General features: G+C 41.3%; 1 protein-coding gene, 2 long non-coding RNA genes and 1 other non-coding gene across 5 annotated transcripts; 2 read left to right on the top strand and 2 right to left on the bottom strand.

The window, feature by feature from the left end:
• Nucleotides 1-48,471: 48,471 nt before the first annotated feature.
• On the bottom strand, nucleotides 48,472-73,959 carry LOC116453876. Of its 2 annotated transcripts, XR_004243956.1 has the most exons (3): nucleotides 69,403-73,959; nucleotides 62,267-62,355; nucleotides 48,472-48,695 (listed from the first exon to the last, which is right to left on the bottom strand). It is a non-coding gene; the product is annotated as an uncharacterized LOC116453876 (long non-coding RNA). The 2 variants fall into 2 exon arrangements; XR_004243954.1 differs by lacking the exon at nucleotides 62,267-62,355.
• Nucleotides 73,960-74,520: 561 nt separating this feature from the next.
• On the bottom strand, nucleotides 74,521-128,655 carry LOC116453880. The gene is made up of 4 exons (XR_004243957.1): nucleotides 128,411-128,655; nucleotides 112,102-112,209; nucleotides 83,477-83,559; nucleotides 74,521-77,912 (listed from the first exon to the last, which is right to left on the bottom strand). It is a non-coding gene; the product is annotated as an uncharacterized LOC116453880 (long non-coding RNA).
• TRNAS-AGA lies at nucleotides 128,480-128,561 on the top strand. Its single transcript has one exon. It is a non-coding gene; the product is annotated as a tRNA-Ser (tRNA).
• A 51-nt stretch (nucleotides 128,656-128,706) lies between the features above and the next one.
• C1H8orf37 (chromosome 1 C8orf37 homolog) lies at nucleotides 128,707-140,326 on the top strand. Its single transcript, XM_032129807.1, has 6 exons — nucleotides 128,707-128,845; nucleotides 130,748-130,847; nucleotides 133,238-133,308; nucleotides 133,825-133,890; nucleotides 134,691-134,786; nucleotides 136,739-140,326. Exons 1-6 carry the CDS (start codon nucleotides 128,745-128,747, stop codon nucleotides 136,896-136,898), a joined length of 594 nt encoding a protein of 197 aa, XP_031985698.1. The 5' UTR covers nucleotides 128,707-128,744; the 3' UTR covers nucleotides 136,899-140,326.
• The last annotated feature ends 3,853 nt before the right edge of the window (nucleotides 140,327-144,179 follow it).

The raw sequence follows: 144,179 nt of genomic DNA, 5'->3' as shown, positions 1-144,179 counted from the left end.
ATACATTCACTCAGGCCCTCGGTTAACCTGGTTTCAATTCCTTCCTGGATAATCTGAGGGAAGCTGACTGTCAGTCAAAGATGTCACATTAAAGCATATGTTTTTAGATCTTTTCAATAGTGAAAAGCTGTCATGTTCTCATCCGCAGGTTGTTGCGATATTCTCTGGTTTAACTGCTTTCCTGAACAGGATTGCTTTATTGAATCGGGGCCACAGAAAACATCTGCCTCTGTAGCACAGGGGATGATCTTCACAAAGCTCATCATCAGGAAGTCCTTCATGAATAAAACATTAAACCAACATTTAAAAAAAATTTTTTTGCTATCAGTTAGAGAATGAAATGAAATAAATGAAATAAAACAATGAAGTAAAACAAGACCTGTATCATTACCTTGTAGCTATTCATGATTGCTGGCTTCTGTGCTCTTTGGGTAGCAAAACTGCTTAAAATCATAGAATTAGTCATTAGAAAATAAAAAGTCAACTTGCACTTTCCTTGCAAGCAAAAGGTTATTTCTTGTACTTTCTAATGTCTCACCTAGATTAACTTTAAAAGACCAAAGGATTCATCACTTCTCTTTTTTGCTGGGGCAAAAAACTCCAAAGAGCTCAAACTAAGGAGTATTTCTAAAGCTTAGTTTAAATCTCCTCCTTTCTAGCTCTATTTACATTCAGACTCCTTCCTAGAGAGTGGCTTGAAATTATGCTCTTATGATCTGATAATACCCTTTTAATATCAGAAACTAAGACTTCTAAATAAAAAAATAAATTATATTACTTATGAACAACTATGAACTGCTGCTGTTGATGGTCTCTGGATGTTGACATTAAGAACACCACAGTATTGGGTTGATTCTGGTTTACTCTTGTCTTTATAGCAAAGATAACATTGAAATTAGTGCATTTATATGAAGAAAAATCTGAATTTAGAAGTTAACAGATTAATATAAACCATTTTAGTAGAAAAATAAAGTCCATTATGCTTGTTTTTAATAAATTTTCTCATACTTTTAGAAATTGCTTATGCTGTGTTATTTTATTTCCCTTGTGATTTGATTTCAAGATAACAAATAATTCCAAAAATGTATAAAGAACATTTAATCTATGATTCCACCCATGAAACCATTCCATAGATAGGAAAACTGAAGAAAATCTCAACTTCTTCCGTCAGATCAGGTAGTCATGGCTGTATCGTGTACTCTCAGAGTGTCTCTCATACTGGTTTCCTGTGTGAAGAAGACAGCCTTGAAGCACTGGATGTGGTCATGGTGTCAATGCACGGAGCCTTCCCACATGTTTGGCAAATCCGTGCCTGGAGGAGAGTGAACCATGCAGCCTGTGCAGTGACATGACCCTGAACCAGCCAAAAATAATGAAAAGATCTCCATTGACCTCAGGTCTCAACAAATATCTAAAATCTTACATTTTCACTGTACACTCAGAGCCAGTTACATTACAACTTCTTTGTCTGCATGCTTAGATGAAGATAGATCTGAAGACTGAATATGACTGAGAAAAGGAACTGATTCAGATGTCCTACGGATATCATAAAGTAGTAATTCTGACTTATCTGATGCTTATCATCGTGGTGTGACCAGAATTTAAACTCCCAGTGAGTACAGTCAGTGGGTCTAACCTAATGCATGTGGTACCAACCTGTTATTTCACAGCTTCTGCGTGAAGATTTTGTTCAAATTGTAGCTATACTAAAATTCAGTCTCATTTTTCAGTGATACAACAATATAGCTTGCAATTCCTAATCTTACAGCTTTTCCAAAATCATATTTTAAAAAATGTGACCCACCACATTACATGTTTTATGTGTAGTGTCTTGGAGTGTTTTAGGGGGGGTTTTTTGTGGGGGGGTGTGGAGGTTAGGCGCATCAGGAAAACTTACCTTACCTTGACAAGACAACAGACAGGATATTTCTCCAATTTACGTTAAACATACAACAACCTAAGAATAACAACATCCATGAAATCTCTATTGATTTGTCAGGTGGAAGTAAAAGGAGAGTCAGATAATTTTTTATTTCTTTTTTGCAGCTTTTCTATCCAGCCAGACAGGTGTGTTGGCCACATTATGTTACCATATGTCTGGAAAAATTGTTTTTAAAATAGCTAATACTATATTTGAGAAAATTTCATGTAGCATATGCCATTTAATATATACAAATGTTGTCCATACAATTATACAATTGGGTAAAATATACAAAATCAAGTTGTATTTAAGAGGATTTTTGGTTATAAGCCAATGCAAATATTATTCTCCCATGATTCCAGGAAGAGATTAAGTGTAGAGTGGTGACTTGTGCAGTGTCTGCCAATTGCTGACTAATTGCATGCCCATCATTACTGCATCCACATATACAATGTGGGTGAAAATTCAGAGCAGAACCATGCTGCACAGCATACTTCAAACAGCAGTGGTCATTTTGAGGCAAATTATTATGTATTTTTTCAGTGTTAATTTCACTCAGCTATTTTAGTGTCCTCAGGGACATAGAGCATCACAGCACTGGAAACAAAGTACTGGATATGTGTCAAATATAAATAAAAAGGCAGAGACGAATACATGTGCACAGACTGCACTACTTTTTCAAATTTATTTCTCAACGAAGTATAAAATTAAGAGAAAACTACACTACCCTACTCTCTATGTATCCTGTCTGTCAGTGAATGGTTTAAAAGACAGGATCCTGGGAATTTTGTACATTATCACAGGGGAAAATAATTAGAGCAACCACAATGTATATACAGCCAGAGAGACATCTTGGAAAAACATTTCCTATAATTGCACTGTGACAAAATGTGCAGTTAAATATTATACACATGGTGAAAATTAGACCGCAATTAATGGCATGCCTCTAACATAATTAATTCTTAATGTTTTTAGTAGTTTAGAAAAAAGCCCTATCACTGTGTGCTGCTGAAGTGATCATATTGTTAGACAACAACTCTCAACAATTTTCGTAAGCCAGGCAGTGTTGGTGCTGGCAAAAAATTTCTGCCTACATTCAAAATACCTCTCCCTGATCTCATTTTAAGTTGCACATTAAAACTAAGATGTTAAGACAACAGATTAAGAACACTCTCCAATTTGACTCATTCTGCTGAAAAATGTTTCTGTATTTAGAGAAATTGAGGTTGATTTCCCCTCTTTGCTATATTTGGTATCCTGTTGCATGAAAACTGTGTTGTTGCATGTCCCTTTAATCATTACAAGTGGATTCTTTTTATAGTAGTGTGTGTGTTCAAAGATATCCCCCAAAACAGGACATTTGCAATTGCTAATTGAAAGACAGGCTGTGTTATTTTGTTTCTTCCACATCTGGGATGGCCAGGGACAGTCAGACATAGCAGCTGTCACCTAAGTGAACACTAAACCAGTATCTCAACAGTGTGTTAATAGTTGCTGTTCAAAAGAAGATATCCCTCGAACTTAAGTGAGTATTACTATATGAATGTCCCAGTAACTTATAATCTCCTCCACCACTTAAAGACCTACTGATATTCACAGCCATTAAATGCCTCTTCCATGTCCTGACCACACACAGCAAGGCTAATTACTCTTGGGGAACTTAAATTCCCACTTCAATTTCAACAGGACTGCACTTAATTTCTGTTCAAATCTCTTATACAGCAACAGTGTTTGCTGCAGAGGATATCTGAACACAGGGCTCTGAGGAACTTTCTGGGCCATTAAGTCAATTCCCCTGTTACTGCAAGCAAACACATTGTACAATTTCTTTCATACACTCCAACATAAAAGTTGTTGGGTTTTGGCCTCTGTTACTCAACTGGAGAATATTCCAAAATGCACTTGCTCTAAGAGTGAGGAGTTGCCTTCTAGTTTCAAACTTAAACTTGTTTTTTCTCAGTTGACACCCACTGTCCATGTGAAAATATTTTAATTTAGTTTAAATGACTTTTCTCCCTGCTGCTTTCCCTTATGCCCTCCCCCATACCCTCATTTTGCCAGTCTGACCAAGACCATGTCTTCCATCCTCTCACAGGGACAAAGACACTTCTTTTGAACCTGCATGGGTCCTTGTCTGTTTCTGCTAGGCTTCCAAATGCCTTTTCTAAAGACAGAAGTTGAGAAGAGGTCTAGCCAAAGCCCTGTAGGGTGATGCTAGTATTTTTTATCCGCACTGGCAGTAATTTGACGGACAAATTCTGAAACTGCATTTATCTTTTTGTGGTTACATCACATCGATGGCTCTTATTCAAACCTTGATCAACAAGTAAAATTCTTTTATGAACAGATGAGCCCTGAGCTTCTAGCAGATTTTTTATATTATTTTTATTATTATATTTTATCCCATTCCCATTTGGGCGCTTAGACTTTGCTCTCTCCAAAAGACGTGTATTGGCAATGCCTCTAAACCCTGCATATCAGTACATTTTGTCAGGTCTCTATCCATATTTGCATCAAGTCACTGAGAAAGTATTAAACAAAATTAAAATTGGTTACCAGTCTGGTTTCATCCCTTTCCTTTCCACAGACTGCTGCTGTCCACATTCATGTCTCCTGCTATCTACTTTACAATGCCACCCCGGATTCCTCTCATTATGACAAGTAAAGGTTGCCCATTTGTTTCCAAAGCATGTTTTCCTGAAATCTTGATATTTTACACATTATTTTTGTGGCAAATATAAAAGTTCAGTGTTATCTACCTCTGTTAAATTATTATTTGTCATTCTCTGTGTTTAATTTATCTCCGAGTGCTCCTGCAGGATCTCTTTCAAAGCCTGCTGTAGTGCCTTACACACAGCTTAGGGCAGACTTTTGTCCATGGCTGTCTACATACCTTTTCACATACTCAAGTACTGTTGTTTCCCTTGCCACTCTCCTGTCTGCAGTGACAATGCTCACTCCACCCAAAGGTGCTATGAAGCTTGCAGTTCTCCACAGCACACCTTCCAGCCTCTTGGCATGGAGACAGCTGATATGTCCCACTCAAGATGAACTTTCAAGCTGAAATTTGCACTTGGATGCCACATTCCCAAAGATTCTTCCCTACTTGTCCTCATGGCCAGTATTGTCACCCCTCCTGAACACTGGGGCAAAAGATTTTTGACACATTAGAGAGTTCTCACACTATTCTCACTGGTTTTGACTTTTGCAACAAGGATTTCCTCTAGAGCAGTCCTTTTTTCAGCTCCTATAGGTTCCCTGCTTATTCTCAATATTCTTCCTGAGGCAGTAGTTCCCTCTGCCAAGTCTGAAACACATCCCTATGTAATGTTGCCCATGGCACTTTGATGTATTCCTCGGCATCATTGACCTGAAGCATTTCCAAACCTTTCCCACTTTGAAGACCCTGAGCAACGCAGCCCCATCTGTCTCTCCTAACCAGTCCTTTCAATTTTTCAAAGTTTGCTCCAGCGAAATCTGAAATCTTAATTAGAGAACAATTTTTTTGTTTATCCTTCCATTTAAACTGAGTCAGCTCAAGACCACTCATGTTAAACAACTGCCAAGTCCCATCCAAAAAGTGACTGAACTTTATTAGTGGATGAAGTGATTGCTGCCTGCAGTGCATAGAGCCAAATCCTGACACCTTTCCTCTGCCCTCTTTACTGTGGCTTAGGTTTGCTGAAATCAATGGGAGTTTTGTTTATGTAACTAAAAGATTGGGCCTACAGTTTGTAGTCTTCTTTGAATTCCCTTAATATGAAAGGTGCTACACAAATACATTATTATTTTACTTTCTTTTTATAAAGCCCAAAATATTATTGGCAATTGAAAGTTTATGGAAACTTGAAGCAATAGCAGTTGGCATTGACCTTTCCCCCAGCATAGGAGTCCCTAGGATAACACAGATGTCATGTGCAATGAAATTAATGTTGTGAGCACAGCTGTTTAGTAAAATAGAGTAAGATAAAAAGAAACAATTATCTAATTTGATATGGGATCTTTTTAAATTTTTTTCTTTATCTTACGCTACAGTGCGCAACTTATTGACTCATCCAGTGCCAAATAGGCTTTTTCCCTTCTGTAAAACCAGTTTTCACTTACATTTACTGCTGGGAAGCATTATTTGAAATGATGAAGTGTAGGAAGTAGAGCCAACAAGAACATTTTACATAGTTAGCAAGTACACCCGAACTTCTCTTCTGCAATTTACTTATAGACTTAACTTGATTGTTCTCAGGCTAATATGCACAATTTGGAAAATTGAAATAGCTTTCTGTAATGTTCAAACACAATCCCATAAACTGAATCAATTGTGAAAGTAAGTTTTACCTCAAGACCCCACAATGAGGTATCTATTACCAGGAGCTCTAAGCAAATGTTCTTTTAATTAGCTACATTTATCTTTAATGCCTGTTTTGACAGAAACTCTAACATAAACATACATTACAAATACAGAAAATCCAGCTCAAAGTATGGTTAATTTTTATGCTTGACAGAGCCATTTGGAAAAAATAACCGTGACCTTTTTGGAGCCTGGAAAAAAAAAATCTTAATGTGATGTCATTATAACACAGTTTCAGAAACCAAGAAGAAACAGTGGCATCTGTAGCTAAAGTACAATAACAATTTTTAAACTATTCCTTAAAAGTGGCAATAAAACCATAAAAAGACCTTTGGGCCTTATGCTGAGGCAGCTGAAAAATCATGTTAAATAATTTCTGTAAGGACAACAGTAATTATAAACCTGATTAAAGTTTACCTACATTTCATTCCTAGAGTGTCTGAAACGAAGACTGTGAAACCAGATGGTTACAGAGCACACATGATGGATATAGTCCATCAAGCATGTCCATTGCCATGGAAACAACAGGAATAACATTATCTTTAGTGTCTATTTCTTCACAAAACTTTTCATTTAAGTGTTGCTGCCAATCTAAGCAAAGTCCATACGAATACCTAAGTATCAGCTCAAAAAACAGGTTTTCTTCCCCCACCCCGCAGTGACAGACGTTGTTGAGTGTTGCAGGAATGATAGCAGCCTGTGTCCTCTCCTTGGACCAAGCTGTACTCAGATGCTTCTCAACAGACTTTCTTTGGGTTTGTTGGGGGTTTTTGGTTTTTTAGGTTATTTGATTAGGGTTACGATTTTGAGCTGTGCTATTCAAACAATTCAATTGTTATTTGAATGAATAAACAAACCAGGTGATAAAAATGTCTTCCTTTCTCATTTTCTGCATCACTGAAAGGAACCAGAGACAGAGCAGAAGACAGAGAGTTTGAAAAAGACATGAGACAATACAAATGTGTTTTATAGGTCATCATAACCTTGCAAGTGAGCATGTGGATTACAAAACCATAAATCTGAAGCTGAATGAGGGAATGTATGCACATAGAGACAGCAGACAGCATTGGCACCATACTAACCTGGAATGGTCTATCTTCATCCTCTCTGTTATGGATGTTTCATTTCCAAGAAAATTAATTCCATCCTATCCTTAGCTTTTCCCTCTCATCCTATTTCATAAAAATAAACAGGAGATGATGCTATATGTAACAGTCCATACCCAGCCCTCCAAAAGCCAGGAAATTGCCTATTTTCTAGTTTACACTCAACTCAGAAATATATGGGACACATCAATGGTCTGAAATGACTTTTTGAATCCAGTGATTGTAGAAGATAATGGCCACTCAAAAGAATCTCTAGTATTTTATCTGCTTATTCAAGTCTGTCCAATAAAAGGATTCATGGGGCAAAGGCTCTACTTGCCCCTAGGAAAGTACATGGCAAAAATCCTATCGGTACCACTGGGGAGTGGTTAATCTAATTCCCTTTCCCTCACAAAGTACACCTATCAGGTCCATCCCATGGCACATATACGCAGGTTAAAGCACTTTAGCCACAAGATTGTCTCACCATGTGTTCCCACAGCCAACAAGCTCAATGATGTGTTATGCCACACAGTCACTAGATCAAGAGTTGTTGCCAAAACTTGTGAAAACATTCCTGGAACCATGTGAATATGATCTGTGCCTTTGTTCCGTGCAATATACACACCTATGAAAAAATTACCTCTAACAAAAAATTGAGGATTTGAAGATGTCATGCTGAGTAAGACCATCTGCTTAAGAATTTCACACATTGGGAAGCCGATGTGGAATATGCATCATGGTCCCTGTGGCTTGTGGAGGGAGGGATGCGATGCAGAGACCCACACCAACATGAGCTGGAAGTAAAACAGCCACAGCTGTGTGCTTTACAGCTTGGATTGCCATAAGAACATGCCCAAAACACTTGTGCCTTGTTGCCATCAGCATATCAGAAACACAGCTTTATACAGGCAGTAGCTGGGACTGCTCCCTCAAGTTCATCAGTTCACTCAGGGGCTCTGAGTCTGTGACAGGGGCACAGTGGCCACAGACAGCTGAAATTTTTGCTGAGCTGCAGATATTCTCACCTGAGGGATATCATGTTACTTTGGCGCTTTCCATTTTCATGTTCAAAGCTCTGCATACCTGTGCCCTGCCCCCTACGTAAGTCCAGGGTCTTATCATATTCTCTCTCCATCCTCCACTGAGGCCAGTGTTTTTAGGCTAATTCCCTTACATTCTGCACTTCATGGAGAGCATTTTATTTTTACTGGTCAATATTTGGGTCCCCTGGTTTGGCAAAGAGGATGTTTTTCCTGGTATGAGAGTTGCCTAGTGTTATTAAAACAAAGCACAGCATACTATGCAAAATGCAGAGTGGCAGTGTTGTCCTTACTGCCCAAATTAACATACAGTGCGCTTTCCCAGCATGGCATGGTGACCAACCATCTTAGAGCTGGCCAGAGGTTCCCACAACACACACCTTTGCTTTGCTGCTACAAAAGAAGTTGTCATAATGCCCATTTATCTCAGGTTTTGCAGCTGGCATACAGAACAACCAAAAAATCTATACTTTTTTTCCAGGACAAAATCTTCTCATTTTACTTAGAAAAAGTATCTATGAAGGTCTCACTACTTCTGTCACATTGGTCTTATTTCTGTGTTTCTGAATAAGCAGGGTTGCTCACCTGCTGCCTCATATACAGAAATTGTCTTCATATGCCTGGGTGAGAGAGGCTCCAGAACAACTTTTAATATAGAACATACACTCCCTCAATGACTGGCTTTGTTTTCTGAAACATCTGTAACCTGGGGCCCGATCACCCTATACAGGACAGGAACAACCACTGCTGAAGCCAAACCCAGTTCAGCCACCACCTTACTTTACCTTCCACATTCCTGCATTGCCCTGCACTGTTTCATTTTGCCTCTGACACAAATTTGTCTGTCAGTTGGGGTTGTCACCCCTCAGCTTCCCAGGAGGTCACTACAAGCGTTGCAGAGGTGCACAGCCATTTTAGGCAGGCAGCGTGCACACATCACACAGAGTTCTTTACCTTCTCCCCTCTTTGGCTCCCCAGAAAGCAGAAACCCAGTGAAATTGCTTTGCAATGTGCTTATGTAGTTTTTAATTCACTATTTGCTGTTTTCTACTCTTATTGGAAAAACAGTTCAAAGAAATGAGCCTTTCCTTGGACCAGAATGTTGTGCTGCAAACAACTAGGGAAAATTTAGGTCCCAATAAATACGTCGTGCAGCTATTAAGGGGAGGTAAATAGACCAGACAGAAAAGGACTGGAAACAAGAGAGTGGAGCAGCTGCATGCATTGCATTAAAACGTTTATCATCTGGCCTAGTTGGAGTTGTATTTTACATGGTGAATTTATTATATTTTGGCTTAATAAATGTGAATTCTCACATTCTTCCAAGGTTTTAAGTAAGTCCAGATATGCTTCCCACACATTTCTTCATGATCTCAAGTTGTGTTTTTAACTACTACATCAATGATTAATTTCAAGAAATATATGAACAAATTAAGCTTTGTCAGGTGCATTTATCATATCAAAGTCCCTTTCCTCAGACAAGATGTACAGCCAGGCCTCTAAGTTTGAAAATAAGTTTCATTCTCACTGGTAGATATTGAATGCCACAAATGAAAAGGAAGGGAAGGGAAGGGAAGGGAAGGGAAGGGAAGGGAAGGGAAGGGAAGGGAAGGGAAGGGAAGGGAAGGGAAGGGAAGGGAAGGGAAGGGAAGGGAAGGGAAGGGAAGGGAAGGGAAGGGAAGGGAAGGGATACAATATGCCCCCTTTCCCAGCAACTACTGCAAAACTGCTGAATTCCTCTCATCTTTATCCCTAGCATCCACTTGGGTTATAAATATTTTGAGAAGAAGGTCAGACTCTAATGGATGACTGTGAGTAGGGAGACTGTGCACAACAGAATTTAACCTCACCTGGTTCTTTTTTTGTTGCTATGATAAAAACAGGTAATGGTAACATTATTTTTCTAAGGGCAAAATCCTGCTCAACAGAGCAGAAGTATTTATGATTTCTTTGTATAATTGTTAACAGAAATTATTTTTAAAGTTAGGCATAAATTCTTCTATAAGTCTTAGTATGTTTGAAATTACCTTGAAGTTGTTCACTGTAATTAGCTTTCAGACATTATTTCTATGTGTTAAAAATGTACTATGAAGAGCTAGAAACCTGAGAACACACTGAAGTGCAGAGTGGGCTTGCAGAATTAAATGAATGTAGTCAGAGAGGATTATGTATTACCAAAAGGAAAGGTCTCCAGATCTGGGAACCAGTTTACTGATTCTTGTCAACTGAAATGAGTGAAATGAGATCTATTTTCCTTTTTTTCCCCCCTTCTTTTTTTTCTTTTTCTTAACTCCCTGTGAAAGGAATTGTGAACCTGAGCTATTTGTAGAAGTAGGTGATTCAGTGAAAGGAGATGAAGTAGGTGTCTCAAAATCTATGCTATTTTATAAATAAATCCATTAGAATTCTCCGAAGAGAAAAAACCCAACATTATAGAATTACTAAAATGCGGAATCCATGTTAAGAAATGATGAGGCTCTTTCCAAAACCTGATCTGACCAGCCAGGTTGTTTGCCAAGGGTCAATTTACACCTGCCACACAAGGATCATTTTAATTACACTGTCCAGACAAGCCTCAAAAGTCCCATTTTCTCACTTGTTATCTGGGAGAGTGTCACATAAATTGGCTGATCACTGTTTTCCTCAGCCATTTCCAAAGAACCCATGGGGAAAAAGGGGAGAAAGGAAAAGAGAAAGCTGTCAATGCCTCACTCCTGAAAAGAAAAAAAGACAGACATGGAGGCATGAGGACAGGTGGATGTTCCTTGAAGAGGGGATGACAGAAAAGGGGTGCAATGCACCTGGAACAGATGTGTTGCTCTGGGACGGCAGAAACGGGTCAGGTGGGGTGGTGGGATGGCCAGCTCCAGCAGCAGTGCACAGGGGGGACAGGGACAGGGATGGGAGCACAGCGGGATGCTGCCTTGGCACAGCAGCACAGCCCTGACCACGACCCTGCTCCTTCCACCTGCCCGGAGCTGGGCCCAGCACGCCCTGCGCTTCTGTGCGGCCACCCAGCTCTGCTCAGGCAAATGAGAGGAAGCAGGTTTTCCAGAGGGGTGATCCCATTTACATGCATCTTATGCTGCACAATACAGGAATAAGTTTGACTCTTTGATTTCCTGATTGTAAATTTTCCTTCTGCTGACAGAAAGAGTAATTGCTGTGACCAGAATCAAACTGATTGCTTAAAATGTTGAAGCTGGCTTTTGTTCCACTTCTACAGTGTATACATTTCTGAAAAATGAGGTTTAAAGGGATAGATATGGTATTGGTGTTTACCAGAAGTATCTTTGAAATGCTTTGTAGTGCCAAAGTATATAGAGGGCTCATTTACTGTGTTGGAAGACTAAATGCAATAGGGCTGCTTCTGCAGAAATAAAAAATATGTATGTTTTTATTTCCTGTTCTCTTACATAATCTTGTTATTAGTTTGAAACTCTCCAGGCATTCTGTAGGTGATAAAAAGAGAAGAAAAGTTATTTCTAGAAAGCTGAGAAGTTCTTATTCCTTCTGGTTTTAAACCAAACATGCCAGCTTAAGCAGAAAGGTGTAACCACACTCCGCTTCAGGGAGAGGATAGCAGTTGGGCCAACAAATGAAAATAAAGGTCAGAGCAATTTCCATAAGGAGATGCAGCCGAAGGCCACCAATCCGGTCCCGGAGACACCCGCCGTGCTGTAATAGAGGGGATAGCAAGGAGGGCTGATATTGTGAAGGGAAGAGCAGTCCCCAGAAGAAATCAGATGATGGGCTGTTCTCCAGTTTGCCTTGCATGCCTCTCCTGTGGGTTAATCACACCCTTCCAAATCTTCTCCCACACAAAGTCATATGGGAGCAGGGAGGCAGCCTCATGCTTTCAGCTGTTCCTTGTCCATGCAGGGCAGATACCCACATGGTTTGTTCTCAGCCCTTCCCTGTTCCTGCACTGATGCTGCTATTAATAAATACTCTGGTGCAAATCAGCACTGCATACTCCACACATACTCACTGAATTTGAGTAAACTCACTGAAAGATGGAGCCTTTGGGGGTTAATCAACGGCTCAAGTGAAAAAGGTTATTTTGATTAGGGTTTGGTAGGCTGAGTTCAGATGAATATTGTTGTAGATGCAGAGAAATGGGGTAATAATCCCCTGTGCATTCAAATACTTCATTTTCCTAGGTCTGTCCCTTGTCTAGCTGGCCATCCTTCCCCATTTCTTCCCACACTGCACATGTTGCACAGATACATCACCACTTCAGATGATAAGGAGGAAGACTGTCACGCAGCAGTTTCTTGTTCCAGCCTCTTTCCCAGAAACTGTGTCAGCTGAATAAACATTCCTCTCTGCTCAAGAAATGAGGAATGAGCTCACAATGGGGTTGATAAGGGTGGAATCCTCCTCCCCAGCCCAAACCAGAGGTAGGGGCAGACCCATACCCCTGAAGCCCTTCAGCCTTCTTCTATCTCTCCCTATGTTCACCTCCAGTCATACAGCAGGAAGAGCCATCAGAAAGCTAACTTCAAATACTCAGACCTGTATCACCTGGCCCTGGCATTATTTAAAGTGCCTGAAAAGCAGTTCTGATGCATAACAACCTTATTCAAGCACTTACTCAGCCCACCTTACTCAAGCACTGTTATCTCATAGTTATACTATACAATATTTATTATAATTACTATTAAATCACTGTAAATTTTATGGTGCTTTGGATTTGCATCCTTAAGAACATTAGGAGGGAATAGTAAGAAATTCAGACCAGTACTAAGGACTCCTGAAAATCTTCCTACTCCATTTTTCAAAGCAACCCAAAAGGAAGCTAAGTCTAATAATATTTGGGGGGTTTCTTATGGAAAAATGTGAAAGTATCTGAATAATTTAGTATTTACAATGCCCCTCTGAAAACCTTTAAAAACAGCTCACTCGGTGGACTAAATCTAAATGGCATTACACGGCCTTATAAAAACAGATAGAGCATCACCTCACGGGAATGTATAAACAGAAAACTAATTTCTCCCTTTCTGTAGGGAACACTGGCAAAAGGGAAAGCTGTTGCGAAATATCTGCATGGCTGAGGAAACTGGTGTTACCACGAGGACTGAGACTAATGGTCACAAGCAAGGGGACAACATGGATAAGCAGTGAGCTGCAGAGATGGGAGATGTCTCCGCAGCCATAGCTGCTCCAGGGGAGACAGATGCTGCAAAAAGACTGGATTTTGCTTAGAAAATATCCTTTGCAGCATTTCCTCTATGAGACTAAGCACTGGCCTGCATGAATGTATTGTAGACATGCCATTCCCTCCTCCCTATTTACCAGCCTCTCGGAGCAGTCATCTGTGGTGATGGCTTTTTGAGTTCCAAACGTTACAAATGCCATACCCTTGTACAGTCTTCACATAATTAATACTCTGCTGTGCTTCTCTGTATTGCTGACGTTGTGAAAGCCTGTGTGCAGAGCTGCTCCACCTGCAGAGGCTGGAAATGCAGGACAAAAGGCAGCTACCTTTATTCTGAAATGGACGTCTGTAGTGTTTAAGCCACCTCTACACCACTCTCCTTTTGGTTTCACAAGTACACCACTAAAGTTTAATTCAAATGAAGTACTGTGCAGAACTGTTTTAACAGGCTTAAACTCTGAAGTCCCCAAGCCTATTTTATTATTTCCCCAGAGGCTTGTAATGATGCCACTCAAGGGAACATAGCCTATAGGAGAAAGGTATGTTAATTTTTTTATTGTTATACAGAGAAATTAAAATACATGGATTATTACACTTGCCTCATAACTGTGCATGCTACATGCAAAAAATGACAATAAAAATGAAGTCATGCTTTTTATAATGTGACTACTAGAATAATTTTATATGAGTAACTACTATTTGGGATACATTTAAAATACTACAAAATTCTTAGATGGCTGTTTCAGCACACTGTATTAATCAACTCAGGCGTAATTGTATGATGGCCCAAAAGTCAAACTTTTCCTTAAGTTTCCTGACCTTGACCTGAAAAAAATGTTATAACAAAATTTCAGATTGGGTTTCTTTAAGGCAACAGTTCCTCTTACCTAAACATACCTTTGAAATGGAGAGAAAGAGCTTGCTGATAAATGTTTCAACACCATACTTTATTAAAACAAGTTATTTCTGTTGTTTACTATGTGGTTAGGCCATGATGAAAAGCAGATCTTCACCAATACATTTTTGTGCAAATTCCTTACCTTTCTGTTTACAAAAGAAAGTGAAGTACCTTTCAGTGGTATTTGTCACAGAGCACTAGCAGCCAACAATGCACACTGTCAACTGCTTAAGGTTTCACTTCCTAATTAACTTTCCTAGAAGCAAAAGAACTGTCTGAAAACACAAAGCTCTCACATTTACCCTCCTGCCACTCCATCCTATTCATCCCTGGCCCCACGGCTGTAGCCACCAAGAGCAACAAAGTCCTGAAGGAGGGTCCCCACAGCCCAAAACATCAAGGGGGTAACCTGAGCAGCCTGACTACAGAGCAAATTAGTTATCTGCCTTAGTGGGGGCTTTTTTAAGAGATTACGACTCAATTGCAATTCCACCAAAGACTCCTTGATGTTAGTGCTTTTTTAAAACAGCTCATTTCTCTTTTTTTTTTTGCTTTATATAAAATCCCATTCAAATTCCGTGGTTTCTTTCTAGGCTTCTTGAGTGAATGTACTCTCCTCAGGTACAAATCATCTTTTGTTCAACCAAAAAGCAAAATTACTAAACACAGCTGAAATTGTTATGGAGGTTGTTAAGGGCTACCTGCATGTGATCAACAGAAAAATGATATTCCGTGGACCAGCTCACAAGTATTGTTATGCTTCTCACTTAGAAAACTGCTTTGATTTGAACAGTTTAAAATGCAGTCCAATACAAAAGTAGATATGAATCCTGTGTGTTTCAAACACAGTTCCCTCTTTCTTCCCATGGTTACTTATGGATCAACTTTGGAGTATCATGTATGTCTTTTAGAACATGATTGGTTTAGCTGAAGCAAAGTTCTGCAATAATTATCAAGGCACGAACCAGCTGAAAAATGCTGAACGCAAATGTTGAACACATATACTATTTCACCAAGTTTCTACAAATAAGCTTTGGCTAAATCTCCTCCTAACAATGTGCCCCATCTTCTGCTGTACGTTGACCCTTAGGTTGGGCCAGGCTTTTATTATTCTTACCATTGTTTAAAAGCAGCGTTCACATGAGTCTCAAAGGCGCAGAAAACCGATGTGTTTTGACTTTTCTACTGTAAGTTACTTTCATGTCAGGATGATGGTAAATTATTAATTGCATTATACCTTGAATGTCTCCAGATGACTGCAGATTGTGAAGCTCTTCTAAACACAGGTTTGCAAGCTGATCGACCCAGCACACATTCTGGTAGCTAAATTGCAAAATGACAGATTCATCAACTCAATGAGCTGCTATCAGATAATATTAGCTGGCAGATGTCTCAAAAGAAATAGTCGACGTCTGCAGAGCTCTGGCAATTAACTGTTTACTGGTCCAACACCTGCTTCAGTGATAGTATTTATTTCACAAATCATTTTAATGGCCATTTTCCCCAGCACACAAAATACTTAGCCTTGAAGGTAAAAAGTTCAGCGCCAGCCACCTCTCCGCTGCAGCGTACAAAGCAGCGAGAGAAGAAAGGGAGACAAAGCGCTACAGAGGCGGGTGTTGAGTGATTGCCCGGCCTCCGCCGCCACCCAGGTGAGGCGGTGCACAGGGAGGGGGTGGCAGCCGGGCCCCCGGCCCCAGCACCGCCCGCCAAGGGGCTCCTCGGTGTTTGCTGACATCAAACGGGGCTCTTTCGCACACCGGAGCAGAGGCCAGCGCTGGCACGACGCTCTGCCGATGGCAGGTCGCAGCTCCCCTCTCCCCACGGTGCTCCGAGGGGTGAGCTGTGCCGGGGCGATGCTGCTCAGCCGCTCATAGCAGGGCCACTTTTACAGTAGAAGAGGCAATGACACTAATAACCACTAATCCTCTCAAAGGCTTTCTGGTCTCTTGCCAGGTCAGCTTTAATCAACTGTGACTATAAAAAAGTAAAAAACTTTGGAGGACTGGGTTACATAACACAGCAAACCTTACAAATGCATCAAATCCAGTCCCATAAAACCAAGCAGGATAGCTGCTTAAAAAGCTGCTTGCTCATGGACAGCATGGACCATCTGCTTAAGAAAACATGACTAGCAAGTGATCACTCAAGTAGCAATCTGATTTCTGGTGTGTTTGTCTCACTAAATGGTTCAAGTCACCAAACCCACCAGCACCGTATTTCAATGGTGAGCCAGAAGGACTTAGATTCCCAGTGATGTCAAGTATGAGGTGAGTAGATAGACTGTGCTCTAAGCTCCATTTCTCCTGAGGACTCATGAGCATATTAATGGCCATAACCCACTCAAATGCAATGCTTTCATGCCACTAAATAGCAAGCTCTGGGCTTAGGTACCTCAAGTCATCAACATAGTGAAGATTAATGACATGATTCCTTTCTATAATTAAACAATATTTATATAAGAAAATACAATAAAGGTATTAAGAGCAGGAAATCACATTTTTACTGGGATAAGTCCAGATGTTGCTTCCTAACTGCAAACTATAAAATGTGAAATGCAGTGGGTACCACTGCAATCAAACTATCTAAATTAAATTAATGAAGGCATTTCCTATTCTGAGAGTTTGAAAAAAAGAAGACAGCTGTTAGGGTAAGCAGGAAAAATTACAGAAGTGAAAACCTTACCAGGTAGCCCACTGAACAAATATTTTACACTTTCTATTGAGGAACTTTCAATGCATTTTTAAACAAGGAACTTAAAAATTTCCATACCTGCAGGGTATTATTTTTGAGAGCACATGAGTCATCTGAGAGCACATGAAGTAAGGTATGCCTCCTGTCATGGTAAATGGCCTGACAAATACCCATGAGTCCCTCAAACTCAACTGTTGTGCTTAATCCTCTCAGCAAATTTGTGGGGTTTCTTTCTTTCCCTACCAGACTAGTTCTCACAGAGGTACAGTTCACATTTGCTTACACAGCAGTTGCATGCAGACAATGTCCCCACCACGTAACCCTTCTCCCTCACAGGCAGCAAGTGACACTGCTGCAGTGCCAGGATACAGATGTGTAACACCGTGCTACAAATTCACAAGGAAAAATTTAGTGTAAAGAAGATATGCCTGGCAAAACAGATTATTACAGATTTGTAACAGCTCACTGGACACCACACTCCATACAGAAAAAAGATTATCCTTGCTCCTATGAGCTTGTACTTTAAACAGGCAACCTGGCAGAGGAGGGCTGCTTTGTGTCCAGAAACACCTTGCTTTCCCTCCCTCATTCCAGCCTGCCACTGGTGTTTTCCAAGCCTCTAACTAAACCTGGCAGGTATAGATATCTCTTTGAAAAATTCCAGGTGTTCAGCAAAAAGATGCAAACTTACTTTCATTGGCTAAATCACAAAATGTTCAAATTAGGGAATACACCTCTATTTCTACAGAAGAGTTGCAGCACCAGAGTCTGAAACCCATTTTCTCATCTGAAGATCAGGCTACGCCTCTCTTGTGCCTCTCCTCAAAGGACCCTTCTTCCACGCTGCAGCTAGACAAAGAGAAGGAAATTCTATTTTGTAGGATATTGAATTCCAGCTGAAATAAAAAATGCATATTTAGAATTTCTGACATTTTTTCCACCTATAATGAAACAGAGCAGCTGACTGCATCAATCCTGGACCATCTGAGCCTTGGCATGGCTCGGGATCAGGGTCAAGCCAGGGGCTCAAGTAGGTCCCAGGTTACCAACAGATAGGCACCCTTGGCAGGTGCCTCCATAACCCCTGGCACTGCTACCCCATCCCTCCAAAGACAGACAGGCAGGAGCATCACAGTTCTCCTACCAGCTGCATCCCAGCTGCTGCTGGCCATTCAGTGCCTTCTTGCTTTTTTCCCATTACATATTGTGGCTTTTGAGTTATCTTAGTTTTTTACACTAATGTTTTTGTATTTCCTAGAAGGTGCTGGGGAGACAGAGGGAGAGTGAGAAGAATATCCAGATGCTCGTATGGACTTTTCAAGACACAGTCTTTAGAGCTTGGGTTTTGCACTGGTGGGAGGAAGGGAAACCAAACCCCAATATTCTGTTACTGTCGTAAACTCCTTGAATTCTCCCACTTTCAATACTTCTAAAATTAGGGTCATGCACCATTGCCTCACTATATCCTTTTCACTCTGCTCTTTATAGATATTCTATATGAGGCAAGTCTACAGTTTCTGTCATCATTAGAGGATTTCATGACAAATGGGCTATAAGCCTGAACCTTTAATCCTTCTTATTCATGCAAGCGTAGAGACCCCAGGGAGCGCTCGCATCATATTCTCACGGATGAGATTCTCTCAGTGTGAATCTTTTTCCTCTGAGGATATTCAACATCCACCTCATCAATGGTAGCTTTCTGAAAGGAGGTCTCTAAAGCACCTCCATGTGAATCTTCGCACTAATGAAGTAGTTATGGATAAAAAATGCATCCAGGCAAAATCCCTGGACACATGGAAGACGAATAGCAAAACTCCTGTTGCCATTAGGCCATGCTGAGCAGATCACATTGTACAAATGCTACACATGGAAATACTGTCAGTGCATCCCTATTTAAAAATATAATACCCACCTCGGTATTATTCCTATTATTTCCTGGTCCATAACACCCTGATCCAAGAAATCCTGAATTTCAGCTTTCCTAGAAAGCATTTTGATAAGCCTAATGCTCCTCCCATCATATCCCTTGAAAGCAGAGAGATCAGGCTGGATTCTCAGATAAAACAGTCATTTTCTGGAGAAAAATTAAAATATCAACAATGAATTTCATAGGTAGAAAACTAAAAAGAAAACCTGGTTAAGAATATATTTAGAAAAAAAAGTCAAATTCATTCAGTAAGAAATTCATGGACAAGACCCTTAAGCACTCTACATAACAAGGTGTAATAATGTGACAAAATAATTATGCAGTTGCGATGGAATGATTTTATTGCACTGGCTCCAGATAAGATTCAAGTTATTTTTAAAGATACTTTATGCATTTTTCACCTGCTGATGCTCCTAAAGATATAGTTAATGTTCTGCTTAACTGCAAAAGTTCTCACTTAAAACTTTTTTGCTTAATTTCTCTCTTACAAACAGGTTTACTATTGCATTAAAGGTACACAAAACTGCCAGACCTGGCCAAGTCGTTGATGTGCCTTTGAATTAGATTGGTCACACTTGAAGAGCCCAAAGTGTCTGGAACTTGCTGCTATTTTTGACTTTTATAGTTGTCTGTGGAGTGTGTGATTGGATGGAGAGTCCTGAATCAGTGTCTGAGCTTCTGACTGTGTTCTTGCATCATTTCTCTGAACACAGTGGGATCATATGGGCCAAGCAAGAGAAGCATCAGGCACTGTCCCTCTCATAAGCACTATATACACATTACCTGTAGGCTGTCAGTGGCAGAGTCACCTGTAAGACCAAGAGGATTTCGTAGCTTAACTTATCCTTACATACACACTGCTCCAGTGGCAACAGAACCAATGAGCCTGGTTTTCTACAGCCTCGTGTCCTTTGTCACCTATTCACTGTTCCTCCCCACAATCTCAGCCTATATCTCTGAGAGACAGCCCAGAAAGCAAGAAATAGCAGGGGCTGGTGATCTGGGCAGGTTGCATGTGCTGTTTGGGCAGCCCAGGTCTTCTAGACTTTCTTGCAAAACAGTTGCATTGATCCAAGTCATTCATCTCAGTGAAATGCCTTCTGGTAACTTGTTGGAAGCTGCTCTTTCTCCTAAATCTGGTTAACTTTGCTAAGAAAGTAGAGAAGCATTCAACAGTTGGGAAACATTGACATTCATTTTGCCTGCATAACTAACATTTAATTAGCATTTTACTGTGTTTATTAGATATGGGTATTTAAGTGCAGGATCCCTATCCCTTTCAAGTCACAGAGCAAATGTTTTAGAAATTGATACAAATTATGAAAGGAAGACTCTTCCCTTCTTTGGAAGACTCTTTTCTTCCTTGAAGATATTAAATTTTACGTCATGAAGATAACAAAGAATACAGTCTTGAAACAAAGGCCATATTTACAATCCTGATACCAGAGCCTAGTGGGACTCTGAATGAAGGATGTTTTTTTCCAAAATGTCAAAAATATGAAGAAGTAGATATTTAATAAACTGATTTCTTAAAGCTGAAGAAGTTGGATAAGAACTTTCCCAAAACAACATTTCCCCTGTAGGATGCAAGTAATCTTCACTTGGGTGAAAAAAAAAAGCATTAAAAAGTAGCCAAAGTTTAGCAAAATTTTCTGAGAACAAGATTGAAAATATGTAGCATCAGCAAAACTGCATGTAATAGGAGTTAAAAACAACACTGCACAAAAATTCAATCATAAACTATTTCTTCAAATGTTTCCTGTGCAAAATATCATTTTGCACAATGCATTGCAGCTGAACTTTTTTAAGCTAGAGTATAAAACAGACATAAACGTTAAACTTGTCCAAGGATCACATCTTTAACTACAGATCCAATTTACATCTAATTTTAGCTTAGAAACTGGTTGGAAGATTTACTTGTGAAATGCCAGAAAACTTATCCAATGTGAAGTATGGTAAATTGCTAAGGACTGGCTGCACTTTTCATAAAAATCTAGAGATTTAATCCCTTCAGAGCAAATCTTAGTCTTAAAAATGTCATCACACTTGGGCCTTCCAGCATGCTTTATAATTTACTATTACTTATTGATTCCTACATAGGAAAACTCTGCTAGCAGAAGAGAATCCTCGGTACCATAAACTAGATAAGTATAGAAAGAGGTAGAATGACTAATTCCCAATGTTACCAGCTATTGTTAATTAGTTCTTCCCTGATCAAATTCACTTGCTTTAAAGCTTCTTAATTATTAAATGGTGCTTGCTAGTTCAAACTAATCCCAAATAAGAAAAAAAAAATGTTTAGTTGTGCAGCAGAGATTAAAGGGCTTCAACATGCTCACTGTTAACAGGAAGTAAAGAAAATACATTTCTTCATCAAATCATTTTCACAAAGCCTCATATATTTCATCAAAAATGGCCATTAGTGTTATTTCAAAGACGTGCCTGTGGTTTCTGCTAACTACTTATTACACAGCCATCATTTTGTAATATAAACCAATGACTTGGTGATAAAGTGCACCAGTTGGAAACATAAACAGATGCATTATGGATAACTGAAGTACTGCTTTCTCTTCTACAAATTCATTCTATGTCACTTAAAAGGAAAAATCAAAGGAACCTTATGTTTAATAATATTTAGATATTCAGGATATGCCTAAACTTAGCAAATTAAAGCAGTTCCAATATTCTATGTTGCAGAATACTGAATTCCAGGTTCAAAAATCAAATGAGATGGAAAATGCTTATGATCCCTTGATAAGCATAGCAAGGAAGGAATTGGCATATGGAGGAAATAGAAAAGCCAAAAACAGCAAGAGTTGTGCTGTGCAGGGCTTTTGTAATGACTTTGCAGCCCTATTTCCCAGATTATGTTTCCAGTTTTTGAAAATCAGACAGGCAAGGAAGAACATTTTGAAAAATCAAATTCTTCTGCAGAACTATCCGCATGTTTTTATAACTATCCCATGGTAATGCAGACCCAATCCTAAAACACATACAAAGCATGTAACCTCACCAGCAAGATAATGTCCTTGCCCCTACCAGTGCCTTCAAGGAAAATAACACTCCAGCTGTGCAGCTGAGTTTGCCTGTTTGATGGTGTGGACAATCTCCTATTCACATGACTTTAAAAAGTTTAGACCTTTATTCCTGAATGCTTTAAAAGAAACCTGCAAAAATTTATCATCCTTGGCTTTGTAGCAAGGGATGAGTTGATTGAACTACTCTCAGAAGGGAATTTCCCGGTATCATCTCATATTTTAAAAGAAAAATAACTAGAAACCAGCAGAGAAAATTCTCCATTTCTCTGGACAGCCTCCATTAGCTCTCTTACAAATTGTCCCTTTAAATGTAGCCCCACGAACAGCACCCTTCTCATGAGTCATTTCCCAAGGGAGCAAAGGCTTCCTTTAGCAACACTTTCAACACGGCCTCCTGCAGCATCCTTATATCCAAGCTAAGTCTTTACAATCCTGATGGCTGGACTACAAGATGGAGAAAAACCTGTTTGAATTGTCCATTTCAAAGGGTAGTTGCTACTGACGAGTACCCTATGTAGTGCCTGGTGAGGAGTTCCTCAAGGGTCTATGCTGGGACATGTCAGGAAGATTAGAGACACCAGATATAAACTGGGACAAGAGGGATTCAACCTGAATATTAAAAAAAAAAAAAAAAATCGAGCAGCAGGTAATTTAGCACTGTAATGGGTTGCCCAGTGACGAAATCACAAGTTGCCTAAAGCCCATCAGGGGATCCTGGGCAGCCCTATTTTCCAGAGACATCCATAATTTTGGCAGTCCTTTTCAAGTGCTTGCAACATGAACAGCCATTTGTGTCCTTTGTCTTTGCCAAGGCACAAAAAAGACAAAGCAAAACCTGCTATGTCTGGCTAAGACCAATGCAGTGTGTCATCAAGAGCTGCAAAGCACCTTGTGGGTCTCAGCACCAGCTTTACACTCAGGCTGGGGAAGTGAAATGAAAAAAAAATATCACATAAGTTATCCAGACCTCTAACAAACAAATTAAATTAACCAGCAAAGTTCATAAGGGTCACTGTGCCAGAGAGAGAGAAACTGCTAAAATACACCTTTAATTGAACCAATAGCAAATGAAGTAATACTTTACCGCTTCTGAGATGTCCCAAACTTGCACAATAGTTAACAGGACCACTACTGAGCAACAACTTTTCCACTAATCTGATGTTGACAGTTTTCGCAATTCCTACTTTTTATTTCTTTCCTTTAATCTATGAGGATTTTCATATTATAAACAGTTTATCTTGTCTGTGTGTGATGTTCTGTACGAGGATCTAAGGCCACTTTGTATCAACAAAACTCCAAGACAAAACAAGTCCCAAATTTGTTTCACATGAAATTCTGATTTTTTTTCCCAGCATGTTTTACAGAAACTAAAAAATGAACAAATACATAGAATTTAAAAAAACCCAACACTTCATTTTTAGCAAAACCTGTAAATTTTGCTGTTGGTTTTTCTGTGTTGGATATTTTGGAAGGTTTTTTATTTTGAGAAAACTGAAAATGTCATCATATTTTGTTCAGAATATTTCAAATAATAGATAAATAAACAATAATTTGCAAAATTGGCATAGCCAATTGACTTTCAACCTCACTATTTCCTCTACTGCATCCTGGTTGAAAGCACCAGAGAAGAAATATTAGGAGTTAGCACTTCAGTTGTTGCCAGTGCTGCCTTGCCTCCCTTTCTCCAATACTTTAAAAGTAAAGACCAAGTAAAAATGCAGAGTGCTAATTAACCATTAAACAATCACGAGGCAGTTTTCTGCACTACATCTCCAGACCCACCGCTGGAAAGGAAACTCTGACTCCAGTAGTGTGATGAAGCAGTAAGGAGAGGAGGGATGGACCAGGGCAGTATTTGGTACCAAACACTGAAAGTACAAGACAGTGTGCATAAATGTAATACACCTGGCTAACTTTTAAATCAAAGAAAGAAAAAAAGGGGGGAAAAAGGTTAAATTAAAGCTCTTAACATAATTTGCTCAATGAAGACTGACTAGAGTCTATGTAGCAAGGTCATTTCATATTAAGAACAAACAGTGCCCTCTGTGGTTTAACAGAAAATGTGGTGTTGGTTTCTTCTGTATTGTACTTTTAAACACAGAAGCTAAGAGCACCCAAAATTGCCCTATTTAGTACAATCACTTAGCTTGATGAAAATCCTCAGTCGTTTTAGCATGCTTGCCTCAGGAATGCAGATTACAAGTAGCAAACAGAAAGTAATCCACAAATAGCTTTAGAATCCTGTTTGAAAAATTGGTCTGTGAGCTATGTAGGTCTAAAAGCCAAGTGAGTACATTATGATCCAAAAAAGTGAACGATTTTTTTAAATGATTTATGTAAACTAGGAAAGAAAAACTCACTTTAAAACAAACTTGAGCGTGTATTGTTGATACGATCACATTTTAGAATACACTAAGTGTTCCAAATGGCCCTCAGATCAATTTTGGGAAGTAAACAAAGCTCAGCTTTCAATGAGATTTAGGTTTTAAAACACAAGAAATTAGGTATAGGTTAATTCAAACATTCATTAAATCCAGACTGCCATGAGTTATATTCCATGGTCTAAAGTGATGACTAACGCAGATAACAGTCATGCTTATGCAATCTGTTACAGATAATATGTTAAGTAAAATAGTTTGCACAAACTCTAAAATAAAGGATCTTTCCAGTTAACAAAAAAGCCAAAATTAAAACATAATTTGAAACATGCATTTTGTTCTATATTTGAAATCAGAGACTGTGTCCACATTTTGTACACACACATAACAAACGCGCAAACACACACACACGCACACACGCTCACACACATTATTTTAATAGATGCCAGATGGGAAAAGTGCTTGACATCCAGTTTACTTTCAGCAGTGAATACGGTGGCCTCGCCATCGTGCTCACGATGGAGCACAGCCCCTGCTGGGCCAGTGGCACTGTGGCCCCAGAACCCGTGTGACAAACTTGGTCATGGAGGAGCAATGCCAGCTAGGACACATCCTGGAAGCACCTATTGACCTGGGGAGGAGGAAGCAGCCAAGATCAGTTCCCATCCCTTGTGAGAAGACAAGTCTGCAGATGGAAGGAGGACACAGCCCAGGGACCTCAGCTATCTCAGCCTCTCCTTTCACAAGGGAGCCTTTGGAGGACTGAAGGGTTGCTGGGCATTTCCCACACTGTTTGCTTCGCCCCTGCTCCAGCTGTCCTTTGACTCCCCCTCTGTGGTTTGGATGATAGCAATGGGGCACACTGCTGTAGACCCAGGGCAGGGATGATGGTGAACAGCTGAGACCCAGTGTGGGGTCCAAACCCCTCTGTGTAAGGCACTACAATTTTTCCCACTATTAGCATCTAGAAAAGTTATCCTTGATGACAATTTATAGTAACTTGTGTTTACGCTCCTACAAGCTCCAAATTGTGCACCAGGGCCACACTGGACACTCTGCCAAGCTGAAAGATGCTGTCTGGCACCCAAAGAACTTGCAGTCTGAGGACAGGTGACAGCAGAGGGAGGTGGACCCCCTTGAGTATGTGGCACCTGACCATGCTGAGCGCACATCTGCGTTCCAAAATTTTGGTATGTAGTGTCTAATCTGCCTTTGGAGGAGATACAGGGAAAACCATAGCTTTACAAAGCCCAGCTTCAGTGGTTAGTCATCTGAAGCTCTGATGTGGTGTTGTCACAGGCAGCAGGATGAGACCTACTGAAGCAGCTGGAGGAATGGCAAAGCAGGTTTGCAATACAATAAAGCTATTACTATACTTCATTCATGGCTGCTCCTAAAAGACTCTGAAGATGTAAAGGGTAATATAAGCACTGAGTGATATTGTTAGTGTTTCAAAATCTACTTTGGCTTTTAGGTTTGATACATTTACAGCATGCAAAAAAAGGCTTAATACTGTCCCATAGCTGGAAAGGCATCAGTGGACAGAGAGTGCAAAATGAACTCACAAGTATCTATCAAAACAATTATATTAATTTAGAATAGCTGTATTTCCAAAGTATTATAGTGTAAAGTATTATTAGAGTTAGCTGGATGTCTGAGATGGATATGGGAAGATGAAGAAATTAAATATTTATTTTACTACCCTGGATGTCACTTTTGTTATGATATCTGGGTGTAGAGTGCTTTTCTGGCTGGGCCTTTCTATAAACTCAGCAGCACAGGGCACAGCACAGACCTGTCTAAATAATCTCCAAAGGCAGTTTCACTTTGCTGATTGATGTTGATATAGCTGCATGTATATAGAACCTCCTGCTGTATTGTCCCAGCACCTCTTTATCCCCTGGCATGAAACTTCAGCACCTCAGCCTTGTGGATCCTGAGAGCATTTCCCAGTTCCGAAGAAGTGGTTGCTTTGCCTGAAGATTTCAGGGAAAACATTTTGAAATTACTATCCTGGGCTTGTAGTTTTGTAACACAGAGCAGGTTCTACAGTCCAGTGCCTTCAGTGTTACCTTCCCTTTCACCAATAGGAAACTAATTTCAGTGGAACATCCCAGAGTTGTGACTCAATTAACGTTTACAGAAAAGGGGCACTTTAAACATAAAACGAATTAAAAAAAGAGGTTGGGCAAGTAGACGCTCCACCAAAACAAAAAAATTAATAAGCATATAAAATACAAAATATATATATATAAAACCACTTTGAGTTGCTATAACAGAGTCTTATGGGAGCTGTGGGCAAATAATTTCCTGTCTCCACTTTCATCCATGGCTGCGTTTCTTGGCAAGACCTCATCTCCTGGGGTTTCAGAAAGACTCCTAGGATACACTGCCATATCCTCACTGGGAACAGGATCCATTGACAGTATCTGTGAAAGATAATAGGGAAGGAAAACACAACTCTCAATTGGAGAAAACCAAAATATTCTAAAATTATTGTTCACAAAACAGCTAAGACATAGAAATACTTAATCAATATATTTAGAATTGTTTGGTTAATAATTTGGATACTACATCACAGAAGAAGAAAAGAGACATAATAAATCTTTTATTTATGGGATTAGATTATCATTTTGTTGAAACCTCAGGCATCTTAGTGAAAAGTCATCCTGTAGGCCAGCTGGGAGTATAAAGGCACCTTGATTCTCACAGAGAGCCTGAGGCTTCTCTTTTTCTCATTAATAAATATCTAAATATATGTCCCTATCAGTTTATTTCCAATTTTCTCATGAGCTATTGTCATGGTTTAATCCCAGCCAGCAGCTCAACCCCATGCAGCTGTTCTCTCACTTCCCCACAATGGGATAGAGAAGAGAATCAGAAGAGTAAAAGTGAGAAAACTCATGGGCAGGGATAAAGACAGTTTAATGGGTAAAGCAAAAGCTGTGCATGTAAGCAAAGCAAAACAAGGAATTAATTCACTGCTTCCCATGGGCAGGCAGGTGTTCAGACATCCTCAGGACAGCAGGGTTCCAACACGTGTAACAGTAACTTGGGAAGACAAACACCATCACTCCAAACATTCCCCCTTTCCTTCTTCTCCCAGTTTTATATACTGAGCATGACACCATGTGGTCTGGAATATCCCTCTGGTCAGTTAGGGTTAGCTGTTCCGGCTGTGCCCCCTTCCAACTGCTTGTGTACCTCATCCTACTCATTTGGGGGTAGTATGAGAAGTAGAAAAAGCCTTGGATCTGTGTAAGCCCTGCTCAGCAATAACAAAAACATCCCAGAATTATCAACACCGTTTTCAGCACAAATCTAAAACATAGCCCCATACTAGCTACTGTGAAGAAAATTAACTCTATCCCAGCTGAAACCACCACAACTGCATGTTCAAAGTGTTGCAGGTAGCACAGATGATTTCCCATGGACAGCAAGAGATCCATCAGGGTAAACTGGAAGTAGTCCTTGAAATGTGTTTTAAGAATAACTCAATATCACCAGGCGCAGTCAACAGGGGGTCACAAAGGGATAGACCTGTTTAATCAATTTGATTATCCTTCTATAATATGGCCACACACCCAATGGATGAAGGGAAGACCGTGGATACAGTTTTTCTGAATTTTAGCAAGGCTTTTGATACTGTCTCTCAAGTATCCTTCAGGACAAATTGTCCACCTTTGGGATGAGTGGGTTCATGGTGAGCTGCGCAATGAACTATCTGAAAGGCAGAGCTCAAAGGGTTGTAGTGAAAGGGGGGACATCTGCCTGGAAACCTGTCCCAGCAATGTTCCTCAGGACTCAGTTCCAGGGGCCTTGAGGGATGAGATGCCTTGCTGAGGGCTCTAGACAGCTTATAGCATTGGGCAATGATTAATGGGACGAAATTCAGCAAGTCTGAATGCTGGATTCTGGACCTGGGATGGAGTGGCTGGAGAGCAGCCCTGCAGGAAGGGATCTGGGTGTGCTGGTCAGCAGCAGGCTCAGTAGGAGTCAGCAGTGTGCCCTGACAGCCCAGAGGACAAACCCCTTCCTGGGGTGCATCAAACTCAGCATCACCAGCCGGTCACAGAGGTGACTGTCCCTCTGTACAGCCTTGGTGCGGCCTCACCTTGAGCTCTGGGTGCTGCTCTGGGCCCCTCAGCTGAAGAATGAGGGCAAAGGATGTGAACGTGTCCAGAGGAGGACAGCAAAGGTGGTGAAAGGGCTTGAAGGAATATCCTGTGAAGAGCAGCTGAGGACATCGAGCTTGTCCAGTTTGGAATGAAGTAGGTGACCTCAAGCTCTCTACATCTTCCTGAGGAGGGGACAAGGAGAGGGAGATGCTGAGCTCTTCCCCCTGGTTATGCAGGGATAGGACATGTGGGAACAGTTCAGAGCTGTACCAGGGGAGGCCTAGACCGGACACTAGGATGCATCTTCTTACTACTTCTTACTAAGAGGGTGGTCAGGCTTCCCTAGAGGTGGTGGATGCCTCAAGTCTGTCAGTACGCAAAAGGCATTTGAAAAAGCCCTTAACAACATGGTTTAACTTTTGTTCAGCCCTGAAGTGGTCAGGCAGTTGGAAAAGATGATCATTGTAGGTCCCTTCCAACTGGGAACTATTACATTCTTCTCTATTAAAGCAATCCTCTTCACATATGAGCATATGCCCATCTACACTTGAGGAGAGCCCCTTCATGTCACTGAAAAGAAAACAAAGTTTAAAAATCAATACAGCACAGAGAAGGAGCTAGTAATTCACCTGCTCTGTCTTGTTTACACACAGGATGCTCCTACAACAAAGCTTTTTCAGCACTAGCCATTTGGCTGCCACAGAAGTCTCAAGTGACGATCTTCAACCAAATGACAGTCTTCAACTGTGTCCCTACAGATGCAAACATGTAGCTTCACTTGTTTCATAGGCATTCGCCTGATGCTTAACTGAAAATCATGATTTCCTCTTGCTGTATGCCAATGTAGATTATAAACCAGATCAGTGGGCCTGCTGAAGTCACGTGAGGATTGAAAAAGTTAGGATGTTTCCTGCAGCAAAGGCAAAGGTAGAAAGCAGCTCTTCAGAGCAGCTGCCCTAATCACAGGACTATTCTTTCTCATCCTACACACTTTTCTAGCATTTAGTCCAGTTTACTAATTTCTGCAGCCAGAGAATCAAGTGCCCTACAGACAAGAGCCCCCTTCCCTGAAGAAAATCCAATCCACCTCACGATGGCATGAGTATACTGTACCCTGAATGCTTCATGGGGAAGGATGACTATAGGTTTCCTCATTTCACACAAATTCAAGGGAGACAAATCATTCTCAGTAGCTCCAAGTTTCCGAGCAATTGCTTTTTTAGCTTCAGATTCAATTCTTTCACTAAAATTATGTGACTGATTAGGGTTGGGGAAAGGCTGTTTGACTCTTTGCTAGCTTGGATTTTTAAGAGAGAGAAAAAAAGATAAGTACCATGCTATTAGTAGTCCCATTGGCTAGAGTTTGTGGAAATGAAGGCTTTGAAGTCAGTGGTCTGCCCGAGGGAGGAAGGCTCCAGAGCAAGAATGAGACGTATCTGTTCCACCAGGACTGGACCGCGACAGGATCAGACATCCAAAGGGCTAGAACGCTTTGCAGATTTTCTGTGGACAAGGAACACTAGCAATATGTGGGAAGCACGTGTCCATTCAAAACTTCACAGCATACTCTGGTGGTCACTGACATGCAGCATAACCTCACTTGACCCAAAACTTTTCATCTGGTCTCCAGCTCAGAACAGATACATTCTCTTTGCCTCTCCAGATTCCCTAGCATTTCATTCCTTCCTCCACATTCTCCCCTACTAGTTCCAGCCTTCCAGACCACATTACAAACTCAGCTATTCATCCAGTAGATTAATATACTTATTACATCAGTGTGGCTTGGTATGCTCTTCTTCTCTGATCTCCATTATAAAGAAAACACATAAAATTTCTGTATAATAATTTTTTGAATGAGACCATAACTTCCTCTAGAAATTGATTTTAATGTGTCCCCTGAAGAAAAAGAGACACACTAGTGTAATATAGCTCAAAAGGTTAAAAACCACTCTCTAAAAATATTTTAATCTTATTACTACTCCAAAACTGTCAGCCTGCAGCTTAGGTTGTTTTGTCTCATACTGTACCAGAGCTCTAACTCCTAGCATTGCTTACCTGGAGCCTTCACACAACATAAGCAACAATTCTATGTAGTGAGAGTACCTCAAGTACCTCAAGTAACTCAAGTCCTTACCTTAAATTCTAACTTCCCTTTTTATTTAAATAACCAGATTGAACCCCATGAGTCTTTCACCAGAAGGTCTAACCTTTTACCACTTCAAATCTCCCTACCTGTCCTACCTGTCCTCTTTGTACAATGAAGGATCTGATCAGCATTTTCAGGAAATTACCTTGCCTGACAGAATCCTTTGCAGAGTTATTTCTGACAAATTGGAGCTGCTATCTCACAAGAAAGACTCATTTTCTATTTTCCCCAGAGGTGTGGCATTACCTTTACGGTGTGCTTGATTCAGAAGACCCATCTCTTTTTTTTATTAGGTGTCTGTCTCTCTCACTTACCCCTCCCAATCTCCACACTGGTTAGAAACCTTCTCTGTAATGATTTCCTTTCAGATCTTCAGTTCAAAAGATTGAAGAAGACAGCACCTAGAATGCCAAAATGCAACTAAAAATAGATGTGTTCAGAGGTGGTAATCATTTATTATAATATTATAGCATCTAATCCATTTAGTTCACTGCAGGGAGTAAATTATATTCTTCTTGATTAAAATGCTACACAGTATATTATCAACATTTTACATTACTTGCTTTTCAACCAAATTTTATGTATATTACAAAAAAAAAAAAAGCCCCACCAAATGACAAGTTAGTTTCAGAGGTTTTCCATTAAAACTATGGGTTTGAAATTCATTGTATTAATTTCCTCCATTCTTTATTTATCTGTAATTTCATCAACAATTCTGGGATTTTTTTATATGAGCAGTATAAAGGTAAAAGACTTAAAACTACCTAGGCTGCAATTGTACCCCTATGTTACAGTGTATCTTCAATTTTTGCGGTGTCCTCAGCAAGCTCTTATAAAACTTTCAGATGCAAATTATCTAGACATCCTAATTTTAAAATATCTAGCTTTAGCAGCTGCTGTTTAACATCCTCTGAGAAATATTGGACTGGAAAGTGTTTCAGTATCAGGATCAGCATGTAATATGACTAATTCCCATGGCTTTCCTCCAAAAACATAACTGAAGTGTTTCACAGAGTCACAGAATGGACAAGATTGGAAGGGACCACAATGGGTCATCTGGTCCAGCCTCCCTGCTCAAGCAGGGTCATCCCAGAGCACATGGCACAGGGTTGTGTCCAGATGGTTCTTGAGTATTTCCAGTGAGGGAGACTCCACCACCCCTCTGGGCAGCCTGTTCAGGTGCACCTGCACAGTAAAGGAGTTTTTCCTCATGTTCAGGTGGAGCTTCCTGTGCATCAGTTTCTGCCCATTGCCTCTTGTCCTATTGCTTGGCACCACTGACAAGAGCCTGGCTCCATCCTCTTGACACCCTCCCTTCAGAGACTGATAGACAGTGATGAGGTCCCCTCCCAGTTGTCTCTTCTTGTGGCTGAACAGGCCCAGCACCCTCAGCATTTCCTCATAAGAGAAATGCTGCAGTCCCCCCATCATCTTTGCAGCCCTCCTCTGGACCCACTCCAGTAGCTCCATGTCTCTCTTGTACTGAGGAGCCCAGAACTGGACACAGCACTCCAGATGATACCTCACTAGGGCTGAGCAGAGGGATAGGATCACCTCCCTCAATGTGAGGAATGAGACAACTCTTGGTTCTTAAAATAATTAAGAACAACTTATTAAAAGAACAATCAGCAAAAAAAAAAAAAAAAAAAATTGCAAGTACAAAAGAATTATAAAGCCAAAAAACCGGATCTGCAGTAATTAGAGACCTTGTTGGCCAAACCGGCTCAAAAATCCCAAGGCAGAGACCTTACAATGCTGGGGTGACTTCTAGCTAGCCCAAAGTCAGAATGGTTAAATTGCCTCTTGAAAGAGGTAGAGGCCTGTGCTCCCAGCATCAGACCTCACCAGCAGCTAATCTGAGGTGAATGGCCCCCTGACTTGGTGTCCAGCGGTTTTATAGAGTCTGGGTCCCGCCCATGACCGCCCACTGTCCAGCCTCCATGGTCCTGGATGACTGGTGGTGTCTTCAGGTGAGGTAATCTCAGTCCGCCAATGGCTCGCTGTTGTCCAAGGGAAAAATGACATGGCTCCAAAGTCAGGAAAAGTCCTCATTAAAATTCCAGGTTGCCATGGTGCGGAGTTGCAGGCCAATGTCCAGGTTCTAAAAATAGCTGCCTGTCAGTTAGAAGGTCTGCTTTTTGGCAAAGGTCAAAACTCACTTAAAACTTACAAAGGTTAAGAACACTTGGTAAAAGGTCTAAAACTGGGTTATAAGTATTTTAGAGAACTCTTAAAAACAGGGTAATTAACTTGGATACATACAGGAATTAAGACATTGTGGGTTTTTACACTTTTTAGGGACTAAAGAGGGGAACAAACTTGTGGAAATTTATTAACAAGGGATTTTTAACGAGGAATTATGTAAAGCACTCTTTAATCAACTAATCAGGGGAATAACTTTGGAACTTAATAATTCTCAACTGGCTTGATGGGTAATTTGAATAAGCAATAATTAAACAACAATTAAAAGTTGAAACACTTAATATGCAAAGGCCAACACTCCCTTTCATATATGACACTCAACCTGCTGGCAGTGCTTTTCCTAATGCACCCCAGGATACCTTTGTCTTTCTTGACCATAAGGACACAGTGCTGGCTCATGGACAGTTTGTTGTCCACCAGGATCCCATGGTCTCCAGCAGGTCATCCCCCAGCCTGTACTGGTGCCTGGTGTGCCCCAGGTGCAGGACCCTGCACTTGCCTTTGTTGAATTTCAGGCAGTTCTTCTCTGCCCATCTCTCCAGCCTGTCGAGGTCCTTCTGAAGGGCTGCACAGCACTCTGGGGTATCAGCCGCTCCTCCCAGCTCTGTGTTGTTGGGGAACTTGCTGAGGAGGCCTCTGCCCCTTCATCCAAGTCACTGACGAAATATTCAACAATACTGGGCCCAGTACTGAACCTTAGGGGACACCACCAGTGACAGGCCTCCAACTAGACCCTGTGCCACTGATTACAACCCTCTGGGATCTGCTGTTCAGCCACTTCTCAAAGCACCTCTCTGTCCACTCACCCAGTCCACACTTCCTGAGTGTGCCTGTGAGGAGGTTGTGACAGTGTCAAAAGCCTTGCTGAAGTTGAGGTAGACAGTATCCCCTGCTCTTCCCTCATCCATCCAGGCAGTTGTTTCATCACAGAAGGCAATCAGGCTGCTCAAGCATGATTTACCTTTAGTGAATCCATGCTGACTACTCCTGATCACCTTCTTGTCATCCATGTGGATAGTGATGGCCTCCAGAATGAGGTGCTCCATCACCTTTCCAGGGATTGAGGTGAGGCTGACTGGCCAGTAGTTCCCTGTGTCCTTCCTTCTTGCCCTTTTGGAAGGCTGGGGCCACATTTGCTTCCTTCCAGTCCTCAGGCACCTCTCCTGATCTCCACAACCTTTCAAGGATGACCATGAATGGTCGCGCTGTGGTGTCCACCAACTCTCTTCAGCATTTGTGGATGCATCCCCTCAGGGCCCATGGACTTGTGGGTGTCCGGTTTGCCTAGGTCTTCTCTAAGCCAACCCTCCTTGACCAAGGAAAGGTCTTCCTTCCAACATCCCTTTAGCCAGGTCCCTGGGTGAGAGATCCCTGAGGGTTGGTCTTGTCAGTGAAGAGCGATGCAAAGAAGGCATTTGGCAACTCTGCCTTCTCTGTGTCCTCTGTCCCCCCTCCATTTAATAATGGTCCCACATTATCCTTTGTTTTCCTTTTGTTATTGATGTATTTGAAGAAGCCATTCTTGGTGTCCTTGACATCCTTGACCAGATTTAATTACAGATGGGCTTTGACCTTCCTTGTCTTACTTCTAGTAACTCTGACCACCTCTATATCTGTTCTAAGTGGCCTGACCCTACATTCATCTCTTGTGTATTTCCTGCTTGACTAATGACAGTTCTTTATTCATCCACACAGGTCTCTTGCCACCTTTAACCAATTTCTTGCTCATTGGGATATATCATTCTTAAGCCTGGAGGAACTGATGCTCAACCAGCTCTCTTGGACCACTCTTTCCTGCAGGGCCTGTTCCCATGGGATTATTCCAAGAACATCCGTAAAGAAGCTAAAGTTACCTCTCCTGAAGTCCATGGCTGTAAGCTTACTTTCTGTCCTGCTTCCCCCTCACCCAACACTGAACTCCACAATATCATGGTCACTACAGCCAAGGCTGCCCCCAACCTTCATGTCTCCAACAAGGCCTTCCCTGTTTGTTAGTATGAGGTCGAGCACACCATTCCTTATGGAAACCTCCACTACCTGCAACAGGAAGGTGTGATCAAGGTTTTCCAGGAACTTTCTGGACTATTTGTGCTTTGCTGTATGGCTTCTCCACAGATGTCAGGGTAGTTAAAGCCCCCCACAAAAACCTCTTCTTGTGACTTTGAGGGTACTTCAAGATGCCTCTAGAGGACCTCATCCATTTCCTCCTCCTGATCTGGCGACCTGTAGAAAACACCCACAATGTCACCCTGACTGCTCTGCCCTTTAGTTCTAACCCGTAAGCTCCCTACTTATTCGTCATCCACTCCAAGACAGAACTCAATACACTCCAAGTGTTGCCTCACATAGAGGGCAACTCTACCACCACACCTTCCTGGTTTGTCCCTCCTAAGGAGTGTGTAATCCTTCATGACAACATGGCACATAGCTCTGTGATTATTTCTTTTCTATCCACTAGGGTAAAATCTATTATACTCATCAGTTGTACTAAATTGTTTAAAAATCAGTATGTCTTGAAAAATCTACAATATTTTAGTGTTGACAGAATGGGAGATCCAGCATATCATTCAAATTGAAACTTCCAGCATGTTATGGTTTTTTTCATTCCAGCTCACAGTGTAGGGAGGCATTAAAAAACCCTATTACAGTGATTTTGTGAATTCTATTACAGTGATTTTGTGAATTCTGTTGAATGCTAATTAAAAGCATCTCCTGTTTTTTCATAGAAGAGCATTCAGCATAATTTTCATGACCTCATGTGAACCCTGCCAGGAACAAAGAACTGCAAGAGACGTAACCAGATGCTTTCCCGTGCGCAGACACTTCACATAATACCTTGTGGGGCCAAATTTTAATTTTTGTAGCTAATTGACATTTCCTTATAACACTCAAATGGTTTGACTGGATTTTTTCTATGTAATTGCTAGGCTTCAGCAGCTCCTTTAAAGAGATGAGCATCCATGCTGGATGCTGTGTCCCCATCTTCTACACTCTTCTACATAGGAATCTGCAGTAACAAGAAATGCACACAGATTTTTTTTCTCAAGGCTAGAGAGACACTAAGGATAAAGCCACTGCCCATCCATCCCTCCTCCACCGTGCAGAAACACTAAGCCCAGCCACAAGCAGCTGTACCAGCCAGCACCTCCTGTCTGCTGGGACAACTTTCTCTCTGGTGCCAGTACCTGAGTGAAGGGCATTTCATGCTGTGCTGCCACAGGCATGCACTCTCCAGGGAAACCTGTCAGATGCTGGGACAAAAGCAGATGTTTTCTCCTTGCACCACATTCTCCAACTACAAGTCCCCTGAAACCAGACTGCAGACTGTGGGGGTGTGGAGTAGGGGAGGAGAAGAGGCAAGGGGAGAGGATGCCCAATGACTCAGAAGGAGATAACAGCTCGTTTTATGTGGCTTGCCATTCGCCTTCCTCTCTTGACTCTTCCTAAATAGGTTATGTTCACGGGCTTTTGCATTCCAGGCATGTGAGTTCTATGGGCAGCATCCAGTGACAGCAATGCAGACAAATTTATTACCAGGTATGGGGCACTGGTGTACAGACAATTAAATACTCTTTTTCCTCACATCCTTTGTGCCTCAGTTAAGTTTATCAATATCTTGATTGGATGGAAAATGAGGGCTTATTTGTTCCCACTTTTACATTGGCTGTCAGGCAGATCTAGTTGTCCCCTTACTTACAAGGCTGAGAGGAGGCTCCCTCCCCTCAGGGCTGAAGGCACCATCCACTCCTGGTGCCAGCCTCATCTCCAGCCAGCATCCCTCTTTGACCCCAGCTCCCCAGCCATGCCCAGTTCTCTGCCCATGCTCAACTTTGCCAGGTACTCTACTCACGTGCTGGCTGAGGACAGGAAAAAAGTTAATTACAATCACCCTATAATCATGCATAGAAAATAAATGTTGTTTGGAACTTACAGAAAGAAGTCTACTTTATTTCTAACCTGCATGTTCCCACATCTCACACAGAAAGGACTGAGAAATGTTTGATTTGGCACCAAAACCTCAAGCTGGTGAGGCTCTTGTGTGGTTGCTTAGCTTGTGGGTCAAGTCATCCTCTGAATGACTCCTAGGTTTTTGAATACATGGCAAAAAAAAAGGGAAAACAGGTATTTTCAGCTCGTCATGGGCAATTTAAAGGGACAAATTAAAGGCTATGTTCTATGCAGGTGACTCTTTCCCCATTGAATTTCAAAGGCCTGCTGACATGACTCTCAAAGCTGTGCTGAGAGAAGGGTTTTTAATAACTGAGAGTGTCAGGAAACGCTAACAGTCAGGGGCCTGTCCAACTCTCAGCATTGCATATTCATACTGTCACACAGCACACTCAGTCATTCTTCATCTGTGCTTCTAGGCACAAGAAAGAGGGGCTAATAAGAAATGCTCCTTCACTTAGTCACAGTGCCTTAAGGGGTCCTGTCAGGAAACACAGCTACCAATACCATGAAGTCATTTTGAAGGGATAAATAAATAAATAAATAAATGCATTGCCCAGGGATGATTTTCACTTTGGCTCCAGTGTTTAATCAGGATAATAACACCCAAGAGCAGCATGGCAGTGCCTTTCTTTCATTTTGTGCCATGTTCAAGTGATGTTGTTTCACAGCTTTAATAGTCCTGTCAGCATTCATCAGCAAATCAAGACACCCTCCAGAATACCACCATAAAAACATAGTGGATTTTTAATTGGAACAGGGCAGCCCTTAGTACACCAACTACATGTTAAATTGATATTTCTCACTACAAGCTCAAGATTACCCAGTTTCAGCTGTTTCCAAATGAAGCAAATCAAGCTTAATGTGGGCTCAGCTGAACAAATGTATTTTCTTAGGTTTACAGCAGCTTTTAACTTTTAATGCCATGTCTTTTTTTCCCCCCCTTTTTAAAGATGATGTTATGGTAGGAAAATGTTACACTTGCCTATGTGAAATTTATAGATGACCTTTTTTACTGGACAAAAGTTCTATGGGACATTGGACAGGATATAAATCCCAGACTCTACTCCATCAAAAGACAATAAATAAATGAGGAAGATTAAGAGTGTAGTTTAATGAGACAATATGTTTTCCATTACAGATGTAATTATTTGCCAAAAATTGTCCTTTCCACATTCATTTTGTTTTGAAAAACAATGACTCCTTCATAAAACCATCTAGTAGGTTTTCTGGATGCACCATTTCTTTGGATATCAGTGGTTTGTGGTCTTGTTGATGTGGATCAGAAGAAGTCACAGTCATTTGTTGCTTTTCCTGAAATCTTAAGTACCACAAGCTGCTGGATCATTTCTTATTAGTATCTGGGAATTATTAAAGTGTACCCAGGATTCCCATCCAGTCCCATTTTACAGTAAAAAAACCACAGGAAAAAAGTGGCTTTTGTTACTTCTGTATTACTTTCCCATAAATTACGTGGACCATATTCCCCTGCCATTTTTCTGTTTAGCCAGTCAGTATTCAGAAGGTGTGACATCAGGAAAATGAAACACTTTCAAAGATTAGCTCAAATAGGTGGAAGAGGGGAGGTGAAATCAGACAACACGCACTTTGCTTGTTCCTTGCCCTAAGGAGCAAGAGGGTGGACTGCGGGGACAGCAGGCCATCCCCAGGGCAAGGTGAGTCCAAGCACATCTAGCACAGCATTTTCCAACACACAGGCTCATCAGAAGAAGCACAAGGAAATCAAGAGTCAAGCACACAGCTCATCTCTCCATCTTAACAGACGCTCACTAAAGAAGTTCTTCTAGTGGACACAGCCATATTTTCTGTAATAATTCAGGAGACAATACAGAGCCATCCATCAGGAGTGTTATGTGTCAACTACCTACAGAGACATTTATTGTTGAAATATATGCTTTAGCTGAGAAAGAGGTCAAAGCACAATAGCAGAAAGGAAGCATAGTTAGACACCTGAATTGGTTGAGGATTGTATCTTTCTAGGTGCTGCAACTCTTCCATCCGTTTTGAGTTTAACCTGAGTGTCTACAGACACCAAAAATATTATAAAGGAGTTAAGTCCCTTGGAAAGGGGTTGACAGTAGCCAGTGTGCTGAGCAGGGAATGGGGGAGAGCTGGTGGTAATGCAGAGGCAACGCTGCTCTTGATGCTTTGATTTTGAGGTGAGCTGGTAGCGTGAGAGCTGGACATCAAAAGATGCACCATCACTTGTCTTCCAGCAACCTCCTCATGTCTCTGCCTTGTTGAAGGGTTCTGGAGGACAGCAGGGAGCTGTACCAAGGGAATCCAAGCAAACCCCACACACTGCTGCACCAGAATTTTATCCCCCTCTGTATGGAGCTTCTCTCACAAGAAAAGGTCTGATACTAAGAGCTCTCTAGTGCTAATCCTCCGACCAGCAAATTGCTCTCTGTATGTTTTTCCTTGATTTTTCAGGACACCTGCAGGACTTGCAGACTATTCAACCAGCTTATCCCATACATGGAATGATGCACTCCAACAGGAGGATGGGACAAAAATCTTCCTCCAAGTTTATCTCACGTGTCTTGTTGTTGGTTTTGGGTTTAGCCCTAAATTGTGTGTGTGTGTGTGTGTGTGTTGTTTGGGGTTTTTTTTAAATAAACATAAACATCACAGTAAGGCATTCTCTCTTTTTTTGCTCAGTGTTCAACCCAAAAGTCAATCATCAAAGCTAAATTAAACAAGCACAAACCTTTACTTAACTTTTAAACAGCGAAGAAGCTTGAAAAAAAGATCATATGTAAATTATAACTTCATATAACTTATATTACATCATATGCAAATTATAACTTCACTTTCAAAATTTATCTTGGCCAAATTTCTGGAGTAAATCTAACAAATGCAGTCTTCTGTGGGAAGCTTTATTCTGAGAAACAATTTCCTACATTGAGAAGGGGAGAATAAATACAGCAACAAATTCATCCCTTTGCATATGGCTGTTTTAGAGATATACACCACGATAATATCTTTAGAGACAGACACTGCAATAATGCAAAACTCAGAAAGACTGAGGAAATGTCTGCATTTTACCATTCAGCATCTGTTTCAGCTCCATGCTAAGGCTCAGACCTGAAAGGTGCTGAGTAACCCCAATTCAGCAAACACTGAAGGGCAAGTTAAAAAGTTTAAGCTCACAAAGGGGACTTCAAAATTAATGGGAAATCAAACAGACCAAAAGAAATGGAGCAAAGAAAGCATACTTCCTTATAATATAAGGGAACAAAATTAATCACACATGAAGTGACCTCCACTGTGCTGGACTCCTTATTAGAGAAGATCAAAGTCCATTTCCATCCACATGAGTTTCTCCATCCCATTTAAAAAGCTGATTCTTCACAAGTCCTTCTTCGTGTACTTCTATCTGTACATGACCTACCTTGGGGTGAGACATCAGCCTTTAGGGAAGTATCATGGCATTAAGCTGGGGTTTGATGGGGAACATGGCAGTATACAATGATGGAGTCATCCTCTTTTAAAGAGCAGGTAACTTCAGCACTTTCCAGGGGGCGCTTGAGATATTGGCTTTGACCTTTGGGACCTGTCTGACTTCATGCTCACAGAGGTAGAAATATGCAAACTAGAGCTAAGAGAAACACCCTGGACTAATATTCTGCTCAGGGCATTTACATATATTTTGTAGGGGGAGAAAGAGCCTTTCAGGTATGAAAAAACACAGTGAAATGAAGGGACTTGGTTCTGCTTGTGCTGATGACCCCATTAATACATGACATTAGTAGCTGCATGTTTGCATTCTGTACATGAGGGAGAGACAGAAGCACTCAGCACCTACAGATAATGTTTGTGAATAAGGGTATAGGCAACCCATGGTGAATCACTCACAAAAGGCTTGTATAAAGGTATTAGAAGCAGCCTCCTCTCTTCTATTTGGCACTTGGCAGACTAAGTCCTACCAAGTATGTGGCAATTACCATGGTTCAACTACCTCAACTAACTGAGAGGAACTTATGCCCCAGCTTTCTTTCCCCTGGGTCTCAGACTGGGTTGTTACTGGGAGGATCAGCTGAGAAGTGACTATTGTGGCTTAAAACTTCCAGGCCCTCAAGCCCCCGTATTCAAACCATGGTGATTTTAGGTGAAAATGGGCCAGAACATTGTCTGCCAACAGACTCATAAAGATTTCCCAGTGGGAATGGCTCAGACCCTTTTACAGAGAGAAATAGCTAAAGAGAAACATGTGAGAAACACTACTGGAAATCCACTAGTGAAAGAAAGAATTTGTTTTCTGAGTTCAAATAATTCAGCTAAAGAAGTACTAGCCATCAGAGAGGAGCTCACATAAACATTTTACAAGTGAATAGCAAAGAACCAGAGAGGAATAAATAAATTACTCCTCTGCCAAAGAAATCATGCAGATTGCAAGCCTTCTGGGGCAGATACCTTAGATACTGTATTTTCTCTTTAAGTTGGTACAGCATGCAACAACACAAATCCCCAGATTCTTTAATGGGGTCTATATACACTGGCCTAATATAAACATAAAATTGCATGCCAGTAACTGTAAGGTAGACAAGGCCCTGAAAAGGGCTGTGCAGCCATGGCCACATCACTTGACATTGTGCATCGTTGAGCTCTGGTGTCTTCCTGCACTGAGAATTCTGTAGACCCAAAGCTGCAGGGAGTTGAAGGCTGCCCAGAGCTGCAGCTGCCCCTGCACCACGTCAGTTTGCAAGGTCCTGCTGCAGTGTCTTCCATGTGCCTTCACTTAGGAAACAGGTCAGGAATCAGTCCCAAATAAAAAAGGTTCAAGCAAAAATAATGTGGCAATTTCTAGACAGGGTTTTGCAGAGCATAAGTGGTGGTGTTGTTACATTTGTAATTGGGTAGACATATCTTAATGCAGCTTCAAAGAAGTGGCCGAGAGCACCTTGGGGCAGGGAGGAGGAAATGTTCCCATTGGGAATCCTAGAGAGACTATTTTGTACATGTGCTCCCCCTCCCCTCCCCAAATTATAGTGGGTAATCCATGTGTGCCTAACCTTTGGGCTCTCAAATAACTAATTAGTGTACTTTAATTAGTACATGCAGTGTTACTGAGGTAATATTTCATCATGTTTCAAGCAGGAAAGGTTTTGGCAGGGTGCAATCTTTTCTTAGTCCAGATTGGAATAACAGGGGTTATATAAATGTAAATTACATAATTTGGCAGCTGTGTTACATCAGCATGTTATGACTTAGAGAGCTAAATCCCAAGACCCCTCGCTGACCAGTGAAATCAGGCTCCCATTGAAACTTGCCAGTGGAAGCAGCCCGCAGAAGACAACCCTGGTGCAGAGCCCCCACAGCTGTACCTTCTCATCCTCCCCATCAGCAGCCCTGCCCTGGTCACTCGTGAGCTTTCTGTGTGTGCTGCTCCTTCTTGACCCACTGCCAGCCAAGAGTTTCTTCCTTCTCACACCCACCATGCCTGCTTTCCTCACTGTCTCTCTTTAATCTAACTGGCCTTTCTTTTGCTCTCCTCTATCTTGTGATCTTTCTTTCTAACCTTCCTTTATTTACTTCTTCTAAGTTCTTCTTCCTGTTTTTGTCAGAAGAGCTTCAAGCTATTTAAAGTATTTATTATAACTCTGCATCTTTCTGAGCACTTACAGTCTCTTCTACCACTCCCATCATCATTGTCCTTCCAGCCCATTGCATTTCTCTTTCTCTGGCTCTTTCTTTGCCTTCTTGCTTGCCCTCCCTCTCACTCTGCTTTTCCTTAATGCCCAAACAGTGCCATGGGTGCCAGTATGGAGCCACCCATGAGGCCCTGCACAAGAGCAACCTGGTCATAGTAGAGTTGTGTTTCACAGAGATAGTGGGGATCTGTATATATGGATATCTATACTGCTCTCCTGGGGCCCCTCTGAAGACCAGACCAGAGATGACTCTTGACTGTATTCAGACTTCTGATCCTGAGCATGTGCCTGCACTGGATGCACACCCACATTCACACCAAAACCAATTTTGACACAAAAAAGTTTCAATCCCTTTTCTCTGTTCAACCCCTGAAAGCAGCTCTCCCAAACCCCATCCACTTCACCGAGGCATGTTCCAGGCTAGTGGTGTAGAGAGGGAGCAAGCAGGTTATGGGACACATCCAAGAGGATAATTCACAAAGGGCATTTTCTCTCAAGTCCTGCTCCACCAGCACCTTCAGCCAAGGCTGCACCTTATGCCCTGGTTCACAACAAAAAGTTTTGTCCTCCATCCTGCTCAGCCTTACACCCTGAGCCCAGGAAGGGATATGGAGAGGAGAAAGGAGCAACAGTTCTTCATATGAAACACAGAATAAGCAGAATTGCTCAGGATATGGCTAGAAATGGGTAGAGTCAAGGATGATGAAGTTCTGCCAAAAAGTTAAGGAGCATCTGACTTTACCATTGAAAACATCTCTGAGAATACTTTCCAAAGTAAATAAGCTACATAAATAGTCTCCTTTTTCCTAGAGATTTCTAGGAAGGAAAAACCTGCTGACTGTGGTGTCAGTGCATTTTATATGACAGCATCTAGAAGTAATTAATAAAAATTGGTAAATGTCCTTCTTTGCAATTATCCCCCTTTGCAAGATGAGGAACAGAAGTTAGGTGAGTTGCTCGAGGTCACACTAGGACTGAACATTGGTCTTTTGACTTCCAAGACTGTGATTTAAACCATAATCCTTCCTCTTTTTTCCACTACCATTGCAGCTTCCACTGCACTCAATATTCAGCATAGTGGTTATCATAATTTTACACTAATTTTGACTAATTTTCTGCATCACTGCTCTGCATTTAATTACTTCAAAATGTATCTCTGAATTATTTATATACTGTAACCGCTTTTGTGTGTTAGAAAAGAAGTATCAAGTGGTCTGGCAAAGCTCAGCACTAAATAAATAGACCCTCAGGGAAAAATCTGAGGGAGCTGGAGAGATATTTCTTTTTCCAAAAAAGCTGTGGCTAGCTTTATCCATATTTCCCAAGTCTGTTAGAAAGTTTCACACAGTAGAACTGAGGAAACAATTGCAGAAACCAATTTGATTGATGCAGCCTCCTTTTCAGTCTCAATAATTTTCAATAGAAGAGATCCGATTTTTTTGATGTGCTAATTATTTATACTTATTCAACCATGAAAAACAGTAGGCTGATTAGGAAGGGTGGGGAAGGCAACAAATAGAAAATAAATAAGTTGCTTGCAATGAGCATTTAATTTGTTAAAATGCTCATTACAAAGCAAAGAAAATTGACAGGACAACTTCAGGGTGTCAACAGAAAATCAGCAAGCAGCATTTGTGGTAATAGTAGAGTGCAGAATAACACTGCCAAGACACAGGCTGACCTTTGCTCTTTACAGAAGATACAGTGGGTTTGAGAGTGTGGACTGCTGGGGAGGATGAAACCACAGATCCCCAGATGCACTGAAACTGTAGTGATTAATGAGGCCTGAAAATAAATATTTTATTCAAATTTTCTTAACAGGAAATTCTACATCTTTTCCTGTGGATTCTTTATTTTTAATTAAAAAAAAAAACCAAAAAACTGAAAAAGAGACACAGAAAATGCTGAAAAGTTTGATTAAACTCTTCCAAAATAGAGAAAAACAATTGTTGAAAATGATATTTTATCGTGGTAATATGTAGATGGCATGTAGACTGACATGAAAGCCCGGTTGCTGGAAGCATTTTCTTATCTCTAAGTGTCCGCGATTGAATCCCAGACCCAGACTGGCAGGGAATCTGAATCGTTTATTCAAAGGAGTGCGTTGGGTTTGTACACCTTTCTACGGCACAGCATTTCCTTCTATGGCGTGACCTATCCCATGTTGCTGCATCACAACACACCTTCTCAATGTCCCTCTGTGGGGTGATCACTCGCTGTTCACTCATCTGTCAGCTCCCCGCGGGCTCCTCTCTGTAGGGCTCTGCCCTGTGACACCTCCTCCCCCCAGGCCCCGGTGGAGACAAGCCTCTGTGTGCCACCATGTGCTCCTCTGTTCTGCCATGTGCCTCTGCAGGCAGGTTTTACAGCTCACAACCCAATTCTGCCTTATAATTCCCCATACTAGGACAGAATTAACTGGCAATTTACACATTGGCTGAAACATCTGAAGACAGTCATACTTTAAAGTAATGAAGAAATGGCAGAAGATGAGCACAAGGTTATCTTAAGCTGCCAGAGGACATCTTCTGGGCTTGGGCAGGTATGTCTCTGTGCAGGTATGTCTCAAGGCACCAGTTCCTTTTGCCAAGGGGTCCTCTCTTCTGAGAGATCTTCAGTGATCAGAAGGGGATCAAGGATGGGTTGGGTTGCCCTGGGCCATCCCATGGGCATTGCAGGAAAAGCCCCTCAGGAAACTCTTCAGAGCACTTGGAGGATGAGGATATTCAAGAAGTTCAGACTTGGCAGCACTGCAGATCCCATCCAGAAAAAAAAATTCTTCAAGACTTTTATTTGGCAACAACTTAATGCATGTAAGCCAAAAGATGAAAATTGGGGAACCACAGGTGTTTAACTGCAAGGATACCTCTGCACCTGGGCATGCTGCCCTGCCTGAAGCTCTTCATTAGTTTCAGCAACTGGGACTCCACCTCCTCTGATTTTATGTCAGTGAGTTGGTTGCTTGGTCCCAGCTCCTTGTCTGGCCTTGGAGTGGCAGGAGGAGACCATCCTCAGATGGAAATTGTCTCACTGACGTTAGACATGTATTTTAGCAGGGAACTAAACATCTTCTAGATATATCAAGTTAGAGAACCAAGGCTAAATGGAGCTGAAATGAAGAAACCACCCAAAGGCAGCCCTCTCACGGGCAGTTCCACCCCTCCCCTTGCTGCTGGGATGCAGCCTGTTCCCATCCCTCTCATCACTACCTGGCCCCTGCCTGCCTCTTGGCCACTGGACACCTCTTGGCATCTCCAAGGCCAAACCACTGTGGCATCTCCCCGAGTTTCTAGGGGGAATAAAATGTAAGGCATACCCTGTTTCCCAAAGGCAAACAACAGCAAAAGTGGATTTAAAGGTACAGGTGGCTGACTGTGCCCAAGATACCAACAGGAAGTGGAGACCATGGCACAGCAAGGCAAGGACACACCATTTGCTAGGTTGGGAACCCATTAAAAGTGTTTAACACCAAGGACCACAGAATATGTCCCTGCAAACATGTTTGCAGACTAGGTACAGGAAAGACCACAGTGTGCACTTGTGCCCTGGCACATGTGAGAGAGGTCACAGCAGGTGACAATCAACCAGCTGTGAAGCACAGAAGTACACTAAGTCACATTTTTCTGAGATACTTTGACTGCCATGTTCCGAAGATTACTCCTGGGATGCAGTGTAGTTTATACAACAGCCTTACTGCAGGGCTGAGCCAAAACCAACAATGTAGTCAGTGTAGTACTTCTTTTATTCAACCAGTTCCACCCAAACCCCACACCTTCTCTGGGCATTGCTTATATGATACAGAAGGGAAATTTTAAATCATATATTGTATACAGAATATACTTTAATGACCTCCCGAAGTCTTGTTATTTTTGGTAAAACATATCTTTAGTGGCAGGCAAATCTGGATTTTATTATTATAAATTGAGGTTTGATTGAATCTGATTTGAAAATGAATTCATTTATGATAATATGAAGTCATAAAAAATTGCCTACTATTAGTTCAATATTTTTATCCAGCACAATAAATAAATCTTAGTTCTCCTCAGTGAGGAACAGGAAGAAAATTACTGCACTCTGAAAAGCATATTTTTTGCAAAAACTTTTCAGTAATTGTTACTAGCTGTACCTCCTTTGCTTTTAATTAATTTACAAAATAAAAAGAACACTAAGTTCTAAGTGAAACATTCTTGAAGTGATATTCTGCATATTTTTTAAAGTTTGTTTTCTCTGTGGTAGTATGAAAATTTCAAGATAAAATTCTCTGCTTTCTACTTACATGTGCTCAGTTTGTATACTACATTACTGAAATAAGGCTACAAACACAACTGTGTTTCTATTGCTCCCATGTTTAGGGGCTCAGAAAGAAGGTTGCTTCCATCTACATTATTATTACCCTATTTCTTTGCAGGCAAAATTCAATCCTCTATTTTCTGCTCATTCAAAGCTGAAAATAGTAGTCACTGTCTTGCATTTTCCAATTTCTTCCACAAAAAATATTTTTCATCTCATTTTGTTACCAGATACACAGAAAACAAGGAAGACCTGGCAGCAGGATTTGGAAACTGACACATTCAGGACCTGGAGGACTAAGATTTGGAAGACAACTCCAAATTCACAATGATTCCAAATCAGAGATTCCTTTCAAGGATTACCTTGCTTAAACCCACTCTTTTTTGAAACAGGTTGGTATGGGTTTGTGACCTGCAGGGACATCCATTGGTAGCATGAAGCTGGGTGGGTGGTGAGCTAGGAGGAGGCGATGGAGCTGCACATCAGGATGAAGTGGGAGGTGGAATGTGGCCAGTGCACCTCTACATACAGGCACGAATCCATGCACAGAAACCCTCTGTGGATGTGCAATAAATTCCAGGACCCTGAGTGTCATAATAACTTCTCCTGTTAACCTCACATGTTCCTTTTCCCAGTGCCTGGGGCTGTCCCTGGCTGCCCTGCTCCTGGCTGGGGTGTCAGGATGGGCCCTGGCTGTGACAATCTGCCTTGCCATACCTGTGCACTGACAGTAACTACTTGTGCCCTGGAAGGTTAATTGAATTTAAAATTGTGCCTTACCATTAACTGAATGGTGAAAATTAAAACAGTATTAATTTTAAGGGGAAATTAGTTTCAGAGAGCAAACTATTAGCAGTAACCATATTCTTTCTGCATATTCTGCTTTGCATCCAGATATCTCATCAGCAGGAGCACGTTTCGCTGCAAACAGCAATAAGGACGTGTAATACAGCTCAGCAAACTCATATTTGTCTGTAGTTTCCCTAGGAGCTTAAAGGTTGGCATTTTGGGTGCATCTAAAACTTTTAGAGGTATTGTGGAAGCCCCTTTGGCTAGAGATGAAAAATGCATCTCCTGAGACAGTAGGTGAAAGGTCATACTTCGGAAGGAAGGAGAGGGAAAGATATTTTTCAAAGGTGGTCACCTACAATCATAGACTTGCTGCAGGTCCAAACCTCACCAGAAGAGCATGAAGCACCCGATTTTCACCTAGTTATGAACTGAATTATCTCTGCCCCACTGCTTTCCTCCTTCCAACTGTTTTCCATGATGTTATGTTGAGAAAGCTTTGGTGAAGTTCATTTCCTAGTCTGGCTTTGTGGGCAGATGCAAGCGTTCAACCATGGTTTCTGCTGACTCCCATGGAAAAACACAACAGCAAAGCAAGCAGACAGAGTTTGCAATTAATCTGATCTCACATAGCTACTAACTACAGCATTTCTGTGTCAGCATCAGTTCAACTAATATGAACTACGGTAAGAAACTGTTAAGGAAGATTTAAAAGGTAATTAAAAAAAAAAAACAAACTAATTTTGTCAGTAATATCCATTTAAGAAAACAAAAGACAACTGATTACTCTGCTGTAATAAAAATACATATACGTGGCACTTTCAGTAATGTTTTATTTTCTTTTTCCATTAGATCTGAGAGAATCAGAGAGTTTCCCCAGTGAATGTAACTGACTAAGTGATTTCATTTATTCCTTCTTTGGATTGGATTAAGTTGCTGCCATCTGCTTAGTGTCTCAAGTACTTTTGAGGAAAATTCTTTTCACTCAAATGGTTACGTAATGGTACGTGGTCTCTTGCCATCCTTGAATGCAGTCACTGAAAAGACAGAGATAAAAATAGAAAAGAAAAATAGTTGTGATCACCATCAACTGCTGTCTGTGCTCTGTCTTCTTTTAAGCCTGCCTGCAGCAGGCTGTTACCTCCCTTTAAAATCATCTTCCTTTCTACTTCTACTCCTAAAGACCAAAAGTATGACACTGACCATATAATTCCATTCACCTACATTTTTATTAAGCCCCAGAAATTTTTTGGCTTATATGCATTCTCCAGCAAGTCTCGGTGTGAAGTTTTCAGGAGATGTGAGACTCAGTTTTTCCCTTGGTAGCTCAGTCATTTTTTTAGCATTGCTTAAATATTTGTCTCATTTCTCTGCTGTATCTGTTTGGTGCTAAACTGTATCCAGCGTTTTGTTCTGCCTTTGTTGTTGAGGTTAGAATCCTTAACTGCTATGTATTTCCACTGAATGAAAGTTCTTAGAAAATAGTCAGACAAGTATTTAGGTCATGCTTTTTACATCTTCAGGTGTTAATGGCCCATCTTTCCACTCTTGTATTCCAGTACAAGAGTGCAATTTTTCAGCCCTATAAATAGTAAGTGGAGAGGGCAGATAATCTCCCTATACTGACTTGATATGCACCACCTTCCTTTTTCATAGCATTGCACTGAATCCTCAGCTGTGTCCACTCTGACTCCCAAATCCTCACGTATTTCCAAGTAGCAGACAAACTAATGCTTCAATTACCTTGATATAGTGTCTAGACTTCTGAAATATACATAAAAACCTAAAAATTAAAATGAAGAGAAGGCACCAGGGAATATGAGTCTGTGCCAATATATGTATAATCTCATTGCACCCCATCACCATAATTTTTGAGAAGCTGCCAGTAGCACATTAAGCAATGGGATTGCTATCTGGTTTGGATGTTTCAGTCAGTTCTTCACCTGCTTCCTGAGGGTGGAGAACTGCCTGTGGACTACGGGGTTTTCCTTTTGCTGGAATTCTCATTCAGAGTTATTTTTCATAAATGTTTCATCTGCCCTACATGTATTCAGGGAGGACAAAGCTGGGCGACATGCCTCTTACATATGGTGTGGAAAGCACTGAGGCTTGGGATGCTCATTATTCCCATAGGAGTCGGCTCCACGATCTCCGACAGGCTGCCCAGAAACATCTGGCTCTCCTACAAGGCCAGAGCTTGTCTGTCAGGCTGTCTAAAGACTACTGCTAGCTGGATGTTCACTGGATGTTAGCATCTGTTTAAGAGTATTGAGCAACACCTTGCAACAGCTGGGGTGAAAATGCCAAGTTACATTCATAGACACTTCAACAGGAGTGCAAAATGTTAAGTACTACAGTTGCAATGTGGGGGAAAGGCTAATACTGCTCTAATTCCCATGCAAAATATCTGTAATGATCACCTGAAGTTCAGTGCTTTATCTTCATCACATCATCTGCAAAAATGGATGTTTCTTTTAGCAAAGTAACAGCAATTCTCCGTGCTAAATCACATGAAGAATCCCAAATGCTGAGGTGAAAGTCCTGATGACAAACACCTCTTAATCAGAGTACTATGAAACTAAATAAAGAACACAGGAAAATTATTATAGATGAGAAAAAAACAGTTGGTGAACAAAATAATAAACCAGTGACAAACTAAAGTTGCTTCTCATTGATCACTGGCTTCCAAGGCAAATTAAAGTGTTTACTACTACAAGAGACATTGCTATTCCCATAAACTCACAGACAGGCCTTTTCTAGCTGACGCCTATTAATGATCCCCCATTAATGATGCCCCATCTTTCATCATCTTTCTTTCTCCATTAACCTCTCTTTCTGTTCAGTCCTCCAGCCTGTGAAAGGCCCAATGGACTAATATAGTTTAGCCACTTTTTAAAAGCCCCAAGTCCCTTTTAAAAAAACCCAACACTTTCCCTAGCTGAAGAGTAACAACAGAAACTTTTATTTTACCCCAGGACTCATTCCATATGACACCTATAAACAATAAATCAAAGCACCAGCATCACCCTTCTAACCTCCACTACCACTCATATTGGGGTAATTAAAAAAGCTCTTTTTAATTTTTTGGATAAATATGAAAAGACAGCCCAAGAATACAATGGGCTGGCACAGCCTGAATTTGGTATCATTGTAAAATGAAGTTCATAAGGCTAATCAAGTTAAACATTTTAGAAGTTGGGAAACTTCCTGTCCCAGATGGCTTAACAAGTGACTCCTATAAATTACACAATACATTACAGCAGCATCCACCAGTCTTGTTAGAATAAGGAGTCAGTCAGCATTTCCATTATAAACTCGTATTTTCAAAGTTTATTAGATAGCCATAAAAACATTCTCTAAACTGAGTCTTGGCACACAGTGGATTTTCACCTTATGAACAAACTTTCTGTGTTACAGAAAGCAGGATAATCATCTGAAACTCACGTTTCAAATTAGATCAAAATTTTCAAAGCTGATTAAAACCAAAACCTCTGAAATTTTTAGAACTCCTCTTACCCTTCCTGCTTTGTTACTGAGGATGTTAAGTTTAACAAGGTTTTGTTCCTTTATGGCCTATGATTTCTTGCTAACTGATCCTGAAGGCAGGTTATTGAATTTGCAACATGATAATTCCTTTCACAACAATGCACCAGAATGTCATAAAGGGCATCCTGCACCACATTCTAACAGAAGGATATCTCAAGCTGTAGTGAAAGAAAAAAAAAAAAAAAGGCAAATACAGTCTTGAAAAAAAAAAATTTAAGTTTGTCTCCAATCTGATTCTTTGTGGTTAGGTGCAATACTTGAGGTGAATTAATTTTAATTAAACAATACCTGAACATTTAAGGTGGAAATGAAATAGAAATTCTAAACACCTCCACATTTCACGTATTCCTCATTCTAATCTACACATACTGACTTTTAAACACAGCACAGCAGCCTCAATCCCAAATAGCCAAGAAACAGTAGCTCAGGCACAGAAACAGGACTTTGAAGGACACATGGTGATTGTTCAATATGTAAAGTATTAAAACCACTTCTATAGGTGTATCTTCGAAATTTGAAGCAGACAACAATGTGAGTTCTGTGCAATTTAAAGCTTCTTTGCTTAATGCAAGGAGCTAAATTTGTAGAGGTTGTTAGCTCAGACATTTGAGTCTGCACACTTCAGTTCTGTCTGCCTGTGTTACAGAGGTATCATCATGCTGGAGTGAACGGGGCACCTCAGAGACCATGGCCCCGACAGACCTTGGCTCTTACAGACCCACACCAGCCACGTCGTGCGTGTTGAGCACGGTGGTGTTACCAGTGCCATGGGAGAACAGTCAGCATCAGACAGCTTTCAGAGGATCTTCTGGATCAGCTACCGCCTGTTCACATGCCTGCCTGGCTCTTCCTGTTGAAGCAAGAAAGCAGAACCACAGCCTTGTCTCTTAAATTTTTGAGGGGAGTTGACTGACTATGTGACTAACACCTGAAGTTGCCATTTTGGTTCAGTCCTTCAAACACATATTAGCTCTGAACAAATGAAGTATTTCAGCAGTTTCTAGAGGACAGTTCACATGCAGACAGGCTGGCTCAGGTACAAGTGTTGCCAAGGTCAGGTTTATTTCCACGCTGTCAGTCAGGCAGCACATATCCAATTTCTTCCTCCAACCTATCATCAGCAAAGCCAGCTGAAGTCTATGGAGGGGATCTTTTTCTTACAGCTTGACTTCACCTCACTGTCATGCAGGAAGGTGTGGAGATTCAGAGCTTTGCATCTGCTTTGTACTGCTGTAATTGCTTACAGGAGTACGAGGAAGGTCAGTGGCAATTTGAGCTGGTCAGGCAGTGACAGGCAAAACTCCAGACTCTCCCACTGAACAGGATGCATTAATTTGTTGTAAGAATAAACAACAAATAAACAGAATAAAGAATAAATAACAAATAAAACAGAATAACAAATTAACAAACCTGAAGTACAGGTGAGAAATGTCACATTGATAACCTCACTCCCCAGATTGCCAGCAACAAGACGAGAAACTCATTTAACTTCCTCAGTGCTTCATCAGCTCCCACCTCATGCTGTCTACCCGTGCTCAGCCACTCTTTTTACTGCAGTTTTGCTCCTCCAAATCACAACATTACTAATTTACACTACACAGAATTTACTGCATTTAATTGCTTTTGGAAGAATGTAAGTGAAACTGGTTTCTGTTTACATTTTGGCTTCTTACCTGCAAAATCCCACATCAGTGATGCCTGCTGTTCTTTGCTACAGACTTCATCAAGCCTTTGCCTTGCATTGCCTCACACCCAACTTGTATGCAGGACCCTCCCTCACAGACTGAACTTATCTCTCTCCATAGCAATATAGGAAAGATAAGACAGAAAAATAAAGGATAACTATTGACAAGAGCACAGACACATCATCCTCACAGGGTTTTTATTTTGGTTACATTCTGGTAGAATGACCATATTCCAGCCATGTTCTGATACGACAAAATTGATGTCAACAAGTGGTCTGGGAAATGAATAATGAAGGTCAAGCCTAACCAAGGGAATATTTCATATTCCTCCTGTCCCAGAAGGCTTCCCATGGTCTGAAAGATCCACAGACAAAAGAAGCTCTTTCTCATGTGATTCCTAAACTTCTGTTACCCTTTGCTTTCTTCATATAAGTGCAGAAACAGGAGATGGCACGCAAACTTTACAGTGAGAAGAGCTTTTACAGTCTCTATGGGCAGAAGAATGTTTGCTTAATATCTTTCACATTTAGAGAGAACTATATTCCTCTTGAGATTACTCCTTTGCATTGTTTTTATCTAAGGGATGTGAGAAGGGTAATTAAAAGGACGTACTTGTCTGCAGCAACTCCCCCCACCCTAGCTACAAGATCTGTACATGTCACCCCTTGATCCACACTATTTTTCATTGCTACTTTTGTTGACACTATCTAGGTAGTGCTAAGTCCTCCACCTCTACTGATTTCCTGTGGAAGACAAGACATTGGTTTAAACAGGCTGCATGACTGATAAAGTTTGGATTTCATACTCTGCAGCTTTTTCATGCACGTTTTTCTCTTTCAGCCTTGTAGGCTTGTCTCATTAATGGCATCTGCATCCTTTCCAGCTACTAAATACTCCTGACTGCTACAAGTTTTCCCCTCTCTGTTTCCAGAGGAGGTGGAACACCCTTTAAACTGGCTTTTTATATTAAATTATTTCCTATCTTTTTATTATAGATGGAAAATGTAATATTCCTGTTACAATTATTCACCTGTAGACACAGCGTACATGGAACTGAGTCCATCTAGAAGCCACCTCACAGTCCCTATACCAGGTCTGGGACCTTATGCCTACCATAATGGGGTTGACAAAGGTGTCATGAAGGTTATTTTTTGCACTTTTATTGTCTTGGGGGTAGTTCACCATGCTCCAAAGTTTTGGACAAGAAACTGAGAATTTATTAAAGACCTGAAGGGGTTTTGCATCCTAAGATATGTGGGTTAGCTTTAAAGGAAAATTTTGCCTCAGGTGATTTTGGATCAGCAAGTGATTCACCCACAGATCATTTCAGCAGGTGGTCAGTGGCCATGAAGACTTCTGAACTTCATTGAGCTTCTTTGTTTCGCAAAATTTAAACAGTGCTGTGTTTCTTGGTTAAAAGGACCACCACCTTTTGTCTTAAAACCTTCATAACCTAATAAAAGAACAGCAAAAAGAAGTATCTGTGAAGAACTGTAACCAGGGCTCAATTAGAGTAACATCTAAGTTTTTAATAACTAACAGCAGTGATCACCCTTGGGTTCGGATACCTTTGTACACATGTATAAATACACACACATGCATATGGTTGAGTGGATGTAACCAGTCTGACTTCATATGTATGCTGTGAGCAAATTATGTTAAGTACCAAATAAACAGAGAAGAACATCTAATTCCTATCCCAAAGAAGAAGCTGAATAAAGTCAGTTAAGGGATAGCATAGAATCCAAGGAATTAAACTAATGTTTTGCAAATATTTCCCTCATTACTCACTTGTTTACTATGATTCTTAACCTAGTTTTCCAGAACTGTGCTTACCCTGTCTGTCCTATCTGTCCATCAGTTTACCCTAATAGCATTTGGCAGACAGTAAACATCTTAGAGGACACTCACACATATTTGCTGAAAATCTGAAATGTCTGATGGAAACGGGAGAAGAACTCAGCTGTTGTTCAATCTGTTTGGCAGCAGCTGGCCAGTCCACAGCCATATGTTCTCTAGAAAATTAACATGTATGTGTCTCTGATCATCACACACAGTGTAGTGCTCAACAGCAGAAAAAAGGTAAGAGAGCTTAGAGTACTGTGGAGGGGGAAGAGCACCCAGACAGAGGCAGAATTGACTGTGCTGCTGCAGAGTAGACTGGCAGTGTGGATAGTGCTCAGGAGGGCAGGAACAGAGTTTACTGCATTGAGATAAGGCATACAAGACACAGGACAACAAGCCTAAATGAAACTGCTAATTCTACTGCTCAGGGAGTTTAGATCTTTGCACAAAAATACCAAATCCCTTCCCTCAGATCAGGCTTCCTCCAGTGCTCAGGCTCCTCATCCTCTTACCATGAAAGGCCTCAACTTCCACACCTGCTTCCCCAGGAAAAACTTTGTTTGGGAACTGCCAGAAATCTAGTATGCTGCTTGCACCAGGAGAGAGAGCACTTGGCAGCCTCTCGCTCAGCTCAGATATCTCAGACTGTGATATGTCTGGACTACACCAGCTCCTGGGACTAAATCCTCCAAGTCACTCCCACACTTGAGTTCCTTCCATGGCAGTGAAGTGCATCTCCTCCAAACCCCTGGCCTGTTCCCTCCAAAATATCCCTTCTTTAATTGGTCTTGGCTAAGGAATGAGTACAAATAAATCTATTGATATCACAACTTAATGCTCAGCATCTTAATGCACCAAATCTTTATGTGACTAAACTTAAACTCTCAGCGATACAATGTAAAGCTAGTCAACATCCATCAATCCAGCAGTTATAATGAAAATAATGTAGTAGAAAAAGAGATTTAACCACATACAGAATAGCTGAAAGTAATTCATGCTGTCTACCCAACTACCTGCCAGCGAGGTTGTAATTCAGCTGACAGTGCTCTCAACAGATGTTGTCTGACTGTCAAAAAAAATAAAATGTCTGGGTTCATTTCCAATATAGAAATGGAATGGAAATAAATATGAAATATTTTGCCATCTGTTACATTGCTGAGTCACTGGAGAATATCATCCCCAAATGTGCATACTTCTAGATTAATTGGTCTATAGCTGTCTGACAACTAGAATTCAAAAAAAATCTCCAAGGCACTGATTCCAGCACATTACAGAAGATATATGGAGATGACTGCTGTAAAGAGAAATATTAAACCCAAGCTTTAGGGGAAGGCTACAAGAAGTCCTTGAAGATACTGTGCTGTCTTATTATGCATTAATTAATTCACAGATTTTTCCAATAAGCCTTCTGAGAGCCTGTAAGTGTTGTGTCTTCCACCAAATCTCTTATTGCCTGGACTTGGTGCACAGCCTGTGCTTGCAGGGATCTCTGTGTGCTGTACAGTGGGGTGGGATTGGGGGTGGAGAAAGGAGAAAGAGGGATTTCTGCCCAAGGAGAAAGAGGGATTTCTTGGGGTGAGACTTCACATTTCATTTATGTGCTGTTTGAATGCAAGCCCCTAGTGAGAGCAGCATAAGGCTCCAGGCAGTATGAAGTCTCCAGGAGCTGCAGATTATGCCAAGATAATTCATCCACTTCAAGTGGCTGTGATGGTACCCAGAGGAGCACTAACCCAGAGGACCTTTGTGTCATTTTTTCCAGAGTGTTAATCATCACACCTTGTCTCACCTGGACATATATTCCTGGCACTCCTGGATGTGCCCTCCAGTGCACAAGATTTCAAATGACAGTTGCAGAGGAAAGTCATGGCAGCCTAGGAGGGCTGGGATGGCCAGGCAGGCTCCATCGTGTGTCCTGCCTGTGTGAGGCTGGAGGCACCTCCATGATTTCTCTGCTAGTTGATAATTCCCACTCAGTGGGGAAGTCTTTACCTGATGGACATCTGCAGACAAAGTACCTAGTTTCTGAACCGCTCAGGTGGCATGGAAGGATCAGGATCACCTGCTCAAGGCTTGGTGCACCTTCTCAGAGCATAGCAAAACTCCCTACTCTTGTTCAGGAGGTAATGGATATTTTTCAACACCAGCTTAGCATAAAAGAGACTGTAACCTCTCAGCTAGCTCTCCTCTGGACAGGAGATCAGTCCTCTTGCAACTCACACAAGACCAATCATGAGGTATTTGCCCATATTCTGCTCCATTACATGGGGCACTTTTTCAAGCCAAGCATTAGGCCAAGGTTACCATTGTGATACTGAGACGGAAATCAATGGTTTCAGCCAAGTCTGTCTCAGAGCATAGCCACTATTTACCTATCTGTGCTTTACCCCATTCAAATGAAGACATGTTTGGCAGAGAAAAACAACCTGATGGCACAGTAGAACTGACTATTTAGAAACCCTCTTTTCTGCTTCATAGTATTATTTCCACATGATCATTTTTTTATTGCTAATTGCTAAATGATACCCATCATCCATTGCAGGAAAAGTCAGAGAGAACAAGTGAGCTGGGACTTTGACTCACACACAGACAGCCTCTGGGGTGAGAGCGGTTACAGCCCAACTTATCCCTGTGAGAGCAATTAACTTCCAACCAGGATGTACCAGAAATACAGCATAAGAACTCACTCCTCTAAGGCTCTGGGCAGCTACTTTGAAATCAAAGGGAAATGTGAATGCTAAAATCTCTCATCTGACCTCATACCTGTAATTTAGATAATCTGTATAAAGACTCTACACTTACGTAGTCAAAGAGCTAGAAACCCACCACTCTTCTGAAATCCAGCAATGCGAAGGGTGGTTGAGTACCTGAAAGAATTGTGAACCATCCTATACAGGTTCGGAAGTAATGTGACATTCAATACCATAAAACCAAAGTTTTAGAACCAGTCTTTTTGCAAGGATGACATTTTATGAGTTGTATTTCAATGAATTGAACTCATTAAAAGAAAAAAATTGGTTTGTTGACTGAGGTTGTTCAGCTCTAATATTGGTTAATATTGGTGAGTAATTAAAAATGTCCTAACCATTCAGTTTACAAATGAGGCAGATAAAGGCACCTGTTCAGATACCTGTAACTTGAAGTATTCTTGCTGATAAAAGAGTCTTTTGAGACCAGGCACTAGAAGCAGAAAATACATGTAGCGCTGTATCTTCCCACTCCTTTTCTTATTAAACTGTCTGCCTTTTCCACATTGTCCCCCCTTCCCAGCCCCTAGTCCCAGCCACACCCTCGGGTTCTCCCTATTGGTTCCAGTACCCTAACTCCCATGTACCGCTCCTGCGCCCTGAGAAAATCCCAAGCTCCCTGACCATGGGGTCTCTCTGCCTCTGGGAGCTGGCTTGTCATCGTGTAAAATGAAAGTTCCTCTGAGGTCGCCATGCAGGGACCCTTCTGCCTCATTTATTGTCACCGTGTTACGGAGCCCAGCTAGCCGGAGCACGGGGCCGCCTGAAAGGGCTGCGAGAGAGCGGAGCAGCCGCCCTCCCCAAAGCAGCCCCGCTGCACTCTCTGGGATGGTTGGGGCTTGCTAAACCAATGCAGGAAACTAAACCACCGCAACAAATACAGACAAGAATTTGGCCTATTCTGTTTACTTGAAGCACATGATCTCACTGAATTCAACAGAAAGAAGAGACAAAAGCCAGAAGACAGAAAAGAAGATGTGGCCAAAAAACAATCCACATAGATTACACCAGGAATCAATAACATTAAACAGCAGAAAAAGACCGTATTACACCAAGGGAGAGGGGTAAGACGGGGGAGAAGAACAAGTCTTAATGAATAAACTCAATAAATCAGGCCAACTCCCCAGAAAGGAAGGATAGCTCAGACAAAATTTCCAAGGTGTTTGTAGAGAAATGCAACAACAAAGAGAAAGAATTTAAAGGAAGTAGAGACAGCAGCATGGGGAGAATAAGAGAAAAAGAAGCAGAAGACCCATCAGAAAAGCAAAGGTCTGTAAAGATTCAACAGGAATGATAGTGTAGAGAATAGCCCATATGCACTGAGCTTCTGAAGAGAAGACTCAGTCTAGTTTAAGTCAATTACTCCATGTGAGCATCATCATCCTGAATCTCATGATTTGCATGTTTGGTACATCTTGGAACTGAAGTAAACCTTTCCTTGCCCTGGTCCAGAGCATACTGTTTAACAGCCAGAACTCAAGTCATCACACCTGTCAGGCCAGGTTCACCTTTTGGCATGTGACCAATGTTGTGACTCTCATGCCCACCTTTCCCTGCATTCTGAAGCAAAAACACATCAAGATTCTCAGTTTCCCTAAGGTGCTCATGATTGCTATTTCTGAAGAGTGTCTTCTCACTGAAGATTTGTTCATTATTACCTCATCCTTCTGCAAAGAGACCTTCTTCAAGGATTTGGATCTTCCCTCTCCCTCATGAAGTACCTAACCTCTTCTCCATCTTTGAGTTCCATATGGTCATCACCTCTCACAGGATATCCAAGCAGTTTTGGACCTTCATGGCTGTCCCCTCTTCTAGCACTTTCTGCCAAGACAAGATTGTGCTTTGTCCCACTCCCCTGCCCTGCATCAAGCCTTACCCACTTTGCTATCAGGGAAGTATCTAAAATAAAACTTAAAGGTTTTTCCCCTTAAATTGCAGATATCCAAGGCAGGGTCTCTGTTCCTGGGTAGCAAGCATTGCCTTTTCCTACTAACTAACTTCCAGAATACGTCAGGTAAGCAAGGTATCCTGTGGGAATCTTCTCACCTGTGTGTGCACACAGCTGAAAGATCCAGGATGAGTCACTTCACTCAGAGGATATCTCTTAGAGCTGAATAACTCATTGTATAGGCTTTGCAAAGATAAATGAGTGCTCTGGAGGGTTGTGTTGCGGGATTTTTTTTTCTGATAATAATATTGAGAGCTATGGTAGCTTTCCTCTCCTTGCCTTTTTTCTTTTCCAAAACTTTCCTTCATGGGATTTCATTTGCCACATGCACACATGCATACAGTGCAGAGGGCAGTCTTAAGTGTTTCTGTTTATGATACTGGTGATGATTTTCTTCCTGTCTTGTAGAAAGGGAAACATCTGAACTCCTTGTCTCCTCCTGTCTTGTAGAAAGGGAAACATCTGAACTCCTTGTCTAACCCCAGTCACTATATGTCACTCCCTTTTTATACTCTCCCCAAAGCATTCACTGCAGTCATTACTGGGTATTCTCCCTGTGGCCCAGCCCAGCTTAACTGCTCTTATATTCCTGCCTCCTTATACCAAATATTCTGGGAGTGGACATGGCAGCTTTCCAATGTTTACAGCCTATGCCTGTGTGTGGTTTCTGCCTTGACTCTCACTGGCCTGGATGTGTACAAGCCAACAGGATTCACTAGAACAAGAACTTAAAAAGATGCAGTGACATTTTATTCACTGCAAGAGAGAGATGCAGCACGATAACAGGTAACCAGCAATGTGCTGGAATTGAAGGGTTTTTAAATTATTCTAGACAAGCTATGTCTGACCAGATCTAGTGGTGGCAACAGTTCTGTTTTCACCCGGCAGTTCCCACCAACATCCCTTTCAGTGGTGTTCTCATAATTTTAAACAGGACACTTGAAGAAAAAAGACAGCCCTGAAATGGCTTTCAGTCACTGACAGGGATCCCATCAACTGGATTCAAACTTTCCAGTTGTGTTTATCTCCTTTATTAATTCCTGTGGTTTGCATCAAAGATGCAGTCTGTCTGGCTCTTTGATACTGGACCTTTTGGGGAGAAGTTGTTAGCAGACCCCTAAATGTCCGTGGTGTGTCTTATGGGCTTCTCAGGTTGGGCAAGATCAAGTTCATGGTGGTTTGGAGTTTTTTTAAAATAAAGAATAGAACAGAACAAAATGGAACCTGAATGTTCAGCTGGCAAATACAGAACAATGAACCACCTCAGATTATTACACAATACATGAGATGGTTAAAATCAACATGCAATAAGCAGGTAAAATACTTAAAAGCAAAATAAGGCCGGAAGTTACATTTCCTTTTTAAATGTATTCCCCTAGGAAAGTCAGTAGTCATGCTAATTTAGAATTCTTAATAAAGACTGGATATTTTTTCTCCAAGAATAGTGAATGTTTCTATAAATTGAGCAAGCAAAGGTGCACTTGGAAATGCGATAAGAGAGAAGGCTTAGCTATTAATGCCATGATGAAAGTCTCCCACTCTGATGTGTGTGAATGAAATCTCCACATGCTTGATTTCTAGGCTTTTTTTGACAAATATGGTCAGCATGAAAGAGGGAGAGAAAAAAGAGGAGGAAGAGTTTAAGGGGAAAAAAAAGTAGAGTAGATCTGTGCAGCTTGTTTTACTCTGCTGCTGGTGAAATAATCATTTGTTTCCAAATAGCCCCACAGCTCCCAATAGCTCTGACTGGCTATTACTCCACTGTTCTGGCAAGTTGCTAATGGCTTTGCATTTTCTTTTATTGTCATCAAGAGTGGCTGGAGTTCATTAAGAATTACAGGAATAGCCTCCATGCTTTCAAACTAGATTTGGGAATATACTCAGAAGGGACCAGTGATTATACGCTTTGCTAGTTCTATAGTAGCCCATCGCAATCACTGAAAGAGTGAAAAAGGAAAACAACTGCTTGGAAGCTGTGAAAAGTTGTATGTATGTATAATAAACTGTCGTGAAAATGTAACATAATATCACTTACTAAGTAACTGTTGTATTTAAAAGTCCTATCAAGACCAAAAATAAACTAAAAAGATAGCATTTTTGATAGCTATAAACTAAAATAAAACTTCCTACTCTATTAAACTAAAATCAAACACTTGTACCCATTCACATGCTTTTAATTGACCATAAAGATCTAACAGTGACAACGTTTACATATAAGAGTTTATAAGACAGAATCCTTTTCCTAATGTGGAAAGAATGCATGCTGAAAACCCAGAGGACAGCTCAGGGTGCTGCTCACAGAGAGATTAGATACCACATAAAAATATTACATTGACTTAAACATGGGACAGGAGAAGGAAATATGGCCACTGAGGTTTTAATTTTTTTATTCCATTACTTCTCAGCAGGTAGTATGTTTTTAAAGAGTCAGGAATGTACTGAAACAATTATTTCAGATTCTCAGAATTTAAAGCCTTTACATGTAGCAGTCTTGATACCTTCCATACATTTTTCCTTACCTGGGGGTGTTACTTCATAACCAGATATTGAACTAGACACTCCTACTCCAAATGCATGAAATGTTAATTGGAATGAGACTGGATCCCAGTGAGGACTACTAGACTATGGAATAATTTCCCAGAGGAGGTGATGTAGTATAAACTGCTTCAGAAATGGAAAAGTAGACCAGACAATGTACTAAGAAATGTAAACAAGAAAACAATCCCCTAATACAGAGACAGCACCTGGCCTATCTGTAAGAGCTGATGTGGTATTCTGCAGCTTGTAATCCCTTGCTATACCTGGGAAAGCATCTGAAAAATATTAGACCTACTCACCTGGTCAGTATGGGCTGACTTACTGACAGGCACTGCTCTTCTACAGATGGTGCAATTCACTTAACTGACCATTTTACTTTCACCTGAACCTGGCAAAGAAGAGAGTACAGCACAGTAACAAATGAAGAGCTGGCTGGGGACAGAAAAAGGAAACAGGTGCAAGAGTTCATGGTTGTGCAATGCCTCTCCTGCCACCAATCTGGCCACCTACCACTGTCCCCTCACCCCAAAAGCCAGTTTCCACTCCTTGCCTTTTCAGTGGTCCCACACCCTCCAGTGCTACTGCACAGTAGAGGGAGAGGGAACTGAGTGCCCCAACATTCTAAGGGAAATTTCCCTAGAGTTCCTAGAGGAGAAGACAGTGTGCACAAACACTGGTGAGTAGCACTGGGCATATTGCAGGATTGGACCCAAGGGATGAAACGCCTGTTGAACTGAATGTGACCAGATACCAGGAGCTTAAGCTGTGGCTGACTGAACTGAACAAAGCCTGGGAGGTGAGAACATGGCCATTACCACAATAAGTCTACATGTTTTGATCTATACTATAAGGATGAGCATTATCAGGAGTACCGATCAGGGCACATACATTCCCCTGGAGATTAATCACTGTTTGCAAAGAGCTGAGGGACAGAGGGCCTTAGGGCATTAACCCCAAATGACCATTAATCCCCCAAAATGCCGCCTACCCATGCCTTTGTCACTATTAAAAGGTTAAAAAAGAACTTTGAAAGGGAAAGGGACAGTCTGAAAACCAGTATTTTCTTCTTCCTTCCTGTGGGCCAGTTTGGATGTATGTAACAAATCAATTCAATCAAATTTTCAAGTATTGAAATATCTGGAACAGAAACAATTCTCCCTTTTCCTCCTTCTCTCTCACTTAAGAATAAAAGTAAATACAGTGCCTAAAAGAAACTGAGGGGAAGAGAGGGACTGAGATACAATGCTGGGCTTTAAGCTGGCATATTTTATCCATTAAAAGGCCACATCAATCTGACCACTGTGATCAGTTTTTGAAATTCAAAATAGAAAAAATGCTCTTCGTACTAGGTGCAACTGACTCCCAAGATATCTGTATACACATAAAGTGAAATAATTAGACCTTGAATGAAAAATCTTGACAGTACAAAGAAAGACCATGATCTAATATCAGAACAAAGTTAACAGATGTCATTAAGTGAGACGATTAGCCGATGACGGAAGGTCGCACCCAGTTTACTTTTCACAGTTGACAGATCAAAGTTATTCATTCAGTTTGAGCAAAGACTGAATACAGTTACCCTAGGAAAACCCTTTCACATAACATTAAGTCTCTCTCTGTCTTGTGTTTCTTAGACATGAATTGTCAGGAAAAATACTAGTGAAACAGTACAGAGCAAGGGCAACCAGCTCACATCGTACTGAATGGAAATTCCCTTAGTGGTAGGTAAAAATAAATGTGTAATTGTATCCAGTGGCCTTTACACTTACGTGAATCACATGCCTGAGATATTATAAACCTGACTCCAGCACAAGTTATGGAGCTGTGAATTGGAAGAAGCCATTAAGCCACATCCTGAGACAGATCCAGCCCTCAGGTCTCCTCCGATGCCAATTCTTATTGTCCACCCTCACCCACATTCCCCTCTCTGCCCCAACACCTGCCTCGCTGTCACTAAAACCCAAATATCCAGTGCTTGGGCACAAGGCCAGGAAGGACCATCCCCATTGCAAGTGGGTATGGGCTGGGTGGCACTGAGGATCTTAAGTGGTAGGGGAACAAGGTGACAAGTGGCACAGGGAGAATCATAGCTGCCTTTCCTCTTGCCAAGCCCCAGCCTGCTGCCCAGAGATCACCCTGTGCTCTGGCAGGCTCAACAGGTCCCCTCAAGTCAGTCTCCACCAGTGTCAGCAGAGCAGCATCACCACTGGTAGTGGGGACACACCACTGCTCAGCCAGGCATCACACCCCTCATGCTCAGGTGGGCATCCAGCATGGCTTATGTATGCTGCAAATATCAAGTTGGGTTGCCATAATTCCTTTTTTAGTATTAGAGTTTTACACAGTATCTGTCCAAGTTTTGGATAGTTGCTGTTAGTGTTGGGTTTTGCTCCTGGCTTTTCTTGTTTGTTTTCCAGAACTGGCAGAAAAGAGAATATTTAAAACTCAGATTTTAAACCCGACCTACTTCATACCTTTTCTCTTACAAAGTGTGATTAATTTTACATTGGTTTTCACTTAGGAAGAGATTGAATTTTTGCATATGCAATCTTGAAATCTAGAGTGAAAAAACACACAGGAAATATCCTCAGCTTCAGTAAATTTACTTTAGTCCAGCTGTGCATCCAACACTTGTCCATTTACTTAATTACACCATCATATAATATGCAATATAGTATTAAATTTATTTTCTTCTGTCCATTCAGTCCACAGGCTTGATTAGGTTGATGTAAAAACTATGAGTCTTTATCTCAATGATACCCACTTTGTATTCAAGCTTTCAAAAATGCACATGCCCCCATCTAAAGAAAAAGGAAACAATAGCCTCCAAATAAGTCACAGAACAGGTATAAAAACATGCTCATACGATTATAAATAAAGGGAAAAATAACACATTTATACTGCAATAAAGTTATTCATAAATTCAGTGTGGTAGAGTTTCAATAGGCTACAATTCAAATATTCTACAAAAGCCTATGTCAGCTAAAGTTACCATTTGAATGCAGAGAGACTAGCATTAAAGAATGTTTTAAAATGCAGAAAGATTGTGCTGGCCACTGCCCTGTGCAAACCAGGGGATTTGTTGCCTGCCAAGCCTGCTGCAGGATGAGAATCAAGACATTCAGACCTGACAGGGAAGAATGATTGCTTCATTGTGTGAAGGTATTTCTGTTACATGCAGCACACCAGCAGGGTTCTTCACCAGAGAAGCGCACAGTGGATTATAGAAACTCTTAACTCTGTGGTCCTCAGGAATTTCAGCAGTTATCAAAGTAAGAGGACCAAAGAAAGTGGTGCCTAACAGAGAAAAGAAAGAAAGGACTTAACCTTTGTCCTGAGGGTGATAAAATAGCATCACATGGCTGAAAATCAGTCTAGCTTCAGCCATGTGATGCAGTTGACACAGTCATTTCTGTGAAAGTTACAGGATGGCATCAGTAGTTGAAAGGTCATATTTGAAAGACTTTCTAAATACACCATCAAAATACTGGCTGAAAGACTCTGTGAGGGCTTATTATGCAGCTACAAGTCTGGACATATTTGTTCCTTTTTGCACTGAAAGCAATTGTAACATTCCCAAGAGCAGCAGGCAGACCACAGGACCTAAAGCACACAATTGAGACATTTGCTTGTAAGTAACATACCAACTCTGTAAGGTGACATACCAAATCTTACCTCTCATTGCACAGGGCCCATCTCCACCTGACTGAGCACTTCTACCATGCCAGTTACAGCAGCATTTCGGTGGAATTACATGTGGACTTAATTGGCAGAAGTCAATTTCTAGAAGCATCACTGAAGACATGGACTGAATTCTCTGCACTATGTTGGTGTTGTTGGAAGAGCATAAAAATGTGTTTGTGTGCTTCAATTTCCTTTTGAGAGAACACGTTCCTCAAAGCAGCAGGAACTCTGTCACCACTGTGGGTATACTTTCAAACAGACCTGCTTCAGCTGACTTTACCTGCAGAGTTGGTAATTGTTCTTTATTTCCTCTTCTCAAGACTGTTCTGTTCTTATCTTCCATGATCCAGTCCACCACAGCCTGTTCTTCTCCCACTGGTTTCCTGACTATGCCTTCTTCTAGTTCTTCCCCTACCCAACTAGCCAATCCATCCATGTCTGTCTTGGCAAACCCAGCTCCTCACCACTCAGTCATGAGTGCTAAAGAAGGTCATCCCCTACACCTTCTCTTGTGGTCACCTCATCCACTTGTAAACATGTGCCTTTTTCCTGATAATCCCCTCTCTTCTGACTTTTTATCTTCCCCTGTATAACTCTCTAAACTGCTCTGGCTCAGATAATTAGCCTGCTTAGCTTTCTGCTGAGATTCATGTGATCAGAACTCATTTCCTGAACTTTCCTTCTGAAGTTTTCCTGCTCTCCCATCATCACGGGTAACACCAAGAGGTTTTTCACAATCTACCCCACACCTTTAGAGACACCAACTCTTAAGCAATAGATGATACAGCTGTCTTTCACCTCTAACAGAAAAATAGAGAACCTCTTTTGAAAATGACCTCTCACATTTATCACAGAAACTTGGACAGTTCCAAAAATTTTCTCCATGGTTTTGTGATCATATTTCTGCATGATGACTAATAGACCATCAGATGAGAGTTCAAGATCCAAGAGCATAAAATGTCATAAGTATCTTTAAAGGGGCACAACATAAATTTCTCACACACCTTTTAGAGTATTTCCCCAAGTGTCTCTAAAGGGGAACAGGCAGACATCCTGAGCTGAACAGCCTTAAGCAAAAATTTTTCAAAAGAGTAGGCTGCCAGCCTGGGAACAGTACTGAACTTCAGCATTCCCCTTAACCTCGAATAACCTTCTTGAAAGCAGATGAGTGATTCCAGTAAAACTTTCCCATCTTGCCCATACAAGTAAGAAGAAAAGACTGCAATATAGGTCCAGATCAATTTATTCTGCAAAACACCTTGAAAAAGCCCAGAAGCATACAGAGGCCAGGAACTTCCCCATTTTGCTTTGAAATTATCCTTTTGTTCCCCAGAAATCTCAGATCTAATCAGTCAGCTCATGAAGAACTAAAGAAGCCAAACTTACAGTCAGCCTTTTTCTGCCTACTTAAAAAAGCGGTACAAAGTTGTGGGAGCAGTACAACCTTCCCATGCCTGGGAAATGATCCCACCTGCACCTATGAGTGCAGTTCATTGCCATGCCCCAAGGCAGCTCCAAGATGGTTATTAAGTAATTCCAGCAATGACAAGCAACCCCTGAACACTTTTCAGATGATTTTACGGACACACTGCTTGCTAGGGAGGAACTGTCAGCTATTAAACCATGGGCCACCTAGGCTTTGCTGGATAGTAACCATTGTCTGTCACTATTGGTTCATCTCTTCATCCTAGATGATTCAGACTTTAGCTGTGCATCAGGCCTCACATCCCTGCTCTGGGCGTGGCCAGCTGCAGCTCTCACCATCACAGCACATACTGTCAGGCTTTCCTTACCTTAGCCATCCTGTTCAGCTCTGAAGCATGTAAATATTCCTTCAATCTATTTAGGAAGGGCATGCTTCATAAAGGGCTCAACATTTTTCCCATCACAAGATTTCAGAACAGGAGGCTAACCCCAAATCATTTCCAAACAAGCATCCTCTTTCCCCTATTTTCTTGCCAAGTCTGTTGTTTTCTGATGTAATTTTTAAGAGGAGGAATGTGCAACGCATCCCAGAACACATCTCTGCGCTCAAAAGAAAGAGAGGGAGTAGTGAATCAAAACTAATAAACACGTAATTGTACCCAACATTTATGGAAAGGCTTCCTGTTGGAGAGAAAATCAGTGGCCAGTTCAACAAATACTCTTCTTTTTTTAAGGAAAAATTATACTCTCGGGGGTATCAAAAGTCACTTTTTATAGCCAGGTTCTAAATTTCTGAAACCTAAGACGTATTACGGGAACTTATAATATTAACTATATTTAGTGGGCATTTCATTGTCCATACAAGCCATGCTATTAAAGAAAGTATTTCTTTCCTAAGCTATATATGTTTGTCTGAGAGTGTGTGCACCCGTGTGTATGTATGCATGTGTCTGCTCTTGAAGAATTTCACATGGTCAGCAAAAGAGCTTTGTGTTTTATTTTTAAGTGAATATAAATGCTCACAAGATCTTATGCTAGATGCAAAAGAAAGAAGAAATGGACAAAGCATTTGTGACTGCAAGCAGCCAAAACAGTTTGCAATCTGAGTACCAGCAAGAATTGGTCATATACCTTATAACAAAGTTATTGCTAGTTTTTTCCCACACACCAAGAAAATGTTTCAAAGGTCTCTGTCTCTTCAGACTTCTAACTCAGGAAACAGGAGTGGTTTCCATACAAAAAAGCAAGCAGATATGTTCACATTTTAAATGAGAGGAACAAAAGCACAAGAACAAAAGTAATGTTTCTGCTTGAGCACGTGTTTCCCTCTGTGACAGTCTGCACTGAACAAAATAACAGCCTGGGTCTGCAGGCGTTAGAGGGTTGGGAAATGCTAGAAGTGCAGTCTGCAGAAAGTAGAGATGACATCTGCCCAGCAATATCACATATGAGGACGTGAAAGGATATGTCCAGCCACATCCTCCAACACAGACACTGAAATGTTTACTCAAAATTCCTAGTCAAAATACTGCGAAATTGAGCTCTGCTTTCCTTTTTTTCCTCTTTTACCAGTAACCTGGGAGGTTGGCTATGCAAAGGTAGCTCTCACAGCCATCTCAGACTTGTTCAATAGCAGCATGAAGGGAACATGGAAGGAAGCTGTTGCCATAAAAGTGGTCACCATGAATATACCCTCAGGAATACTCAGCCCCAGCTGCTGGGGAGGAAAGAAGTGTTTGCCAATAATTGCTGCTTTCAACCAGTCATCTTCCTAGCACAGAGAGAGGACTTAAAAGTTGAAAACTGCAGATCTGGCATCACACTCAATCTCAGAAGAGGATAAAAATCTTCACTGTTTTTTGCTTTATTTTTTTTCTGAGCCTGAAATGTAATTGTTATCTCTTTAAAAGAGGAGAGCAGCAAGCCGTAGCTCTTGTAAACTTTCCTACTTTGTGTAAACCCTCATGTTGTCTTATCTTATGAGGGGATCTGTTGCACAACCTCCACTCACAAAAGAAATCACAAGGTCATGAAAATCTTACGATCTGTCAGTGGTGAAATTTCAACCAGTAACAATGAAAGTCTCTTCAGTGTGATCACACTGACCTCATTTCTTACAGAGGTTTCAGCAAAGCCCCATTCTGAAAGGACAGAAAAATATACCTGAGAGTGCCCCCACCATATAGACCTACCTAAGCTGATCTGGTGAGCCCTCCTCATCTGCTCAGCCAACCACCAAACCCAGCATCTTACAGGTTGAGCCTTGTAAGAAGAGAAGCTGGTGCTGGGCTTAGTGAGTTCTGTGCAACAAGGAAGAGCTGCTTACCAGAGGAAGGTCAGGGTGCACCAGAGAGACAGCTTTTCTTATGGGTCTTCATTTACTCATCAGTTCATCCTGGAAGTCCCCTCTCTTCTGCCATTGCCAGTTCAGGTGCAGGTCAGGCTGTGTGCACTTTTTTATTCTCCATCTTATAACACTGTTTCTTACCTGTCCACACACAGCTGTGAGCCCAAATTGCTGGCTGCAGCTCTTCTGCCATGGGCATTCAAACTGTTCAGCCTTGTAGCTGCCTTTGTCCTGGAAAACAAACAAACAAGCAAACAAACAAACAAACAAAAACTGCATCTATCAGAAATGGAAGGCCAAAGTTAAATCTGTCTTTCATAACAAGACTTAATCCAATTTATTGCTGAATGTAATGTGAAACTGAACATATATTACAGCTTAGAAGGAACATCAGCTGTATCTCAGACAGAACAGTCCTTGAATATAAAGGTAAATCTGATGGCAAGGTGGACAAGCAGAGATGGGTTTATTTATCAAACTTTTTGAGCTTGCAAGGATGGGCTAGAAACCTCATGAAAACATTATTTATTGGAAGATTTCTAATACTTCCTGCTTCTGCTGGGGCTGGAAGAACCACAAGAACTACATTTCTGTGGTATTTTGGTATTTCCACTTGTGGCCCCAGCTGGAACTAAGAAGGGAAGAGGCACACACACTTGGAAATGGTGGGGTTTTGGTCATCTGCATTTTTTTGGAATCACAGGAAAGGTTTTTTCAAAGTCGACTTTGAGGCAACATATTTGAGGAGGTATTCTAGCAGATGCTACATAAAATTACGACTTTTCAGTTACATAAAATTTGCACTTCAGGTTGGAATTTTATGAAAAATGCATCTCTGGCTTACTGGTTTATATGAACTCTACATAGTTCTGCAACATAAGAATTTCACTATGTCAGTCATGCATAATAACAACATAACAATCTAAAATAATAATGTAATAAATCCACTGACTAGTCATCGTGGGCCCAACTCTGGCAACCCTTTGTGAAAATGTGCTGCAAACACATGTACAGAAAGTCTCTTAGCTCAGTCCCGCTCGCCTCAAGCCAAGAAGTTATCTAACGGCAAATCAACAGACAAGTGTCACCAGAAATGTCTCATAGCTAAACAGCTCTGCTGTGAGCATAAGTTATTCCATTTCAGATGTGGAAAGGTTTAATTGGGTTCTATGCAATTAACAAACCTCAATTATGAGTAATTTGTTAGTCATGCTTACTTTTGGCTAAGGCTTGCTTTTTTTCCTTTTCTCAGCTTTCCCTCTTGAAACACCTGCAAAGTAGATGAATGGGGAGGGGGTTGGTTCTGGCCAGAACTCTGATAAAATGTCTCCTTGATACAGATTTAACTGTTTCTATGAAAACAGCTGCTCTCCTTAGAGAATGTGCCCATGGGCAAAGCTGTTTTCACTTCTAACAAGGGCCTGAGGAGCAGCACTGACAAAAATTACCTGCTGGAAACTGTGAATCAGTGTGTCTCCAACCCAGCCTGGTGCTGCTCCCCATCTTGCTAACCTGGTCAACCCTGCATCTGTGCTGGGCAGGTCTCGGTCACCTCTGGTGGAGAAATGGCCTGGTCTGCCTGTCATTTGGACACAATAAGAGCTGGGGCAGCAGTCCAAGGCAGGGTAGATGCTTTTGAATTACCTGCTGGAATATGACTCCACTCTGTGCTGAATACTGTGCTTCCACTGTGAGTGTAACTTGTGCTTTCCCTCCAGCTCTCCTATTACACAGTGCATATCTTGAACCATCATTTACCTCCTCAAATTTTAACCATATCAGCTTTTTAAGTACAGGCCTGTCTCATATTACTGCTCAACCAAAGTCTTTGGAATCAACAGAGGATGAATTTTACCCATCTGCTTCAATCTATATATGAAGATAATTGCAAAAAACTAGAAACAAAGCAATTTTGACTATGAAGAAAGAATTCTGAGACTGAAAGCCAGGGTTTACTGGAGAAAAGGTCTTACAGATGCTGACTCTGCTCATGATGGGACAAAGAACAGCAGTTCCTCCCAGTTTAAACTCAGATTATTCATTCTCCACAGTCAACTGTCCTGGAGGCTATGTAAACTTGCTTTCCTCTGCACTGCTGTTCTCCAAAGTGGTTCTCTTTGAATTGAAGGGAATTTTACTCCTACTTCAGTAAAGCAGGGCTCAGAGACCTCAAGCAAATGGGAAAAATGTTAGTTCAGAAATGGAAGCAGTATAGCATGACCCGAGGTAATCCTCTTTGGCAGAGGCTTGGAGGCAGGCTAACACAGCAATATTATTTTCAGGCCCACACTTAAGATGATTGCAAATACCTGTGTAGATGAGCAATAACTTGGGTGCCTCTACTCAAACTGTCCTTTGCTCAGCATGGCTGGACAGCCAGCATGCCATTACAGTCTGCAGCCTCTCACCCTGGCTGAGGGAGCTTGTTGGAAGGAATCAGTACCAGGTCTGATGGTGTTAAAACATAACCAAGGGAATCTGACATTCTGACATCTAAAACGGAGGAGAGAAAAGAGAAATCCATGGCTGGGCTTCTCTGAGCTTGTCTGCAAGGCTCTGCTCTATTCTGCTGAATTACATCTTGAGACACACTTGATGAGGCTGCCTACAGATCTGTACATCTGCTCCAGCTCCTTTTATTCTCTCCGATCTCCTCCATCACCTCTTGACTACATGCTCCTTATGGCAGTGAACATCTCCCCCTTTATGTCCAGTGGATACACAGGACACTGGTGAAAACATGTCTTCACTACTGAAAGCAACAGCTTCTGTCAAGATCAAAATTTCATTTATTTCCAACTCTCCAGTCTGAGGCAAACATCATGGAAGTCTGAAGTTCTTTTTGCTCAAGGACATAACAGAGAGGGGCAGGTTACCTGAACCTTAAAAGCCAAAGCCTTACTAGGTTTTACACGAAAACAAATTTAATCTTTAATGGAAAAACATCTGAAGATTTGGTTCCTGATAGACCAGTTATTTCCAATCAAAATGGAAGTCTGTCACAAAAATTCACAGTTACAAAAAACTCTCACAAATATTTAAAACTCTTATGAACATAACCAGAGAGTAATTAAGCTTTGGAAAAGAAATCTCTGCAGCAACAGTGGTTATGTGCTATGTCCTCATTTGCTGGGGTGAAAACTAAAATCTAACAAGAGAACTTGCAGATTTAACATAAAATAACAGCCAGGGAATATAAATAAAATGTAATATAGCAAATGGGGAATAATTATTTTGTGGATTTATGACACCTGTTTCCCTGTTCCATATTCAGGACTGCTAAGGGAAAAGAAAAAGGTACTCACAGAGGTGAAAAGTTCTCATAATTTTTTGTTATTATTATTTTTCAATTAATTTCTAAATATATGCTTACCACACAGTTCTTTATGAAGAAAAAAAGGCTGAGCTATAAATAATATTTCCTCTCCTGGGAGTTATTCTAAGCTGCAAATTTTTTGCTGTTGACAGAAATGGGAAAACCCAGAAAATATGCAGGTTTGGATTAGTTTTAGTCTAGGCTCTTGCTTTTAATTAGCTTTTTTTTTAAATACTGATAGTGGTCTTGCAAAAAAAAAAATGGCACTGGAAGGCCGAGACCCATCTGGAATTAAATCTGGTCAAGGATGTCAAGGACACCAAGAATGGCTTCTTCAAATACATCAATAACAAAAGGAAAACAAAGGATAATGTGGGACCATTATTAAATGGAGGGGGGACAGAGGACACAGAGAAGGCAGAGTTGCCAAATGCCTTCTTTGCATCGCTCTTCACTGACAAGACCAACCCTCAGGGATCTCTCACCCAGGGACCTGGCTAAAGGGATGTTGGAAGGAAGACCTTTCCTTGGTCAAGGAGGGTTGGCTTAGAGAAGACCTAGGCAAACCTGACACCCACAAGTCCATGGGCCCTGAGGGGATGCATCCACAAATGCTGAGAGAGTTGGTGGACACCACAGCGTGGCCATTCATGGTCATCCTTGAAAGGTTGTGGAGATCAGGAGAGGTGCCTGAGGACTGGAAGGAAGCAAATGTGGCCCCAGCCTTCCAAAAGGGCAAGAAGGAAGACACAGGGAACTACTGGCCAGTCAGCCTCACCTCAATCCCTGGAAAGGTGATGGAGCACCTCATTCTGGAGGCCATCACTATCCACATGGATGACAAGAAGGTGATCAGGAGTAGTCAGCATGGATTCACTAAAGGTAAGTCATGGTTGAGCAGCCTGATTGCCTTCTGTGATGAAACAACTGCCTGGATGGATGAGGGAAGAGCAGGGGATACTGTCTACCTCAACTTCAGCAAGGCTTTTGACACTGTCACAACCTCCTCACAGGCACACTCAGGAAGTGTGGACTGGGTGAGTGGACAGAGAGGTGCTTTGAGAAGTGGCTGAACAGCAGATCCCAGAGGGTTGTAATCAGTGGCACAGGGTCTAGTTGGAGGCCTGTCACTGGTGGTGTCCCCTAAGGTTCAGTACTGGGCCCAGTATTGTTGAATATTTCATCAGTGACTTGGATGAAGGGGCAGAGGCCTCCTCAGCAAGTTCCCCAACAACACAGAGCTGGGAGGAGCGGCTGATACCCCAGAGTGCTGTGCAGCCCTTCAGAAGGACCTCGACAGGCTGGAGAGATGGGCAGAGAAGAACTGCCTGAAATTCAACAGAGGCAACTGCAGGGCCCTGCACCTGGGGAGGAATAACCCCAGGCACCAGCACAGGCTGGGGGGCCAACCTGCTGGAAGCAGCTCTGGAGAGAAGGACCTGGGGGTCCTGGACGATAACAAAGAATGCCAAAGGTATCCTGTAGTACATTTGGAAGACCATTGGCAGGAGGTGATCCTGCCCCCCTACTCAGTCCTAGTGAGGCCACATCTGGAGAGCTGTGTCCAGTTCGGGGCTCCTCAGGACATGGAGTTCCTGGAGTGGGTCCAGAGAAGGGCTACAAAGATGATGAGGGGACTGCAGCATCTCTATGACGAAAGACTGAGGGAGCTGGGCCTGTTCAGAGATGACTGAGAGGGGACCTCATCAATGTCTATCAGTCTCTGAAGGGAGGGTGTCAAGAGGATGGAGGAGGCTCTTCTCAGGGCCAAGCAATAGGACAAGAGGCAATGGGCAGAAACTGATGCACAGGAAGCTCCACCTGAACATGAGGAAAAACTTACTTTACTTGTGCAGGTGGAGCACTGGAACAGGTTTCCCAGAGAGATTGTGGACTCTCCCTCACTGGAAATATTCAAGAACAGTCTGGACACAACTCTGTGCCATGTGCTCTGGGATGACCCTGCTTGAACAGGGAGGTTGGACTAGATGACCCACTGTGGTCTGCTCCAACCTGACCCATTCTGTGATTCTGTGAGTCTGTGAATTTGTGAATCTGTGATTCTCTCTCAAGTACATTCAGGTAGGTATATAAGCTTCTATACCAATCACCATACACAGCTAAAGGGATTAACAGCTTCTGCCTTATTGTCTCTTCCATCGAATTTCCCTCTGACTGTTTTCTAAGTATAGTGTCTCATATCATACCAAGTCAAATACTGTTATAATCACTCCACCTCCACTGCCAGTGGTGACTCTGGTACCAGCAGGTTGCACACTTAGCACTATTACAGTTAGTGATGGGTGAGCTCCCAGGCAGCAGCAATAAACCCCTGAGACTTTTCCCTGCCTCCCAAGGAATGCAGCAGGGTCACGGCTTGAGTGGCCTCAGATATTACAGAGATGGGCACCCTGGAAAGGCTTATCAATAAATAAAGCCATGACTTTTGGTCCTTAATTAAACTCGAGGGACAAAATCCTCCCTCCACTAACAAGCAGGGAAGAGGGATAACTGCTCTATTTGTGAATGCAGGAAAAATGCCATACTTATAAAGAGGTCTATGGAATTCACACCTAGTGAATTTTTCCAGTGTTTTTGAGCCCCTGTGCTGGTTCTTTAATGCACGATGCAGTTCTTGCAAAAGCAAACAGATTTTTGGAGCAGATGCCAGGGGATGGATAGGCAGTAGGACACAAGGACTCTAGACTGTGTTTGCTGCCCAAATGCTTGCCCCTGTACTCTCAGTAGTCAAGTAACTTTGTGAATTACTTTAACCTTTGCTTCTCAGAAAATGCACTTTACTTTGATCTTTGAACCATGATCAATAGAAGGTGCAGAATGGCAGGGAAGAATTTTTCGGCTCAGGGGGAAACAATGTAGTTCAAAATGCTCAAATAGCCTTAAAAAGCTCCCAGTAGAATGTGTCCGGAAATTGCAGACCAGTTATTTGCTTCTTCCTGATGGTTTAAAATAGTATCACAAATTCAGTTCCCTGTCTTCATTCTGTGGGATAAGAACAAGACCTGTATATGACAAGGACATTTCCTTCTAGCAGCAGAATTTGCTTGAACCCAAACTGAACTTGATCCCCAGTCCTACAGCTACAATAAAGTGGATGCAGGTGCCATATGACTACACTGTCTATCACATTATTCCAGAAGTTCCTACACACGAATAAAGAACATTTAACAAACAGCTACACCAGCTGAGCAGCTTCCAAGATGAGTTGGTCTACCACAGGAAAAATGTACTTTTGCAGCAGAAATAGCAGCATTTCACAGTCACTCAGGGAGGTTGTTTCCAAGAATAAGAGCCACAGGCATGTGTACAAATTAACTGGTAATAAACATTCTGACTTTGGTTACAGTCACTGGGCCAAATTCTGTTTGACACTATATCTGAACCATCTTCAGAGTGGTTTGCTGCGATCCTGAAAACTATTGCCTAGATCCACAGGTGGATTAAACTGATGCAGTTCATTTTATTCTGTCAAACGCATACTGTAGTAGTGGGTTACATAACTAGTTAATTTATTTGTCTCCATTAAAACACCAGACCGGCCATATTCCTTGCTTAACCATGCTGCAAAGCCCTCAGGTTTGCATGCAGTGAAGTCACTCAAAGACGCTACAGCTCCTTTTCTGTTTGTCACTCTGAGGCTGAGTCCAGTGCTCATCATCTCACCCCTGCCCAGCAGCCAGAGGAGCTCAGATATGCTGTTACAGCCCAGGAAGAGAAGACAGCACTGGGTGGTGTCCTCTGAGTACACATTTACAAACATTATCACATTTACAAACAATTAGTTCTTGTAGTGCCATGCTGACAGTCAAGACCTTGCTGCAGGTGCTTGGACATCTGCTGCCTGCATCATTGCTCCCTATCTAATCCTCCAGGCAGGTATGGAGGAAAGAAAGAGCTCCAGTACTTACTGCAAATCAAGCAACAGAGAGGTGAAAGGAAATATTTTGGCTTCAGTTGGATCCTTGTGATGGACAGCAGAACACACTGAAGGATCGAGAATGTAAATTGCATCCATGATCCAAATGAACACACTTGCTCTCTTTTTCTGTAACCTGCTGGCAGGCACTCCTCTCAAACATCTGCCTTATGGCCATCTTGCTAGTAAATACAAACTCAAACACATCTGTAGCACTTGTATGTGCACAAGCCAGACCCATCAATGAGGCTCATGCCATGCCAGTTCTCAAAGTGTTGACATGGTGCGAGAAGGACCCAGCAGCAAAGGGGACAAGAAAAGCAGTGGAACCAAGAGCTGCTGTGTAGGGGATGGGATGGGTGGCACAGAACCATGTTCTGCTCTGTTTCTCTCCTCACTAAAATGCTGGTGGCAGGACAGATGTTGCAGCTAAGGCCAGTATTAAAGCAGTTACAAAATTGTCCTCACAGCCTGCTATTGACTTTTCAGCTTCTACACAATAAACACAATGCCAAGGTTTACTAGATGAGTATCTCATCACAATTGCCAGCTTTATCAGCCCACGTCTTTAAAGGGATAAGAAATTTTAGCATCTGCTGACCTAAAATACCTGCTGAAGTTTAAGCTGACATTTTTCCCTTCTGTTTGCCCAGACTGTAAGCAGGCACAGCACAGCTGTGCCGAGCACAGCTCAGCCAAGTGGCATTATCTCTGCTCCTTACCAGGGTGGTGTCCACATCTTATGCCACACTAAACCATAACAGGGTACATTTTGTGTTGGCAAAGCAGGTATTTGAGAGATTTTGTATCAATGTATTCTATTTGCATACTTTTAGGTACAATTAGGGAATGATGGTAAAAAATTATTAGCAATGTTTTTGTGGAAAGCCAAACAATTCACAACAGCTGAAAAGTGGTTAGAATATGTCAGGATATGTTTTTTATTCATAGTCCAGAGGGGGAGCAAAGCAATTATCTTTCCTGTACTGCAATCAGACTTACATTTTAATTTAGATCATATGTAATAACCACATACCTTCACCTCACAAAATTAGTGTTAAACTAGTAATCTGCCGTTGTAGAACTGGATTCCACCAGAATATCCTATCAGTATTTGGTTTTTTCAGTCCACAGTGGAAGGCAGCTCTCTCCATTCTGACCTGGTGTAAACAATAGTTCACCTTCACAGCAAAGTTGACCCAGATGACTGCCAGCAGTCCCTTCCAGAAAACAGTTCTGTAATTCAGAAATGAACAACAGATAACCCTTGTGTGTCTTCTGATTAATTCCTTTATGTTGTTGTTTAATTGCTTATAGTTGCTTATAAATTGACAAAATATTTTCTTAAAGTCAGTGCAAACACATGGCCATTTTTAGCAATGTATTACAACTTTTCAGAGCTATCTGAAGGCTATCTTTGATACCACAAATATTAAATGAATCATATTAAAATGCCATTATAAATATTTTAAAAATATTGATTCACAAGAAGATTCAGTGGAGTGATACACATCATCCTATTCTTCCCAAATCAAATGTTTTGAGCTTCAATAACAGATGCCCCTATCTCTATCAGCCTTCATTTTAAAATGCCTTAAACCTGTGAATTTCTAGCACTGTAATCCTTATTGCCTCTTTTTTTTTATTGTTGTTGTTCTATATGAAACCTGGTTTTAAAGTGTTGTCTTTTTCAGATCATGAAGTATGCGAGAATAGCCCTCCACCACAGGACAGTAGTCCTTGCTGCATTCAGTTCATTCTAGTGTGCTAATAATATGGCAACTTATTCCATTGAGAATATTGGGCAGCTCACTCAAATCATTATTCCTACAAGAACTGTCCATGGGAGCTTGTCTGCAAGCAGCAGATTCAGAAAGATACTGCATAGATCTGTAAGTAAGATGTTCAGTATCCCAGCCTGCTGCTGAGAAGGAGATGCATACTTTAATTTTTTTTTTATCCAACCAATCATCATATCATCTCACTGCTTTGTGCTTCAGGAAATCAAGTTCCCTGTTTCACAAGGTCCTGGAAGACATTTTTCTCATATCAGCCTGACAAGATCATCCCCATGTCAGAGTAAAATGTGATTACAGATGAAGCATGAGTTCCCAGCATAACATTTTCCACTCTCTTTCCTCATGGTGTAGTTCTTTCAAACACGCTCTCATGGCCATGAAAGGTATCTTTGTCAATGAGATAGGAGCTACTAAGCTCTTCTGACAATTAGACTTTCCAGTCCTCAAAAGCATTGTCTCATTTTGGATATCTCTACACCGTCTCTGTTTCTGTTTTTTATGCAGGGTCTGAGACGATGCTTCACTAAAACACTGTACAGCTTGTGACTGCTGAGCCCCTGCAAAGTGAGTACACAAGCAAGCCATAAGCATTAAATATTACACCCATAATGTAGTATTAGTTGATCATGAAGCTGAAGGTGAATCTCTGAGGGTTCTTACACTTCCTTTCAGGTGAGACTGTTCTACTAACTGGTTTCATTAGACAGCTTTAAGCTATATGCAGTTTTGTGCTGTTATGTTTAAAAACTTCACACATTATTTGGTTTAAAAAGTAATGCCTACTCTACTGTTTCCTGCTTAGCCCTTTTTCCTCTTGTCTTTACTGTCTTTATCTTCTATGTAGAAATAAACACAGATTTTTTCTTTCTGTGACCTATGGCTGCAGCAAAAAAAGTCACTACATCCTGGCTGAGGCCAAAGACTCCTCTGCCAGCCATCTTTCCTTGTAGAAGTCAACATGCCAGAAAGTTTGAAGGTGGAGCCAAATAGAAAAGGTCTGGTTTGGCTGGCATAACTAGAAAGCATGCCAAGTCATTGAGGTGACTCTACACATATAGAAAAATAAACACATAAAATGATATATAGGGTCACTTTGAACACTGCAAAAGCATGCCAAAATATTGTCACTGTCTTGGCTCTGCTGTTTTAATGGGTTTTGCAGCCCAGCCAAAACAAGGCTCTCCATTAGCAGCTTCATTCACTTGCTCTTCTCTTCGCAGGCAGAGCAACAGAGCCATTCAAACCCCAAGTGCTCAGCATAGAAAACTCCTTGTTTGGAATGAACAGGGGTTCTGTTTTGAATCCCTCTGCTTACACTTTCTGGTTTTCTCATTTTTAAGATAGCAATGAACCTCCTGATCCCTGGAAGACTCAGAAAGGGGTGCAGTTAGGAATATCTCTGAGGTCAGCTGTGTCCTAGCACTTTCCTTTCAGTATCTCTGTAAGACAGTCTCTTCCTGTGAGAAATCTTCACTCCAGTTACTTATTCCTACTGGTTTAACGTCCCATGGGGACATTTGAATTTTCTTTCCCTGCTTCCCTGACAATACCACCTTTCCTCCTCTGCTTTTCAAGGAAGGTACATGCCGGGCACAGTGACATTTTCCTTCTCAGTGAGGCCACCAGGTACCAGAATGATATGAGATAACATGAGAGTGATACAATACATGGTGCAATGTAGCAATAGAGACACATCACTTTGTTCCCACCAGACTAATCTGATGAATATTCTGCCAGGTGACTTCTACAAATGCAGTCAGTGAGCAACACATTCACTCACAGGAACAACCCCTGGCCAGGGAAAAGCAGCTGCCTCATGCCTTACCTAGGATGTTCAGCAAAGCTGAACAAAGATGGTTATATGTCCCCATTTGCTGTCCAAAGAAGACTTTTACAAATTTTGCTGTAGTGTATTGAGCTCTGACAAGCTGGAAAACCAGAAAAATATCTCAGCTTCTGACTGTGTGCAAATTTCCCCGGCCCATGCTACACCAGTGAACTCCTGCTGTATAAAACACAGGGACAGGAATGTCTCTTCAGGTTTAAAGCTTCACAGATATTCGTTTAGCAGGAAGAAAAGCCACAGTAATTCCCAATGGACATCCTAATTCTCTTGCATGGTGTTTCTAAATGCACATCTGGTATTCAAGAGCTGTGTTTCTGTGTTAAATGCCTGTGGTTGAGTACACCTGTGTCCTTTTTTGGATGGTAAAGAGCATGGCATTGGTATGTGGAGAACACTTACTATGTTTTTTAATGACAACCTCAGCAAAAGACATATAATTTTTCACTCATTTCTGTTCAAGCTATCATTCCAGTCCAGTCTTAGTATTTTTCTTGCTGTATCATCTTTCTTGCTTGTATCTGGACTCTAGGAGCAGAAGAGTTTGCCATCTGACTTCTTTCCTAGCATAAAGTTTTCAGGAATTAATTCCTTTTTCATATTGAGTTGAACTCTTGAGCTCTTGAACTTTTGAGTTGGCTTTTAGAAGAACATCCAGTCTTAACAAAAACATTATCAGGATTTTCAAGGGTGGAGGTTCCATCAACACCTTTGAGAAATTTCTTTCAGTAGAAAATTATCCTCACTACTAAAGTTCAAGAATGTTTACTTTTGCTTTTAAATATTTGGCTGTTTTTCTTACTATTTCAGTCATCATACCTCTGTAGTACTTGTAATTTTATGTGCATATGCTTGAGGAAGGATTCAGCTCATTTGGCTGTATCCATCTAGGAGCTGGACTTCTAGCCCAGAATGTCTCTACAGTCATCCTAGTGGAGGACCAGTGTCTCCAAAGTTCAACCCATCCCACCTCCTCTACAGACCCATCTTAATAGGAGAATGACTGCTTTCCACATTTGTCTCCATGATCTGCCTAATAAGGCTAAGTACTTAGATCTGAACTAAAAGAACAAAACTACATGACTAAATTTTACATTGCCCTAATTTCATTAGCAAAAAATTAAGACAGAGAAAATCAAGTTATAGAAGTATTGCCATTGAATGAGGCTGCCCTTCTTTAGCAGTCATTGACTCACTCTTGTTTCCGCAGTTCTAGCATCTGCCCAAAACACATGTGAAGCTGTCTAGTCTTTATTAGCCACATTTAACAAGACATTATCTTCTGCTTCTTTTGAATGATGGCACAATAGTATTAGGGTACTTTTTTCAGTCTTCTTGACCATCACCTAATATTTCAGAGTAGAGAAACATTAGCTATTGCACTAGACTGCTTTTTTGAAACCCTGGTTTGCAAGCTGCCCATAGCTTTAGTTTTAAGATCATATGCTTTGTTTCCAAAAATGTGCAGTGTTTAGCAACTGCATCTGAACATTCTATTCAGCATCTGTTCGGACTGAACAGATATGATCTATCTCCATTAACTGGCTTTTCCTCAGCTGCAGAAGAGTAACATGTATTGACCATCATAGCCAGATCAGTACTCAAAGGTGCACTGTATTCACTATAAAGGCAGTTGAAGAACAAATTGCACACCTGAACCATGGGCAAAGCTTGGTAACGGGGAATTGGATCTGTGACCACACACATGAAAAATGGTGGCAAATCCCAATCTGAAGCATTCTTCCAAAAGTCTAACTTCCAGTTCTTAATCAGGTCTGACATTTTTACACATAATCAGTTATTTGCAGCATTTAAAAGGCAAACAGTTCTCCACTCTGTTCTGAGCATCATCTTGGAAAACCACTTCCACAGCTTAAAAAAATTGCAATAATCAAAAGTCCAGTGAATTTCCTGCTTCACCACAAGCTCCAGCCACACCACAGGCTTGAGGGCAGTAAAATCGGGGCAGTTTGGATCCGAGCATTATTTTGCATTAACAGCCCAAGGCTAGAGAAATGGCTCTCGAGTTTGGCTCAGGGCTGGAAACAAAGGGAGCGGAAATTTCCCGGTGGGTGACCCACGCCCCCAGCGCCGCCCGGGCCGAGATGCTGCGGCAGCCGCGTCGGCTCCGGCTGCGCTCACGCCGCGCACACGGCGGGGGACACCTAGCGGGGCCTGGGGCTGCTGCCAGCCCGGCCAAGGCTCGGCTCGGCTCGGCACGGCTCGGCACTGCGGCACGGCACGGCACGGCACGGCACGGCACGGCTCGCCTCGGCTCGGCTCGGCTCGGCACGGCACGGCACGGCACGGCACGGCACGGCTCGCCTCGGCTCGGCTCGGCTCGGCACGGCACGGCCGTGCTCGGCACGGCTCGCCTCGGCACGGCTCGCCTCGGCACGGCTCGCCTCGGCACTGCGGCGCGGCACGGCACGGCTCGGCACGGCTCGGCACGGCACGGCTCGGCACGGCTCGCCTCGGGTCGGCTCGGCTCGGCACGGCTCGGCTGTGTGAGCCCGCAGAGCACGAGAGCCCCGCTGGAACCTGCCTATGCGTCCTCGGAGCAGCTGCTGCTGTTTTAAAGCCGTGATTAGTTAATGTGGAAGAATGCCGCTGAAAACCGCAGTGACTTCCACAGGTGGCTGCCTGCATTCCCTATGAGCCAAGATTCCCACCTTAAATACAGGGCTGCCCACTGGGAAATCAGACAAAGCCTGTGTCCTCGACATCCCTGACAAGCAGGGAAGGCTTTGGACAGCACCTGCCAGGAAAGCAGGATGGCATCCTTTACCAGCACTGTGGTGTGCAGGAGAGGAAAGCAGACTTCAAAATCAAGGAATCTTCCATCTCTTCCCACTTGTCCCCACTGAGATGTGGCCTCCAACTCCATGCAAGGTGGTGCTTTCTCTCTAATTCCTATATTTCCTACTATGGGGTGCATTTCCTGTTGCCTATGAGATGTTATTCATCACAGTATCAAGCACAATTTTCTGCAGCAAGGCTGCTTTTTTTTTTTTTTTTTTTAATGGTATGTCCTTCAGCAATAACAGTTCATCTTTTAATACAATATTAATTACTTGTTTTGTTACTACAGTACAGCACCAGTTGCTCTCTTGTCATAGCAAAAGTTCTTTTATTTCTTCATCCCTGCAAACCCTTACCTGGTTCCCAATTCCCATAGTTTCTGAGCACTCTTTTCACCTTCTCTTTTTTCAATCTTGCAATGCAATGAATCTCTTTCTTCCTGTATCCAGAAGAAAAGCATATGACTCAGAGATGATACCTGAAGTTGTGGGCCAACAGTACAGATTTTACATTTCCAGATGAATGACAGACCCTGCAAACACAGGTGATAAGCAAAATTCTAAACCTCCTAAATAGTTTCTTGCAAAAATACAGGAAATTTAAGAGAAATTAAATATATGGGGTTTAAAGAGCAATGCCAGTACCTAAAGTGCTGCTCAGTTTATAGTTTTCAGGCCACAGTTTCTAAATAAAGCTTTAAACAGCTTGGCTGCACAGTCCTTAAAGTATCATAGCGTGTTACTGCAAGCAGATTTCCTTTCATGACAGAGAAAGAGAACAAAATATGAAGAAATATTTTTTCCTAAGAGGTTAGAAAAAATTATATGCTCTGGGTTCCAACTTCTCTGTGTGTCTAAAAACTCAACATCCAACCCTACAACCAACACAGTGATGGTCACCCTCTAAGGACAACTTTTCCTAAAACAAATGCCCATGATATCTTGAATGAATCAACCTGGGAACAGCCATTTCTCTTCACTGAGGCCAAGCAACTAGATTCAACACCTGACTTCAAGATGTCAATCAATAGGTGGTATGAGTGCATTCTGGAGCCTAAGAAGCCATTACACTGAGAGAATATTTCTATGAGGGATTTCACAGAAAGCTTTTTTATTCTCCCCAGTAAAGGACATGGAGAACCCAACCCTTCTCCTAAGACCTGGAAGATCAATAGAGGGAGCTCCCTACACACTCTCCGTCCCAGACAGGAGACTGCTACTGTTTACCTACCCTTGGCTGCCAGGTCTCCTCAGACCAGCTTCTGTAAGTTATTGCATATGCATAGAGGACTGGTGGAATAAAGGGCTTTAAGAGAAAACAAACTATCCCTCCACTTTTCCTGCAAGCCAGAGGAAGAATATGGAAAGAATATGCAGTGAACTCTGGAAACTGAGCTCACTGACCTCAGTAACAGCACTTCAGATCACCAAAGCTCTTCTAGGCTCTGCAGCAGGGTAGAGCGTGCTGACTAGACTTCAGCTCCCTTCAGGACCTCGAAGCATCAGGAAACTCACTGGAGTCTACCTGCATTGTGGTATATGTGTTTGGAACATTTGGACAATGGGCGCACTTTTGGCAGGCTATCGGAAGCCATCACACTGCTAGTGGTACCTGGTGTCACTTGTCTGATACACCTTCAAACACTGTGATAGAAACATGCAAAGCTTGTGAAAATCGACAGAGGGCTTGAGAAGTATCTTCACTGATAGCTTGTGAACAGAAAGAAGTGATTTTCATGAAGATCTGCTAAGGTTGCCTGGCTGCCAGAACAGGGAATTACACAAAAGATAGACCTGAAATCCTTCTTGACAGGGTGAAGTTTGTTCACTGAAAGACAGGGAAGGGATTTCCCACACGGAAGATAGCACAAGCAAGGGCTGCTTGGAATAGGTTACTACTTCCCTTGATTCTAACAGTGAGTTCCTAACTGGTAGTTACAAAGCAAAACAAACAAACAAAAATAAACCAACCAACTAAAAACACCAAAACACAAAACAAAAACAAAAACAACCCAACATAAAAGCAAACAACCAAGAAAAAAAAACCCAACCAAACAACAAAAAACCAACCAAACAAAAAAACCCCTACAAGAATAAATTATTCTGAGTCCTTAGAAGGCAGCAGGATGGGATATGAACACCTGGGGTCTTCCAGGGCCTTCAAAAGAAAGGAGCTTACAGTGGGGGACTGATATTTGTTAGGTCAGAAGGTAGTGTTGGAGATACCAGGCATGCTTTGGAAGACATAAATCCTCAGCACTCATCTACAGAGCAATACAGGGTAATTAAGACAAGCAGATGTCATGGACTCTTCATTCAGCCAAAGTGTGGTGGAGGGGCCTCCTCTCCTTTAAACACCAACAAAATCATCTGTCATTCATAACAAAAATGTCTTTGAGAGGAAATTATCATTAAGACAAAATTCAGTAGATTTGTTTCACCTTGTCATGTAAGAATTCTGGAGTTTTGGAAAGAAAAACTAAACCCCTGAACTGCAAAATGCAGTTTGCCCCTCTGCATCAGTATGTGCCAGACTGCATGACGCAGGAGACTCAACAGAGTCGGCATGAAGTGATTTTGTTCCCTTTTTGTGAGGCTGGGACAGACCAATTTCACACAGCCTCTGCTGAAGACATAGATATGAGAACCCTGACAAAAGTCAATCTGTCCTGTTAATCTCCCAATCCTACAGAGTTTCATTTTTCAAATAATTACACAGCAGAAGCATTCTCAGGAATACTGGTTGGTCTGTTAGGGCTTCCTTCACCACCTCCCTTCACCATATAAGTTATATGGAGAACTATTACAGCTTCCTTTCTGTGGGAGAACAAGGTTTGAGAAGTTTAACAGCATGTCCTAAATCTTTAACTCATGACCTCTCTTGCTTGTTTGATTCTTATTCCAAGTTGAAAGTACTTGACAGCTATTCTGATCTCAGGCTACTGATAATGTGCCTGCAGCTGAAATGTCACCCATTTTAAGGGGGTTGGGTGTAGATATCACAAGCAAAACAATCACTTCTCTCTTTGACTTGATCTCTGGGGCATCCAACCCAGATTGAGCATTATCTGAAGTATTCAGCAAGGGCTTTCACAGATGTGCAGCTCCTTTTGAAGAACTGTCTCAAGCATCTTTTTAAGCCTTGACTATAAATTAAACTTCAAATTTGTTACAGCTTGAACAAAAAGCAAAGCCGGCAGCCATTCTTTCCTCTGAAGACTTCTGTTTATTGTAGAGAGTTTTAACCATGTTTTAATTTCAGAATTTTTAAAATACTTATTTTCTGAGAAATAAACTTAGATGGCTTAACTGTAAATTAAACCTGAGTTGCCTGACTGCTACCCAGGCATCTACCAAGAAGGCCGACTGTCTTACAAGTTCAGCTGCATCTCCATGGCTGCCCTATAACCAGGACAAGCTCTGTTTGTGTTTCTCTTAAAATATATATATTTGCTGGCACAGGGACCAGCAAGCCAGAGCTTGCACTGCTGGACTTTCTGCTCCCAAGGAGTCTCACCTGGCTGCTGTCCAGCGTGGTTACATCCGCACAGGTACAGCACAGGAAAACACGTCGGTCAGTGTAGAAAAACTGCTGCAGCTGTACTGAGCAACAGAACTGAGGCGGGCAGTAAGATACTGTGCAGTAAGTTATATACTAGAAAGACAAAAGAATACAAAATGAAATCAGCCAGTAAATCTGTGGGAGTGGCTGAAGAGGGAGTGGTGTGGGAGGGATGAGTGACAGGAGAGCAAGTGTGTAAACACCACACTGGATTTCCAGGTACATCTGCATCCTAAGGCATTCCCCCTCGCCAGAGACAAACACAATAGCACATTCTTAGTTTTAAAGACTTTTTTTGGACAAAAAATAGATGTGGTAGATGAACAGTATAAATTTCAGCAGCACGGAAAGTAGCCAGGTGAGTCAGCAAAAACTGTGCTACTTGTTTAAAATAACAGATCATTACATGTCACTCAGAGCATGGCAAATGGAAAGGATTTGAGTGCATTCTCACCTGATCCAGACCTGGCAGAAGTTTTAACCATCACTGATGAGACTAAGTTGGACATAATAAGCATGCAAATGATAACCCGGAGTACAATAAGTCAGCAACAGCTTTGTGTGTAATAATGATTAATGGGTACTTACACTAACACTAGCACACATCCATAAGCTCTGTGAATTACTAACTAGCAGAGGAAAAGATGTAGCCCTCATAAATCCACATGGCACACTGCAAATTGGCTGCTCCAATGAAGAAAGCTCAGTGTGAACCACTACAGAAGAAAGGGGCACATGACTAAATTTCAGCAGAAGCCTCTGCCTCCACAGCAGGTATCAAAACTTACTGATGCAAGGGAAGTGTTTTGAATAAGCATAGATGCAGCAGGAAACACATGATGTGGTGTGGTACACAGCATTGTGGATGCTTCTCTTGTATCAGGAGGGCAGTCATAGGCTACAGAAAAGAAGTTGGACCATTATCTACAGTGTCTAAACCATCCCAATCACTTTATCTGCAATGTCTAGAGCCATCTGAAGAACCAAATTCCTAAACTGCCTGTAGAACCAAGTTTGCATATTACAGATTTGTTTTGGTCTTAGGTAGCTCATTTAAGTGATCCTGCACTACACCTTTTTCCAGTGATCTGAAACATAACAAAGGTGTTATTCTCTCTTTGATGCTTTTATAAATAAACATCCTTGGTGGCAAACCCCAGCCAGGTCAGAAACAATGGGAGAGATAAAGCTATCAAGATACCATTATCTTACACACAGTACTGAGTGTTTATGTAACAGCTTGATAAGAAAGGCAATATACAGTGAACTGCAAGAGGTCTCTGAAGACCTGAACTCTCAGTGCTGGTGCGAAGAAGCCAGAATGATGTTGAGATGGCTCCAATCTTTATATCTGTGCCTACAAGAGCAGGGACTTCCTGAGAATGTGCCACAACAGGTACAGCAATCCAGGAGTTGCTAGAGCAGGGGGAACCATGTATGTCTTTGTCACTAATCAAGTGAAAATCAAGTTCCAGACAGAAGAAATTAAAAAAAAAAAAAAAAAAAAGGCAACTAAACCAAGTTTATTTTCTTTTAACAACAGAAATTTTTCAAGCCAGGAGACCAGACAGACACATTCACCATCAGTGCTGTCATCTAGACACGGGCCTGGTGTTCAGTGGGGCAATGTGCCAGGAATCACATTCCTGGCAGCAGGAAACAGCAGGTGCCTTGGACCCGTGGGTGGCTGCAACCTGCAGTGATGGGACTGGTGATACTTTTAGGTGTGCAAGATGTAGGTGAGAGAAACTGAGGTTGTGGTTAATGCTGTGGGATCCAAGAGATGTGTTCAGCTCTCAGCATCGCCCCTCTCTTCCTTGCGTGTTGCAATCTTTTTCCTATTCAGCCGCCTCGCCTATTTAGTCTATGCATGGAATTGCCATTTGGAGTCCCATGCCCAGAACTATTTCACTGTTGCCTAGGGCCTGTAATAACAGAAAATAATCATCATAATCTTAGAAACCAGAATTTTAAACACAAATGGATTTCCAGAGATGCTTTGGTCAGTTTTTTTACTTTCTCTGTGTGTGCAGCCCCCTCAGTGTCAGCACCAATTCTAAATTTGCCCTGGTTGGTAGAGGACAAAACCTTGTATATAAAAAAAGGGGGTTTCCCCATAACACTCCATTTTTGTATAAGTGAAATGTAAAAGACTTTAAAAAACATTGGAGGGGGAAAAAAATGAAAGAAGAACTTAGTCATCAGGATATGAAAAAACTGCTTTTTCTAGACATCCTGGTTGACTTCCAAGCTGCATCTGACAGCTAGAGAAGCACAGTCCATCATGGATGTTTTTCCATTTCCAATCCTTTCCCTGAAGCCCTTCATTCTGTAAAACATTCCCTCTCAGTGTCCCCCACACTTCATCCTACTCATGACTGGCTTAAGTGATGTATCTGAACGATCTGAGCTGTGTAAAACACAGCTTTGTACAAGCCTGACACCGGTGACGGATAGAGGGACTCAACGCTTTTTTTCCTGCAGATGTGGTGATTTGGGAAATGTGTAGATGCTGAATATGTGCCACTAGATCCATTCATCTTTGCAAAGAGTACTGAGTATGCTCACATGTGCACGTGGTCATACAGAAACATGCACAAACGGAAAAATATCAGGAAAAATGGTAGATCTTTCCATTAACCTGATCTTTCAGCTATATCTTACCAAGTGGAGAGGAGTGGATACCCTACAGCTTGGAGTGGGGGGATTTATTTTCTTTTTAAAAACAATGGACGTATTTTTTATTTATTCATACTGTATGTTCTAGTTTTAGCAATAGCCTGTATCACGTCAGACTTTATTGAAGACCTCCCACTTATGTTAAGAATTGCTATACTCCATCAAGTCACAACCTGCTTAGTCTAATATCTTGCTTTTAAGACTTGCCAAGATGTTTCAAAGGAAATTCATGAAAATCCCAGTGGTAATCAAATTATGGAATGATCTGTTTCTAAGATGCCACCTTTTTAGCTGTTGGCTTATGTCCTTATTATTCCTGCTTTCCACTTTCAGTATTTATGTCAATAATCAAGGTCAGCTCCTCACTCATTATCTAAGAGAGCATTGCTCACTGATTTCACATGAGATGCATAATTTCAAATGAAGATGTTTTCCTCTCCTTATTGTGCCCATCATTCCTGTGGTATCAAAGCATTTGCTCTTGAAACTGGAGGATTTTTAGGTTGGTTGGGTTTGGACACTGCTAGTTTACCAAAGGACTTTACAGATCTTTCTGCTGGGCTCATTTATTAATTATTAAAGTTCATTTTAAATGCACCGTAATTCCTGTAAGTGGTTCATGTACCCTTCCCAAGAGTTGCCATGCATGCCACCCAGTGAGCAGTGTAACCCTGCTCACATCCAAGAACTCCCCTCACTGTTCACCTCTTTCTGCAGGATCCCCAGTGATGATATTCTACAGCATGGATTGCACCTGTTTTTCTTTCAGCCTGTCATTCAACCTGTTTTCTTTCTAAACCTAGTCATTCTTCCTTTCTCTTATGTTTTGTCTTGGTCTGTTTCTAATCACTGACAGCACTTTCTTCTTGTTCTGTGATTGCATAGTTTCTTCAACAGCCTCTTTTGAGGGATTTTGTAAGAGACTTTTTGAAAGCTTTGGTGATCTTCTCCTGAGTGGAGGGTGTGACATCATGTTAGAGTTCAACTATTACCTTTTCCCTGTCTCCCTACAAAATCTGTCAAGGTGAGAAGAGTGGAGGGGACTGAACAGCCACTGTATGCATGCTGGCTGGCATAGCCTCCTCCATCTGATGGTGCTTTCCATGGAAATTGTGGCTGCATTAATTTTGGCTGAATTTTGAGGGCTATTTTTGGAGGGTTTAAAAACCTCAAGGGACTTACTTTTATTCATGTAAATGGTCTTGACTTAAATTTATTAAAGATATATAAACATGCCCACTCTGCTTAACTTCAGTTAGCTTTCACTGAGTATAGAGTGGGATGGCTGGAGCAGAAGCTAGGATCCCTGGTTTGTAGGGATGGCTTCTCTGAACCAAGACAGGCTCAAACAGGCTGAGATGAGATGAGTGGGGGATTGTCAGACAATGATGATGTTTTGGGGCGGTGAATAAAAGTCCTTTAGATCTTCCATAATACTTCCCTCCACATTAGGGAAGAGACGTAGGTTAGGGGGAGGAGTTGGATAAAGGACTGAAGAAGGGAGTTGAGGAGTATTTCCAAGCACACAAATGCTGCAAGCACATTGACTGACTATAATCTGTCAATACTATGTAGAACATAGACTACTGAGCTGCTACTCAGTAACTCTGGGTGGAGGGATTGTCCAGAATTTTAAGTCTTCTTTATTCAGGTGTACTGGGCTATGTGGACACATGAACAGAGAGAGAAGTACCAGTACAGGCTGGGGGCTGACCCACAAGAGAGCAGCTCTGCAGGGAAAGATCTGGGAGTTTTGGTGGATGACAAGCTGACCATGAGCCAGCAGTGTCCTTGCAGCCAGGAGGGCCAATGGTGTCCTGGAGTGCATTGGGAAGAGCATGGCCAGCAGATTGAGGGAGGAGATCCTGCCCCTCTATTCAGCCCTAGTGAAGCACCATCTGGAGAGCTGTGTCCAGTTCTGGGCTCCTCAATACAAGAAAAACAAGGAGCTACTGGAGAGGGGCAGCAGAGGGGCACAAAAATGATGAGGGGTCTGTAGCATCTGTTACAAAAAGAGACTGGGGGAGCTGGGCCTGAGAGGAGAAGACTGAGAGGGGATCTCATCAACACCTATAAATACCTCAAAGGCAGGTGCCGAGAAGATGGTGCCTTTTCACCAGCTCTTTTCAGTGGTGCCCAGTGACAGGACAAGGGGCAATGACCATAAACTAAAATACAAGAAGTTCAACCTCAACATGAGGAAGAACTTCTTTACGCGGAAAGTGGCAGAGCACTGGCACAGGCTGCCCAGGGAGGTTGTGGAGTCTCCCTCCTGGGAGACATTCAAAACCCACATGAACATGTTCCTCTGTAATCTGATCTAAGTGACCCTGCCTGGGTGGGAGACTTGGACTGGATGATCTCCAGAGCTCCCTTCCAACCCTAAAAATTCTGTGATTCTGTGAAAGACATAATTTTGGAGAAAACTAAGCTTTGTTGGCTTTTTACGAGCAAGCAACCTGTATGTTGAAATAACAGGCATTTGAGATCATGTCAAACTGTGATTTGATTCTTTAAAGGGTAAATTTGCCACTGTTTGGATGAGAAGAAATCGATTCTAGTAGTTGTGTACTTTTTTTTTCCTTTTTCAATTTGGGCCTTCCCAAAAATTAACAAATGGCCTTAGAATTTGAAATATTGTTGTATTTACAGTCTCCAAAACCAGGCACATCTTCTCCAAACCATCCTCTCCTTATCTTATTATGTGGGAATTCACCCACACTTGAAGGTATTTTTTGTGGAGATCCAGGGACTTCCACCTACTGCTCTGGCTTCTGCCAGCAGGAGCCTCTGGTCATGGGTACTGCTATATTTTTTTCAATACACTCCAGTGTTGGCATGTAGGAACTGATGCTGCCTTAGGGGGCTTGGGAAGCTTTTGAGGAATTAAAACTAAGCATCCTTTGGCCACAGGTGAGAAGGCAGTATGCTGTAATTTTCTAGCTAGACAAAGTGGGATTGCTTGGTTGTTTTCCAAAATGTACATATCTGAGTACAATATTAATGAGACAGTCAAGAAATGCTAATGACATTGTTTTCCAAGTTAACATGTGTGGGTGGAGAGAAAAACATTAGAAAAAAATTAGATCAATGAAACTGAGGAATTCAACTGTCATTTTACTTCTGTAGGTGACCTTTCTGTAGTAAATCTTAGACATACTGGCAGTGAAATAATTTTTCATCTGCCTTTTGAACAGCAGATTTCTGTCTCCATCCCTATCAATCTGGTACTTTTCATGAATCATAAAATCTTTTGTTTGTTTGTTTGTTTGTTTGTTTTCAACTATACAAGAAAAAGAAATGGTCATTTCAGGAATAACCACTCTGATTTTGTCTCAGAAAAAGGATAGGCATCTCCTATAATAAATCTTAACTGATATTGTGTTACCAGAACAGATACAGCAGGTCCAATGTGTTCTCCTTTCCATGTAAACAGCATTTTTCTGTGTTGTGGTATTTCCTCACTGCACCACTTGGCTTATTGAGAGAGCAGAACGATTCACTGTAGCTCAGAACCAAACTTTCTTCTGTCAACAGGCACTTGAAGGATTTGCCAGGTAGATAAACTGCAGACTGTACTTTTGCCTGAGGGTATCAGCACATATGCCAGCCTAAGTAACAGCAAACTTCAGGATTAGGGCAGGAAAAAAATTGAATGTAAATAGATGGAGGTGCTACAACCCTTTTTTTTTTTTTTTGCCTCTTGACAGTTGATAATTTATACCAACCTTCACTAATTTATTCCTCTTTCAGATTTCCTATTTCCCTCCGTCTCACTCCCTTTCTATCCAGCAAATGATGCTATCCACAAAATTTCCAGCATTACAGCAGTAACTCCCATCACAGAGGTGCAGACCTCAGACGGCAGTAATGCAGACCTGAGAAATACTGGTGTGAGGAGTGCAGGAGGTCACTGTGAGAATATAGGTATACCAGCAACTTAAGCACACCTAGGCTTAGATACCTACACTGTTGGTACCGACTGGAATAGCACTCCCTGGCTCATGACACCTTCTGACCAAGTCCAGGATCTGTCTGGGATAATGGTCAAAAGTGTGCATGAAAGCAGGTAACAGCATAGGTAAGCACTGAGCACTTTTGCAGGGCAGTGCCATTTCCTTGGGTACAGGGAGCCACCAGGCATAGAAAAGGGCACTGCGCACCCAAGCAAGGCATGGGTGCAAGGGACTGATATGCAGAAAAATGGGGGATGAAGGCAGATAAAAGAGATGTCAATATTACTTTATCTTTAGAGATAGTAAATGCTGTGGGGTACATAAGATGATGAAAAGATAAAACTAATAAAATAATTAATTTATTGAAAATTAGCCTCAAATACATGGATGAGGGCAATTAAATGGCTTTAGCTGTCAGATGGTAGCGAGGCTCTGGCATGCACTTCTAGAGAGTGCAAACTGCTTTAAAATGAAGCTGATTCAGTTTGAGAAGGTGATTTTCTAATGTGACTGAGAATGGAAGAGCTGCTGCATTACCTGGGCCTGCAGGTCCAGGAATGGCCCCATCTAAATGCAAGGATATGTGCAGTGGTGTACCTGAGCAAGACCACCTGAAGCACCTTTGCCAAATAAGCTGACAGCCAACTGCTTTGCAGAGACATCCTTTTCTTACAGGCCAGTTTCTGCTGGCTCAGGAGATCAGCAAACAACATCAATCTGATTCCCCTTCTAATGGACTTAAACTATCATGCTTTATTCCCTACATCTATATATAAGATCAATAAATCTGTGCTTAAGTCCAAATTTTAAAAATGGTAAATTTTTTATGTATGAAGACACTGCTTTGATTTTATTTGATTGGTTCTTAGTTAAAGACCATGGACTGCCTTGCTCTATTGGTATGCAGATGCTATTCCCATGAGTACAACCACGACAAGCTTTAAGCCAGCCAGCTCCATTAAGCCACTCCTTAGTAACTCTAATCCTGGTGTTATATATTCCCTCTGGGGCCAGCAGGCAGAACCTGTTCTTCTCCCAGAAGACCAGTATTTTCTCTCAACTGTTTTCATTTCCATTTTTTAAAGCCCGCATGGGAAAAGGTGAGATTAATGTGGCCTAACTCTGTGGCACTCAACCATTTAGCTTTGCTAAAGCTAATGGGAATTGCTTGGGGCTGCAAATGCAGCAGTGCATGAGCAAACCTGATTGTTGGCTGAAAAACAAGTATCCTATGTCTTCTGCATTTACCTGATCACATAAGTTCTGTCTGGTCTTGAGGCCTTACCTTAAGGTCAGAATTGCACCCAACAAAATTGTAGAAGTGAATTTTTTAAGTATCTAAAAATCTGCATTAGTATAATTCTGCCATTAATGTCACTGATACTTTTCCCACCTGTTAGGCACCTGGATTACCTCTGCTGTGCCATACTGCAAGTTTGTGTGTGTAATGCAGATATAGGACAGGGGAAAAGCATTCTAGAACTTCTAATAACCAACAAAAGAGGACCAAGAGACCTTTGGTGTAACCAAAGCATGCACCAATATTCGAACACGTGCTCAGGATACAGGATTCCCTTTCACAACTTGCTGTTGGATCATCCACTGTCTGGATCCTCAGCAGCCACTTTGCCTTAGCAAAATCTCCATTACTCCTCCAGAAACTAATCATGCCACACAAACAGTAATGTTTTTTAATGACTTGGAAGTTCTCATGTGCTAATAAAAAGACCTGGTAACTTGTTATGACATTCTCTGGAGTGAAGGAAATCTGTGCTTTGCAGTCTCTGATAGATTGCAAACCAAGTAAGAAAATTCAACTTCAGCAATGCAATTTGTTAATATCTTTTCAGATGAGTGTCTTGAAAACATCCAAATGAGACCTCACTTGACCTAGATTTAGGTGAACAAAGAGCTAATTACTTCAAAAATAGAGTGTCAGTAATCTTGGGAGCATGGCAGTATTTTTGATGAAGCTGTCAAAAACTGGAGAACTCTTTCCAGAAAGTCAAGCCTGAGTGTCTGCTGTGAACAGTGCTGCAGTAAAAACCTGGAGCATCCTCTTGAGAGTGTAGCGAATAGAGTAAATCCACGCTGTATTAAAGCCCCAAATTAGACTTTGCACTGTCTACAAAAATGACTGTGAGTATAGGTGTTGCAGGGGAAACCTGGAGAGGAGGAAGTGCTGCATAAACAGGCAGCAGGAGCATGGATGCCTCAGCATTACCTTTCCAGGCTGATCCAAAACTCATTCCTTGGGTGTACTGCTGTCTTCCAACATCTCCCATCCAGCTACGGAAGGATGTGAACAGGTCTCAGAAAAATACAGCACAGGGACAACTTCCCAGATGACCAACAAAGTCAGAAAGGGGAGGAAGCAATCGCAGTGTCCTGCAGATTTTTCCTTCAAAACATTGTAAATTTAATATTAGTCAGCATGAGACACATGTCTTGTGTTTTCTTAACATATTCCAGATAGCTGTAGTGCTCTGTGAACATGCAGTGTAGGATTGTCAAGGCAAATGCTGGGGTTTTGGGATTGAAAACAGGGTAAATTAGTGCCAAATGTGCCTTTCACGTTCTTCATGGCAATGCTACATCTCTGTACCCCCATCTCTGAGCCACCTTCAACTGGCTTATGTTCCTTTGGCACAAGCCATTACTGAGGCCAGACTGAGCATATACAGCACTTCTAGTCGTTTCTAACAGGAGGTTATGCCTTGCAACAACAAAGTAGAGTTATCTTTTAAAATAAATTTACCTTTCAGCAAAGATTCCTGAGAAAGAGGCTTCCTAAAGGTGCCTTACTTGATGCAAATGCTGCACAAAGTTTAACTTCCTCCAAATTTTCTGCAGTGTGTTTGTCTCTGTAATAAAATTCTCCACAGCAGGTGGATGCTTGATCTTGCTGCTTTTAACCAGCAATTTCATTCTGGTTGAAAAAAGTTTGAGCAGCCAGTCAGAAATCTGGATTTCAGAAAATTGGTATTTCCATGCAAAACCCAACCTTGTTGTTTGACCTGCTCCATGTTGCACTTACTGACCATCTGGCCCATTTTTTGTGCAAGAAAAGTTGAACTTGCAATAGGAGAGACTAAACTGTTTCCTTCAAGCACCAGGATCACATACTCCATTTTACACACAAGGAAATGGAGCACAAAAAAGAAAAAAATAAGTTATCTGTCCCAGTACAAAAAGACAGGCTCAGAAGGAAATTTATTAAACATTTGTTTTGCTTGTTTTTCACAAGGGATTGTTTTATCAGCTTGACACTCATGTACTAATGATTTCTATAGTCATGATTTCAGGGAGCTGGAAGATGGAAGGATGGAAGATGGAAGATGGTGGTGAAAGATTTGAGGACTTATTTCCTCCAAAAATACAAAGATCCCCTAATTGCTAAAGGCAGGCCTATGATTCTCTTTACTTGCATCTGACTTGCATCCTCATAAATCCCGATTAAATCTCAGAATTTTTGCAAAGACATACACAATACTTTCAAGAGGTTCAAATGACCTTTCTCATATCAAATGGAGTTAATTGAGACATGTAATGACAGTATTTTTTCCCAGAAAATTCTGATTTGCCAGAAGTAAAGCATTATACAGGAAAATCTGTATTGAAAGACCTTATTTTTAAGAGCATTTTATAAAGTTTTGAAATTATAAAAATAAAATGCTTTGATGGTCAAAATTCTGTTTCTCCAGCTCAATGCTATCGTATTTAAACATTTAGCCAAATTAAATTCAAAGCCTTTTCTCAGGGTGGAAAAAAATGCTGCCACATCTGACAACCTGTTCTACATAATTTTTGTGTGCATCAATTACACCATGAAGAAAAGAAAAAAACTGAGCCTGTAAGCAAAATTCAGCACTTCTCTGTGTCTTGGGGAGTCAGTTAAAACAGTGCAAAATGGGTCTGAGCATTATTACTTGTTTATGAGTACCATTGTTCAGCAAAACACCATTACTTAAGTAAAAATATGTTTTAAGGAACAGCTGTAGAAAGCTGGTTTTATGCCATCTGGAAAAAGTGAAGCAGACTGATTCTAAGACATGTTTGTGACATTTGTAATGTAGATATGATGCTGTATGCATGCAGAAAACGTGCAGGTAATGGTTTTTCCTTGTGAGCGTATAAGGCATTTCTTGGTGATTTATTGAATTCCTTTTCTGCAAAGGTAAGGAAAAAAAATTATGAAGGTCTAAATAGAGGAATAAATCTCCCAAAGGTGCTCTCTGCCCCTCAGTGCAGCACAGCCTCCGTGTCCCACCAAGGTGGCTTTTAGTGCTGGAGTGCATTCAGACACCATTAATCCCCTACTCATGGCAGTCCCACTTCGCTGGTCACCCCACTCCACGCTGAGCAGGATGGGGCTGAGGCTGCAGGAAGGGTGTGCAAGGAAACCAGACCCTTGTTTACTGGCCATGCTGCTAGCAGTCAGAATGGATGATGGTTAACAAAACAAAAATAAGTATACCAAGGTCACAGTGACTGACAAGCTGGGGCAAAACCTGGGCAAGTCTGGGAAACACATTTTTTTCCTGAATAACCCCATAATTTTCTCATGCACCCTGCTGATGTATTCATCTGCTTTAGTGGGCATTTACTGTTTCTGTCCTGGAGGCTGCTGACTAAAGTGATGGCCCTGCTCTCCCTTCCTGCCCCATCCTCATCTCACTGAGGTGTCTGCAATGAAAAACCTGGCTGCAAGAAGGGCACCCGTGGTGTGCGTGTGTGCATGAATGTACAAGTGCATGCTTGCAGAAGATGAGTGCCGTTGTCTCAACCTAGGGTAAGCAAAGCTTCAAGAACAGGCAGCCTGGGACAGAGGCTGTGTCCAAAACTGACCAAATCTTGTATTTTCTCTGGCTTCAGTTAGGGTAAAAACACGAGGCAGAAGCTCTCTCTCCTTTTCCCCTCTGCAGACCAAACCTGAACCAGAGAGATGAGAGAAACCCATGTGCTGTGCTTACCAGAGGCAGTGCGCACCCAATGATGGTGGGAATGGGGCGTGCTGTGACTTCTACCATTTCTTCTACCCACCCATGTTCTTGCCTGCAGCACCTGCCTGACCTCTGCCAGGCTGCAGGAGCTCACAGCATCTCTGAAGCACCATGCTGAGCATCTTGGTTGAGCATGTTTAGTGTAAAAACTAATTTCTGCCCCTAATCAGCAATAAATTTTGCCAGGAGTACGTTCAAGTCAAGGGTCTATTACGCACCCTAAGGGCTGAACATGGGCTTCATCATGCCTTTACATCTGTGAGAATATTTTCAAGTGCTTACACACATACATGCAATATAGCATCATAAAATGAAATGAAAACATTCACGCATTCTGTGAGAGTAGGCAGACATGAGCATTATCAAATAATCTGGCTGCAGTTATAAATATATAATAATATTTAAATTTACAAATCTGTCTGCTTATATCTAAAAGCCATTATTTACTTTGTACATAAAAGCACTTTACATCATACACACATAATAAAGAAATGGAAAGTCTGAAATACTCTACAAGCATGGGACCTCATCACCTTCTAAGATTTAAGAAAGAAAAAGCTCACATGGAAGATTTAAACTTGGACTACCAGGATGGATTAGAAGTTCTAAAACATATCAGAAAACTGAACTCTTTTTTTTGACAGTACTCTTTGTATAATATGCTGTAATTCAACAGAGTTATACTTATCACAATACTTTTTCTAGTGTAATTCAGAAGCAGTTTGCAATGGTTATTCTCATTGTGAACAGACTTCGCCTGGTTTACTGTAAGATTCGTGTTCCAGAGATACAGCATAGAAATTACACAATTCAAAATGTGATGCACAATCCACTTCTACCCATCCTTATTAGTACTTTCGACCTCAAGCATCATCAATTATTTTTGAAGTCAATTATTTAGAATTTTTAGTATTTGCCATAATTCTCATCTCATCTTCAAGGTGGATTTTATTAAGTTAAAATTTTTAAATGTGCATCTATTAACAGTACACCCTCATGTAACAGTAATCAGTTTAGTGACACAGTGAGCAAAAGAAAGGTCAGGGAAAAAATTATTTCTGTATCCATTGACAATTTGGCCTCGTGGATTTCTTCCTTGTGGTCACCTGAGCTTGTGAAATATACAGGGATATTCCCTGCTTGAAGACTTCACTTCTATCCTATTTGGTTGCTCTACATTCATGAGGGCTCACAGATAAAGGACTGTATTCCACTCAGTGCTTAAAGAAACTAGATGAATGGGGGAGGGGGGAGGAACCAAACAAGCAAATCCTATTTTATAGCTCTAGTTCATCACTATTTCTGCACATTTTGTCTCCCATGTCTAATAATTACTTCTTCTTCTCTGCGGGAAGAGGTGGTCTTTTAGTTAATGTACATGACCAGCAAATCAGGACAATCAGCTTTTGGCTTCAGCTTTGGTTTTTTGGCTTTGGGGAAATTACTTCTGTGCTGGTTTTGGCTGGGGTAGAGTTAATTTTCTTCATGGTGGCTAGTATGGGACTATGTTTTGGATTTGTGCTGAGAAGAGTGTTGATAATTCTGGGATGTTTTCCTTATTGCTGAGCAGGGCTTGCACAGCATCAAGGCCTTTTCTGTTTTTCATACTGCCACGCTGCTGCAGAGACTGAGGCATGTCCACAGATAGAATAACATGTTTTCATATGTAATTGGGAAGAGGTTTTTACCTTGAGGTTAATCACAGACACTTATTTTGACATTTTTCATGTAAATAAGCTAATATTCTAGCAATCAATTGTAATCACACCAATAATAACCATTTTTCCCCTCATCAGTAAATCAGTTTTACAATCTTTTGGGCCTTAGTGCAAAGGTGTGAATAACTGCAGTGCATCTTGGAAGCGGTATGTAAGAAAAGGGTTTGATTTCTATAGTTCACATTTAACACAGTTTTGTACTTGGGTGTATACATTACTGTGCCCAGTCCCTTTACAGAACTTTCACTCAGCATTGAGAATCAGCACTTAGAAAATCCATTGAAGCTTTGGGCTTTTTACTTCTAAAAATTGACCTTAAGCTTACCACTTGCTTAGAAACTCCTGTATGTCTCAGCAGCAGTCTTTTGGTATCTCAAATGTTAAGTAAAAGATCAATTTTGTGACATGTTAGCCAAGGGAAAAGAAAGGAGATATCACTCCTTTGGACACAATGAGGAATATCAATCTAGTTATTTCCCTTTTGCAAGATCGCACGCTCTGTGGTTGCTGGTAGATTGACCTAGTCTTCAACAAAGCATATGTACAATTTTGAAATAGATGAGAAGAGTAAGGCATGCAAAATTGTGGGGACAAGTGCAATAAGATGGATTTCAACTTGTAATTGCTTTGTTTAATTTTTCACAAGTCCTGCGACTTGTCTCTGATACTCAAAAACATGATGTATTTTCTCCTATTTATTATTTGCAGTGAGCTACTGAAGAAAAAAAATCCAGTGAGGTGTGCCTCTGAGTCAAAATGGTCTTTGCCAGGAATAACAGCAGAGCTCTTGCACCAGTGCCTCATTAGTTTATGGAAAACAGGTCCCTAAGGAAATGATGGGGTGTAAATAAATTTAAAACAGTTTAGTCTTACAAGTAAAGGGGATGCCAGATTTTTAAAACAGTGGTGGCTCAATGATGCCTTAACACTGTGTTTCACGTATCATAAATTTTAGCTATGTTCTCCAAAATGTTTATGAGCACCATGGAGTGACACAATTACAGACACATATTTTTAACCTTCGAAGTGCACATGTGCTCTTTGTCATCTCTAAGGGGTATTTTTACTAGTGACAGCAATCCTTGTTAGATAAGTCTGATAGAGGCACTGAAGGATCGCTCTGCCCCTGACACTCCAACCCCAGTCTTGTTCCATCCAACAAACTGACTTGCTTTGTGTTCATGGGATGTACACAGACATCACAGGGTCAGTGCAGAGCATGCTGAATAAAATCTTCTCTGGATAACCAGGGAATTCAAACTTATAGACAAAATCCTACTGCCAACAGACACTCACATGCAAATAGCTCACACGGGTTTCTAAAGATCCTATACCTGGAATCAGCCTAGTAACTACATCCAGTTCCTCCATGCCAGCTCCATGGATCTTAGCTGCTGATCTAGCTTGTGATGAGTTTTCCCATTTGGAAAGATCCCAGACTTGGACATCCCCCTGGGAAAGGGTACCGAGATGTCTGAAAAACAGGTGCCAACTCCAGCCTAGGAAGTGAGACTTACAGGCATATATCCAGGGGTCCTTACACAACTTGAGAATGCCATCTTTCAGACAACAGATGTCTGAAGACAGATACAAAGGATTCATGAGTCAGACTTTAGAATGGAGCTATATAAAATATTGCCTAAAATCACATCAAGGTCATGTAAAGTATTTGTTTAGGAAAGTAATTTAACAAAAGATAAGGAAAATCAGTGCCCAGAGGATTAAATGAGAAAATTTCCAACAGCACAAAAATACTAAATATATCACCAACACTAAATCCGTCAAAGCTTTTATGTGCAGTGACAAATAAATAAACCCAGCCAGGCCAGAGACAGCAAGAGAGACTATACCTTTGTTATGTTTCAGATCACTGGAAAAAGGTGTCATGCAGCATCACTTAAATGAGCTACCTAAGGCCAAAACAATTCTGTGATATCCAAACCTCACATGCCACTGCTGCAGCAACCCCTCTCATGTATTCTGGTGAAGCAATAATCCTGTCTTGTGTTATAAAATACAGGCAGGAGGCAGTACCTTATTCAAAGGTGATACTCACGCACATTTTAAATTCTAAGTCTCAAAATTCATGGCAACTGTATTTCTGGGTCCATTAATAAGATATCCCTTATTGCTCAAGGCTTCAGTGTAGCAATCTGACAGCAATAGGCCCTGTTTCCACTTAACACATAGGAGCAGGATTACATCCATCCTGAGCTGCCAAAAATTTATGCAGCAAAAATTCTCTAGAGAAAGCCATAACTTTATATAACATTTCTGGGTATTTACATTTACAGTGGGACATGGGATTTCTCCATTAGCAGATATGTGTGAGAAAATATGTGAGCCCAGCTATCCTCCTTGTGCCTGTACATCTGGGAAAGCTACTGCATATCAGAGATTTCATCTGAAGCCTGCAAAAACTGTTTTTACTGGCTCTGGTCTTCCTCTAAGCCAATATCAGCACTGAAAATTTGTTTTTACAATGTATTTCCCCATTTTGGAGATGGGAATGGGGTTAATCCCCATCACCACCACCAGGAATAAACTCAGTTACAGACATGTGACTATCAGGAGTAAGCAGCCATTGAGAGATTCACTCAGATCACTCATGTTTCATTTTTGACACCCAAAGATGTTCAGCACAAAGAATTCCCCAAGAGAGTCTGTGGAGCTCTAAAAAATTAGGCACCTTTGGAAAAGCCACATATTTTTATGTGCCAATTTGAGCAGGACAGCTTCATACTGAAATTTTTTATTGTGACCATGGACAAGTTTCCCCCTGCCTTTGCTTCATGGGATGCAGAGCAGAGACAGCATGCTCCCACCATTCTCCAGGAGGAAAAATGCAGGTTGTCCAACAACACCTTCGGCCCAGGCAGGACAAGGAGGAGGGCTGGAAAAGTTCTGCCAGACCTGACAAGGTGGGACTTCTTATAAGTGAGTCTTTCAGATATTGCAGGAAAGATTTTTCTGCAGGAATAGACACTGGTGTCTTGAGTGTTGCTGAATAAAAATACAAAATAAAAGCATTTGGGAATCCTGACATTTGTCCACAGACAAATGATAAGTGTTTTTCTTTTCTCATTACGATACCTTAGTTCAGACAGACTGTATTAATGAACATGCCCAGAAACCTCTGTGGAGGACTCCAGCCATCCTCAGAGAGGGGCAGAGGAGCCCAGCTGTGTCAGTGCTGCTCTCCAGAACAGCACTCCAAGCCTGGGCATTGCAACAAAATTATATCTGCTCAACTAAACCTGCCAAGGTGAAAGGAGAATCCTCCCAGGTCTGTGAGTGTCCTTGTAATCCAGTTGTATCTTCTCTGTCCAGCCTCATATTCAAGACTGAGAAGCACCATCACATTCTGGGCTAAATATTTCACTAGCAAAAATGCTGCTCCCCAGAGGGTAAATGTTGCGCCCATTCGCTCTTATTTACTGGTCCAGGTGAAGAACTGGTTGCCACTGGCATAACAAGCACTGCCCAGGCCCAGAGCCATGCTTCAGGCAGAACTTCCCTGCAGAGCCAGCCTGAAGCTGTATACAGCCCCAAGCACCGCTCCCATGCAGCACCTTTAGGCAGGCTGGCCGCTGCAGACACATCTCCAGCACACTAGCTAACATTTCTGAGGTCTTCACAGCTCCTTGTGCACCTGAAAAGCCCTCCTGGTTTGTCCAGCACTGAGGGGACAGACAGGGCAGTGTGGGTCAGCAGGCTCTCCAACGCACTGTAGTGCTGGATTTCCTATTACGCCATCTCTCAGGTCTAGTGAAAAAGGTGCACAGTCTAGTGGGAGATAAATCCACCACACACACACAGAGGAGTAAGCCTAATGCTAGGTTACCAGCAGGAGCCTGCTTCACTCTCCCGGACAGTGTGAGCACTAACTGATCCCACAAAAGCTGCCAGGGGTCTCCTGTTACAGCTGAATAGGTTACATACCACAACAGCAAGTCATCCATCCTTTCCAGTGTTCTCAGGTCTTCAAACAGACTTGAGCTGGACCCAAGTTTGAAGGTAAGAAGAAAACTTTTAGTCACTTAAAGTAGCTATAGGCCAAATACAGTAACTGGCGCAGCATTATCCAGACATTAAGACTAGAAAATTGCCAGAAAGCATGTCTGGTTCCAAACTCCAGACCCATAAGCCTGAGATAGCAGGTGATCCTTAAAATTGTAAGGTATATATTGTTTAGTATGCCTAAACTATAGCTTGAACCTTCATCTAAAATTTAACTAGAATAGTCTAACATATTCCAATCCTCAGTGGATTTCCAGTGACTAAATTGTACAATAAAATTGAATGAAAAGTGTTAAAGAGGTAGAACTCAAGGCAGTAGTTGTTCCTCCTCATTTGCTTTTGTGTGCTACTTGGATTTAACTGTAACAACATTACATAAAACATTGGTGCATGTTCAGTAATGCCTCGAACAAAAAGAGATGATGATAGGAGATCTCACTACAGCTTCTGCTATTAAGTCTTTGGAAGAGGTGAGAAGAGATTGCTCATTAAATAAGTGTTATAAAGCATTCAGCACTGACAGACTAGTTCAGAAGTAGAAAGTCAAAGGTCAGCAGTTCCCACTAGAAAAGTCTCCATCACAGCCAAGCAGTTATTATTGCCTACTGTCACAGCACCCTTCTCAGAAACCAGGGAGAAGTCTTGGAGAAGCTACAGTAACAAAAACAACAGTGATTAATCAGTACAGCAGTACATCAAGGAGTCAAAATGACATGGCAATCCAGAGAGCAGTCCTGTGCACAGAGAGGAAAGTATTTGGAAGCTCCTTTTACTGTATCCTTGTGCCATTCACTAATGAGCATACATATGTAGACTGAGTGAAAAAACAGGCTTTGGGTCTGTGTCAGCTGATGAAACAGTCAATAGAAAAATTAGAATAATTTTAATTGTATCTTGAAGGTAACCAAAAAAAAAAATCACTTTTCCTATATTTTCATCTGTAGTTAGAGTATCTAATGTGCTCTACAACACAGCACACTGTAAATATTACTGAAAAGCAGAATCTGACTCATAAATTACTGGCATTCTGTGCCAGACAAGCTTGTACTAATGTTTAAAGAAGCAGATCACCTGGGAGAAATGTGTTCTACAAGTTGCAGGAGAAACTAAAGAGACAATTAATGGGCATTGGCTGTGCAGCACATATTGTTCCCATGTTGTTCAGGCCAAAGTTGACTGCCTGCCAATAGATATACAAGTAATTGTCAGCAAGATTTACAGTTACTTTTTTCATTTGCACAGAAAAGTAGAAAGGTTGAAAGAGTTACGTGATTTGTTGAAGGTCTGTGCTAACAACTGATCGACCATAGCATCCTGCACTGCTGAACAGTAAAGAACACAGAACACAGACTTCACATTTTTCTTGATTCTGGAAGTTGTTCTTCATGGCAGAAAGCTGAATTGCCTTCTGATCATCAGCAACTATTTCTTTTACTTTACACATTCATTCATAAAGCCATCTTTTCTGTTGCCAAACTAGGCACCAGGAAAGTTCTAATTCTACCAGTGAAGGAAAGAAAAGTATTTTTTAGCAAGCTGCACTTTCATGTATTGAAATTAATGGCATGGGCTTTCAGCTTGTGGCACAACTGCTAGCAGCTCCCGAATTGGCCACTCTTGTATGTGAATATGGATGGCGTTATTTAATTAGACATGTTTGACTACTGTCTGATGATGCGTATCTCCACTCTGCAAAAATATAAAATGGGAAAGTAAACATCCTCTGAATGTCTAGGAAGTTGGCAAAAATAATCTCATAATGGCAGAAGGTTAGAAGCATCTTTGCAGTCTTTAGGAAACCCTGTTGCCAATAATATCACATGGGCATGACCTCATTTATCATTCAAACACAGAAAACAGAAGATACAAATTAGTCTGAAGGAATAAAAATCTTGAAATCCTGTGACTTTCTTCTGGGCTATAAAAGGGAGAAACAACAATTCAGGATCAATATGGAGACCCAGGCAGTCAGTCTGCAGATGTGTCTAAAAGGTACCGGATTGAAGAAGGATTCATAAGGTCTTCTCTTGGGTGGCTTTCTGTAATATCTCCAGAACCTTGAGTGAATTCCCTCCTGCATTAGTATATGGAAGGCAATGAGATGCATCATGCCATCAAGGTCAAGGACATCCATTACTGGACTACCTTTTGCAAAAATGTCTGTATTTCTTTACTGGTCCCTTCACAGCTCCTCCTGGACAGTCCCACAGCCTTCTCTTGGCAAATCCTACCACTGGGGCTCACAGCAGGGCAGTGCTTCTGCTTTCCTTATTCCCAGCTAACACAGTATGAAACAAACTTTGGCTGGTTTGTAGCTGCACCCTGCTGGCTAGTGCTTGCTTTGTGCTTTGACAGTGTAAACTACGGCACAGGTGGCTCTTTCAGCTTTCTCTGAACAGGATCTCCAGCTCCTGAAGGAGAGTGCAGTTTGTAAATGTGCTTCTGAAACAGTCTGGTGCTATCCACACACGTTTGTGAAAACATTTCATAAGCCATTTCAGCTGGAAGTAGGCTTAACCCTGTCCTCTAGCAGAGGTGAAGTTCTTTGTCATGGCCAGTGTAAGCAGAGTTTAACTTCAGCAGAAGTTAGTTGGGCTAATTTAGAGGCAACTCTAAATCTGTAGGATGAATACATTGGGATATGTATTCCCATCAGCATTTAATACTGAGGCAAATATTACTCATCAGAGTAATTGCTGCCTGTTTGTCACAGAAATACTGCAGACGAGACTCAATAGCTCCTCAGCAGTGCCAGCCTCAGAAATGATGGCAAATTTTATGTGTCAAATTAAGGGCAATAAGTGATGATGATGCTTAATAAACATGAAAATGGATTTGGAGATATTTGACGACATTTTTCAGTCTTCCACCCCCAAAAAAAGGAAATGTGAAAATTCTAGTATAACATCACACATTATTTTGACTAGTCATGGGCTAAGGGATCCCAGGGCTGATCCTGGACTCTGAGAGGCTTTTCATCATCTTTGCATTTTTCTGGTGCATTTCATTAAAATGAGCAACAGAAGAAAGAGTAGTTCAAGCTTCAGGTACAAAAATCAGTAGAACATAAAACTCCTGTATGTTTAGGCTAGAAAAGAGGCAGTCTGGACTCTTGAGACAAGCCTGACCAGTTCTCCCTCCAGAAATACCATTGTCATGAGGGGCAAGGGAAAAAAAGTCAGAGGTAAAAAATACATTTCTTCTCCACTGCAGAGAAAACTTTCCCTCTAGCAATGCAAACATCAATTCTTAGTTCAAATTAGCACACATTACCCCTACTCAGTAATACTTCCTCACCATCCTACTTTCATTTTCCACACCACACAGTGACTACAGAGACTGACAATAGCTAACAAGATAATGTTAGCCTGGGACCTTCAGGCTAGCATTATCAAAGGTGGATAACACACTCTCCAGCAAGTAAGAAACTGTCTCACAGCAGGGACCCACTATGGCCAGATGCTGGAAAAATAATTTTCCCAGAATCACTGTCTTCTCTTTTACATGGAAAGAAAAAGAACAAAAGAAACAACTAAGAATGTTAAGAGGTTTAGGAAACATGACCTATGAGGAAAAAGCTGAAGGAACTGCGTCCATTTAATCTAGAAAAGAGGAGATTGAAGGGGCACATGATAACAGTTTTCCAGTACAAAAAAAGCTGTTGGAGACAGATACAATGAACTGTTCTCTGTGGCCATGGAGAAAAGGATGAAAAATTAATTTACAGTAAAGAAGATTTCAGAGAAATGGAGGAAAGGAGGGAGAGAACTTCAGTCTAGGAGGTCAGAGTGAGCAGTGGACCAAAGCTCAAATCTATTGGGGAAGACAGTGCAGATCGTTAAGAACAAACCAGTCATATCATGGAATCCTGGTGTAATATGGGTGGTGGGACATTTTGTGACCCCTTCCACTCCTACAGCTTTGTGACTGAGCTTTGATACAGATCAGCTGCACATTGAATCCAATGGGTTTCTCAGTCAAATCAAAACTTCAAAATCAAAATAGAAGGTTGCAAATCAGATCACAATCAGATTAGCCAGTTAGAACTAAATTTTTGTTCCTAACCCTGACTAAATACAGAATAATCACTAAAAGAAGCAGGAATTGGACATGCAGAATCTCCATGCTTTTCTTTCGGAAGATAGACCACTTGCTGTGTCAACATAAAGAGAAATCTCCTGGGTGTGCCTGAGTGGTAACATGCAATTCTTTGGCAGCAGCAGACCCGACAAGATTGTAAGGCTGGTTACAATGTTGTAAATCCAAGGTAGCAGAAGAAATCAGTAGATTTATAACAGCATAATTGTGATCAGCAGAGAAGCCATTGTATTTTTGCTTGGTAAACAGTAGTTAAGCATTCAGCAAAGGTTCTATTTTTTCCCCCTCAAGGTTTTCACATGATTCTCTGACAGATTGCTGGTATTTTCCATGCTCAGACTTCACTTTATTTTTTCACTCAGAGATTTCAGTCAACTTTTAGGATGTCAGGGTAAACCATACATCTGGTTGTTCGATTGTTTTCAGATTTTATTGTGATGTGTTCTGCCTCAAGCCCACTTCCACATGTGATGGCTTCTCAAAAGCCCTAGCAGTGCCAGCATACCTTAAGCAAGCCTGGAGTGCCTATAAGAAAGGTAAACATGATGACCACTAGCTCATCTGTATTATTCTACACATGTTCTTAAGTTATAGCTGCCTCCAGGTGTGTTTTAATCTCTCTGCTGAAATATTCCTATAGAGCATGTCCAGTTGGCTGTTGTTTGAACATCGCATGGGTCCCCTCTTTGAAAAGACCCTTTCCAACTCATCTGCAGTGTAGTGTAGTGGCAACAAAGTGTTGCCATTCCCTTGAACACACCTGCAACATGAATAAATGCAAAAGACAGAAACACTTGGGGACATGGTTTAATGGTGAACATGGCAGTGGTGGATTAATGGTTGGACTCAATGATCTTAGAGGTCTTTTCCAACCTAAATGGTTCTATGATTCTAAACAGAAAGGATTCTGATTTCTTGACTTCTAACATGGCTCTATGCTCCCCTATTCTCAGCTATTCTTCAGAGGAAGAGTCAGTGGGCTTAGGACAAGACTGGTGAAAAGGCTGTTGAAAACAGAAGTCTAGACCCCAAGGAAACCTGCAGTTGGACACACCCTAGGTCATATTTCCTCTGTTAGCCTTTAACAGCAGTTACCTCAGGTTGTGCTGTTATCAGATCCAAGGAAGTGTGGGCTTGTTCCATCTTGCCTTTCCCTTTGTCCTACTCACAGAACTTGACTGAATGACTTATTTGTTTTACAGATAAGAAGACTTTTTTTTGGCCATCTGTGATCTTCCTGCTCCTCACCAAAATGAACAATCAAGACCTTCTTTCAGTGTAACTCTGGCAAGTTATGAACAATTTCCAAGTCCTTCTTGCATCAGCAGCATGCTGCATCTGGAGGTTTCTACATAGATAAACCTAAGCAGGCAGAACCTGCTTGTCATCAGCACAGCTGGGGTAGGTTGCCCACACACTTAAATGCTGCTTACCCTGAAGTCATAAAACCTTAGGGAAGCAGAACCTGCAGCATCTCACAGGCCCTAGTTCAGATACAAGTATTTCCAACCAGGACACAAAACTATGCAGGACCTAGAAACTGGGACAAGGGTCTTGAAAATTCAAAACTATCTCAGAGATAAAGAATTGCATTGATGTTTTGAGAGTTTTTCTCCTTTTTTTAAGATAAAAAGATTGTGCTACAACTTTGTGCCCATGACCAGTGTAAATTGAATACACAGCCTTCAAAACATGCAAAAAGTGGGATTTCCATCTCTATTTAGTGCTTATCATGTTCTCACTGAAGTAATGAGATATATGCATTTCAACAAGGTAGAGGTAACAGCAGTTAGAATAAGAGTTTTGGAAAACAACATAGAATGGTAGCTTGATTGCTTGGAAAGAAATTCCCTTACTTGCTCAATAGGGATTCAATATCTGCCATTTTTTCCCTCCCAGCTCTGTCTTACTGCTCTTACTCTGCCCTTCTTTTACTTTTCTACCCCCTTGCCAGTCCCCTATTCCTGTTGCACTTAGCCACAGCAGAGTCCCAAATTCCCATTATAATCCCTAGAGGAACTCTGATACCAGAATAAACAAGGAAAGCATAATTTGCACAATGATGCCAATAGTGGTTTTCAACATGCCAATAAGAATGTTGAAACTCTGTTTGGGAGGAGACTTGGTTATGTATTAACTCTACCAGTGGGCCATGCATTAGGTTTTTAATCATACTTTCATTTTACATTTATTATTTTAATCGCACTAAATCAGAGAGATTTAATCTTCTTTTCATTTCAAAGGGGACATTCAGCAATTTAAAATATTGCTATTTTTTTCATACACATAAATACTACTAACACTTAGCTCCTTAATCATGAAGAAACATATTTCATGTGTCACCACTGATTCATCACATAACGGTAGCTGTGGTGAAAAAGAAAGAGATAATAAATTTTGTGTGTTCTGCATACACACTGGTGAACAGTAGAGTTGAGAGTTAGATAATTTCTTTTCAGATTCATTACATTCAGGTCCAATTAATTAGAAAGGTTCATGGCTTTTGCAAAGAGACAGAGCTCTGTAGAGCTGTTATAAAAATAATCTATTTTCAAAGGGTTGAGGTAATGTGTGGACCAGCACATGACATTTCACACTCGTATAGGAAAGAGTAAAAACATGGCATTTCCAGTCATAGATGCCCAGAGGGTGTCAGACAATATCTATGCAATGACACGAAACAAAAAACTGATCACTCTTCCCTATGTTGAAAAAACAATAAAGTGTACACAGAATTAATATCAAATTAATCTCAAATTTCTCCATGTGTTTGTGCAGTCAGATAAATACCTTTTTGGACACATGAAAGCATATACTGGGAAAAGATTGGCAAGAAGGAATTTCTTCTGATTATGAAGCTTCGCATTAAAAAATCACAGCCAACTCTGTGGATGTGTTAATGAAAAAGTGAGCATGCTCCAAGGAAATGAAAATTTGAATGGAATGGTCTATTCTGGAAGGACCAAGAGGAGAAAAAGAATTTTAAGTTACTTAAGATATTTCAAGTGTTTCTGTCAGGAAAACACCCTTATGCCTCTCAGCCTTGCTCATGTAGCAAACCTGGTGCCACTCAGACAATTTTTAGACAAGCAATAAATGTATTGAACAACTGAACTTGGTAAGGGGCATAAACTTAGGAGTTTTACTCATGTTTGGAAACATTTTATGGCTGGGATTAAAAAATGGAAAAACTATTTTTTATGTTTAAACTTTTAATTTAGCAAGAGGAATACTTGTTTTGGGAGATGTTGAAACATCATTTTTAATATTCTCTAACAGAGACCCATCAGCTCTTGGTTTTGAACTGATGTTTCTCTTTCTAAAAATCAACTTGAAAATCTGTGTGGGTCACAAAATGGTGTGGAGGTAAAGTCCACCTGACTCACATCCACCAAGAAAAGAACTGTGGTATGAAGATACAGCTAGGGAACCATAAGTTGCCATGTAAAGGAGAAAAAGCACTCATTTTGGCCAAAGAGCTCTACAAAGCTCTTCTTTTTGTATGCACACACATCCTAAAATCCAGCCTAGATTCCAAGGGCTCCTTAATTTTTGAATAGTGTCAAAAGTGTGTTAAAAGTTTTACAAAGAAGACAAATGTCACCTTTAAGGTTTTACACGCCTTAAGCACACAATCTGTTACACAGAAATGGGGTTTTTTTATGCTTGTCAGAAGTAGTTCTCACTCATACCATACTAACTATAAAAGTGGCTTCAATAACTTCATACATACTGGTCAACACAGGTAAAATTCTTTATCTCTAGGAGTGCAGAAGTTCATATCAATTTATCATAATTGGGTTTTTGACATCTGTCAATTTCTGATATTTTCACAGCTATTCCATTTCTGAGTCACATATTTTTCACCAAATTATTCTTCATACACCTTTGTATTATGCATAGAAGCAGGTAAGAGCGGTCCCAGTGAATGCCACAAAGCACTTACAAGGTTAGGTCCCAATCCTGTAGTCTCCTTGTACTCCCAGGAGAGCTCTGTGGCATTTCTCATGTCAGCCAATGTCCTCCAGTGTTCCTCAAACTACAGGATCAACACCTTGGTGAAAGGAGAGGGTCACGAGCTTTTAACGGATCTGCACTAAAATTTTTATCATATTTTTTATGTCTGCAATGTAAACACAGTCAAATAACCCATGGCACTGAACGTTTCACTCAGCTATCCAGGGGTGAATATTACCATTTATTTGGGGACTTGTCAAAGTATTATTTTCATTACACTAATAAAGACTGTAAAAGTCAAAATAAAAAATGTTATAAGTTCTGGAACATGTCTTATCTAAATCTATATGATCTGGAAATATTTAGCAGGGGAGTTCAGTAATACAAAACAGAAACAGAAAGGGTCCTGGGCAAAGCCTTAGGGAAATGCCAAACTATTAATTACACATTAAGCGAATGGTTTTTATTTTTGTATTGAAACAGCAACTATTCAAAGTCTATGCTACAGTACAACAAGAATTATTCTCTGGTATAACTTAGCGCAGAAGTCCGAGTTATTTTGATCCCTAGAGTCAAAGTGCTTTAAAAGATGAAATAAAATTTCATTGGGATTTTTTTCAAATTAAGAAATAGGAGAGACAAATTCTGACCCATTAGCACAGAACTTGGCAAACACTAATTATAAATCAAAGCTATGCTCTGCAAATAATCTTGCACGTTTAACTGTATTCTTGCAATTTATTTTTCTCACCTAAGTGATTTTCCCAAATTGAATTTAATATTGGTAAATACCAATACTCCTAACAGTTCTGATGAGGTCAAAAAGACTGTCCCCACGTGTAAAAGAAGAATGTTTGCCCAATCAAGCCCAACAGCTGTTACATGTTGTTGCTTGCACTGCTGGCCATCCCTCTAAACTAATAATTAATAATGAAAATGATCTTTTAAAGGATCCCAAAATACTTTCCTTTCCAAGGGAACATGCTTTCCCAAGGCTCGGCCATAAGCCTTTCACACTCTGTACAAACATGGGTAATTTGCTTCTGTGTGCAAAGCCCCCTTCAATACCCAAGTCCTGCTGTATACACTTGTGTGTGTGTGTTTACACAAAGGCACAAACTGCATCATCAAAATGCAGACACTTCCAGGATGAAGAAGAGACTCTAATCAGAGTGTGGATGCTCCTTTGCTCTGGGGAAAAGGTTATGTTTTGGTCAGGACATGAGGGTAAATGCTCCCCTAGTATGTAAAGCACCATGGGATCTTTAATGTCTAGGCTGAGCAGACATGACCTCAGTTTTCTAAGGTTTCCTTAATTCCTCAACTCCCACCTGTGAAAGGTCACAGTGCAGTTCCAGTGTTACTGAATTTGTGCTTTGCTTTGGATTTTTGGGAGGACTGTTTTGAGGTTTAGCATGTTTTGCAGGCTTTTTCTTTCACTTAACCAACCTGTTGCCTCCTCAAATTTGCCTGGTCCTCAGTACCCTGAAGTCAATTTCTATAAGAGCCTTAGATGCTGGGTCAGGGAGAAGATGTAATCTGGAATCTGAAAGCAAACAGAATACATCATTCTGTGCATCTGTGCTCATCTGTGTCTTTTTCAGCCTTCAGTGGCTGAAAGTAACCAGTAGCTGCAAAAGTACAATAAGTAAGCATGGATAATCTGGACAGTATTAAGAGGAACTGGAGAAGCTAATGCTCAAGTTATCCACAAAAATCAAGTGAAAATAAAGATACAAATCTCCCTTTGAGCAAAAAAATCTTCTCCACTAACTATCCTGCTCTGCATTAAACCCTGTGTGTTGAAGTCACCATCCAGCATTAAAGGGAACCCAGGAACCCCTGAATTAAACAAGAAAGTGGAGGAGAACTGGGGAGGAATTTATAAAATAAATCCTCAAAGATTCTTGTTTAGTGGAGACCCTTCTCCTTCTTCTTCTCAGGGCTCCCATCCAATAAAGATGTACCTGTCTCATTGCTGATAGTGATTTCTGCCAGCTGTTACATGTGAACAACTGTCTTCCCTTAGGTAAGATTAGCAACCTACCTAAGCATATGGGACTCCTAGCACTGTCCACAGACTGCTCCACAGAACATGTCTAAGATCTGCAAAGGTGTATGACATCTATATGACTAAAAATTAATAAAGCTTCCTTTTCAAAGGACTGCAACTTTCAGCACAATCCTACAATCCCTTCCCAGTTACATCCTGTAGTTTGTACAATTGCTGCATGTGAAATAACTGGAAGGCATGAAGTCCTGCTTAGCAGAGAATGCACTGTAATTCATTGACTTGGGCTTGGATGCAAGCTACAGTGACTCTAATGCCCTGCAAGTCTTCCATCAGAAATGAACACTCCCTCCAAATGCACATTCTTATTTTTGTGCGTGGGAGAGCATTCTTCTTTGTGGTCTCACAGGGAACCTGAGAGAGGACTTATGTTATCCAGCCTCACTTAGTCCTCCCCTCCCACAAGGATATTATCCACTTGACTCACTAGTTAAGGTCAACATAACCTTGAGGAAGTAATCACAGTAAAGCCACATGCATACGTCTGTGACAGGAGGAATAGCACAGCACTCTGCAGAAGCAGGGGTTTGCTCTGAGGAAACTCACAGACCTGAATCAGGTGGGATCTCATAATGTGCCAGGGCCAGTTAAAACCCAGAGCTGATCTGTGTCTACTGACACAGAGGGCTACCAATGGAAAATGGGGTGGAAGTCATTGCATAGTGGTGGAAAGGAGGGACTGTCTATAGTAGTCCATTGTTCCAGTTTAAAAAGTCAAAATAAGCTTGCCAAAAGATGTTTTATCTTTTTGCACTCTGTCTTATGTTGATTTTTCTGTCTGCCTCCTCCCTCAAGTTCCAGTGGTTACATCCTTTGCTTATTAGAGTCGTAAAGTTGTAAAAATACCTTCATTTCACCTATTGACCACTCTTAGATCTCTTAGTCCACAGCCCCTTCAATGCAGTCCTCAGGCAGCATTTCCCTGTATTCTTATCTGAGTTTGGTAATAAAGCATATCTTAAGCTAACATCCTTTTACAATATATGAACTAGAGCTGGACAGGATTTTCATAGCAAATGTTTTATTTAGTAGTTTAAGCCTTTTGTTCTCTTTCTGAATTATTATGGAGAAACTTTGACTTCAATTCATCTGGTCGTTATTCACAATTGTTCAAATAACAGTGTCAGTGAACATATTTCAGCTGTTTAGATGTTCTCAAATGATTCACTTCAGTTCTTTCTTTTGCTATTTGTTATATGCTACTTACTCTTCAAGGGCTGTATTTGGTTTTACCCCACCTGGTGACAATATTACCTAATTCTCACGTCACTGGAAAGTTTATTGAGAGGAGCAAAATTGAAGAGATTTCATTATGTCCTCTTTTCCTACTGTTGTCTGTTCCCAACACGTATTTTCTTACAAAATTTTGTACAACTATATAATAAGTATCTGTGATGAGGCCTATTTTCCATTAATAGCCTTTCAATAAATGTAATTGGGTATCCCCATATTAAGGGAAATCATTAAAAGATCTGAGAATTCCATCTAATCGAGACAACAGCTTCAGTCAAATATCCACGGTTCCACCTAAAAGTAACAAGGCAATGGAATATGAGACTTCATTAGTTCTGTACCTCACTGAGCTCCTTCTTTTGTTTAAATTAGCATTTCTAAATATTTTTCTACAATATTCACCTGACTTCAATGTGATCTAAGTAGCATACATATCTTCAGATTAACTAGTATAAATACATAGTATATTTCTGGAAGTATAAATCAGAGACAGAATACATGCCACTAAATCGATTTCAAATCATTTTGATTGTTATACTTTATAAAGTAGTATATCCTGTCCATAATAATTGATCATGCATCTCCTTTTTTGCATTTCAAGAGATTCCCAGAAACTGTAAAACTTTCATCTAAACCCATATTTGCAGTGCAGCAAAACTAGAGGTCAGGATTTAGTTCTGCTCTGTATTGTGTGCCTCATGGCTCTAAAAACAGAGCTTCTGCAATGGCTTTCTCCACGCATGTAGAAATAAACAAAAGCAACACAAATTTGTTAACAAGAAAATAGGCTAAAAGAACTATAATGGACCAAATTCTATCCTGAAGTCAACTCTGGAGGTGCAGGCACTTTTTTAAAGGGAGATTTTAGCATCTAAGTTCTCATATTTGAACACAATATTTGGTAAGCTTTTTCTAGGAATCAAAGCTTTTGTTTTGAACACTAATGAACTGTGATTCAGGGAACCAGGTAAAAAAATACTTTGAAATCTCTTCAGGTGTGGCAAATACTTGAACCTGTATCCTCTATCACAAGCTTTCACTTACTGTGTTATGTGATCATGTGTTTTCCTTAAAATCTGTTAAAGTTATCAGCCATAAGAGCAATTTCTTCAGATTTCTGCTTAAAAATGTAGCTTTAACATTCACTGCATTTTTGCAATTTATTGCTTTTTCTACCCTAATACAGTACAAGCTCTTCAATTTGCTTAAGCAAATATTGGCATAAAATCAAAGTCCTGTAAGTCCACAGAACACAATTTTAAACTAACTATGGAAAGTATGCCAGGGATAGTCATGATGTGAAATGTGTTAGGCAAACTAATTTTCCTATGTGGTATATTCTTCCCTGACTGTATGCACACAAAGGAGAAAACATAACCTCTTAAATGTTCTATTTACTAGTTCCTGCAATGTCTTCAGAAATATTCTATTAATTTTTTTCCAATGGTCATTACAACACTACTTAGACAGAGCTGACAACCTGACTAATGACATTTATTAATCTTAGTATCATGTTTCTTCAGTATTTTCATTAGTGACATTTTTCTCTTAGATCTACATTTTCTAGAACTATACTATAGCTCTTTATTAAGCTTTCTGGTTACCAGGAACTCCAGCAGGGCACCAGAAAATAGTACTATAAAAGACAATTGGGACACTGTCTGTGAACTTGTCTGGACCTGCTTACATCCACCAAAGGGTGGCTTGCAACATGCTAGGCACAAGCTGTGTTTAATTCAGCAGCAGTGTGGTCAGGACCTTGTTAAGTTCCCTGAGGAGTTACACTGGATTTACACCAGTATGATTGTGATTAAGATTTAACTGTGACATCTAGCTGTAAAAATTTATCTCCTTTCAATTTCCAGTGGCTGTAGAGCTCAATCTTCTCAAATACTTATCTTCTTTTCCATTTAAATTGCATGCAGGTACCCCAGAGCATATGAACACATTTAGCACTCAAGACTCCAGTGCTGTCCTAAAGGAATTGTAATAAATAATGGAAAACCCATGACTTAAAAAACAAAATACACACACACAAAAAAAAAAAAAAAAAAAAAACCAAAACAAAAAAAACCCCCAAAACTGTAATAATCCATGATTCACATTTTTCATCAGCACTATACAGCCTTGCTGCAGGTGCAGTTTTGTGGATATTATAACTTTTTTTTGGTCTGGAAACCAGTCACAATTCATAATGATTATAAAATACATGATTTTATAAAACTCCATTTTATATTTATAGGGAAACTTTGCTTTTGCAGCTCAGCTTTCATTGGCTAGTCTTGGTTTTTCCATGATGGATGTAGCATGGACATTTGTAAAAGTAAATAATAGAACCAAACGTAAATGTAGATTAACAACCTGTCTTCATAATCATACAGGAGCTTCGTGCTTGGGTGGTAGGCATAGACAACTGCTCACACATTGGTTTCCAACAAAAAGCAAGTCATCTCAGGTTTCCTATTAGAGGAAACTCCCCTCCTACCCCCCTCTTTGGTTTTTGGATAAATACAGCCTTTGGTGAAGTCAGCAAGCACCACTCAAGCCTGGGCTCCTCCTCCACTACTCTGTGAAAGTGTTCCCCCTCATCAAGGTATTTGTTGGCCTCCACCACTCTCATTCCTTCCCTGTTCCTCCCTCTTCTCTGCCCCTCATCCTTTTGCCAAAGCACCAAATGAAAGACCACTGCCCATGATGTGATCCACACAGAGGAGCTGCAGCTAAAAATACTTGATTGAGGTAATAATCTAACGCCATTCTTTACCTCACTTATGGACTACCTACAAATAAAAATATTATGGAGCTGGATCTCCTCTCAGGTACATTTCCCAGATAAATGGTAGAAAGAAAAGAGATTAATTAATCCCAACCCCCTGAGACAGACATGAACAGCTGCATAGCTGGACTCTAGTGTCAAGCAACCAAGATTCACAACACCAGGCAACTGCGTGGTTCTGACAATACAAGAAGGACTGAAAAAGCTGCAGTGCCTGAATTATTGGTGGTGAAATAGGAACCAGCCCTTCCCCACATGTGCTAGGCTTCCCGCATGTGCAGTTTGAGTCAGAAATCCCAGGAATGGGGCCCAATACCCTCAGCACCAAGGGGACATATATCTAGAGCTAGCTAACATGAAACATGGGCAGCAACAGGGTGTTAGCAGCCTCCTTTCACCCCACAGCTGAAGCTCCTTTCCTTGTGCTGCAGAATACACTTCTGCTTGAGGTCACAAGCTCCAGAGTAAGTCCTGAAGCCATTTCAGAAACGAAGTACAGATCATGATAGTGTTTGAAAAGCTGTAGTGCAGCGATTCTATCATCAGTGTCTTATGCAGAAGCCTACTGGATAGAGCACTTGAGCAGTTTGCTTCTCTACCTGAGAGGTTCAAGCTCCATGCTCTAACCACAAGACACCACTCCAGGCTCTCAGGTGAAAATCACGCAAACACGGATGTGTATCCTGCTGGGAGACTCACCTGGAAAATGTGGGGCTCATGCTCTGACCGGGACTCAGTCTCTGTTCTGAGGCCTATGGAGAGATGTTTTCCTATCCATTAATTCTTCAATGTGAAAGAAAAAAATTCACTCTAGACACTCTGGAGACACACTGGAGAAGTCCCCAAGAGCACACCAAAGGCAATGTCATTCATGTAACAACTAAAAAGCATTAAATGATAGCCACTGAGTCTTGGTTTCTTTTCTGCACCACAAAAGGAACTGAGAACACCTCTCCAAAAAAGAGAGAAAAATCCTTTACCCAAAATGGGTGGGGAAAATAGTTAGTTCTGGATTTTTTTTTTTTTTGAGCAGGGGCAAGAACTGAGCATGGATTGTTCACACCTTCAGTAAGAGCACTAATCGCTAGGTTTTGGGAATGGGGGGTCAAAAGAGAAGATACAAGCACAACCTGTGAAAGAAACAATGCTTTGATGCATTCCTTTGAGGTTTTAGAGACGTTGTCCTGAGAGCTGGGACTGTCCTGTTCCTCTAAGAACATGAAGTACATCTTTCACATGTGGAGACATAAATCTAACTAGAGTGTGAGCCTTTGCTGCAGACATCCTGATTTGTTTATGTTATTAAGACAAGCTGACATTTAGCTGACTGAAGGTGATGAGCTATTTAATGCTCACAGTAAGAAAATTCATGTCAGTGTTCACAGGCAGCCATTGTGTAAAGACTGGGTGGGTGACTTTACTCAACAACAGGAAAATACATACTACCTCATCCTAGCTACCAGCAAGTGTTTGGGAGACCTGTCTAGTTGCCATGTTTCATACAATTGTCCTTGGGATTACTACTACAGAGACATGTATTATGTTTTCAATTACCCTTAATTAGAAGAGAGAGATGAGATTAGTTCCAAAAGGGTTATTACTATTTATTTCTCTTCCTGCTGCTTTTCTGGGTTATGATTTAGATGAAATTTCAGTAAATTTGTGTTCTTTTTGTCCTGCAGACTTTTTCAGACTACTTGCAAAGCCACAGATGTCCAGAAGGAAAAAGGAAGGCCATAAACATAGACACTCTAGAGAAAATAGAACCATTATCAATAAACAACCAAACAAGAGAAAAATATTAGTTCATTTGGAACCTGAATATTCATTTAAAGAGTTTCAAAAGAACAGTTTTCTCTCTCCCAGACACAAGCAATTTCCAAACTGTAAAACAGGTTTGGAATTGTCATTCATTTTTGGTAGCATTAGACACAGAGAGCAAGAAGCAGGGGGGTAAAAGCAGAATTGACATAAATCAGGAGCACTTAGAACTTGCTATCTCGAGAAACGTCTGCTTTACTTCCATTGCAGATTAATGAAACACCTCACTAATGTTGTGCATTTGTGGAGAGCAACAAGGTCTGTAGGCAGCATGCATATTACATACTGCACACTGCTCTTGGGCCTTGCTTTTGAGCATCACCACCAGAGGCTTTTTAAGACCCTGCAGCCATGGAATTAGCTGTGGTATTGCCAGCCAGCTGTGTATCCTCCATGGACTTTGGAACAAGCTATAAAAGTAAAAAGAAAAACATACTTTGCCAGCTCTTCACAAAACAGAGCCAGCACTTTAAAACCAAGTGGGCCCTTTCCCGCCTGGCAAATCTTGAGGTCGGCCTCACAGGTCACCATTCGGGATTACGTCAGGGACCAACCGGTTGGGCTGAGGCAGGCTCAGGTTGGTCTGGCAGGCTGCATGAAGTGAACAAAAGCCAGACCAAGACAAGAAGTTGAAGGAGTGGGATAGGAGGAAATTAAGAAGACTGTTCCAAAGGCTTTTAAATTATGATGCCCATGTTGCTGCAATACTATTGGAAAACTAAATTAATTGCTCCTTTCCTTAGCCCCCTCCTGCTGTGGCTGTATTTCTTTTAGCTAGGGGCCTGAGCCACTAAAGATGAATCCAATTTCCATGCTGTCCAGATGCTTGTAATCACAGATTTACAGTAAACTGAGCTTTCATGAAAAACAAGGCTGTTCATTAGGTGGCTCTTGGCTTTCAAAATCTTCAAGACAACAGAAATAGTGGGAGGTAACAAATCTACCCTAGAGAAGGCTAATTTCCACAAAATTCTGATCACCTATTTTCTTTGAAGCAGTAGACTTTAAAGAGTTTCTGTTCAGGAACTCAAAAGCTGAGGTACCTTGACTCTACAGTCAGTCTGCAGTCACTACTGGAAAAAAACAGCTATCTATCTTCATCAGATTTTAGTTTACAGTTACATTATTGGAAAGCCAAAGGTTTTCTAGGCACTGTAAAACCACATTGTCCTGGGTTGCGGTGTATTCTATTACCATCCTCATGAGCTGTTGAAATCAGGTGGGGCAGTGTTTTCCTTGCCTCCTCCCCCCAGACTATCTTGCTGTTAATGGCCCATCATTGTCCTGCTGCATGACTCGGAGATAACTCCCTCCGGACTATCTTCTGTTAATGAGCCTAATCAACACTTGGCCTCGTGACTCATTACCCCATTGTGAGATGCTCCACCCAGAGGGAGGAACCAAGCATCCCATCGTGGATATAAGCTGAGGCTGAACACCAGAGACAATGCCTTTCCACTGGATTTCCAGAGGACAGGAGTTACACAGCCACCACTGGACCTTCTGAGGAAGAGCAGACCCTTTTTTTTCTACAGGATCACTGCTTCAGAGGACTGCAGCCACCATTCTACCAGACTGCTACCACCACCCCCCTGCCTAACAGGGACTCAGGTTGTATCTTGACTCTGTCAGTTTGAACCAGTGTTTTTAGTTTTTTTCTTTCCTTTTCTTTAACTTCCCCATTAAATTGTTATTCTGACTTGGTGCCTCCCACTGGTTTGTTTTCAAACTAGTACACACATAAAAAAAGCAGAGCCCATTTCCTGTAGAAACCAGGAGTTCTGTAACTTCACAATCAATCTGTAACATAAATTACAAGGATGCAGCTAGACGGAAACAAATTTTTTTAGTACGCCACAGTAAAAATCATCTACGTTTTGATCATCAAAACTTCACTTGGCACAGGTTGTTAGAATCTCATTGGTAGCACTCCAAGAAAACACCACTTGTTATTTTTGAGATCTATCACGTTTTCTTGAGTTATTCTCTAGCCAAGAGAATGCATGAGTGCACCCATGAGTGCAATGACAGCTATGTATGCTAGCAAGTTCCCTATACAGCACAAAGAACTATCCTAAAAGAAACTGACATTTTAAAGCATGAGAAGTTCCTATTGTTTGCCCTTCTCCCCTTAAACACCTAATGTGTCTGTTTAAAGAATGAGGGTTGTTTTCTGTTTCTTCTTACTCTTCTGAGTTGTGTTTCTTAGTTTAGTCATGTAATTCATTGCAGACTTCAGGACAGTAACCTCTGTAGAAATTGCTAGTGGCCCACAGAGCTAGCATAAAATAAAAAGTTACAAGTCCACATAACCTTAATTTTATGGTTATAAGCTATATTTACTGCTATATCATAAGTTTGAAAAGACTGCTAAGTGTTCAGTGTGGGAATGCAGGGAATTTCTCTCAAGTTAGTTTTATGGAGAAATGTGTTGTTTAACTGTAGGGAAGGTTACAGTCCTTTCAAGTCCTCCAGAGCTGAATGCCTATTAGGCATTTTTAGGGTATGCATAAAATACCCCAACCACCCCCTTAATATCATTCATTGAAATTCAAATTCAGGACCTTTGCTCTGTTCAAGTCCCTTTGGTTTTAACACTGTAAACTAACCTGAGTGAGAACGTTATCAAGAATCAAGGTGGCAGAATTTGCTCTTTAACTCTTGCCCACCTGCACTTGTTAACTTGGAAGCATTTCTCACTGTAGTACACAGACATGGTGCAGGTCAGTGAGTGTACAATAAAGCTGAGATCATCACACTGATCATCACAGCTGATTATCAACACAAGAGATGGGACTGCTCTTAGTGCTTCTATCCTGATTTTATCTAATGAGTCTGGGCAGGCTACAAACCCCTGAGTGACTCCGTTTCTCCACCTGTAAAACTATAATGACTACTTTCAATCACACTGAATCCTCTTGTGATCTGCCAAAGAACAAATGCTAAACAAGAGAACGTACTGTTGCTACACACACTTCTCAGCCTCTCCTGCCCTTAATCCCTCACTCTCCTCTACCAAGGTATGTACCCACTCAGTTTGTTGGGTGACCACACAATAAGATGGACTGAACACTGCCCGCAGACAAAGATTTAACAGAAGGCCTGTATTATGAGTCATCTGATCATGTACATGAAATCCATGTACACTGCCTCCAGAAGGTGGATTGGCGCAACTGTTACGAGACAGAACCAGCCAGAATGTGGGGACAGGGTCAGAAGACCTGTCTGCATGATAGGTACAGCCCTGTCTGTCCCCTGAATGTGTTCCTGATGGGTAATGTGTGGGGGGCTGCAGGGCTCAGGGAATATGGCAGGGAAGAGAGAAGCCTGCATTGAAGGCTATGAACTGCTCAGGGTACCCTGTAGCTTCTTGTTTTGATTCACAGCATGCCCCAGTCTTTTGAAAAATCTCCTTTTTTATCTCCACTATTTTATGTTATGCTTCTTATCCACATCTACTGCAAATGTTAAAGGTTCTCTCTTCTTCTTGTTGCTCACATCATTATCATTATCATTTTAATTCTACATTTATTTTTTATAGGAAACAGTTTATTATTTTTTATAGAATGTCAAGAGGATCTGAGCCTGAAACAAGTCTTTGCAGTTCAGCCTACAGTGTCATCTAAAACATGAAAATAAATTGTGTGGTAGAGAAACTGAAGAACAAATGCTCTCTGGCATTTGCTTTCTTTTTCAGGCATTGGGGATTTTTAGAGCACAAGGGAAAATTCCTTTTATCTTCCAGCTACAGTTTGCTAGCAGCATCTTTTGGTTTTAAACGACTGATGATCTACTCTTCCAGTGGAGGTCATGAAAATAAATTTTAGACCAGCCACACAACCCCTTGAAGTTCAGTTTACTTTCTGCCAGATTTCTGAAAAACAGTAATGTCATTCTGCAATGCCCTCTGCTGGGAGATGCAGCTTGGAGCTGGAAGGAGAGCTACCAGTTCATGTCCTCCAGCAAGGAACGGATATTTGCAATGAGATGGACTGGATTTTCACCTTCTGTATGAAATCCTGACCCTGCTGAAATCACTGGGGTCCCAGCTTTTAATTTTCACTTTGCCCTTAAACATTCTCCCTTTTGAAAACTGCACTGGAAAAAACCCCTGTTTATTTCAAGTCCAAATGAAAACCTCATTACTCACAGACATGAAGCTATCTTTTTAGCATTCGAGCTTCTAGAGAGAGGCTTTTTGAAGAAGCTTTCATCTGTAAAAGATTTTGTTCTTCTTGCCATTCTTTTAAGTCTTTTAACTGTACAAAATCACACAGGCAAATAGTACTAATGTTACACAAGTGTGATTCTGCCTAACATATATTTTCACTGACCAGTATTCTTGTACTGAGAAAAAGAAGCAATGCAGTGAAACAAAGCACACTGCTATGCAGTGAAACAAATGAGTGTATCTGGAACCTCATGTGTGACAACACCAGCCCTGTCAGCTACCACATCTGTCCCCTCTGAGATGCAGTATCTGGGTCCTCAGGAAGAAAAATCTGAATCAGCCCCACTGAGGAGCAGGATATTAGTGTGGAGTTCCCACAAACAGCATCTCACCCCCAACATGCACACTCACGCCATGCCCCTGTGGCTTACGGGATAGTTTTTCCTAGCTCACAACTCCTCTGGAGAATCACCCCTGAAAAATATTTTCCAGCCTTGGCAAGGGTGATGGAACACTGTCTCTGCTTTGGTTTCAGCTCCCTCATCTAGGCTGGTTTTACATGGTGTTTGTCTCTCACCACAGCTGTGCAATGGGTAGCAAGCAGGAAGGACTTTTTCCACAGTAGTCCCCAGTCCTCTCTGCTTGATGCTTTCTCCTCCCTACTCATGTTCTCACAGCCTAGGGTCCTTCCTGGCAGGCCAATTATCTTATATTTACTACTACTTATTATTTCTGTCTATTAAATGGAAACATTTTTACCTTGTGATATGTTCTCTGCACTGACCTGCTTTATCACCACGTGCCTCCCTCTGCTCCACTTTACAGGGACTGACACCCTTGGTGCCAGAGAATGCAGGTGCAGTAAAGCTGCACAGTGCTTGGCAACACCATTTTTATTCGAAGTTACACATAATTATCATTGATTTGGAAGTGTGACCTCCTTGTTACACAGCCTCACAAGCTGACAGTTTTTTTCCAGAAACGACTTTCCAATGTTTGTTATGCCCCCACGGAGATCAAAATGTCATGGTTATAAGAAGCCTTGAGGATTATGCCATGTTCATTAAAAGGCCCCCAGACAAGTATTTTTTTGTTTTGTATACAGTCCTGAAAAATCTGCTTCCCTTAGTAAGCACCACAATGTCACACTTATTTGAAAATGAGCATGTATGTTTACAAATATCCAAAAGTATGTGTACCCCTCACAGCAAGGGCTGAGGGCTTGTCATTCTGGTCACTTACATGTTCTTCTCAGGAACAGTTTCCCTTGCAAGACAACTGTGTAGCCCCAGGCAAAAACTGGTGGGTGCTCACATACTCTAACCTTGAAATTATTAATTCAGAGGAAGGTTGGAAGTAACTGGAAGTTGTTCCACTCCTCATGCCCCTCATGGGTAAGGCAGCTGTGCCAGCAAACTGAAGTGAAAAATCCACCCTCTGAGCTGGCACCTTTGATGGAAAGATTGACAGTGAAGCCCAAGACTGGGGCAGCCTCCAGCTTAAACTGTCCTTTGATCCAAGGCTGTCTCTCAACATCACAAACCAGTGTTATATGAGGAATCTTACACACACTGTTAGTCTTGCTGCCAAGAGGTCTTTCAAGAAGTTGTCTCCCAATCTGGTATCTTTAGTAGAATAATTTCATGCACATGAATGCTTGCTAATGGTTTAAATTATATCCAAAAATTTAGATTCAGCCCTGAATTTTCTCATGTTGATGCACTGTACTACTAATAGGAAATAAGTGGTGTCACTTAAAATGATGTTATACTGGATTGTGACAAGGAACAAGATTAGAATAATATCCTGTGACTGGGAGCAAGGAGTTGAACTTTTCTACATATGCTGGAGGCAGCAGAACACCTTGGGGAGAGGCAATCACTGCATTACCTCCACCCCAACTTCTGGGGCAAGAGATTGGAAGGCAGACAGGCCTGCAACATGCTATCACTATATCAAAAAGAAGAGGGCCTCCCTGCAATCATTTCCCTCTTTGTCTGGCAATGGGTAGCATTCGGAAATGACTGGTATTACCTGGCTCTGCTGACCTCTATCATTACCCGATCCCTGGAGACTTCATTGTTCAGAGAAGAAGGCTGAGAAGAGTTCTGGGCAACCTCAATTTAGGCTCACTTTGGTTCCCAGAGAAAACAGAAGAGAGAAATTAACATCCTGTCCTAGGAAGTTTTTTTTGTCTTCATCACTGTTGTGGCAAAATCCAGTTTTATCAGCACCACTGAGAAAGCTTTCAGTAGCTTGAGGTCTAGAGAACATTATGGCTTCCACCCAGGACTTTCAGCTTTCTGTCCTCTCTTCCTAAGAGATCGTATATTAAAAAAAAAAAAAAAAGCCATCATCATCAAAGTGGTCACTCTGTCTTTTCCAGCCCTCTGCAACCAGTAACCTTTCCATTTGCACCAATATAAGCCCCAAGCAGTCAGTGGGAGACATGATTTGAACAAGCCACTTCACTGATTTCCTAAGAGAGGACAAAATTTAGGGCATGACCTCAACTCCTTTCTCCTGGCCACAGCTTAGCTGAAGGCCCAGTATGTCAGATTCACCTCAGTGTGATTCCAGAGACTAGTCTGGAATCAATTTGACCCAGTAAGTCTCTGTCTCTTTGATTGCATCAGGCCTTTCAGAAGTTTTGAACAACAAGGATCCAAACAGCAGGCAGCAATCTGCACAAAGCCAATCTTTTCAGTTTAACAATTTTTAAAGGTCTGTTCCTTTTTTTCTTTTTCTTCTTTTTTTTTTCTTTTTTGGTTTCAAATGCTTTCCAACTGAGCAAATGCTGCAGCGAGTTCATGGGAGAAGGCCTCGAGGCACCCCTGACTTTGGCACCGTTATCCCATAGACACTCCATACATTTTTGGCACCTTGTAACAGACACACTGACAGCCACAGGATTGATGGAAAGGGAAAGAAACTGTTTTACAGTCAAAAGAGAATGTACTCAGATTTCTAAGGCCATTTGAAAGAATGCCAGAATGATACTGGATTTCGGCATTCTTAAGCTCCTTTAAGATGATGCAGCAAGTGGTCTTTTCCACATGTGATGATGTATTTCAAGACAAGAGTTTCTTCAAGATTTTCCAAGCCTGTGGGCTCCTGATCCTTTTTCAAATTACAGAGATGATAGCATACTGGGGAGAATTGTGATTAGTTTAAACTCTCCACAGCTGCAAGAGATGAATGTAAAAATTCCACCCAAAAATCCACTTCTTCTGGATTGAATTTACCTACATGACACAGAGTCCTGGCCAAGGGACCACTTAAAAGAGCTGGAGCAGCATCAACACTATTTAGTTTCTTCCATCACATGAACCCAGCAAAGACTCACAACTCTTCTACCCAACACGTCTCCTCCAGCAGCACTGCCATGGATTGGGCTGGGGTATTAACAGAGACCTGAGATACGTGGGGAGGAAAATGGAATGATGAAATAAAAGCTTAAGTATGAGGGAATTCAGACGGGGCTTGCAACTCATTAATTGAAATACCCAGAGAATTGTAAAATGCCTTGTTACCAGGAGGCTTTGCTTGGAGCGCTTACGTACTGCAGACCCCACTTCATCACAGGCTGACAAATTTTGAGCCATCTTGGCAACGGGAGGGTACAAGCACTGTGCTTTCTGTGTCAGCTGACCTAAGGAAATGGCAATGCTCTGTTTAGCTTAACAAGACCTCTCTCTTTAAACTGCTTCCTTGCATTTCTAAATAAATATAATAATATACAGCATTCACTGACACTACGAGCGGTGCGCCCGCGTCGGGACACCTGACCTCCCGCGTGTCTCTGGTGTCTCTGACGAGAGGGGAGGTGGAGCTGGCATTGGAAAGCTGGTGACTGACACCTCCGACGTTTGTCTGGATTTATTAACAGGGCGATAGGCGAGAGCCACCTTTATGGGACTTTCCTCAAAAATGCCTGCCCCGACTTCCCGGGCGCTATGGGGGATGTCAGCTGGGGAGTGTTCCTGGTTTTAAGGGGACTGAGGCCGCTGTATCCACGACTGTTCCTAATCTACGAAAATAAAAAAAAAAAAAATTAAAAAAAAAACAAAAACCAAACACCACTGGCTTCTCCCGTGGGACTTAGCAAAGCCTAACCGTTTGGTTTTGCTATAAACAGACCAATATACAGCGCAGTGAACTGTATGACATGCATTAAACCTACTCTCTATTTTAAACCTTTCACTGCGCCCCGTGAGGAGACCTACCTAAGTAACAAACCCTGCTCCTTCTCCGTAACCGCTCATGGGAAGGTGGGAAGGACCTTTGCAGCATGCGTAGTCGTGGCCGAGTGGTTAAGGCGATGGACTAGAAATCCATTGGGGTCTCCCCGCGCAGGTTCGAATCCTGCCGACTACGGCCGCGGTGTGGTGGCGTTGTATTTTCCTTTTCTCCCCCCGCGTCGCTCTCCGCCGAATCCCGGCAGCCGCGCGGCGAGGCCGCGGCCGAGCCCCGCAGGACCCCGCAGCCGCCCCCACGCCGGCCGGGCGCGCAGACCCCGCCCGCGCCGCGGGGCTGCCTCGGCAACCGCTGGGCGGCAAGATGGCGGATGAGCTGGAGCGGCTGCTGGACGAGGTGGAGAGGCGGCTGTGCCACCGGCGCGGCGGCGGCGAGGAGGAGCCCACGGCGGCTGAGGAGCGCAGGTTAGCGGTCCCGCCGCGGTCCCGGCGCCCTCACAACGCTCCCCGCCGAGCGAGGCGCCGCCTGGGTGGCGCGCAGCCCGTCCCCGCCTGGCCCGTGTGGCCACACGTCTCAGGAACCCAAAATACGCGGGTTCGGGAGCCGGAACCGGGCTGACGGTCGGCAAGTGTCACCTGCAGCCCTTGTTGTTTAAAGATCCAAATCGTGTGCCAGCGAGTTTAGTTACTTCAGAGAGTCTTTGTCTCCTGCGTGTACCGCAGCCTCGGATTAAATATGGCGTTAAAAGCTGCACTACTTTGCCTCTGAGTTAGGGTTGTGGGATTACTTTGCTCTGTAACTGACCTCATGAGAGCTCTCTGTATCTAACTCACCTCAAATATCTATAAATCTTGCGATTTAGAGCAGGAAGAACTTTAGCAATAGCATTATCAAAGCTTTTATTCTCTTGATACTTCAGTCATTTCATACACATCACAGAATATTCTCAGTTGGAAGGGACCCACAAGGATCATCAAGTCCAACTCTGTGCCCTGCCCAGGACACCCCAAGAGTCACTCCATGTGCTTCAGAGCATTGTCCAAACGCTTCTTGAGCTCTGTCAGGCTTGGTGCTGTGACCACTTCCCTGGGGAGCTGTTCCAGTGCCCAGTGACCCTCTGGGTGAAAAACCTTTTCCTGCTATCCAACCTAAACCTCCCCTGACACAGCTTCATGCTGTTCCTTCGGGTCTGTTTTTTCTGTTCATAATTTTTCTGTTCATGCTTTATTAACCATATCTACTACAGTAAGCATTTAACTTACACACTACACTTTGAGGTATCTGCCTCAAATTCCACAATTTTCAAAACAATGATGATAATACCAGCAAGTTTGGTGCCGACAGGGTCATTGCTGACAGTACTGCCAAGTGTTCAGTTTCTGACATCTGTTCCTGCCTTCAGGCTTCAGTCCCAGACATCAGGTTTCCATCCTGGCCCTCACTGGTGTCTTTGCTTGCCCTCAGGTTTCCAGCCTGGCCCTGACAGGCATCTTTGCCAGCCCTTGGGTTTCCATCCTGACTATCAGGTTTACATCCCAGCCCTCACAGACATCTCGGACTCCCTTTGGAAGGTCTGTGGACCAGAGAGGCTTGGCCAGATGTCTCCACAGGTGGGCTGCTGAGCACTTACACACAGTTCAGAGTCCAAGGAAAGGATCTTGAAGAATCCAATGACTAATGCAAGACCAGCAAGACCACTACCTTTGGCCACATTACTGGACTTCCACATTGTTTGCATAATGGTTAGATGAGCACTTAATTTTAGTCGATCTAACGACAATCTTGAAAAAAAAATCACAGTTTTCTTCTTTCTCAGGAGTAGATTTGTTCGTGATTGGTTAACACAGCAGTACTACAGGCCTCTCTTTCTTTGACAAAGAGCTAGCAAACAGAAGACTTGAGTGTTACTTGAGTGAAAGCAAAGTGCAGGTGGTCTTTCTAAATGCATCCAGTTCAGCAGGAATTCTCTTCAGAACCCCTGCAGTTGTATAACTTGAGTAGAGACCTTCCTCTGACCTTTTTGTGCTCCTGCTGCTGAAGCTAAATGTGAAAAATCAGGGTTGTCCAGTTAATTGCCCAGTAAGTGTAGCATGGGTTATACTGTCACAATTTTATTCAGGGTTGGAAGTGGTTGGAAATAAAAGAAGCAAGCAAAAATAAGACCTATGATGCGACAACTCAAGGTTATCCTGCAAGGTGTTATCCTGCAGTTTACATCTGTTCAGTCATTATTTGAATGGTGTACCTGAGATACTACAAAAATATTAGAGCAAAAAGGCTGTAACTGTTTATATTTTTTAATTCACAGTTCTTAGAATTGCTGTTGTCTTGCTACAAAGATGAAGGCTGGTTTATTTATTTTTCAGATCAGCTAAAGTGTTAATGAGTGCTGGCAGCAGCAAAGAAGATCTAGATGACATTATTGATGAAATCTGTAATGACAGCAGCTTTACCAAAACACCTCTGGTGAGTAGGGGTTTGGAGAAATTCAGAACAAGTCAGGTTCAACAATGGAAGTAAAAGCACCATAAGCTAAAACTTCTAAAGCAAAATATGAATGAAAACAAGCTGTAGAATAAACTTGGAAAATAAAGCAGAAAGGAAAATGCAGTAATCCTGTATTGAGGAACAGGAGAAATACAAAGAGATGTTCTTACCTACACAGTAACAGGCAATTAAACAAAATGCTAGTTCAAAATAGAGCATAGTGTCAATGCTCAGAATCACAGAATGGTCACAGTTGGAAAAGGGACCTCTAGAGACGATCTGGTCCAACCACCTGCTTAAGCAGGACTGCCTAGAGCCAGTTACCCAGGACGATGTCCAAATGGCTTTCGATTATCCCTGGGGATGTAGACTGCAGCCTCTCTAAGCAGCCTGTTGCAATGTTTGACTACCCTCACAAGTCATAAAGATTTTTCATATGTTTAAGTGGAAATTGTTGTACTTCAGTTTGCATCCATTGCCTCTCCTGTCAGTGATCCCCACTGAGAAGAGTCTGGCTACGTCTTCTTTATTCTTCCCTGACATACCTTCGTAAGGTTCTCCTGACCATTGTTTTCTCTGGGCTAAACCATTCCAACTGTCTTAGCTTATACCTGGATGTCAGATGGTCTAAATCCTTAATGACCTTCATGGTCCTTTCCTGGGCCCACTCCATTATGTCCATGCCTCTTTTGTACTGGACGTAGTGCTCCAAACATGTCTGTGAGGTTGTATCTGGACTACCGTGTCCCGTTCTGGTCTCTCAAATACAAGAGAGAGGTGGAGCTACTGGAGAACCTCCAGCAAAGGCCCATGGAGATGGTTAAGAGACTGGAATGCCTGTCATATGAGGAGCAGCTGAGAGAGCTGGGACTGTTCAGTCTGGAGAAGAGAAGGCTCCAGGGGGATCTTATCAATGTGTGTAAATAACTATAGTTGTGGTAAAGAAGGGACCAGACTCTCCTCCGTAGTGCCCAGTGACAGGGCAAGAGACAATGGGCATACGCTGAAACACACGAAATTCCATCTGTACACAAGAAAACACTTTTTCTAAACTGCAACGGTGGTCAAACACAGGGACAGACTTCACAGAGAGGTTGTGGAGTCTCAGTCTGTGGAGGTTTTCAAAATGCAGCCGGACACAGTCCCTGGCAAGCTGCTGAAACTGACCCTGCTTTGAGCTGGGGAAGGTCCCTTCCAGCTGAAATGATTCTGCGATTCTGTCTCATCAGTGCTGAGTAGAGAGGAGGGGTCACCTCCCTGGACGTGATGGCAACATCCCTGCTAATGTAGCCCAGGATACTGTTGGCCTTCTGTGCCGCAAGGGCACACTGCTGGCTCCTGGTCCACTTGTTATCGACCAAATTTCCCACAGCCTTCTCTGCAAAGCCGCTTTCCGGCTGGTCAGCCCACGTGGTGTTCTGTGCATAAGGATTATTCCTCCCCTGGGGCAGGAGTTTGCATTTCACCTTAGCTGAACTTGAAGAGATTGCTTTCAGCCCATTTCTGTAAGTCATTTGAGGTCCCTCTTAATGGCAGTGCAGTCATCTGACACACCAACCACTGCTCCCCGTTTTGTATCCTCTGCAAATGACTCCTCATTTCACAGCAGGAGATGGAGATGAAGCCACAAATTTACATTCTCAAGACAGTTACAATGATAGAAGGCATTGAAAATAGATATTCATTTGGGTATCAGCAGTAGTAAATGGTGTTACTTATACTTCATAACCTCCTGCAGATTCTCTTATTTTCATGAGTGACATGGTTTTTGTTTTGTTTGTCTTTCGTTTTTTACAGAGTGGCTAAATCTGAACCAACAAAAATACTTGTATACATCTGAGGGAGAGAGAATTATGTCAGTAAATTTGTATAATTTTATCATTTTATATCCCTAGAACTTCCCACTTAGGATCTAGAGTTCTAATATTCTAGAATTCAAATAAACTCTTCTGTGTACAGCAAATAAGAAACTTTTCAAAGACTATCTTTTTGAATAATCTAAGTTCTTGATGGGTTTTAATGAAACAAAAGCTAAAAGACATCGAGGGAGAGATTCCAAATTATAACTGGTTTTAAAAGCAGAATTATTAAAAGGAGGGCATGAAATACTAAGTCTTGATTGTAAAGTCTAAGCGATCATGTGGTGTGGAATTCCTTCGGCCAGAGCTGGAAATTCAGTATGGGAAGAGAAGCCTTGTTCCTCACTTACCTGTTACTTCAGAGCCTCATAAACTTGAACAAGAAATATCCTAGAGTCTTAGTCCCCGTCTTCTGTGACTCAGATTTTCTGGCTCCTGGTTATTAAGTAAAACAGAATATTGTGACTTTGCTGTAATGCTGCATTTTATTCTTGGATTGTTTTTAAACAGAATTTGAAGTCTAATTCTGCAAGTCTCACACCTGAAAGAAATAAAGTTGTTGTACCGGCATATAGGAAAAGGTAGGTGAAAAATATTTGGGCCTGTTGGACATTGCTTGATTATAACTTCTTATCAGTCTAATAATAGTGCTGCTGTTTAATCTGTGTTGACATTTCTTAAGAAAGACGCTGAGAAGAGAAACAGTCTTTGTAAAGAACAACAAAGATAAACAGGTAATTTCAAAGAATTGTTAATGTGTTTTCAGTTGATCAAAATAATTTATTATAAATTTATTAATTATTTAAGCTATTGAACAACATCTTCCTTTGACTTATGGACATATACATTTATCAAATGCTGCAATATATAGACCTTTGTGTATTTGGCATAGAGAGTGATTTTCATAAGAGTTTTTCTTTGAACACTTTGGTAATGGAAATTTTAATATTCTGTAGTTTAAAAGCATTTGGATGTTTTGCCTATATTTAATAAATATTTTTTTTAGAAATACCATGTGGTTAAACTAGGAAAAATGTTGTACTGCTTTCTCCAACCTGTTTTGCTATAATTTAATATTTTTTAATGAATCCATATAGATGCTGTCCAGTGTACCTGGGTGGAAGCCTTTCACCATCTGGGATAGGAACAAATATTTCAAAAAGGTAGGAAACCTGAAAAAATATGTGCTACTTGCTTTATCATTATTTTTATTCACAGCTGTGTTTCTGTGGTGGTACAAAATTCTGCATTTGAACAGGGCAGAACAGCCTTATAGTCATCTAAAGAAGTGGCTCCCTGTAACTGCAGTTGAAATCAACTGGTCCCTTCCAGTCCTCTGTTGTTGACCACTTGACCTTTTGTTTGTTTGAGGTATTCAAAGATGCTTGCAAATGAGACATGAAACCAAAAATCAGTAACAAGTAGTTAAGGAAATTGCTGCTGCATTGTTATTTTTCCCTGCCTCTCTTCATTTTTCTATGTGTTGCCAAGTATGTGACTTAAATCAGTGGGCTGGTTCATCCCAGAACCTGAACTGAAAATGGTCAGAGTGCTTTGCAATTGCAGGTGAATTTAGCAGAAGAGGTACTTTGAAAATTTATCCACAACATTCTATAGAACATTACTGCATTTCCATGTGGCATTTTTTGTAGTAAGTAATAATGTACTCAACACATATTTGGATGCTACCCATGTCCTGTACCAGTGAGGAAGACTAAAGAGAATATATCAAGTGAATATCAGTTTATTTCATGTGTTCAGTGAGGATAGGAACCTGTAAAAATAATACATGAACATATAATTAAATCACATACCATAATTCTGAACATGACAGAGATGTAAAAGCATTAAGATTAGGTGACATTGCTTCTGGTATTTCTGAGTGTGCTGTACTGCACACCAGGTATGATCCGTGTACATTGTATCAGTCAGCTTCTCTGATTGATTGTTCTTCTTTGTCCAGAACGTGTGATCAGCTACGTTGTACTGCTTGTGACTTCCGAGTGTCACTTTTCAATGACTACATCTGGGATCAGTCCTGTGATTATCTTTTTTTCAGGTGGGTCTGAGGTGGGTTTGGTATTAGTGTTGTGTTTCTGTGCTTTGGGGCTTGATATGAACAGGAAAGATGAAAAGCCCTTAGCACTGCTGTGTCACCTAAAAAGAAGCATGCATGCTACCTGTTTGGGATCAGGTGGGAAACTCTGTGGGGAGGGGAAGCAACATCTCCCAAAATTTGTTTCCATCCATTTCTGTCTCTTCTCCCATGACTCTCCCTCTGCTTTAAAAAGAATTCAAGTTTCATGGATCAAAAGGCCAGCTTGTTGCTAAAATAAGCAGGTAATCCATGTGATGGGTTGGCCTCTGCCAACCAGTGCAGGGTGTCTACAATGTCGACAACATGAATGCAGACTGTTCAGCATGTGCTTTGCACATCACTTTCAGTTATACAGACTGTGATGGTTTCAAGTCAGATGTTCTTTTTTCCTCTATCAAGTATGCTGTCATGTTCAGTGAAAATCAAATAGCTTCATTTCTTAACAGATTTCTTTCTTGAAAGAAAGGTTTGGTTAAATGGAGAGGTGGGATTTTTCTTTTCTGCTTATATTGTGATGTCTTTAATTCTTTAAATAGTTTTTGAAGACTTAAGGAGTTCTTATTCCCAGTTTTTCTAAAGTTAATGCCAAGACTTAGTGAAATGTAGTTTAGTAGGCATGTTCCTAATACAGACATCAAATTGGATTTCTCTTATTTTAGTACAGTCTCTGTGTGTGCCCGTTAACTGACGGAAGAGGTGGATGTGTTCAGAGATAGTGCTTGGACAGTGAGGAGTGTGACAGCCAGAGCAGAACAATAATGGAGACATCAGCTCCTTTTCCATTATTTTTCCTGTATTACATCTTTGGTTATTCGTGTATTTTTCTTCCTGTCTCAAAATTTCTATCTCTTTCTGAATACCATTATTTTTCCTATTATTTAAAGCAGCTTTAAAAATACCATGCTGCACTGGTCTCCTAAGATGAGTTTGGTAGTGGGAAAGGTGGATAAAAAAAAATAAAAGTGGGATTCTTTTGTTTACCCTAAGTCAAAATTATTTTGCTTCTCAGATCTTGAAATTAATAAATGAAACTGAAAAAAAACCCCACCCACATGAGCAGCATTAGTATCACATATTTGTAAAATTGATTAAAATACGTAATCTTTAGCAAGATACTTAGCTGTTTATTTTGACAAACCTGAATTTTAGAAAGCAAACTTTAAGATTAAACATTTTCCTTCCATCAATAGGTGCATGATCTCTTTTTCTAAAAGTTCTTCCTTTGACACTTGTTTTGGGTTTTCTTTATTTAGCTGGGCTTGTTAATGTTTTTTTGCAATTCAGTGTCCAGTAATTGATGGCCGGCAAGAGGTCATGAGAGCAAAGTTAGCTAAAATGCTACATTTTCACTTGGTTTTTTTGAAACAACTTGGTTTTGTCATAGCCATGCTGATTTTTCATTTGTTGTGGTTATTAGCTGCACAGGAATTATTTCTGGTTTGATGTACAGTCTTACGGCCATTTCATTTCAGTCCCTTTAACAATCATCCTGAGTAATAGTTCCTAATGAAAAGTTTAACTCTGTAATTTTACCCATTATGCATAGCAATTTTACAGTAAGTTTGATAAGATAAATACATTTTTGGATCGTTTTTTAACACAGGAATTAACTCTGCCTGGTTTTCTTCCCAACTCTTTTTCTGGAGGCTGACTGGAAGTCTCTAAACCCAACAGATAACGTTGTTTACAAAAACATCAATCTGCAGTCAATCTGGGAGCACAGCACTGAGACTGCTCTCGGGAAAGGATTGCATTCAAAACAGAATTCAAATATATGCCTAAATTCATCCATGACAGTGGCACTCTGAATTGTCCTTAAGATGTCTTCTGATTTGAAATGGCCTCGTGAATATTTTTTCTTAGGAAAAAAAAAAAAAAAGCATGATCCTAAGCTGAATTCACTTCTTTGGCAGGAATAACATGCCTGAGCTCAGTAAACTAAGAGCAAAGATGATAAAGAAGAAAGGAGCACGTGCATATGCTTGTCAGTGCAGCTGGAGATCCATTGATGAATTAACTGACCTCCAAACAGAGCAGCAGCTTCGGTGGGTTTGTGGTAAACATGGAGAATGAAGTCTTCTTGTGTTGAAATGGGTCTTAAAATCAATTTGTTTCCTACCCAGTTTTCCGAGAACAGATGGAAAAATTGCAATATTTAGATCTAGAAATAGATTGTAACACCCAGATTTCAACCTGAAAACTCTTTTTTTTTTTTAATTTAATTTAACTGTCTGGCAAGCTGTGTGGGGATTTGAATTATTAGGAGAAACAACCAACCTGGAGGCTTTCTGGAAGCTAAATGAGGTGAAAGCTCATACAGTAGTGTTAAAGAAAAGAAGAGGAAGTAACAGACTTGGGCGTGGGCAAAGCACCTTGAGACGGTTCCTCACATCTAGCAGAGAGCCTTATTTCCCGTGTCTGCAGAATCTTGGACTCAAACTGGTGGACTGAGAAACAACCATGACACAGAAGTGTATGAATTCCTGCACAGAAGTGAATCCTGCTTTTCTGCTTTGCTCATAGCTGTTAATGAGAGCAAGTGGTTGTTCATCTCTTAAAAAATTACTATGGAATCAGCTCTCATCTTAAAGGTTTCAGGACACCCCAAAACTTTACTTCCTTTTACCCACCAGTACCCAAAAACTGCAGGTGCTGAAAATTTTCTTCCAGTTCCTACTGCTTTCTTCAGAGCACTTGCTGCTGACTAAGGACTTCTACCACAGTGAGTTTCTTGAACTTCTCTTCAGCCCTCACTGCACAAGAGATGAGCAAGTTATTGTGCAATTATTAAATATGCAATTTTAAAGAGATTCTGAAGGGTATGTTACTCTTTTATTGATATTTTCAAGGGAAAAAGGCTCAGGCTTTTAAGAGTGAGAAAATATATATCCTCAATGATGTTCAAATTAAGATTTTTTTCAGTTTCACTTAGCTTTCACTTCAGCTTCTCTTTAAAATACTGTGTATTCAGAAAGTGTAACTGTCCTGTTTCAACACACTCCCTTCCCTCAGTAACACTGTTCCTTGAATTGTCTTGCTTACAGTCAATGTTGCTATAGTTTATGAGCTTTTTCTTTTCTTTATGTATAAATAACACAGAAGATAGATTTGAGTTTTATGCAGGGGGAGAGGGAGTAAAGAATAACCAGTCCTGTCATTTACTACACTGAAAGGTGTCTCAAAATGGGACATCTGTCAGTATTTTTGCTGTGCAGCACGTGTGTCTGTACAGATAAATTCAGAATTACTTACTTTGGGCAATTCTAGCTGTACAGAGCCATTTCCCTTTCTCTGAAGTTTTGCTCATGGTTCTAATCTGTCCATTTATTCTCTTTCTGAGCTTTTCCAAAACAATTGCATGGTCTTTCTTGTAGAGGTGATTCCTGTGTCTGTCGCCCTCTGAAAGAGCAGATCTCAGTAGTGACCAGAGGCGTCACGTACTCTGCACCCTGCTTACCTTGTTCTCCCGTGAGTGCTTGTTTTAGAACCTGCAGAGGCCCAGCAGTGTGCCTGGAAAGCCTGGCAGTGCTTCTTCAGTGCTCCAGACTTCACCTTCCAGTGCCCCATGCAGCCTTGCTGTAGAGTCAGAGGTGAGTTGGCTTTGGAGAGGTACTGCTTGGCATGATGGTACAGACATATTTAGGGTCATGTATTGTTTTCAGTGAATTTAGTATTTCAGGCTGAAGTTTCAACTGCTGGAGTCCAAAACTGCAGGTTCAGGACCAGAGACCAGTTGGCTAATGCTCAGTCAGCTCCTGGAAGAGCTCTGCTTGCCTTTCTGTCCTTTGTGAAGATGTAGCCCTGGTCTGGGCTGTACACAGTGAGTGTTCCCGGGTTTTCTTCAGATGGGCCCAAGCGACTTTCATGCCTAGAGAGCATCAGTGTTTAAGAGAAGAGTGCCTAAGAGAAGAACCCAACGGAAGGCAACAAGCTCTGGGGAAGACGAAATCTGCTTTCCATTCTTAAAGAATGCATTTCAAAAACGCTGAGTTGCCTTGGCTCGTCTGTTCCAAGGCTATTTGGAACTCATGACCAAGTAGTTCCACAGGGTGTCTTTTGGCTAGAGTTGTACTGGAACTTGTGCCACAGCATAGAAACAAGCTGGGCTTGCAACTTGTGAGCAGGAAATGAGGAAAATCCTAATTCCCATCTCAGTTCATGAGACCAAGTCTTATGCGACTTGGAAAAGGAGCGTGTCTCCTGTATGCTGAACATTCCCCTGAAATAATCAGGTTTATTCAAGTGTAGTTAACTTGCTTCTGGCCTTGGTTAGAGTGGTGGGATATGACAGCTTTTTGTCCAAGAGAAGTTGCAGACAGGTATAGAAATAGTGCTTCTTGTATGGGTTTTCAGAATTTAGCATATTTCTAGATTTGAGAATAATTGCTATGTCATTAGATACAATTATTTTGTTGGAAGGAGGAGCAGCATTAAGATCTGATTTCCTTTCTTTTGCTTTCTTCAGTTACATGTTACAAACCACTCCAAAGTCCTTGGATGAAAAGAATGTAAAGAAAGGTAAAACTAGGGCTTGAATGTTTGTTTGATGAAGGTACTGTCAGATTGTACAAGGTTTTCACGATGTAGCCCAGACCCTAAGTGATATTTCTGTGTCAGTTATCTGAGATAGCAGGGATTATGTAGAGAATTCTGTTTAAGAATATGTAAAGAATTCTGTTTAAGAATGCAATTCAGCTGTTGTCAAATGGAAGTCACTGGAGAACAGTGTTGCTAAGTATAAATGTGACCCTTGTTTTCCTCCAATTTTTTGCTTTGGATTAATTATACAATTTCCATTTGTGAAATGGGCAGGGTGAAAATTTGAGACTTTTATTTTGCTTACTGATACACTTGGAAATTTTCTAGCCTGTCCCATTAGTCTGCAGCAGGTCCCTCAAAAAAAATAAAAGCAATGAAGGATGGCAAAATGAGATTCCATCAAATTTTAATGTGCTGCTCTAACTTTCACTTGTTTTACCTGCAAACTATGGAAGGTGAATATAGCTCAGAAGAGTCATTATTAAGAATCTTGACCCACCATTAAATTTAACTTACAGAAGCATAATAACATCACTTACTGCAAACTTTGCAATATCAAATAAAGACCTTTTTTCCCCAAACACTTATTTTAGTTTTGTACTGAAGTTATTCTGCAAATACTGCCACTTGCTGAAAGACTGCCACTTCTCTTGTTTCCTGACATGTGAGTCTTTGGGTCATGTAACCAGCACACGTGGTAGTCACACAATACAAGAAGTGCTATGTTGGGAGCTGCATACGCAAATTTTTCTTCCTGCCAGGCTCTTTTTTCAGAAGAGCTGACGTTCTGTCTGTGGTGTGACACCCGATAACCACAGACAGGTGGCAGGTGGAGTAAAGGAACATCAGGTGCTGCTCATTTGTGAGGGCCACATCTGATGCCTAGGGTTTGGCATGTGTGCTTTGAGAAAGTTTTTCAAATGTCAGCACTTAATTAAATGAAAAGTTGGAACAAATCTGAATTGTGTGTTGTGTGAATTCTATTGTATTATTCCTATCCAAGAGAAGCCAGGAGGGTTATGACATGTCCTTCATACAAAAGCATTGTCCAGCTCATGAGAAGCAATAAGTACTGTTGTGTGTGTTTTCTCACATCAGTGGGGATGCAGCAAATAGAGGAGAATTAATAAGCTTTAACATTCTTTACCAGCTAACATGACGAGAGCACATGAAATTATAGAGAGCTCATAAAGGTGGATGCATTTGCCACATTTCTTGGATGTTTAGCGAGGATAAAAGGTGGAGGCAGGGTGTGCAGGGTGGCATATAACAACTTGCAGAGTGGGGTGCTGGTAGCCTGGTCTATCAGTCACACATTTGCTGTGGTCCACGTGCCCTGGGTCTTGCTGTAGAAAACCATTCCTAGTACCAGGGAGGAGTTGCTCTGTATATGGGAGTTGGAACTTGTTTCTCCACCATCAAGAAATGCTGTGTGGTTTACATTAGAGTAACAAACATAAATACTTCCTGTACCTCATTCTGAATTTGGATTCCAGGCATTGGTGCTATTCAGGCAATAATTATTTCCCTAACTTAATTGCCAGTGTGGACACGGTGAAGGTACTCAGAAACCACGTGCTGCCTCAGGAGTACTCCTGACTTATTTAGGACTTGAAGTCTCACAGTGGTGTTTCTGTGTGTTTCATTCAGTTTGATAACTTCTTTTTCTGTGGAGTTAGATGTGCTTTAGAAGTGCGTGATCAGGGTTAGTATGTGATTATACAGTCCGGTCTGCAGAGGGCAGAGCAGCACCGCTGAGTGTTGCAGTTCAGGCTTCTGCTTCACTAATAGAGGCTCATACTTCTATTTTTTTCTGTAATAATGGTTTACATTCAACGGACTGAGGCTTCTTGCATTTGTCTCCTACTAGTGTCATTATCAGTGTGGTAGCCAGATCTGTAGCAATTGGATTTGATTTTTGTGTGAATTTATCCAAACGGTCTTCAAGTGATCCTTGCCCAATACTGAAGTAGATTAACTTTTTAACTGTCATCTAAAGAAGCATAAAAAACTCTGTGTGTACATATCTAGGTATATTTGTGTATGTTTATCCTCTAATAACATCAGTAGAAAACCTGAATTGCCTCATGATTTTTTTCACCCTCCCCAAATTAATTTTTCCCTGAAAATGCTAAATAATTTTGGGAAGTAGAGGTTCCATATGTTAGGATCTTCTAATGTTCAATACAATATTTATATAGCACATCACCCAAGGTGACAGCTCTTTAAAAGGAAATAGTAAAAGTCCAAAATTTAGAAATGCAAAAAAAACCCAGTTGTTCCTGTCTATGTAGGAAAGTAACATAGACCAGAAATGCTGCAGAGCAGTCTGAGATACAGCATGGGAATCATCCAAAGACCTACATCCTGCAGTCCATCATCCATGAGCCACGGCTGAGGTTAGTGCAGTCTCACTCTCTGAACTCACTTCTGGTTCTTTGGGAATCCAGAAAGTTTGAGTGTACAAAGCAGATTTAAAGTGGATGGAAGTAAATATTATTTCCAATAACCAGTTAGGTTGTGTCTGTTTCTGCAGAAGTGACAAGGTGCTTTTAACTAGAAGCACAAACATATCTAAACCATTAAACTAAAGTTTGCTTATTTTACTGGTAAAATAGGGAGTATCATCTAAATTTAGCCTAGTTACACCATAGGTGAGTGATCTCTGTAACAATTCATTCTTTGCTTATTTGATTTCTTCTAATAGGAGAAACAATTGAATTAAAAGTTTAATTGAGCAGAAAGGAACAAGCAAGGCTGAGTAGCACACTGTGAAAGGTTTCATATAGAAAACTTCTGTTAAAACATTTTTTCAGGTAAGAACTAAGCCATTGGTTTTTGTTTGCTTCTAAACTAAAGACACACTAAGTGAAAGAAATAAAAATAGCATGCTGCAGGGAGAAGTTCAAATGTCCACTATTTGCCAAAAGCAAGGACAAAACTTCACGAGAGGTGTCCTTTCTAGGGATCTTTATGATTGCAGTTCCACAGGCTGGCCCAGAAGATGGGGGTGAATCCATCCAGCCCATTCCCTGCTTCAGCATTTCCTGCAGTATTTTGAAACCTGTCTCCTGTTGACAGGTTTTAGAGGTAACACCTAACATAGATATTATATTTAGATATAAGAGCTAAGATATTCAGGGCTTGTAAAACCCTCTTAGACAGTTGTTTATAACTGCTACTCAGATATAAGCAAAAAGATTCTGAAGTTGTTCAAGAGAGTTTAGTGAAACTGAAACCCTTGCAGCTTCAGAACTTTTTGCTTAAGAACTGGGAGGCAGAGAGGAGGAAAGACATTTTCACAGCGGTCAAACCAGCACATAATATTTTAGCTCCTTAGTACCTTAAATTCCTCTGCTTAGAAAATGTGATTGCCTGCAGAGGGGAAAAAAACGTTCACTCTTGAATGGTGATAAGGTATTTATAAAGTATCCATAGAATTTTTCAGTCTCTATTTAAAGGCAAGCCATATGGCCTTACTCTAAGACATTGCAGTAGATGTCATAGTGAGCATATGTGTTTCAGCTAGGAGCTTTGGGATAGGCAGCAAGCTGAGTGTGCTCGGAATTCCGTGTCCTGACCGCCCTGATGTAAACAGCATTCACAGGAAGGGGGAAGCAGCTACCAGAGACAGGAAGGTTGAATTTAGCATCAAACTCCTTATCTAGGCAGAGCGGGCTGCTCAGGATGCTGATAAGAAAAAGTGTATAAATTGCTACAGCAGCCTGTGATAGCTGCCTGGCCCTTCCTGGGGAGCCCATTCTCATCAATGTAATCAGAGTACAATCTTAAACATGCAGAGGGGTTTAGGAAAAGATTATACCTGGGGGCCACTTATCCAAAATAGTGCTTCATGTATTACAGTCTCATTCAGTCTGAGTTACTGTCACTTGCAGGAAGATTAATCTGCGTGCTGAAGTAGGAGTATGTGTGTCTTTAAAAATAAAAACTTTGTCACAGTAAGAGATATTATTAGTCTTACTAGCCATAAAGCAATATAAGCCTTTCCTGAATCTGAGTATGCACTGCAATATCTGGTTTCATTTTTAGATTACAGATTTTATATCAGTGCTGGCGCAGCTCTGGTTCCACCTCTTCGGAGATAAAAGCTGTTGCTGCATTGTCTTAAGTGCTTTGGATCAGGGAGATGTTTTGTTTACAAGTGGCGGATATGTGGCTTTGAAACATTATTTGCAGTGTAATCAGTTGCTTGTTAACATATGATGTCAATTTTCCTTTTGATTTATGTGTGTGTATATTTTGGGAAATCCATCTGCCCTGAGCCTACAGCATGGCAAAGCACCATTCCATCAATATGTGCTCCTCAGTGGCTGAAGTGACACAAAATCCTAGGATCCTCCACACTGATTTTTCTATGAATGATGAGTCTCATTTCTCATGTCTTCCCCAAAGTATACTGAGAAATTATTTTGCCTAAGATTGAGACCTGGAAGCAGTTTAAAGCAGTCTTTTAGTTGCATCTTCACACATATGTCTGAAACATCTTTCCCTTTCCCCTTCCTCCATGCTAGATTTATATTTAGTTCAGTCCCAGTGAGGAAGGCTAGAAACAAACTGTGAAAAAGGAGAGTGGTATAAAAGAGTCTGCCCATGTCCTGATCAACGATAAAGCAATCTGTCCTGGGTCGTTGCAAAGATAACACTCTGGATATGAATTGCTAAAATAATTCAAGTCAAGAAGATATTGGGGTCCATCTGTTCTGCTCGCTGAACTTGGGTACCACAACATCACCAGTCTCCTGAGCACAGGAGGACACGGTGACACAGCTGTCAGCACTCTTAGCACCAGACTAT

The sequence above is a fragment of the Corvus moneduloides genome, chromosome 1 (assembly GCF_009650955.1).
Source record: "Corvus moneduloides isolate bCorMon1 chromosome 1, bCorMon1.pri, whole genome shotgun sequence".
Taxonomy (NCBI): domain Eukaryota; kingdom Metazoa; phylum Chordata; class Aves; order Passeriformes; family Corvidae; genus Corvus; species Corvus moneduloides.
This window is presented reverse-complemented; position numbering and strand designations above follow the sequence as displayed.

What these genes read in the sequence shown, in the direction of transcription:
- C1H8orf37 (XM_032129807.1), top strand. Translation starts at nt 128,745, where the DNA reads ATGGCGGATGAGCTGGAGCGGCTGCTGGACGAGGTGGAGAGGCGGCTG. An exon ending in ACGGCGGCTGAGGAGCGCAG is followed by an intron (nt 128,846 to 130,747) that starts GTTAGCGGTCCC and finishes TTTATTTTTCAG; the next exon opens with ATCAGCTAAAGTGTTAATGA. An exon ending in GGAACAAATATTTCAAAAAG is followed by an intron (nt 133,891 to 134,690) that starts GTAGGAAACCTG and finishes TTCTTTGTCCAG; the next exon opens with AACGTGTGATCAGCTACGTT.